Source organism: Pseudorca crassidens, chromosome 14 (assembly GCF_039906515.1).
Source record: "Pseudorca crassidens isolate mPseCra1 chromosome 14, mPseCra1.hap1, whole genome shotgun sequence".
NCBI lineage: Eukaryota > Metazoa > Chordata > Mammalia > Artiodactyla > Delphinidae > Pseudorca > Pseudorca crassidens.
Genome location: NC_090309.1, coordinates 12,344,755 through 12,466,316, shown reverse-complemented (window position 1 = coordinate 12,466,316; position 121,562 = coordinate 12,344,755). Strand labels below are relative to the sequence as shown.

General features: G+C 44.6%; 3 protein-coding genes and 2 pseudogenes across 4 annotated transcripts; 2 read left to right on the top strand and 3 right to left on the bottom strand.

Annotated features, from left to right (window-relative positions):
- Positions 1-24,389: 24,389 nt before the first annotated feature.
- Positions 24,390-25,242, bottom strand: LOC137205583 (5'-deoxynucleotidase HDDC2 pseudogene; annotated as a pseudogene).
- Positions 25,243-30,171: 4,929 nt separating this feature from the next.
- On the top strand, positions 30,172-41,251 carry IL1A (interleukin 1 alpha). The gene is made up of 7 exons (XM_067704403.1): positions 30,172-30,261; positions 30,904-30,958; positions 32,308-32,356; positions 33,691-33,913; positions 35,577-35,750; positions 37,792-37,913; positions 40,199-41,251. The coding sequence occupies exons 2-7, from the start codon at positions 30,912-30,914 to the stop codon at positions 40,379-40,381; spliced, it is 798 nt and encodes a 265-aa protein (XP_067560504.1). The 5' UTR covers positions 30,172-30,261; positions 30,904-30,911; the 3' UTR covers positions 40,382-41,251.
- A 5,598-nt stretch (positions 41,252-46,849) lies between these two features.
- On the top strand, positions 46,850-77,334 carry CKAP2L (cytoskeleton associated protein 2 like). Of its 2 annotated transcripts, XM_067704401.1 has the most exons (9): positions 46,850-46,963; positions 48,848-48,914; positions 50,399-50,450; positions 56,986-58,229; positions 62,047-62,254; positions 67,290-67,445; positions 72,730-72,793; positions 74,524-74,713; positions 76,139-77,334. In XM_067704401.1, the coding sequence occupies exons 1-9, from the start codon at positions 46,933-46,935 to the stop codon at positions 76,362-76,364; spliced, it is 2,238 nt and encodes a 745-aa protein (XP_067560502.1). In that variant the 5' UTR covers positions 46,850-46,932; the 3' UTR covers positions 76,365-77,334. The 2 variants fall into 2 exon arrangements, with proteins under 2 accessions (XP_067560502.1, XP_067560503.1); XM_067704402.1 differs by lacking the exon at positions 46,850-46,963 and having other exon boundaries at positions 56,994-58,229.
- On the bottom strand, positions 76,032-91,613 carry NT5DC4 (5'-nucleotidase domain containing 4). Its single transcript, XM_067703953.1, is given in 23 exon segments — positions 76,032-78,872; positions 79,410-79,616; positions 79,701-79,990; positions 81,096-81,157; positions 81,496-81,561; positions 82,029-82,090; positions 83,592-83,669; positions 86,156-86,216; positions 86,579-86,630; positions 87,276-87,446; positions 87,568-87,634; positions 87,865-87,993; positions 88,747-88,779; positions 89,079-89,159; positions 89,409-89,480; positions 89,615-89,658; positions 89,661-89,695; positions 90,027-90,084; positions 90,195-90,286; positions 90,491-90,587; positions 90,669-90,788; positions 90,870-90,957; positions 91,587-91,613. Coding segments are annotated over 19 exon segments (1,428 nt in total). The 3' UTR covers positions 76,032-78,872; positions 79,410-79,616; positions 79,701-79,990; positions 81,096-81,157; positions 81,496-81,500.
- A 4,571-nt stretch (positions 91,614-96,184) lies between these two features.
- LOC137205786 (large ribosomal subunit protein uL16-like) lies at positions 96,185-101,819 on the bottom strand (annotated as a pseudogene).
- Between the last annotated feature and the right edge of the window lie 19,743 nt (positions 101,820-121,562).

The following is a 121,562-nucleotide window of genomic DNA, read 5'->3' as shown; positions in this document are numbered from 1 at the left end:
TATAACTGGCATATAATATTGTATACGTTTAAGGTGTACAACGTGATGATTTGATACACGTAGCTATCATGAAATGTTTACCACAATAAGGTTAGTTAACACATCCTTCCCCTCACACAACTACCATTTCGTTGTTGTTGTGTTGTTGCTGTTGTTATGGTGAGAACATTCAACGTCTACTCTCGTAGCAACTTTCAAGCATACAATATAGTATTGTTAACTGTATTCGCCATGATGTACGCTAGATCCCTGAAACTTATTCATCTTATAACTGAAAGTTTGTACCCTTTGACCAACATCTCCCCATTTCCCCCACACTCAGGCCCTAGCAACCACCATTCTACTCTCTTTCTCTGAGTTTGAAATTTTTATTTTTTTTAATTTTGAAATTTTTAGATTCCACAAAATAGTGAGGTCGTACAGTATTTGTCTTTCTCTGTCTGACTTAGCATAATGTCGTCAAGTTTGCCCATGTTTACAAATGGCAGGATTTCCTTCTTTTTATGCCTGAATAATATTCCATTGTGTATAAATACCATGTCTTCTTTATCCATTCATCCATTGATGGACACTTAAGTTGTTTCCATATCTTAACTATAGTGAATAAGGCTGCAACAAATATGTGAGTGAAGATATATCTTTGAGATAGGACCTCATTTCCTTTGGACACATACAGTACCTAGAAGTGGAACTGCTGGATCATACGGTAGTTCTATTTTTAAAGGATGTTGATTTTTGTCAAATGCTTTTTCTGCATCTATTGAGATGATCATATGATTTTTGTCTTTTATCTACTATTGTGATGTTTCACATTTATTGATCTATGTGGAAACATCCTTGCAAGGCAGGGGTAAATCCCATTTGATCATAGTGTATGACCCTTTTAATGTGCTGTTGAATTCAGTTTGCTAAATTTTCTTGAGAATTTTTACATCCATATTCATCAGGAATATTGGCCTGTAGTTTTCTTTTCTTGTAGTATCCTTAACTGGTTGTGATATTAAGGTAAAGCTGGCCCCATAAAATGAGTTTGAAAGTGTTCCCTCCTCTTCTGTTTTTTGGAAGGGTTTTAAGAAGAATTAGCATTAATTCTTCCTTAAATGTTTGGTAGAATTCACTAGCCATCTGGTCCTAGACTTTTCTTTTTTGGAAAGTTTTTGATTACTGATTCAATGTCCTTATTCATTATCAATCTATTGAGATTTTCCATTTGTTCATAATTCAGACTGGTAGATTATACTTTTCTAGGAATTTATCCATTTCTCTAGGTTGTCCAGTTTGTTGGCTTATAATTTTTCACAGTAGTCTCTTATGATCCTTTGTATGTCTGTGATTTCAGTTGAAAAGTCTCCTTTTTAATTATAATTTTATTTATTGAACCCTATCTCTTTTTTTTTAATACAACTAGTTAAAGGATTGTCAATTTTTTTATCTTTTCAAAAAATCAACTCTTCATTTTGTCACTCTCATCTATTGTTTTTCTAATTTCTATTTCACTTATTACTGCTGTGAATTTTGTTATCTCCTTCCTTCTGCTAACTTTAGGCTTAGTTTATTCTTTTACTAGTTTTTTGAGGTGTAAAGTTAGGTTATTTATTTGAGATATTTCTTTTCTTCTTTTTTTTTTTTTTTTTTTTTTTTTTGGCGATACGCGGGCCTCTCACTGTTGTGGCCTCTCCCGTTGCGGAGCACAGGCTCCAGACGCGCAGGCTCAGCAGCCATGGCTCACGGGCTCAGCCGCTCCACGGCATGTGGGTTCTTCCCAGACCGGGGCACAAACCCGTGTCCCCTGCATCGGCAGGCGGACTCTCAACCACTGCGCCACCAGGGAAGCCCCCTTTCTTTTCTTTTAATGTAGGCATTTATCACTATATACTTCCCTCTTCCCTCTGCTTTTGCTTCATCCCATAAGTTGTGGTATATTGTGTTTCTTTTTTTCTTTGTTTCAAGATATTTTTAATTTTCTTTTTGATTTTATCTTTGACCCATTGTTGTTCAGGAATGTGCTGCTTAATTTCCACATATTTGTGAATTTTCCTTTTTCCTCCTGTTATTGATTTCTAGTTTCATACCATTGTGTTCATAAAAGTTACTGTGCATGATATCAATCTTTTAAAATTTGCTAAGATGTGTTTTGTGACATAACATATGATCTATCCTGAGAATGTTCCATACATGCTTGAGAAGAATGTCTATTCTGCTGCTGTTGGATAGAATGCTCTATATATGTCTGTTAGGTCCATTTACTCTAAAGCATAGTTCAAGTTCAATATTTCTTTATTGCTTTTCTGTATAGATGAGCTATCCGTTGTTGAAAGTGGGGTATTGAAGACCCCTACTATTATTGCACTGCTGTCTATTACTCCCTTCATATATGTTAGTATTTCTTTAATATGTTTAGGTGCTCCAATGTTGGGTACATATATATTTATAATTGTTATATCCTCTTGATGAATTACCACCTTTATCATTAAATAATTATCTTGTGTTTTGTTACAGTTTTTTACTTAAAGTCTATTTTGTCTGGTCTCTAAGTGGAGTGAAAATGAAGTGGGTCCTTCGGGCAGTGCCCCACAAAGGGTGATGGGGACTCTTTCTAGCTGGGGGGTTCCCTCTTGGTGCTGAACAATGCTGGCTTGAGGGATGGGATGATGCAAGCTCAATGAAACTGTTCTTCCTTCCCATTTTGTGTAGTTATTCTCAAATTTTCTCTTCCTCTGTGTTGCTGAAGTTTCTTCAGTGGACTCCAGAGCTCTCTTAGAGCTGTTTTTGTTCATGGATAGCCGTCTAATTGTTGATCTTTGTTGGGGGACAGAGGACGGGGTTTCCTATTGCCATCTTGGTGACATCACCGCAATGATTCCATTTTAGATGAGGAAACTGAGGCCCAGAGAGGATAAAGAATATAACAAATTTCACCTATTCATTCAGTAATGTTTAGTAAGTACCAACCATGCGCCAGACCCTGTTCTAGGTGCTGGAGACACAGGAGGCAACATTTTAATGTGTCGAGACAGACGGTAACCACGTAAGAAAATTAATTATTTCAGTTAGAGGTAGATGCTGTGTCATCAATAAAACAGAGTGATGTGGTAGAGTTGAGAGGGGGTTCACCAAGGAAGCTCATCAAGGAAGACGTCTCCCAGGAAATGACTCTGAACTAAGCTCTAAATGGTAAGAAGGAGCCAACCATGGAAAGGAAGAACAACCCAGCTAGAGAGAACTGTAAGCTTATCTAAGCATAAAGGCTCTGAGGCAGCAACCAGCTGGATGAGTGCAAGTAAAAGCTAGAAGGTCAGTGTGACTGGAGCATCATGGGAAAGGGGGGGATCAGTGGTGTTTTAACAACTGACCCTCTGAGAAAAAAGCAAAAAAATCTGGGTTTGTAGCATTTCCCAATTGCCAAGATGTAAATATTTCCACCATGGCCAACTTAAAGCTATCAACATGGTGCCACTAAATGCAAAGTTGGAAAGCCCTGCACACAGTCATCTCATGAGCAGGTATAAGTGGCTTCAGGACATCACTGAAGGTGTTATGAAATGAAATTGAGAAACAGATAAGGGCCACCATCACTCAGGTTTTGTAAGCCGTATTGAGGAATTTGGACCTATGACAAGGTTATCGGGGGACTTCCCTGGAGGTCCAGAAATGGGACTTCACCTTCCAATGCAGGGGTTGCAGGTTCAATCCCTGGTTGGGCAACTAGGATCTCACATGCCTCACAGCCAAAACACCAAAGAAAAAAAACATAGAGCAGAAGCAATATTGTAGCAAATTCAATAAAGACTTTAAAAATGATCCACATCAAAAAATCTTTTAAAAGAAAAACATATTATAGGGAAACCATTGGAAGATTTTAAGCAGAAAGTAACATTACCAGATTTATTTATTTATTTGTGGTACGCGGGCCTCTCACTGTTGTGGCCTCTCCCGTTGTGGAACACAGGCTCCGGATGCGCAGGCTCAGCGGCCACGGCTCACAGGACTAGCTGTTCCGCAGCGTGTGGGATCTTCCCGGACCGGGGCACGAACCCGTGTCCCCTGCATCAGCAGGCGGACTCTCAACCACTGCGCCACTAGGGAAGCCCCAGATTTATATTTTTTTAAAGCATGATTATAACCACTGTGTGGAAAATGGACTGTCCAGGAGCAGAAGTGGAAACTGAGAGACCAATTAGGAGGCTATTGCACCATCCAAGGAATGTGGTGGCTTGGACTATCATACATCGAATCTTCTCTAGTGGAGAATGAAGAAAGAATAAAAATATTTTGGATACTAATTCAGAGGTAGAAGTAATGGTCATCCTAGTGGATTGGATGTGGGAATGAGAAAAGTTAATGAGTAAAAGATAACTTCTAAATAAAAAAACTTACAGTTACGGGGGAAAGGGGGAGGGGGGATAAATCGGGAGATTGGGATTGACATATACACACTACCATATATCATAGATAACTAGGGACTTCCCTGGTGGTCCAGTGGTTAAGAATCCATCTTGCAATGCAGGGAACGCCAGTTCGATCCCTGGACGGGGAACTAAGATCCCACATGCCGCGGGGCAACTAATACGTGTACTGCAACTAGAAAGCCCACGTGCCTCAGCTACAGAGCCCAAGCGCTCTGGAGCCTAGATGCCACAACCAGAGAGAAACCTGCGCACCGCAAGGCAGAGCCTGCGCCGCCACAAAAGATCCCACGCGCCACAACTAAGACCCAATGCAGCCAAAAATAAAGAAATAAATTAATTCATTAAATATTTTTTAAAAATAGATAACTAATAGGGACCTACTTATAACACAGGGAACTCTACTCAATACTCTGTAATGACCTATATGGGAAAAGAACCTAAAAAAGAGTGGATATATGTGTATGTATAACTGAATCATTTTGCTGTACAGCAGAAACTAACACAATATTGTAAATCAACTATACTCCAATAAAAATTAATTTAAAAAAACAAAGATTACTTCTTAGATTTTTCATGAGTAACTAGGTAAATCTTGGTGTCATTTACTGAGGAAGACCAGGAGGCTAACAGGCTTAAAGTATGTGGTGAGTCAAGGGTTTTTGTTAGGACATGTTTAGCTTGAGACACCGATTAGATATTCAAGTGAAGGTGGCAAACAGTCAGATAGATATACAAGTCTAAAGCTCAGAGAAAATAAACACAGGCTGGAGTTACAAACTTAGGAATGGACCGCAAACAGAGGGTAAATGAAACATGGGACTAAATTAGACCTCCTGAGGAGAAAGCAGACCCAGAGCTGAGCCTGGGACATGCCAACATTAAGAGGTAGGAGAGGAAGAGCCAGCAAAGGTGATTGAAAAGGGCAGCCAGGGGCAGAGGAAAAGTAAGACGGAAACGAGGAAAATTAGGTGTCTTAGAGGCCAAAGCAAAGGGGACTTCCCTGGTGATCCAATGGTTAAGAATCCGCCTTCCAATGCAGGGGATGTGCGTTCGATCCCTGGTCGGAGAACTGAGATCCCACATGCCCCAGGGCAACGAAGCCCACATGCCGCAACTACTGAGCACTGGAGCCACAGCTAGAGAGCCCTCATGCCACAACTACAGAGCCCATGCATTCTGGAGCCCACATGCCAAAACGAAGAGCCCACACACCACAACAAAAGATCCCACATGACAAAAGATCCTGTGTGCGGCAACTAAGACCTGACGCAGCCAAAATAAATAAATATTTTCTGAAAAGAAAGAAAGAAAGAAACCAAAGCAAGGAAGCATTTCAAAAACAAGGGAGGGGCTACCTGTGTCCAGTGCTGCTGAGAGATAGGGACAGATGAGGATGGACAAGTGGCTACTAGATGGCGGTCAAAGGTTGCCTTTGGCATGAGAGTCTCAGTGGATTGGTGAACACAGCAACCCTATGGAATAGAATGAAGAAAGGATAGAAGTACAACCCCCTGGGAAGGAACACAAAGAAGTGGGGTGGTGGCTGGAGAGCGACATGGGGTCAAGGGAGGACTTCTTCATGAGGGCAGACACTTGGGCAAAGACCTGGGAGAGAGGGAAGAGGGGATGACGTAGGTGAGAAAAGAGTCCTGAGCAGGCTGTGGAGGGGTGGGGTGCAGGTGGGGAGTAAAAACCAGAGCTCAAGATAACTGTTGTCCCCAGGGACACCTCTTCCACTGTAATAGAAGCAAAGGCAGGTGGGTTCAGTATTTCAGGGGGTAGATAAGAGATTTCCTGCCCTATTATCTTTGTTGTTTCAATAAAGTACAAAATGACAATTATCAGCTGGGCATGGGGTTGGGTGAAGGTGAAACTACTCCCTCTATTCTGCCTTCTCCCCCTTACCCTACTAAATACAGTCACACTCAATGCCCTGAACTTTTCCATCTTTTTGTCCTGGTCTTTCTGATCCTGCTCTGACTCACCAGGCTATCTCTCCTGAGTAAGAAGTCTACATTTTTAAAACAAAGCATCTGGAAATAACACATTAGTTTCCCCAGCCCCGCCCTGCCCCGCCCCGCCCCACAATGCTTCTGTATCACAGAAACATCTCAGCCCGGTAGGGTTATTTTGTTCCCCCCAGACACGGTAGGAAGACCTTAACCCTGGACCTGATACCACAGCTATTCACGTGGACAAATGATGAATGACATGAGATTCTGGCATGTAACCCCCCAGGCTCCAGTACAGCTGCATTACTCACATTTAACCACTGACCCTCCATCCATAGAAAGTCAGCTTTGGATCATCTGCCCCAAAGAGGGGAGGGACGCCCCAGAACCATTTACAGTCCTCGCCAACGTCTCGGAAGTGGCAGGTTGGGATTCAAATACTGTCTGTAGAATGTCTACAAACTTGACATTTAGCTCTATTTAATGTTATAAGTGGGTGGAACTCAAGCCTAGATAGCCACGCATCTCCCATTCCCAATAATGACATCAGGGCCGTCTGCCTCTGCCGTCCCAGAGAAAGGTAAAACAGGCCTCCAAGCCAACCAAGGTGGAGGCTCATGCCTGAAAAATGAATTCTTTCACCCACAGCTATTTTTTTTTCCACCAATAGAAATACTTCCAGGCTGAGTTGGCAAATGGGAGCCTGAGAACGTGTGGGGGAAATTCTGGTTCTTACTGCAGCTGCTGAGTAACCGCTCTGAATTCATTTTGTCTGCCAGAACTCTGCCTGCGCTTCCTTGGGAATTCCCCCAGAACAGGGAGTTTGCAATAAACTTGATGTCATGCTATTTATTTCTAAGGCAGGAAACGGAATATTTGTGGAAATTCCTTTGCAAGAAGAAATGATGACCTTTAAACTTTCATCGAAAGAAAAGGAAGTATATGCTCTAATAAGATTCCCTCGGTCGATACTATCCAGCAGGGCTAAGAATCTCTTGCCTTTGGAGTGACCTCAGCAGAACAACTGAGAGACAGCTGGGCAGTGGCTCCACGGTTCCTAGGACATAAATCCCAGAGACCCTTCCTCCTCCCACCCACCCTCCAGTCACATGAGGCCTTGAATTTCATTTTCTAAGACTCGGAATGAAAAACACTCATCTATAAGAACTCCATACTCTCTACCTGAGCTTATTTCCCAAGCCTGTCCCTCCACACCCCCTTGCCCATCAGTCAATTGGCGTCCCTGAATGAGGAAGGAACTTTCTGCCTGGTCACCAAAAGGTCCTCCTTGGCCTTCAGGCTGCTCCTCATCAGCTGAGTTCCCACCAGGCCGGGCCTCTTAAAACCTCTCCCTGAGACTTCCCTTACAGTCCAGTGGTTAAGACTCTGCCTTTCCACTGCAGGGGGCACAGGTTCGATCCCTTGTCAGGGAACTAAGATCTTGATCTTGCATGCCTCACGGTATGGCTGAGAAAAAAAACTCTTCCGGGCTTCAGGCCCTGGAATCCCTATACTCAGAGGCTTATCTTAACTCCCCTCCCCTTCTCCCTCCCCTTTTCCTGGCAGGAAGATCCATCCTTAACTGCCTCCATTGACCTTCACACCATCCCAAATTGAGCTGCAGCATCTCTTCTATCCTCGCAAGACGTCGCCCTCACCCGTGGGCTGGCACATTCTCCTCCTGAGAAGTTTCCACAAAGTAGCTGCTGAAGTAAAAGGAGAAAAGGAGGGATAAAGGGAGAAAGGCAGGAGGGAAGGAGGAGAAATGACTTTTTACTTAGTACCAAATGTAACCAATATATCAGGCAGTCTGAACTTCACGAATGACAAACAAGAAATGACTTTGTTTTCAGTTTATTTTTGTACATGGTGTTAGAGAATGTTCTAATTTCATTCTTTTACATGTAGCTGTCCAGTTTTTCCAGCTCCACTTATTGAAGAGACTTGTCTTTTCTCCGTTGTATATTCTTGCCTCCTTTGTCATAGATTAATTGACCATAAGTGCATGGGTTTATTTCTGGGCTTTCTATCCTGTTCCATTGATCTATATGTCTGTTTTTGTGCCAGTACCATAATGTTTTGACTACTGTAACTTTGTAGTATAGTCTGAAGTCAGGGAGCCTGATTCCTCCAGCTCCGTTTTTCTTTCTCAAGTTTGCTTTGGCTATTCAGGGTCTTTTGTGTTTCCATACAAATTGTGAAATTATTTGTTCTAGTTCTGTGAAAAATGCCATTGGTAATTTGATAGGGATTGTAGTGAATCTGTAGATTGCCTTGGGTTGTAGGGTCTTTTTAACAACATTGATTCTTCTAATCCAAGAATGCAGTATAGCTTTCCATCTGTTTTCCTCCAGCAACTGCTTCACACATGATCTATCATATCCTTCTGATCCCTCCAGCCAGTGCAGAACTTTCTGTTGAATAACCTTCATATCTGAACAGTCTCAGGTTCCAGATAAAGAGGGCAGATATGAACTCTTTCACTAATTCTGTTCCTTTTCCCAAACCCTACTAAAATAACATTAAAGGGATCTTTAAAGGCACAAACCCACAAGGATGGAGAGAACAGGAAAGGAACCAGCAATAGTGGAAGGAGATGAAGATCAGGCAGCTCCCTGGCATGCACTTTGCTGAGTGCACATTCACAACAGAGATGCAAGAGGTCTTAGCCTCACATAGGAATTTTTCAAGGAAAAAAATTTTTTTGAAAGCTGGAAAGCAATAGTTGGACAAGTGGAAGTTGATCTTAAGTGAGCAGTGGAAAAACTCAGAACCAGCCAACATTTAGTATCTCTGAGAGAGGGATTAGAGGGTAAAATATGGAAGACTGCTTGAAAGCCAATAAAGAGAGCAAAGAAAAAGTACATCTTGTGCCATTCCATTTTCATAAAACTCTAGAAAATGTAAACTAATCTACAGTGACAGAAAACAGATCAGTGATTGCTGGGAATGAAGGAGGGGAAGAGAAGGAATTACAAAGAGGCTTGAGGGAACTTAGGAGGTGAGGAATACATTCGCTATCTTGATTGTGGTGATGGTTTCACAGAGGTATGTCAAAACATATAAAGAGAACAATTTAAACGTGCAATTTATTATATGTCGGTTTTACCTTAGTAAAGTTGTTTGTTAGAAGTACTGACAGGGCTGTGAGGAAATTCTCATTTGTTGCTGACTGGTTCAGTGTTTTTGAAGAATAACATGATAGTAATTTAACATCTGGATAATAATTAAAATGACATTAACAGGGAAAAAAATAAATAATTATATCCACAGATGACTTTTCCCATGTTAACAGAAGACAACAAGAAGATAAGAAGACTCCGTAAAGGGTGTAAAATAAAGGGTCTTTGAACTAGGGAATACCAGGTATATTTGAAGGTGGGAGAAGTATCACAAACAGAGTAATTAATGACAGCATGCAACATGATTCTGAGAATCCCCGCCCTTCCCCCACACATACCACTTGCAGAAGGCTGATGGCCAGGCCTTTACCCTTTAGGCAGGAGACTAAAAGAGACTTCTCTGGGGAATCAAGCCAATACTGACACTAGGGCTTGTTCAACCCAATGGCCCTGCCAGGGCATCAAAGGACGACACTCACAGTCAACAAGCCTTACCCATACTCTCAGAGTTTCCAATCAGCTTTTGAGCACCCACTTTTGCACATAAGCAGAAAATCTAGGATTACTAGACATCTGCAGGAACTTTCTAGCAAGGTGGGTATAAAAACAAACCAACTGAAAAAAAAGCAGAGGGAAAAGAAGAGACTATGCAAAGAGAATGAAACTTTAAAAGCAACAACAACAAAAACTATTATGAATGTCCTCAAAATAATAAGATAGTAGGATCATGAAACAGGAGGAAGATACCATGGGGGAACGAGAGAAGGGCTGGGGGAAAATATTCAGAGAAAAAGAAAATATGGTAAGAGAAATGAAAATAATTAAGAAGTTGGGAGATTAAGTTAAACAAATCTCCCAGGAAGTAAAGCAAAAGACTAAAGACTTAGAAATAGAACAGAATCAATAAGAATATTACAGGGCAGATCCAGGAGACTCAGAAGCTAAAACTAGAGGTTCCAGAGGAAAAGACAAGAGGAAAAATCAGAGCGGAAAGGCACTTACTCAAATAATTAATAAAGTTTTCAGAACTTAAAGGACAGGAGTTTCCAGATGGACATGGCCCATTGAGTGTCTAGCATAATGAATGAAAAAAGGTCCACAGCATAAAATTTCAAGACACTGGGGATGAAGACATAATCCTACAATATTCCAGACAGAAAACCACAGCCACGTGGAAATAAAGGGCATTTGAATGGTATCAGACTTCAAACAGCAATATTGAAAGCTAGAAGAAAAGGGAGAAATGCCTTCAAAATCACAAGGGAGAATTAATTCCATCCAACCCAGAATTCTATATCCAGCCAAACTATCAACCAAATGTCAAGGTAGAATAAAGACTTTCTCAGACATGTAGGTTCCTAAAAATATTTTTACTTCTTTGGCATCTTTTCCCAAGAAGCCACTAAAGGGAGTAAACCAAGATAGAAGAATACATGGGAAACAAGGAAAGGGTGGCTCCAGTGCAGGAGTAAGGTGTAGGGAATCCTGATGGTGAAGGAGATCTCAGGATGAAGCTGTATGCAGCAGTAAAGAGAGCCACCAGTCCAAGGTAGAGCAGGTCAGAAAACCTAGGAAATATTCTTTTTCTAAGATAAAAGAAACTGCCTAATACATCTGAATGTCTTAAAATTTAAACGATTACTGGAAATTTAGAGTTTGATTAATAATCATCAGAGGTGGATTTACTGTGAAGCTAATCAAGCTTAAATCTCAAGACCCTTCATTTACAAGGTCCCTTGCAAAGTCTGTGCTTAGTTTGTATTTGTAATTTTTTTAAATAAATTTCTTTATTTTTGGCTGCGTTTGGTCTTCATTGCCGTGTGCAGGGCTTTCTCTAGTTGCGGCGAGCAGAGGTTACTCTTTGTTGAGGTGGCTTCTCTCGTCACGGAGCACGGGCTCTAGGTCCGCGGGCTTCAGTAGTCGTGGCACATGGGCTCAGTAGTTGTGGCTCGCGGGCTTAGTTGTTCCACGGCATGTGGGATCTTCCCGGACCAGGGCTCAAACCCATGTCCCCTGCATTGGCAGGCAGATTCTTAACCACTGCACCACCAGGGAAGCCCTGTATTTGTAATTTTTATTTGTTTTCTTAAAGAGGGCTGCCAATAGAAACTATATCCAGCCCCAGTGATAAGTACATAAAAACTAAGCAAATGAAAAAAAGACAGTTATTAACTCAAGGGAAAACAACATGTTGAACTGGAAAGGAAGAGTTTACTAATTGGCTTAGGTCTGAATAGCATTGACATATTCATAATAATATAAACTCTTATTATTAATCTAAGAAAATTAAGATATAACTGTATTAGGAGGACTGGGAAGTAGGTGAAGTGGATGGTTGGGACAGGACAGAGAACTGAAATTCTCATTCTCCAAAGTGGGAAGATCATCGTTAATGCCTAAAACTTAAAGTTCAGGAAAAAGTAAAGCAAGTGTCTCATTAAAAATAAGAATTAAGTACGAAATGATAGAGATGGGAGAAGAAGAACCTGCTATATTTAATATATTTTATATTTATAGTGATTAATATACATTTATATCTATTAATAATAATATATTAGTATTTAACAAATCTTCTAGAACTATTTGACTCTTTACATGTAGAACTTTTAAAAACAAACACAAAAAACAATAAAGCTGTACTTTTTTTTTTTCTTTACTGGCTTACGTCAAAGATTCTCTATTTTTTTCTTTTTTTTGGCCATGCCACATGGCATGTACTATGTTTTAAAACTAGATTTAAAAAGGAGAAGAAAAAGTTTAATCAGTCTCATTTCAGTAATTAAAACTCCCTTCCATAACACAACATTGTAAATCAACTATACTTCAATTAAAAAAAAATTTTTTTTAGATTCCCTTCCAGGTTAGTCCACCAATCTAAGTCAGAACTTCAAACTTGCCTTCAAAATCAAAACGTCAGTCTCACATGTGACCAGTACACCAATTCCTTACTCTGAAAGGGGCAAAGAGAAAATAATTAAACGTTAGCCTGCCTCTGTGTGTGTGTGTGTGTGTGTGTGTGTGTGTGTGAAGCAAATGTGACAAAACATTGAGGACTGTTGCTTTAGGACGATGAGTGTGCAGATGTTCATTGTGCTATTGTTTAAACTTGTCTGAATGTTTGAAATTTTCCATGGTGAGAATTGAGGGGGAGGAAGGAAGATTACCAATCCCACAACTAATTCAAAGTTTCTCAACCTGGCCTGTGGCTCTGGGAAGGGGGGCGTGTATCTTCCTTCACTCTTTCCTCCTTCCCCCCCTCCAGTGTCCAAACTTCCTCCCTGATTTGGAGCCTAGGAAGAAGTAGTGGCAGTAGGGAAAGTCTTCCATGTCTGGGGTTTGCCAGCCAAACGGAGTCTGCCCTGAGTGGTGGGTGTGCTCGACGGAGGCCTAGGTCAAGCCAGTAGTTGGATACAACTGGTGCAGGCAGGTCAGATGAGCGGGTTTGGCAAGCAGCAGGAAGTCACTCATTGGCATGAGCTGACTTGAATGCGGGGGCAATCTAATCAGAGGAATCTGCCCGTGAGGAAATCGTGGCATCCTTCTTTCGTAGATGCCTCGCTCAGGCACAGGAAATCACGGGGAAGGGGCTTGGAGGCAGTATTTCATCAGACGCTCCGTGAGACATGGCTATACCCAGGACACAGAGGCAGTGGGTAGGGACGTGATCTTCCCTCTTCTGCACTGATGCAGAAAAGCCTTTGTGCCTGTACACACACGGGTCCTCAGAGGACAGCCGCTCCTGGAGAGACGGGCCTCTGGCGTAGACATCACGTCTCTGCTGGTCCCTGGCAGCAGGGCCAGTGCAATGCCCTCAGGAAGCATCGCAAGCCGCTCCCAACAACAGCAGGGGCAGTGCCACGTGGGGACTGTCGCTGCCAGGCTGATTTACATGTGAGATAGCGACAAAGCTATCTCTGAATCTAAGATAAGCTGGGTGAGACTGAGTTCTTGGCCAGAAGAAAACAGGAGCCAGGGAAACTGCAATTATGTTTTTGCAGTTTCTTTTTTTTTAATTTTTATTGGAGTAGAGTTGATTTACATGTTGTGTTAGCTTCAGGTATCTAGCAAAGTGAATCAGTTATACATATACATATGTCCACTTCCTTTTTTAGATTCTTTTCCCATATAGGCCATTACAGAGTATTGAGTAGAGTTCCCTGTGCTATACCGTAGGTCCTTATTTGTTTTTGCAGTTTCTTTACGCCCGCACAATTGTGAGGCCCAAAGCGTCTTTGTTTTGTTTTTCTGTCTAGTCTTTTAACAGACTTATTGAGATGCAACTTACAGTTTAAAAAATGCACGCACTGAAAGCATACAGTTTGATAGTTTTGACAAAGGCATACATCGGTGAAACTTTCCCCACAATCAAGATAATGAACATTTCCATTACCCCCAAAAGTTTCCTCATGCCCCTGTGTAACCCTCTCTCCCCCGACCAGCAGCCCCCAACACCAGACAACTACCGATGCTTGCTGTCCCATTAGTCAGTTTGCATTTTCTAGAATTTTCTATAAATGAAATCATATGATATGTTCTCTTTCATGTTTGGCTTCTTTCAGAATAATTGTTCTGAGATTCCGCCACATTGATGTGTGTATCATTAGTTTATTCCTTTTTGTGGCTGAGCGGTTTTCCACTGTGTGGAAGTACCATAGTTTGTTTATCCAATCACTTGCTCGTGATGTTGAGTTGTTTCCATTTTTAGTAATGACAAGTAAAGCTGCTATAAATATTCCTGTATGTGTATTTGTATAAACATATGTTTTCATTTCCCTTGGGTAAATAAAAACCGAAGAGTGGAAGGTCTGAGTCATATGGTAGATATATGTGTAAAGTTTTAAGAAACTGTCAACTTGTTTCCCAAAGTGGTTGTACCATTTTTCATTCTCATGAAGGTTCTATTCTTCGACATCCTCATCAACACTTGATATGGTCAGTCTTTTTCATTTCAGACATTCTTGTAGGTGTGCAATGAGACCTAAAGAGTCTGGAGTTCCACTGGTATCTTCTTTGGCACCAAGAACAATGCCAGGCCTAGAGGAAATACTAGTTGCTTGATTGATCAGTTTTTTTCAGTAAATGGAATCAGTTACAAACTGGTAGGCCTACGGGTTAAACTGTTCCTAATCAAAGGCACAGACACAGAGACAGTGAGGTATAGAAGGCAAAGCAAGGGATTGGTAAGGAGATGACTTGGGCTCTAGTCCTGGCCCATCATCTAGTAAAGTATTAGTTAAGTAACCATTAGTTAAGTAGCAGTATTAGTTAAGTAAAGTATTAGTTAAGTAGTCACTCAACTTCCCAGGGGTTCAATTTTCTTATCTGTAAAATGGGAAAAATTAGGATAACTGATTTGCAAAAGTTTATGGGTGGTCAAAATTATGTATATCAGTGAAGAAGTCTTTTCTATATAATAGAAATTTCATTTTTATGAGGGATGCAAATTTCCAAATATTTTAAGGACTACATCAGATGCAAAAGAAGAGAACTTGAATATTTTTGAGTCTTTATTTTTTACCTGGAAATTCACCTTTTGTTTGATTTCCACAACTACCTTACAAGGAGAGCTACCCCATTTCAGATGCTAGAAAACACCAATCTGTCAGACTCCAAAGCCCAGGTTCTTCTTCTGCAATGAGAAATGAAGCAACTAGTTCCCTACAGATGCATTCATCACTCAGGAACCCTGTGTATGTGCACTCTGTCCCCCAAACTGAATAGAGTTGCAGTTTCATAATAATCCCCTCAGTCATCCTCAACCCGATCCTTAACACAAATGGTTTAATCAGGCCTAGAAACAAAGTTGCTGAGGATTTAAAAGAAGAAGAATGTGTTACAAATGAACTTATATACAAAACAGAAATAGAACCACTGACATAGAAAACAAACTTATGGTTAGCAAAGGCGAAAGGGGGAAGGAGGGATAAATCAGGCGTTTGGGATTAACATATATACACTACTATATATAAAATAGGTAAATAACAAGGACCTGCTGTACAGCAGAGGGAATTATACTCAATATTTTATAATAACCTATAAGGGAAAAGACTGAAAAAGAATATATATATATATATATGTATATATAACTGAACCACTTTGCTGTACACCTGAAACTAACACAACATTGTAAATCAACTATACTTCAATAAAAATAAAAAATTTTAATTAAAAAAAATTTTAATTAAAAAAGAAAAGAAGAAGAATGTGTTTCACCTCTTCTCTACTGGAGAGAGCAGAGCATGAGAAGCAGAAAGGTCAGCCCACACTGTCCTTCACATCTCGAGGATTCAGGGGTCAACCATATTTCAGGAGGGCCATGGACAAGCTGAGTCTTCACTGAGGAGAACAACCAACTCAATGAGGGGTCTGAGAGACAAGCTCTGTGAAAAGCAGTTAGAGAAGATTCGGGGGCACATGATCGATGTCATCACCTTCCTCAAGATCTCTGCTGTGGTGTCATAACTTCCGTGCATCTTTGTCGATATACGTTGGATCAACAGAAGGGACTCACAGAGGTGCTTACAGTCTTTGGTTCACCAAAAGGGAGAGCATTCTAATAGCAGAGCTGTCCAGCTGCAGAGTGGGCTCCTTCACAAAGCTACAGGTACCCCATTTCTTGAATCACTCTCATCTCTGCAGGAAATGCAGCTGAAGGTACTTACTGCCACCCTGAGGAAGAGTCGGACTAGGAAAACAGTTCCAAAATTCTAAGAAGTAGAAGGTATGGTCACATACTTGGAGTTTTCTAAGGTCTTTGTTTAATGAAACTGAAGAGTTGAGACAGGACATGCCAAATTAGACATTAATAGAGATTGCATTAAGACAACACAAGTAGGGACTTCCCTGGTGGCTCAGTGGTTAAGAATCTGCCTGCAAATGCAGGGGACACAGGTTCGATGCTTAGTCCGGGAAGATCCCACATGCCACGGAGCAACTAAGCCCGTGTGCCACAACTACTGAGCCTGCACTCTAAAGCCCGCGAGCCACAACTACTGAGCCCGCGTGCCACAACTACTGAAGCCTGCGCGCCTAGAGCCTGTGCTCCACAACAAGAGAAGCCACTGCAATAAGCAGCCCGCCCACCACAACGAAGAGTAGCCCCCGCTCTCTGCAACTAGAGAAAGACCACACGCAGCAACGAAGACCCAATGCAGCCATAAATAAATAAATAAATTTATATATTAAAAAAAAAGTCAACACAAGTAGATGACAATGAAGTAATGAGTTCTAGGGTCTGGCTCAATTACAGTGGTAAAGGCTGAGTAGGAAGACTTCCCAGAATATTAAGTGATGCTGAGCATGGGGCCAACTCAGCTGGAGAGCAACAGACTGGAAGGACTTTTATACAGGGGTCTACTACCCCAAAATCCACCAAGGTGTCCAACAAAAAGAGGCGTACCTACCCTCTTCAAAGAGCCCAGAAAAGTCCCAAGAACTGAAGGCCAGAGGAAGATCTCTTTGAAAAATTTTCATAAGCTAGCTGGGAAGACTTCTTTTTAATATTTTAAATCTTTTAAACATTTTTTAAATGTTTTTCTTATTATAACAAAAGTAATATAGGTTTGTTGCAGAAATTTTTCAAATAAATAAAAGCACAAAGAAGAAAATTTAAAACATCTGTGATTCAAAATGCAAAATATTCCTGTTGTCGACATACTGGTATATATCCAGCCAGTCTTTTTGTTTTTATAAAACAGAATCATAAATACTGCTCAGTAACTGAAATACAGGGCAAAAGGAAAAAAACATATTTGCTTCATCCGTGTCAATGAGTTTACTATTTTATGAAGAGGTTTTAAAAGCTAACAGTAAAAAATCGAAACGGTAAAAATCATTAACAGAAAATTAATGACATTTTTAAAGTGAAAATAGCATTGGTGAAAGTGTGGGAAAATGGGCATTTTCATACAATGCTAGTGGCAGTGTATATGGACACAACCTTTCTGGAGGGCAATCTGGTGATAGAGTCCATAAACTTCTGGACACTGAATTCCACTTTCAGAAATTTAGCCAGAGGAAAATTTATCCTATGGAAATGTATTCCCCAGATTATATAAGTATTTGCCTTTATTTTCTTCTCATAATTTTATGATTTCTTTTTTTTAATGTTTAAGCCTTTCATTTATTTGGAATTGAATTTGGCATGAGGACAAAAATGCAACCTTTTCATTTTTTATTTTCCAATGGATTATCAGTTCCCAATGCACCATTTATTAATTAATCCATGCTTTCCCCCTCTGCTTGTAAATACCGGAAGTTTGGCTTTGACATGTAATCCACTGCCGTTCGGGCTACACTTCAGGAAATGTTAGACTGAAAGTCAGAACATCCTGTCTCCTCCCTCAAACCTATGAGACAAATAATATGTCACTTCCTCTCTTTTTACTTTGGTTCTATGAATTCCTTCTTTCCAAATTCTGCAAGGAAAGGCCACTGGTTCCATTGTATAGAAATTCCCGGGGCTACAGACAAAGCAGAACTTAACTAAAATGGGGAAATCTGGGAAACGCTATTGGTTCAACCTACCCTAAGCTGTTACTCAAACTGTCTAAAGCCTAAATCATCATCTTCCTTCCCAAACCATTTCCTCCTCAAGACTTCTCCATTTCTATTGTCCAGACTCAAGATCTTGATGTCACCCTAGAGTCCTCTTTCTTCTCTCTCACACACCCAGGACCCAGCACATCAGTTCCTCCTTCCCCACTCGGGCCTCTCAGATCTGCCCCTTCATCTGGTCCCATCACGGCTTCTCTCAGCCCACGCCTTGCTCACCTTTCACCTTTCGTCTCCCTGCCTCACTCATTTCCTGTTCTAATCACTGTCAACATGTTCTCCATCACAGCATCGCTCTGCTCCAAACGCTCCAGGGCTTCCTCCTTGCTCATAAACGACAGTCCAGATATCATATTGTTGCAGCAAAACCAGAAATGAGATTTTTCTGATAAACAAGGAAAAGATGAACAGGCTGGGGAAACAACATAAACAGGCCTGAAAGAGTTAAGCAATCTTGGTTATTCTTTAGCTGTTACTACTAGCAAACACTTGTAGCTAGACTTGTCCTTCACAAAGCTGATTACCTTCTGACTCCATACAAATGACCCTTTGCACCTGGCATTTCTTCTCCCCGTGCATTCCCTTGTAGCACTCTTCATTTCAGAAAGAAGGTCACGGGCCAGTAACACCAGACCAGATAACTTCAAGGATGCCAGCTTTGGCCATAAATTTGCAGAAGAAGAGAAATGCAACACCTTCACCAAACTGATCCTTATCATATACCCCAGACTACAAGCCCCACCTATAAAATCTTCTCCGATTCCCAAAGGAGGGTGGCACAGTTATTGAGGCATTAGCATACTGTGTCTTCCCTTTGCCTGGCAAAGAAAATAAAAAGCCTCTCTATTTCTTATCTTCCAATTCTCTGTCTCGGTGTTTTTATTTGGCATCAGTGCACAGGGAGCCAGATTTGGCAACAATATCAATACTCAGCGATGCCCGCTGCAATTTGGGAATCCCACCCACCTCCTCAATCTTTTCTCCTTCCTCTGACACGAGCTCTCTGTCTATCTCGTAAATATTTCGTTATTTCTCTCCTCTTTTACCTCCAGTCTCAACTGGATTTAGGGATCTTTATTCAAGTATTGAATAAAGTATGACAGTGCCCACTGTTAATTTCTAAAATTTTAAATTACACTGCACCTTAATGCCCATGTATTTACTTTTCTCAGTGGGTCAGTAGCCCTCACAAAAGCACAGTTCTCAGTCCCAACGTAAGGCCTTGCCTTTTCCAAGCTCTTCTTTTAAGAGACATAAATGTCTGCAAGATGCACCATATTCGGTCCCGGAAATTTTGCATCGACGATTTTATCAGACCACTTCCCTCCAAGCCAAGAAAGAGCTGGGATCAGAATAGGGCACTGGGTGACTGAAATGAAAGGGCTGAAATAGGTCAGAACAAGCTGGAAGGAGCGGTAACACCAAAGGTGAGCTGGCAATGGTTTTGGCTGCACTGGGACCTGTATCCTCACGTGGATGGACCAGAGCCGGCAGCTCCCTTGCCTCCCAGGACCCCACACTCTCCATGCTTCCCCTACTTCCCTGGCTTCCCAGTTGCCTTTACCTGCCCCTTCCTGGGCACCTGCCCTCTAACCAGTCGGTTTGCCTACCGGGCCCTCTCACCCGCTCTCAAGCCTTCCACTGCTAAGGATTCCACAACACCAGCTCCAGCCCACTGTCTCTTCTGAGCTCTAAACGTATGCCTGCAACTCCCGCCTCATAAGCTCCTCCCACCCCACAGCCTCTTGTCCAAGTCTGCCACCATTTCTCTCAGAATGTGGTACCTTGGTATTCCTCGCTGCTCCTTCCAGAATATGGATAACTCAAATACATCAGCCATCCAAGTGGGCAGTTTTCTTAGGGCCGTCTATCTTCTTCACACCCCACGTCTAACCAATAACCAAGTCGTGTAGATGCTGCCTTCTAATAACTCCAGTACATCATTTTCTCTCCACCTCCACTGCCACCACCCAAGTCCGAGCCATCCTCATCTCTCACTGGGAGGATTCAACAGGCTTCTCCCCTCATTTGCTTTCTCCCCTTTAAAAACACAAACCTGATCTTTTAAAAACACAAACCTGACTTTACCTGCTTAAAAATATCTCAAAATGCCTTCAGAATAAATCCAATGTCCTTAGTATGTTTACAAGGTTGTCAGTGACCTGGCCCTGTCTACCCCTTCACCCTGAACTCATGCCACTTTGCCCCTCACTCTTTTGGCTTCTGCCAAACTGGCTCTTTTCCAGTTTCTCTAATACACAACAGTCCTTCTAGATTCGGGGCCTCCACGCATGCTGTTCTCATTGCCCGAGACATGAATCTCTTTCCATACGTCTACCTGCACCTTCATCTGGCTAAACCCTCCCCTTCCTATCCATTAGGTTGCTTTCTCAGAGAGACTTTCCGTGACTTTTCAGAATAGATTAGGTTCTCCCCTCCCACTGCATATATTGATATCTCCATACAACCCTTTTCTTAATAACCACCCCCAACTGTGATCATCTGTGCAAGATATGGCTTCCCTGCTAGCAGAGATGCTCCGTGAGATTCAGAACAGTGTTTCTTTTCATCATACCTCATTCCTCAGCTCCAAACACGTTCCTGGACCAAAGATTTCCATCTTCTATGAATGAATGAAAGAACTGATAGCTGTAATAAGTATTCCAGTCTACTATACTCACTATAGACAAGCTTGCATTCCACTTTAAATTCCTTTGACTGTAACCTGATTTTTGACTAGCCATATTTGACATTCCCTGCAGCAAATCTATGCTTTCCATTCTGCATCACGGAGAGACCGGGACTAGTAAGAAAAAGGTCTAAAATTCCATGGATGGAGGAAGGCGGATAGATCCCAAAGAAGGGGCAGCCTGAGCAAATGTGGAGAGATGGGAGAGCATTGGACATTTGGAAAGAAGGGAAAGGAAACTGACACTAAACTGAACACTCTTACAAACACAACCTCATTTAATCTTTCTAAAATCCTGTGAAGGAAGAATTACTAGCCCAGTTTTACAAATGAGGCAACCAAAGTTCTAAAAGTTAAGGAAATTGCCCAGGGCCACACGGTAGGAGAGACAGACATGAAATGTTACTCCTTATGCTTTTACTCAGCCTATTTCCCCAGCCTGGACTATCCATTCTCCACTATCTAAATCTAATTCTTCAAGACACGGCTAAAATGCAGCCTTCGGGAAGCTTCCTTAATTCTTGGTGTTAGCTTCAGTCACTCCCTTCCCTTCCGTCTGTTTCTGTCTCTACTACAGCACTTCTTTTATTCTGCTTGTGCTACTGTCTTCTACACGGGTCTTGCCCACAAGTTCCAAGCCTGTTAAGGGCCAGTGGCTTTCTTGCCACCTCTTTCCCATGGCTTCCAGTACAATGCCTTACACATGATGGAACCATGAAGAAGGTTGTCAAGAGGGCTCCAGGAAGGCTTCACGGAAGTAGGCTCTATAGGATCACCTTTTCCCCTCTGCCTCCAAGCCCTGCTCCTGAGTCCAGGCTCTCTTAGGCTTCTCCAGGGAAGCCACAGTGCTTTGAGCAACCCTGCAGGGAATATAATGGCCTACTTGGGGACAGCACTGGATGGAAGACCTCCTGGATGGAAGAGTCCAGAAAAGGGGAAATTAAGATCATATTTTTTCCTTGGATATTCCTTTTTTTACCAAAATACTCCAACACTTGTCCAGCCTTTCAGGCTCAGAAACCTAAACTTCCTTTTCTTGAGGGTAATCGAGGGCTCAGATGGTCCTCCATGTATATCAAGCTTTCTAGAAAACAAGCCTGAGTCATCATCACTTAACAGATGGAGTAAAATTGTCATTTCCTTCTAATTTATCAGCAACTGTTATATATTTCTGTACTAGAAAAGGAACTTTTTTCTATATGCACTCAGAGTGATAAATCAAATTTGCCACTAAAGTAATGAAAAAGCAGGTATATCTTTGTGATTCAACTGTATGTGTGACTGAGAAAGATTCTACAAAGTAGAGTGAGGGGACTTCCCTGGTGGCGCAGTGGTTGAGAATCTGCCTGCTAATGCAGGGGACACGTGTTCAAGCCCTGGTCTGGGAGGATCCCACATGCTGCGGAGCAGCTAGGCCCGTGAGCCACAACTACTGAGCCTGCGCATCTGGAGCCTGTGCTCCGCAACAAGAGAGGCCGCGACAGTGAGAGGCCCGCGCATCTCGATGAAGAGTGGCCCCCGCTTGCCCCAGGTAGAGAAAGCACAGAAACGAAGATGCAACACAGCAAAAATAAATAAATTAGTTAATAAACTCCTACCCCCAATATCAAAAAAAAAATAAAAGAGAATCTGCCTACCATTGCAGAGGACATGGGTTCAATCCCTGGTCCAGGAAGATCCCACCTGCCTCAGAGCAACTAAGCCCGTGGGCCACAACTACTGAGCCTGAGCTCTAGAGCCCGTGAGCCACAACTACTGAAGCCCACATGCTCTAGGGCCTGTGTGCTGCAACTACAGAGCCCGAGCGCTGCCACTACTGAAGCCCACGCACCTAGAGCCTGTGCTCCGCAACAAGAGAAGCCACTGCAATGAGAAGCCCGCACACCGCAATGAAGAGTAACCCCTACTCGCTGCAACTAGAGAAAACCCGCACGCAGCAACAAACACCCAACGCAGCCAAAAATAAATAAATAAAAATAAATAAATTTATTTTTTAAAAAAAGTTTTAAAAAGATAGTGAGGAATGAGTTCAGTGTGGGCTCTATGTAACCAAACATAACATTTCAAGAGCACAGAGCTGCCATGAGGCAGAACATGGTCATGTTCAGGGTAGTCATGAAATATGGAATGGACAGTCAGGGCTAGAAGCCTAGTAGTCATTCAGTACAACTTCCTCCCTTTATAGATAAGGAAGGTCCAGAGAATGTGTGGGAATTGCCAAAGGTCACGCAACTGGTTAGGGTCAGGGTCAGAGTCAGATCCAACTCTATTGCCTCTCCCACCACACTGTCTGCCACACCTGCCACTCCACACCCTGCCTGGGCCACATTTGCTCTAATCAGGGGCCCATCTTCTCCAGCAGCCAGGAGTTCATAACAAAGGGAGGGAGGAGAGAATCATGCACTGGGCATGGGACCTTTGCAATTGACCACCTGCATGCATAAGTCAGTCTCGCATCATATTAGATGCCTGTATTTTGTTTATAAAAAATGCTTTGAAAAATTGTAAAGTACCATATAAACGTTAGAGCTTGAATGTAATTATTATGTGCTTTGATTCTGGGCTGTTACTTCAACTTTATGATTGGCTATTTTGTTTTCACAGTTAATTGATCTTTATATCTGGAATTGAAACTTGGCCAACATGACCTTAGTGGAAAACTCATCTCCCAGAGGGTAAAGAATGTGACAAGAAGAATGCTAATCTAGACACACTTCTGTCCAAGAAGACATCGATTACGTGAAAGAGGAATTTTGAGGAAAAAAATGCATGTCACTTTGGAGTTTGTGATAAAGGAAGGACAGTCATCCCCGGCAGTAGTCAGAATAGGTTAGGCTGTACCAGAGTAACACATAAACCCTGAAATCTCAGTAACTTAAACACGAATGCAGGTTGTTCTAGTCTCATACGTTTACAGCCACACCCCACAGCCACACCCTCGGGAACACACCACCTCTGAAGTTGCTGCATCAGGGGAAGTTGGCAACGACAGAGGCACACACTGACCCTCGATTGCATCAGCCTAGAGGTGTAACATGTCACGTCTGACTTCCTGCTCACAGTGCATTGGCCAGACAAACCATGTGTCCCTGATCTAACTGCAAGGGAGATCAGGGCATGACGATAGACATTTACCAAGTAATCCCACCAATGAGTAGATGGATGTTCGATGAGCATGGTCTACCAAATATATGTTCCTTAGATTTCAAGAGAGCAAATATTGAAATGCTGGAGCATCTCATCTGTATCGAAACAAATGTATACATGCCTTGAGGAAAAAAAGACTGAAAGGAAATACACCAAAATAATAATAGTGAATACTTTTTTTGAATAATTATTCAATTGTTTGGGGATTTTATTTTCTTCTTCTCTCTTTTTTTTTTGTATTTTTTGTATTTCCCTAGTAATATTTAATCAACATGTTTTAGAACCCAAAAGAGTAATACAAGTGTTTTTTTTTTAATTGAGAAACAAGTTCAGGCCAGAGATAACTATGATTCCCATAAGGAAAAGAAAAGAAAATCTTTTAAGAATGCACTTCTAATTAGACATGAATTAGACAGTCTAATCAGACAGTCACAATTAGCCAGCAAGAAGAAAATGAGAGAGAAGCATAGACATGACTGTGTCACACAGGAAGCTTTCTGATGAACTATGATTTTTTTTTAAGGTTTTAAAAATTTATTTATTCAGTTCATAAAAAGTTCCCCACCCTCCAAGTCTTCATCCATGGCATTTTCAGGACCACACCCTGTTCTGTAGCTTCTTTTACTGTCCAAATTGTATCACGTTTCTTGCTGGAGTCCAGGCAATTGAAAATAAACAGACTCACATCTGGGGAATCAACAGACCAACAGTGGCAAAACACAATACCATGAAACAGAAAAATGAAATGTTTGTTACAGGAGTGCCTCTCACGAGTGTGGCTCGCTGGCGGCGGCAGCTATGTGAGCGTTTCTTTCTGCCTCGAGGTCAGAAACCATCTGGGCTATCTCAGGGTGACTGGATTTTCCTGCTGTGGAATTGTAGAAGTCCTGCAGTCTCCCAGGCTTGTTCTCAAGGTCTTCATATTCAGATGCCTGAAGAATCATTTCACATTGGTCCAGCTGCTTCACAGATTTCACTTCTGCACTAGATTGGGTCTCATATTCTTTCCAAAGTTCATAGAGCTCTTTTCTGAGATCCTCTGGGAGTAGCTGGGTTAGCTGCTTCATAGCTTCCTCTTCTCGCCTATGTTTTTCCTCTTTGGGGATGTTATCTGCTGGTGCTATGTCCCCAGCGATGCATTCTGTCAAATCATGAACCAGGGCTAGGCGTACACATCGGTCTTTGTTAAGATGTTCATCTTTGGTCACCAGAGCCATAATTGCCATCCTATACATGTGACCTGATATGCTCTCTGGCTTCTGGACATTTCTGTATGCCCAGCCAGTACATGGGACTCTCTTGAGCTGTCCCACCAGCCGCAGGAACTGCAGCAGGTTCTAGGCCCCGTGGCCCGAGATGGGCGCAGCCATGCGGCTACCCAACCCAACAGTGAACTATGATTTTTAAAGTGTGTCTGTGAAAGAGAGAAAAAAGGACACAGAGCCAATGGAGAAGGCAAAGAGGGGGCACAGCTCTATTTACCACCATCTCAAGAGAAGAAAGAAAGAGAATTTAGAAACAATAAAAGCACATACATCAGGGAACAAACAAGCTTAGGGGAAGAAAGGGGATCACAGCTAAATGGGGATTTGCTGGCTGACCAGGAAACTGTCCCTTCCTCACCCTGTCAACTTGAATTTCTCCATCTGCTCCAAGCCACAGCCATCTCGATGCTCTCCGAGTTCCCAGAGCACTTGCCCAAAGTTTACCCAAAATTAAATGCGTAAAGACCTTAGTGGGGTCGACACAAGGCGCTGCCCGGCTGGCTCTTGCCTCCCTTCCCCCCCTCATCTCACCACCTTCTCAACTCCCCTCAACTCTGGGCTCCAGCCTCAATGCCCTGCTTTCATGTCATCATTTGACCCCCATGACTTTTTCTCTGCCTGGAACGTTCCCTCTTCCCTTCCCATTGAACTACCCACTCCCGATCTCAGACTAGCTCCTCTGTTCAATGCCCTCACAACACTTTTATCTCAGTTTGTACATATCTACTCATATAGGGGATTATTGATGAGCACTTTTGCTGTCAGCTTCCAGGAGAGCAGAGACCATAGCTGGTTTCGCTCACTGAATGGGGTTTCATTTTTTTAACTCCTTTTTTACTTACTAATGAGGAGCCATGGAGAGATTATATCTTCACCTTCCCTTTCTTTACTACAGAGCCAGTGTCACTAGGTAGTGGGATATTTTGAACTAGAAATCGAGAAACAGCGAGTTTTCATTTTTCATTCCCACTCTCATCATGAACTCTCCATGTGACCTCGGGACACTGACGCTCCCCCTCTCTGAGCCTACTTCCTCTTTTAGGAAGTGTTTAATCTACATAGTGTCTGAGGTGCATCCTTCTCCAACATATCGTTCTAGGCCCTTCAAAAGACTAACAAGACAAAGCAGAAGAAATTAGAGATTAACAAGAGCAAAAGAAAGAAAGAGGTCACCCACTAAGAAAAAGAGAATCCCTCGTGGTTGACTGAGCCTCGACTCTGGAATCTGAATTCCATTTCGGCAACTTGGTTACCTTGCGATCTTAGACAGATTGCTCCACCTCCCTGGACCTAGGTTTCCTCTTCTATAAATGTGATAAGAATACCGACCTCACAGTTTTGATTATCTCCCTTCAATCAAGCACTCTGTCACCCTGTCACATCCAACTACATGCAATGATTTTAAAGTTGGTTCCCAAGATGTTTACAGATGATTCCTGTCTTCATGATACAATGACAAGAGCATCACCAAAGTCCCCATTCAGACTCCACCACGATCATGTACTCGATTACGCTGATCGCCTTCACCCCTTTCCTGTATTTCCAAAGAAAAAAGTGAGATTTCATAGAAGAAGAGAGGAAAGCTATTTCAAACCATTTCTTTTTTTTATTTTTACTTTTCTTTTACAAAGAACCTTAGAATCACTGAATGATAGGCTGTTTGAGGCAGGAAAGACCTTTAAGGACAATCAGTTTCAGCTCTGTCACTTGGCGTTGGTGGTGATAAGAGACTGGCACATCTATATGCAGTGGAAAGAGAAGCTTGGACTTGGAATCAGAAACCCGAGTTCAAGTGCTGGCTCTGCCAGTTTGGTGACCATAGGTTGGTCACTTAACCTCTTCAAGGGTCCTCAGCTGTGAAAGGGCATGGTAATCACTGTCTCTCGTAGGTAAAGTGAGGAGCCAGTGAGACAGTGCGGGTGAGAGTTCTTTGTGAACTATGTAAAGCAGTTTTCAAGTGAAAAGCACCACCGTGACTGTTAGACCCACAGCCTCCAAGCTCATAAAGCGTATCCAATCACCTACCAAAATACTACACCCTCTCATCCTGCATACCTATAGCATTTTTTATTTACTTATCTTTTTTTTTGCGGTATGTGGGCCTCTCACTGTTGTGGCCTCTCCCGTTGCGGAGCACAGGCTCCGGACGTGCAGGCTCAACGGCCATGACTCACGGGCCCAGCCACTCCGCAGCATGTGGGATCTTCCCGGACTGGGGCACGAACCCTTGTCCCCTGCATCGGCAGGCAGACTCTCAACCACTGCGCCACCAGGGAAGCCCAATAATTTTTTTTTTAAGATTTAATTTTATTTATTTTTGGCTGCATCGGGTCTTTGTTGCTGCGTGCGGGCTTCCCCTAGTTGTGGCGAGCGGGGTCTACTCTTTGTTGCGGTGCGTGGGCTTCTGATTTGTGGTGGCTTCTCTTGTAGCAGAGCATGGACTCTAGGCACGCGGGCTCAGTAGTTGTGGCTCGCGGGCTCTAGAGCCCAGACTCAGTAGTTGTGGCGCACGGGCTTAGTCGCCCAGCGGCATGTGGGATCTTCCCGGACCAGGGCTCGAACCTGTGTCCCCTGCATTGGCAGGCGGATTCTTAATCCCTGTGCCACCAGGGAAGCCCCAATACCTGTCTAATTTTGTGAATCATGAAAGAAAAATACTGACGCCCAGCAAAACCCCTGGCACAGAATAAGGGCACAATAACTTTTTTCTGAATGATTTAGATTAAAAGGACTAAAGAAGGATTTTTGAGGCCTCCCCGGAGTCAAGAAGTGGATACAGGAAACCACCCAAATTCCCAGTCACAGGACAACCCACAAACACACTTGGGGCTCCAGTATGTTCCTCTCTCTGTTTCCTAGAAAGAGATGGTGTGGTGCTGAGAATTACTTGCAAGTCAAGCTTTGTTCACACTCACAGAAAAGCACATTCCCCAAAACAAAGCAAGGACTCCTCAGTCTCTAAACCTCACCCACATTTTTGTTCTTCCTTTAAAAACCAGTTTCCAAAAAGGTCATGTCCAGGAAAAAGTTAAGTGAGACACAACCTGAGTTGATTGGCTAGAAAATCAGTTCAGACCCTCCTTGAGAAATTCAGCAACCACATTTGAGCAATTTTCTATGACAGAGATGTGACATGGGCCAGGATGGGTGTTGCCACTGATGGTGGAACCAAGGGTATTTTCCTGGATTACCAAAGAGGTGGTATGTATTCCTCCCAGAAACTGAACCCACCCTAGGTTTCAGTGGAGGCCTTCAGCTGAAAATGTCCTCCCTGTTGAAGTTTCAAGTCATTATTTTTATAAGAACTATATTATCTTCAGTGAACTAAGGCATTACAATGATGACTCTACAGGGTCCCAAGTGACAGAAGCCATCGTTAGCGCTGTTATTATTTTTGTTTAATTGCATCTCCACAGCAGCCCACGTTCGCTATGTGCTTTGCAATTGTTTCTTAGTAATAGTCTTCACGAGATCCGTAGGAGGCAGAGGGGGTAACGAGTGTTAGTATTTCTGTGTCGCCTGAAAGAGAAGCACAGACTGCCAACACCCTTCACGAAAGGATCCATCCTGAGACACCCAAGCTCGTCCCAGTCTGGTCCTCCATCTACATTGCCTGCATCCAGGATGCCAGTTATTCCTGTGGTTCTTATTTATAACTATTATAACACCAGGTCTGTGAGCAGGAGGAACTGAACTGGACAACAGAATCAGTACCAGAGATTCTGCACCTAGGACAGACCTTAATGGTCACCTAACCAACCTCATGGTTTATGTCAAACAAGGCCCACACAGCATGCTTTACTCAACTCACACCAAACCACTTTACTCCTAGCCCCTCTGAGCTTTTTTGCTTTTTAATATCATGTTGCATTGTGGTGTCTTGCCTTCCTCTCTTTACTTTTTATATTCCTCCTCTACCCTCTTTTCCCATCCATTTCCTTTATTTTAAATTATATGGCTTAAACTCCAACCAGGAAACCTGAAACATTTATCTGCTAAGAGTCTGGTGTTCTGCCACCTGAACTGGGCCAGCCTCAGTATACTGAAAAAGTCTTTGATGATAACAGCCAGGTAACACTGAATCAGGGTCGTGTATAAGAGTCCCTGAGTCCCTTCCTTTCTCAATCTCCATTCTTCTTTTATTTTTGACCGTGCCACGCAGCATGCATGATCTTAGCTCCCCGACCGGGGATGGAATCCAGGCCCCTGCAGTGGAAGCGTGGAGTCTTAACCAATGCACCACCAGGGAAGTCCCCCGATCTCCATTCTTGAATCCAGCCACTGGCTTCTAGCCTTGTCCATACCTCCCTGAGTCTGCAGCTATCCTCACACACCTTGGGTTTATCCTAGAGAAGACCATGCTTCTCTCTGGGCTCTGGTAGAAGCCAAACATGGCCAGGAAAAGAGTTTTCTCCTAAAGCTCTGTCACTTCTGTCTGAAATGGATTGACAGTATTCAGAGGAGTAAAAGGATTGACTTCTGTGGTTGACTATGATTTTTCTCTCCTCTACCCTGCCCTAACGGAGAAGTGGTCACCCCATACTCGAGTGATGGATGCCTACTCAAGCAGACCCCCCTCTTCAGAAAAGATGGACCGTCTTCTCTCAAGAGCCACCCCTTAGCTGCCGGGGGACTTCCAAGTATTCCATCAATTCATACTCAGCCCTGGGGCGCAATAAGCAAATTAAGCCAAAACACGAACTACAACTCCTAAGCACCCCTCCAACTCTAACCATCTACAATTCTGCTTTTAGGAGTTCTCCCTCCATCCCTCACCAAATATTTTTAGAAACTTAAGCTTCCTGTTCTTCTTCCCTTTTTCTAAGACTACATGTTTATCACTGTTTAGAGCAAAGCAATAAATAAATGAACCAAGTCAGATACTCCTGGAATCTCTGCAAACGCTATGATCAAGTATATTGTTTGTCATTATTTTGGCCAGTATAAGGTTGAATGAACTTAAAAAAATACAAAGCAGAATTTTTCCCTGTGAATTTCCAGTGGTGCAATCATGGCCACGCCCACGCCAGAGCAGACAAAAGGCGAAGAAAGCTGGCTGGGGCTACAGTCTCCACACGGAAAGAGAGCAAGTCATTTCATTGTCGCTCGCTCGAGTCAGCAAAGGTAAAGTCCTTATCACATCTTTGGATATTAACACATTTTTTTTGTTTTTCTCCTTGGCTGTGATCTCTCAAACTGCCTCCTCTGAAGCTAAAGCCTCTTCCTTCCTTTCCCATCCCTCTCTGGTTTGGTGTGTGAGTTAGAATCACACTCAGATTTCAGAAAATGCTTCTCTCTACTGGTGGGAAATTGAGGGACAGAGGAACTGGTTACATATGAGGGCATTGGAGGGTGTAGCCAAGGCTTTCCTTGAAGGGAATCTCTACAACCAAAAACTGTTAGGAGAAAACTGGGAATTTCTAACTCTGTCTCTCTCTTGCATCTGTGTAAGGTAAATATCTCATCCTTGTTGGGGGTTTTCTGTTTCTTGTTTTTTACTTATTCAAACTTTCATTGAATGCCTACCATGGGTGGTGCGTTGGGTTGGACACATAAGGGTTACCAAGATTCTAAAAGAAGTTTACTGTGTAGCAGAGGAGGCAGATACATATGCAAATAATTCAAGGGAGTGAAAAGAAGAGTGCTGAGTGTGAGCTAAGTCATTCATTAAATGTCTCAAGAAACACAAAGGGGAGGTGGTTCTCGTTGCTGGCATCTGGTTCAGAGGCTGGCCGGGCTGACAGCTACTGGTGTTCTCTGTTGCAGAAGTGAAGATGGCCAAAGTCCCCGACCTCTTTGAAGACCTGAAGAACTGTTACAGGTAGGAAAGAGCTTCTGTCTCTTGTGATTTAATGAGGGGATCAAGGTACATTAGAATCCAGCTGGGCCAGACCCGCAGAGGCTGTAAAGATGTGTCCTACCTCTGAAGTCAGGGCAGGTTCAGTGAAGACCCAGGGAAACAGCACCCAGAATTTAAACTGAGGTGAAATTGACAGGGAGGCAGCCATTCTAGAAAGATCACTTTTTAAAAAAAAAAAAATGTTTATTCAGGTCTTTTGCCCATTTTTTAATCAGGTTGGTTTTTTGTTTTTGTTTTTTTTAGATGTTGGGGGTAGGAGTTTATTAATTTATTTATTTAGTTTTGCTGTGTTGGGTCTTCGTTTCTGTGCAAGGGCTTTCTCTAGTTGTGGCAAGCGGGGGGCCACTCTTCATCGCTGTGCGCGGGCCTCTCACTATCACGGCCTCTCTTGTTGCGGAGCACAGGCTCCAGACGCGCAGGCTCAGTAGTTGTGGCCCACAGGCCCAGTTGCTCCGCGGCATGTGGGATCTTCCCAGACCAGGGCTCGAACCCGTGTGACCTGCATTAGCAGGCAGATTCTCAACCACTGCGCCACCAGGGAAGCCCGAAAGATCACTTTTAAGGGCTGCTGAGTCCTAGTGGTTTTCAACATCTACTTAGACACAGCTTCAGTCTGGTTCACATGCCCTGATACAGTAAGGAGTTTTAATGGATTGTCAGAAAGAGAAACCTTTCTCAGGAAAACTTCTTGATCTCAATCTGGAATAGGAAATGGCTTCACAGCAATTTGAGCATGTGAAACATACACAGTCAATCTCATTCAGACACAGGAGAAAGATAATGAATAAAAAGTTAAAATTGTGTAACACTTTAAGCCAACATGGTATTCCCATTACCTATTAAGATACACTAACCACAAACTAGACAATGGAAATGTTGCCTGGATATTTGGCAAAGTATAAATGATTAAATCTGTTTTAGTAAATACATGAAAGCAAAGTGTAACGTATAACCCATTTGGTTCAAATTTAAATGAGGTGCTTCAAAAGTGTTTCTTCTCTCTTGAGGAGCTTAAAATTTTTCCCCGAAATTCAATTACAACTCTTCAGTTGGTTAGCCAAGCCTCGTTTTTATAGGTAGAGCACAGGTAGAGTTCAAGGCCTGGCCCGATGATTACTAATTCCAAATTATCAAGTACAAATTACTGCATGGGTGTGTATGCACAGAGGCCCTTAATTTTCAAAGATGACAGTAATGGCCATGTGTGTGTGTGTGTGTTACCCAAAGCTAATATAGTTATTAAAATATGTTGCCCAGTGACTGTAGTGATATAACAAACAGAATTAAATTCTCATCCTCTTGTTTAACAGTGAAAATGAAGAATACAGTTCCGAAATTGACCATCTGTCTCTGAATCAGGTAAGCATATGACTGTAATTCTTCTAAGATTGCTGTGTTTACGCAGTATTTTCTCCACTAGTATAACAATGGCTTGAATCTTAGATGCTTCTGTTTTACCTTCACTAGAAGTCCAGAGACATGCATTTTTTCATTATAAGTGAGACCAACTGCCTCTTTGCACTAACAGTTGATGGCCTCATTCATGGTCACCAGATTTTCCCAGAACAGAGCAGAACTCACCTGAAACTCCGAGAATGGAGTCTCCTGGGTGAGCCTTCAATCAGAATGTTGGTTTTGCCATCCTGGGACAGCCCCTTTGGGCCACTTCACCAGGGTTCTGTCTCCTTAAGTGACGTGTTGTTGACACCTTCTCTAACACCAGCTCCAGAGATTAGAAATAGCCCTCTAAGTGTAATAGCCCATGAAGCTGAGGTGGAAGAAGCAGACCAGTTGAAAGTAAAAAATCTGCAGCCGTTCACATGCTGTGTTATTTGGTTAGGAGACCACAAATAGGTACTGCTTTGTGTGTCTTTGGTACTAGTTCTAAAAGCTATACCTAGGGGAGTATTTCTAAAATATTTAAGCATTGTCAAGTAGGTGTTTGACCTCCTGAGGGGGAACTGACTAGAAGGCTACCACTCACTAAGATCACTTGTAGACCTGTTTCATTACAACATGTCATTTTTTTTACTGAAATATAGTTGATTTACAATATTGTGTTAGTTTCAGGAGGAGAGCATAGCGATACAGTTTTTTTTTCTGATATAGGTTATTACAAGATATTGAATATAATTTCCTGTGCTATACAGTAAATCCTTGTTGCTTATCTATTTTATGTATAGTAGTGTGTATCTCTTAATCCCATATCCCTAATTTGCCCCTCCCCCTTTACATCTCCCCTTTGGTAACCATAAGTTTGTTTTCTACGTCTGTGAGTCTTTTTCTGTTTTGTATATAGGTTCATTTGTATTATTTTTTAGATTCCACATGTAAGTGATATCATATAGTATTTGTCTTTCTCTGACTTACTTCACTAAGTATAACAAGATCTCATTTTTGAGTCTGTGGTTGGATGACAAAGACCTTCCCAGAGATCACATCTTTTCAGGGAAATCCTCAAAGGAGGGATGGGAGGAAGTGGGTAAAGAGGAAGGAGGCAGAGGAAAAGGAAAGGAGGAAGGAGAAAGGAAAGGAGGAAAGGAGGAAGGAGGGAAAGACTGATGAAACATGGGTTACCCGAGACCAAAATGGACATCCTTCTCTCTAAGTCTGTTGAATAAAACTCCTATTATAAAGGAGTCTCATTCTATGGCCATGGGCAGCTTTTCAGTTTTCATTTTCCTTCCTCACAGAAGTCCTTCTATGATGCAAGCTATGAACCACTTCATCAGGACTGCATAGATAAATATATGTCTCTGAATACCCCTGAAACCTCTAAGACATCCAAGCTTACCTTCAAGGAAAATGTGATGATGGTGGCAGCCAACGGGAAGATTCTGAAGAACAGATGGTTGAGTTTAAATCAGTTCCTCACCGACGATGACCTGGAAGACATTGCCAATGATACAGAAGAAGGTAAGGGGTCAAGTGCAATAATATCTTTGTTTTCTACTTTTAAGCAAATGGGGACAGCAGAGTACAGGGAAAAATAAAACCTTGAGTAACAAGAGGGCAACCAACCATTCGTCTGTAACTATAAGAAAGGAAAATTAATTTTTAGCCTTCTCCAGTGGGAAGAGGTCAGCAGTGGCTTGAGTTTAGCATACCTGCTCACAGGCTCACTTCGTGGCCATATTCTTAAGGTCATGTGACTTTGCGCCTTTTGACAGAAAGCAGTTATATACTGTTAGTGGGTGACTTCCACTGTGGAAGTTATGCTCCTCCACATACTAATTATGTCTCCTTGGGCAAGTTACTTAACCTTTCTGTACTTCAGTTTCCTCTACTGTAAAATGGGGGTAATCCCCTAACTGTTGTGAAGATTAAATGAGTCGATACTTGCAAGCTTCTGGACTAAAATAATGCCTGCCACGTAGAAAATACCTAAAAAATGTTAGCTATTATTAGCATTATTACTACTACTATTTTATTAATACTACTGACACTACTAACTTACTAATGGCTGCATTATCTCTAACCTTCACAACAATCCTACATTCTTGTTTTATATATGAGGAAAGTAAGCTCAGTGAGATAGTGACCTGCCCAAAATCTCACAGTGTGTTAAGTAGTAAAGTGTCAAACCAAATCTGTTCTATCTGACTATAGAAGTCATGATTTTTCTCCCATGCCTTCACTATACAAGCCTCCACATGAGATATAAACCTAATATTTTTAAAGTAACAGCTAAATATTAACACATGTTCACCTAGAAAATTGGAAAATACAAGAATGAAAATTAAAACCACGCATACGCATACTACCCCTCAGGGTTTACCACTGCCAGCACTATGTTACCTTCCTTAAAGTCTTCTATGTGCCTGCACACACAGGAATATACATGTTAAACATTATTAGGTCAATTACATACAATTTAATATCCAACTTTTTTCATTTGTCAATAAATAAAAGACATTTTAGAGCTCCAGTTTTTTACCATTATAAGTAATGTGACAATGAAGAGCCGTATCAATAAATCTTCATTTCTATCATTTATTTACTTAGAATAAAATATTCCTGGAAGTAGAATTATTCAGAGCCATGAGGATTTGTGAAGCTATTGACATATACCCCTGTTCAGAAAGGTGGTAGATAGAAAAAACAAAATAAAAAAATTTTTTTCAAAAAATAAAAAGAAAGGTGGCAGACTATGGAGAACAGTATGGAGGTTCCTTAACCTCCTTATGGAGGTTCCTGCACCTCAGTGACATATAAAATTCCTAGTGGATTCATTTTTTTCTCAGAGTGCATTCATTTGAAAATATAGGTGGAGAATATACAAGGAGTCTTCCTGGTTACTTACAAACCTCCAAACAACCAAAAAGTTGTACAGGTAATCTTTAAAAAAAAAAAAAAAAAAAACTATTGCCTGAAGAATCTAAGTTTAAAAAGAAACAAATAAGTAACCACAGGGATAATTCTAGAACCAATTCTGCTGACAGGGTGATTTCATTTCTCTCTCAGTTTCCTCACCTAGACTGGGATATTCTTCATGTCCCTTCAATACCTTGTATTAGAGCATGTATATCATCTATGTTTGTACTTGGACATTAATCTGAGCTCGTGATAACGGTTTTAGAAATCATCAAGCCCAGATCAGCACATTACAGCTTCCAGAGCAACATGAAATACAACTTTATCAAGCTCATCCAACAGCAATACATCCTGAATGACGCCCTCCATCAAAGTATAGTTCTACATCCGTCAGGTCAATACCTCATGGCTGCTGCATTAAATAATCTGGATGAGGCAGGTAAATGGACAATTCTGTCATCTTCCCCCACCCTTTTTATTTCTGTATTTCTTTTAAGCTTTCTGCTTTTAAAGAATAAACCTCTCTAGATTCCTGGCTTTGCACGATTTATCTAGAATAAGATGAAGCACATCACCCCTCGTAAAAATTCTGGGCAAGGACAGGAACTTCAGCCAAATCTGGAAGCTTTAACAAGAGAGAAGTGTCTTAGCTATGAAAGCTCTAAGTGCAGTTTAAAGCTTTCTGAGATACTGTCTCCTTTGTTTCTCTGAGATAGTCTTATCCTTGATTTTAAAGGTAAGTAAACGGAGCCTCAGAAATATTCAGTGACTTATGCAAATTTACTCAGAAGCCAATGAGGAGCCTGCTGATCAAACTTCCAAATAACACCAAACTAGGAAGAATCATTATCTTTTTATATATATATATAAATTTATTTATTTGTTTATTTTTTCGCTGTGTTGGGACTTCATTGCTGCACACGGGCTTTCTCTAGCTGCGACGAGCAGGGGGCTTCTTTTCCTTGTGGTGCTCGGGCTTCTCATTGTTGCGGCTTCTCTTGTTGTGGAGCACGGGCTCTAGGCGTGAGGGCTTCAGTAGTTGCAGCACGTGAGCTCAGTAGTTGTGGTGCACAGGCTTAGTTGTTTCGTGGCATGTGGGATCTTCCTGGACCAGGGCTCGAACCCGTGTCCCCTGCACTGGCAGGCGGATTCTTAACCACTGCACTACCAGGGAAGCCCAAGAATCATTATCTCTGATAACATAATTGTGAGGCAAAGTAGCCAATAAGCTGCAAATATGTTCTGAAGAATGAAATTTAGGATGCAAGAAATTTTGTCACAACGATCCAATTTCCATGGTGTACATATTTTAGCTTAAGGACATGTCATCAGTAAACAAAATTATCTTCAGAGGTCCAAAGAGGCTACTTTGTGATAAACAAGCAGGGCTCTTTCTGATTGGATATATTTCAGCTAACACGCTTTCCACTCTAAGACATTTACAAATTATTTTGTGTTCTATTTTCCTACTTAATATTATTTCACACAATTTTCCCACATATTGACAGAGTATATGTATTTGCCATTTTTAATGGCACTAGAATATTCAATCATGTTGCTATGCTGGTGCCTTGGGTTTGCTCTAAATAATTCAGTTGCAAATGTCTTTGTTTAAATTATTTCTTTCTCTATGAGCTTATTTCTTGGAACGTATCCCAGATGCTGGATTTCTAGGCATAAATAATTTTACAGCTCTTATTAAGCATTGTTCTCTAAGGAAAACTGAACTACTTTTCACTATCCTTAGCAACATATGAGTGTATCGGCTTCTAAACCCCTCCATTTTACTCACGACTTCACAAATTCCAGGGTCTTATCCCACTAATATAATTATAAGAGATTCAATAAATATGCAGCCCCCAAGCATTCATTCAACATAGAAAATTCTAAAGCCATTAACCAAGTATTTACCTGCCTAGTGAATAAGGCAGACATTGTGAAGGATACAAAGATGTATAAATTCCATTCCTGACCTTCGGGTACTTACACCATAGCTGGGGACATAACTGCACACACACACAGAGCATCTTTTATATATATATATATAAATTTATTTCTTATTTATTTATTTTTGGCTGCATTGGGTCTTCGTTGCTATGTGCGGGCTTTCTCTATTTGCGGTGAGTGGGGGCTACTCTTAGTTGCAGTGCACGGGCTTCTTATTGCGGTGGCTTCTCTTGCTGCAGAGCACGGGCTCTAGGCATGTGGGCTTCAGTAGTTGCAGCACGTGAGCTCAGTAGTTGTGGCTCGTGGGCTCTAGAGCACAGGCTCAGTAGTTGTGACGCACAGACTGAATTGCTCTGTGGCATGTGGGATCCTCCTGGACCAGGGCTCGAACCCGTGTCCCCTGCATTGGTAGACGGATTCCCAATCACTGTGCCACCAGGGAAGCCCACACACAGCATCTTCATAGACACTTGATTTTACACAAATACAATGGATTTACTTTTTTTTTTTTTTTTGGCTTTTCTCTTTGCCAGTGGAATTTGACATAGCTGCTTATACATCAGGAGATGATACTCAACTTCCTGTGACTCTAAGAATCTCAAAAACTCAACTGTTTGTTTGTGCTCAAAACGAAGGCGAACCCGTATTGCTAAAGGTCAGTTGTTCTCAGTCTCCAATTTACCTTCATTTACAACCCATGCATTTGTAGATGATCCCAAGAGGCAGACACCCCTAGCAGGATGGCACAGTCCTCTTTTCTTCTTCTTCTTTTTTTTTTTTTTTCTGGCGGTATGCGGGCCTCTCACTGTTGTGGCCCCTCCCGTTGCGGAGCACAGGCTCCAGACGCGCAGGCTCAGCGGCCGTGGCTCACGGGTCCAGCCGCTCCGCGGCATGTGGGATCTTCCCGGACCGGGGCACGAACCCGTGTCCCCTGCATCGGCAGGCGGACTCTCAACCACTGCGCCACCAGGGAAGCCCCCGTCCTACTTCTTACCCACTATATTCAGAGGCAGTTCTAGGCAGGATCTGTGGAGGTGGAGGTGGCAAAATGACATAAAAGGCAAACTGCCTTCTTCTTCTTTCTCTTTTCCCTGCCTGGTCCTATTCACCTCCCATCCCTGGGCATCTGTTTATTCCATCCCTCTTTGAGCTCTACTGACATCTACTATCTGACCTACATGACAGTAGGCTTTAGTACCAGGGGGCCTGCCTCCAAGAGTGTCAAATAAACCACTGAGATCACAGAGGATTAATCACCTGCCAGTGGGTACAAAGCAAAAACTGGGAGCCAAGGCTCAAACCCTGGCTTTCTGACTGCAGTGCCTCTCTCTCTCCATTGGTGCCAGCTTTCTCTCTCAGCCCAGCCTCATCTCTACTACCACATTCCCCTCCAAACATACAGACGCACACACATGCCCACTAGAGCCAGATGTTTTCTCCACTGATTAGTGGGTGACTCTTATTCAGTAAATGTGTAAAACCCAACCCCTGCTCCCACCCTAACTAGGATTTACGTGGATGCATGTGTCTCTCTTCCTGGATCAAGTCAGATGAAAGTGATGTCTATAGAGTAGGGCAGTAGCTTCATTTGTGAATTCATTCAACAAACGTTGTTTATTGAGAGCCTTCTATTTTTCAAGCAGTGTCAACAGCTCAGTAGACAGTGGTGAGCCAAAGCCTTATAGAACTCACTCTTCTGAAGGGCACAGACAATAGACGAGCCAAACAACCAGCAAAAAGTGCAAGATGCTGTAAAGCCAATGAACAGGGCGCTGAGATAGAGAAAATGAGAGCATGCTTTTTACACAGAGCTCCCTAGAGATGAGAGCTGCTGCCAGGAGGGAGCATGCCATGGGGGGTGGGGGGCATTCCAAACAGAGGGATCTGAGTGCACCCAGCCCTAGAGCTTTACAAGGCCAGCTTCAAAGATCAGAAGGGACACCCAAGGAGCTGGGACATCCTGAAAAAAAGGAAAGATAAATAGAGGAAAGGACTTCAAACAGGGAAGTATCCTGACTTTACTTATATTTTCTAACTCAGAGAATAGATCAGAAAGGAGGCAATAGAGAAAATCTGATTAAGATGTGGTAGTAACAGTCGGGGTGGGTGGGGGCGGGAGTTGTGAGACAGGTGGAAAGAAGGAGACAGAATCTGGTTATATTTTGGAGATAGAACCAACAAGAGGAAGAGGGGGAAACTGGGAGAGAAATAGGTTTGAGAAATAAAATCCTTGTTGACATTGAAAAACCCAAGGAAACCTCAAAAGGATATTTAGTTCTTTTCTATTAAAAGAATAGAGAAGAAGCATCTTAAGTTTTTTTCATACTCGCAAGAGGAACAAGAGGAGTGTCGTCTAAAGGGATCACAATTTTCAAAAAATTGTATTGAAAGGATTCAGCTTCTAATATGTCTGGAAAGTTTTGTGTATGTGTGTGTGTGAGATTTGGGTTTCTTTAGTCTTCAGTTGTTGACTTAAATACAGAGATAAACATGTCTAAATTCTAAGTTATTTTCCCAAAGTATGTTTTGTACATTTAGAGGTCAAAAGGTTTCCAGGTCTTAGCGTCCTTAGTGCTCATATCTGATGCAAAATGTTCTATTCCCATGTTCAGGCAGGACAAGAAGAATGTTCCGCCCTACCTGTCAGGATACAGTGAGACACTAGTGTCTTTGGTGATCTTCATGATGACATTGGATTTCTCTCCAGTTAACTGAGGAAACCAATTATTATGAATAGATGGGGCCATACATCTAACAGGCATGTAATAAATGCTTTCTGAATGAAAAAATGAATGAAGAACCTATATCATCATGTTACCTACTCATAGTCCTAAAGTACTGTGTATCTCATGAAGACCAAACGCCAAGGAATTGAGCATCAGTTCTTTTTTTACCATCTTCCTCTTCTCTTTTAATAGATCTTTGTTTTCCTTATCCTAGGAGATGCCTGAGACACCCCAAACCATCAAAGATGAGACCGATCTCCTCTTCCTCTGGAGCAACCATGGCAGTATGCAACACTTCAAATCAGTTGCCCATCCCAAGCTGTATTTTGCCACAAAGGGAGAAAAACTGGTGCACCTGGCAAGGGGCCCGCCCTCTATCATTGACTTTCAGCTTTGACTGTGGAGTCTACTTACTTGTGAAGTGTTGACAATCTGTATGTACCATGTACATGAAGGAGTCAAATCCTGCTCTCTTAGTCACTCTCTGAGCATGTGCTGAGCCTTTGTAACTCTAAATGAATATTTACTCTCTTTCTAAGAGAGGGCACAAGGTCTAGTAGAACCAACACTAACATATAATGTTGCTTGTTATTTAAAGAACACCCCATGCTTTGCAAATTACCAATCATTTTAATTATTATTATGCATACAATCTTGGGAGGGCCAGGGCTACTGACTGTGGCTACCAAAAAAGCTCTACCCATATTACAGATGGGTTAACTAAGGCATAAGAATACTAAGAAATACCCACCATAGTATTTGGAATGAGAAGCCATGGACCCAGGATTTCATTCCAACTGCTTAGCTTCTGCTTTTAAGTTGCTGATGGACCCTTTATCAAACACTGTAAGTTTCTGGGACCTCAGTTTGATCATCTTCAAAATGGAGGGAATGATGGCTATATCCTTCCTGCCTCAACAGTATTTTATGCCAATTCGTGAGCTCGTTTTAGTAAAACACTTCTTGAAGCTGAGCCTCAAGAAGAAGGCAAAGGATGCAATATTATTTTAAATTATTATTTATTACACTTATATATTTATAAATATTATTTCTAAGATAATTGTAACATTATTATATTTATAGCAATTCTTTGCAGTCTCTGAGTATGCCCATGTATCTTCAACAATAGTAGACAGTGTTTTCCAGGCTGAATGAGTTTCAGGCACTAAGGCACTTTGATCCAAGTTGTGCTTTTTCCATTGCTGTGAAGCTCTGTATTCTAGTACCTGGGAGTTCTGTAATTACGATAATAAATTTGTATTAATTACCTTGTTCGTTTGAACTGATAACTGGCCAAACTCTTTCACTCCTCCGCCTTTGTCATTCTTGTGTCATTCAATTTCACCTGCTCTCAAGTCCTACTAGCTAAAATGGGATGAACCTAACTTTGGCAACCACAGGACAACTGTTATCTCAACTTTCTTTTCTGGAACATGAGCAACGTTTCTTCTAGGTTCTAGAAGTTGTGATCCAATCGTAGTGTTACATTACCATCAACAATGTGAACTGGGGCTTCCCTGGTGGCGCAGTGGTTGAGAGTCCGCCTGCCGATGCAGGGGACACAGGTTCGTGCCCCGGTCCGGGAAGATCCCACATGCCGCGGAGTGGCTGGGCCCGTGAGCCATGGCCGCTGAGCCTGCCCGTCCGGAGCCTGTGCTCCGCAATGGGAGAGGCCACAGCAGTGAGAGGCCCGCAAAAAAAAAAAAAAAAAAAAAAAAAAACAATGTGAACTGATACATTATTATCAATCATAATTGAATATAATTTAGAAAAAAGTAAATCTGGCCCATAATTACATGTTGTCTTAATCATTATTTTACAGCATGGTAATTAGGAACAGATAATAAAAGTAAATAACTATAAGTAGTGTTACAAAACCATACCAAGATTTTATGGGTTTTCTCTCCCCTTTGTTAGCTTGCCAGTATGCATAAAAGGCATAAGAATGATAATATTCCCAGGTTCATTTAAAGCTCATATTACACACAACACTTGTGTTCATATGTCCATACAAACTCACACATTCAGAGCCACATTAAGGACTAATGGATCCTTTTGGAAAGCATAGATACAAAGTATGTTGAGTTGGAAAAAGTTGAAATCAAGAGAACTTGGAATTAGATGTGGGAAGTAGTGGAGAAGGAGTAGTCCAAGATGATTCTCAGTTTCCTGCTACTGGAGAGAGGGTGAGCAGTGGTGTCTTAATCAGTATTTTTGGTGAAAATATGGAGTTCTAGGATGAAATATAATGAGTACCATTTTAGACACGTAACTTGAGCTACTGGCAGGACACCCAGATGCAGATGTACATGGGCAGATGATGATGTGTCTGGAACTCAAGAAAAGTTAGAACTAGATACAGACTTGGAAGACATCAGCAGGTTTTTAGTAGGTAAAATCCTAAAAATGACATCAGAGAGAGAAGAGAAGAATATGATGAACACTGTTGGTTGTCCACCCAATCACCATCTCCCCATCTTCCTTACTGACAGAACCCTGACTTCATTCAGAAGGAAATATGTCTTGAATTGGCTTAGACCAACTGGACTCAAAGAATGAGTCCAATTGGTCTGAGCCAATCATGGTCATTCTGTCCTCCCATGACTAAGTCACGTTGAGTTAGTCCTGCCTAATGAGATGTCTGCTGGGGGCAATTTCTGGGAAAGATTTTCTACTCTGATAAAAGAGCCATGTAGAAGAAAGTCTTTTTTTTCTTCCTTCCTTCCTGCATGAGACATGTTCTATGAGGATGTAGAGCTTGGAACTGTGCTAACCAACTTGCACTTGGGAAGACACAGCCACACGCTGAGGATGGCAGAATGGAAGGAGAAATAGAGTCAGCATTTCTGATGACATTGTTGCACTAAGAATCTACTTACTGCCAGACTTTAAGACCACAAGAAGCATTATTGCGATTTTATTCTTTTTATATTTGGCCGCGTCGGGTCTTCGTTGCTGTGCACGGGCTTTCTCTAGTTGTGGCGAGTGGGGGCTACTCTTCATTATGGTGCGCGGGCTTCTCATTGCAGTGGCTTCTCTTGTTGCAGAGCACAGGCTCTAGGCATGAGGGCTTCAGTAGTTGTGGTGCACGGGCTTAGTTGTTCCATGGCATGTGGGATCTTCCCAGACCAGGGCTCGAACCCATGTCCCCTGCACTGGCAGGTGGATTCTTGACCACTGCACCACCAGGGAAGTCCCATTATTGTGATTTTAAATCATTTACATTTGGTTTGCTATTACTTACAGCCAAACTCAGCCTAACTGAGCACCACAGAATACAGACACAGATACAGAGCACTGCAGAAAAACAGAGAGAAAAGGAAAAAACCTGTTCTTTTGTTTGTTTAACACTGTTCTTTCTAGTTGCCATTACTTTCCTAGGTTTTCTATACCCCGAGTCTGGCTAGAGTAAGACTAGGTATCAATATTTAAGAAATAGAGAAATACAAAACACTGAGCAAGCAATACCAATTCAAGAAATCGTAAAAAGCGTAATAGCTGCTCAGTCTTCAACAGTGAAATATTGAATCATTCTAGAAATGGCCTCAAGTATTATTCTAACAGGATCAGCTATGCATATCCCCTACTCCCTACTCCCCAGCTGCATAAACAGTGAGAAGGTCACCATGATGAGCTTCAACAATCCTAGCACTGAACTTGTTGGAGTCTATTTCTTTAGTATGGTCTTATACATCAATCTCCAAATTGATGAGTGTAGAGCCACATCACCTGTAAGTCCAAGGTATGGAAGGAAAAGGGAAAGGATATTTCCCTAACCCTCCCCCGAATTAAATCATCCCTCTGATGCTTACATATACCTACACTTGAACTTTTGGGGGATGATGGAAATAGTTGGGATAACAGTAAGTACTGTGTTGGATGTAAAATATGCTTGTGTATCTATACCTATTCCTTGATTGTGTGGTGGTTTCATGACCATATACATTTGTCAAAATTGTCCTCTTGAGTCTTGGCCAATGTTGGCTTGTCAATATCTCTCATAAAACTTGTTACCCAGAAATTAGTATACTATTCAGGATATGGCCAGCCCAGCACAGCTTAGAGTGGGACCTTGTCCTTCCAATTTTAGACACCATGCTGTTTTTAGAAAGTGACATTAGCTTTTTGAAAGCAAGTGACATTGTTGATTCATATAGGGTTTGTAGGCAACAAAGACCTATAGGTTCTCATCCTAAATTCAAAACTTTACATATATCCCTGTTCAATTTTAATCTTTATTTGGCCCCAGATCTTTCTAGATTGTTCCAGATTCTGATTTTTTTTTTAATACACTGACTCTTCCTCTTAGTTTTGTGACATCTGTAATTTGGTGAGCATGTTTTCATTTTGTATATAGTATATCATAGAGTATAAAAAATAGGTTACAAACATTTTTGCAAGGTGCCTGAACTACAGTGACCAAGGGGAGAGTGGTATGAGCTGAAGCTGTAAAAGTAGGCAAAGGCTAGGCCCTGCAGGAGTTGTAGGACTTTAGCCTCAGAGCAATGGGAAGCCATTCAAGCCACAAGATGGATACTTTGCTAGATGAGTTGAGAATTGTTAAACCTATTTAGCTTTTTTTCCATATTTTGTGTCCTACAAAATGGTTCTTCAAATATCCAAAGAATTTAGAAAAGGGTGCAGAGTCAGCCCATGTTGCTCCAGAGAACAAGGACCAATGAGCAAGAGGCTTATTTGAGCTCTTTTTTTTCTTTAATTTTCATAATAACCAGCAGTTGTCTAAAAACAGGACAGGTGAAGCAGCTCCCTGACCCAAGCAGTATTCCTGCAAAGATGCAATGCACACATGGGATCTGCAGAATACTCTAGCACTGGGTGGTGGACAAGATGACTTCTCAATCTGCAACCCATTCGATCACTAAGATTCTATAAAGACCAAGAGAACTCCTTTCACTTTTCTGAAACTGTACATGAGCCACTTTCTTACTCATTAACCAAAAATGTTCTGCCCAGCTGCTAGATTTAACCATTAGGCAAGGATTCATGGCACTAGACAAAGAGTCCAAGTTTTTCACTTAAACAATTATCAGTTGTCCTATTTTAAACATATTTGTATACTACTAGTGTGTCAAAACATATAAAGCCAGAAACCCCAGCATGGCTCCCTCCTGAATAGCCTGTTTGGAAACAAAGAGGAGAGCTGCCCCAATGGCTTCGTGCCCAGCTGAGCACCCAAATGGTGAAGCAAACCTGGCAAAAATGGGCCCACACACAGCTCCACCTCTCTATCCACCACCTCTCTGGCACCTAGGGAAGTGGAACCCTAACACTTAGAGTGCCAAAAGCATTTCCCAAACCTCTTCATGAAACTGTGGACTAGCCAAACTGGGGAAATTTTTGAAAGAAAAGTTTTAGGACAGAAGTAAAAGGAATGAGGTGTGTCTAGGGACTCAGGAGGTCTGGACCTGCCCCCATTGTCCCTTCCTTGGTTAGGCACACACCCAGCTGATAAGGTCTAATCAAAAATATACATCAAAAAGGGGCCATCCCGAAAACAGTATGGTGGTTCCTCAAAAATTAAAAATAGAGTTACTGCATAATCTAGTAATACCACTTCAAGTTATATACCCAAAGAATTGAAAGCAGAGGCTCAAACAGATAATTGTACACTCATGTTCAAAGCGACATTATTCACCATAGCCAAAAGGTAGAAGTAACCCAAATGTCCGTGACAGATGAATGCATGAACAAAATGTAGTATATACATACAATGGAATATTATTCAGCCTTAGAAAGGAAGGAAATTCTGTCATACGCTACAACATGGATGAACCTTGAGGACTTAATGCTAAGTGAAGTAAGTCAGTCACAAAAAGGCAAATACTGTATGATTCCTCTTAAATGAGGTTCCCAGTGTAGTCAAAATCACAGACAGAAAGTAGAATGGTGGTTGCCAGGGCCTGTGGGGAGAAGGCAACAGGGAGTTAGTGTTTAATGGGTATAGAGTTTCTGTTTAGGAGGATGCGAAAGCTCAGGAGACAGATGATGGTGTTGACCTGAAATAGACTGCCAGATAGTTTCCCAGCAGAGATGGGTTTATTCAGGGTCAGCAGAGAATTGCAATTTGGGATCTGCAACCATGACGAGCCACACTGAAGTCGAGGGAAGGAAAAGGCTTTTCCAGAGGGGGAAACGGAAGTTGGGAGAGCTGTAATAAACAAAGAATCCCTGGCTTTTCATTGGCGAGTCCTTGCCAGGAAGCAGGAGTCTTTCTTCTTATGACTGGGCTCCCTGTGGTCGCAGAATATGAGAACTCCCCCTTCTGATCTCCCTACTCTATTTGAGGTACATGTTTGATTTTTTACAGTGGTGATGATTGTACAGCATTGTAAATGAACATAATGACACTGAACTGTACACTTAAAAATGGCTTAAATGGTAAACTTTGTTTTGTATATCTTAGCACACTGAAAAACATAAAAGGAGACACGCTGCAGTACTAAAAACTAAGATCCTTTAGCTTCAGAGACCCATAACAAGTGGAGATGTACACTCATGTGGAGTCGCCAAATTCATCATTTTGGTTTTATCTTATTTTTATGTGAACCTTAGCATCTAAGGGGGCTGGGGAGGCGTTGTCTATGGGGCCCGGGGGCTGCCCCATCGCCCATCCCCGCTGCCTTCAGCGTAAGTGACAGCACAACGGCCCAGAAACCGCATCCTTAAAAGGGGGGCTTCTCCCACTTAACCAGCCGCCCTCAGTGCCAACTGCCCGTTCAACTGTACGTTCTTCCAATCAAAGGGCCCCCTGGGTGATTTGACTGGCAGAGCCAACCACAACGCGTCTATTTCCTTTTGTCCCGCCCTCCCCTGCTTCCGACTGGCGGGTTTCAAACCAACGGGAGCCAATGAGAGTGGGCGCACTCCCGACGCGCCGGCCTTCACTGCAGGCGCGGCCTTTTGAAGAAGAACTGTAGCTGGGGAGTCATGGTGCTGCCGGGGCGCTCCGCCGCCGCGGGTGAGTATGACTTCGAGCCGCTGTGTCTTACGGGCGGGGACGAAGGGAGGCCCCCGAGTGAGTCCTTTAGGCGGAAGTGGCCGGTCCGCTCGCCTGCCTGCCTCTGCCTCCCCGTCGGCGTTTCCGGTCCAGGGGGCGCTGACCCGAGCCCAGGCCCTAGGCCCCGGTGAGAAGTCGGGGCCGGGGGCCGGGGAGGGTGTGCGCGGGGCCATGTGCCTCCCAGGCATCTTCCCAGTGACTCCCGCAGCAGCTCTGCAAGAAGCTGTCATTGTCACCTCGTTTGGGTAAAGAACCTGAGACCCCTTGCCCGGGGTAGCACAGTCAGTAGGAAGCTAGGCGCTCCTGCGGCCCATATTTGGCTCCAGGCGGAGCCCGGGTGTGGCCCTCGGGGCAGCGCCGGCCGCCCGAGTAGTGACAGCTGTCAAGGAGGGTCTCACCCCGACGCGGAGCTCATCTCCTCGCAAGCCTGCGCGCCCTGGTGGAAGCTGATGGGTTAAACGTGCGCGGAGGCTGAAGGGCTCCCCGACCTCTTAGATGTGCCTGGAGCCCTTTGCTGACTTTCAGCATACTCCTGCTCAGGTGCCTGCCACCTGCTCCAAAATGCGTATAGTGTTTTGTTGGTTTCGGTAATAATGCATGTTGACTGTTTAGGCACTTTACACAACAGCCTTTCAAGATGGGCATTTCTGCCCCATTTTAAAGGCTCAGCAGCAGCAAGGTTTGGTAACTTGCTAGAAGTCACAGAGCTGGGATTCCAGCCCCGTCTCTCAGTCTCCAACGGTCCTCTTGACACAGCTGTCTCCTAGGGATGCATCAGAGCCAGATATCAAAATACAGGGCATAAATACACTACCACGTGGAAAATAGATAGCTCCTGCTCTGTGATGGCCTAGTTGGGTGGGATGGGGGGGGGGCTGCCCAAGAGGGAGGGGATGTGTGTATGCGAATGGCTGATGCACTTGGCTCTGCGGCAGAAGCTAACACAACATTGTAAGGCAATTATACTCCAAAAACGAAAAACAAAAAAACCCCAAAAAACACAGGGCAACTCAGTTTAAATGAGGTTGAGTTGTTTTGCACCCCTATAGCTTTTTTTTTTTTTTTAAAACCATTACTGAATTTTAGCCTTTTCCAACCACCCAGTCCCCTCACTGAGTCTCTGCCTCTGGACTCCCATAGTTCTTTCTTTGACCCTATTTTATGGCATTTAGATTTTGCCTTATATTGTAATTATTATTGTGTTTATTTTATCTCCACTACTAGATTGAAACTTCTTGAAGATGGAAATACTGACTTTTCATTCCCTCACAGATGCCTTGCTTAGAAAGTCACCATATGGATAGATGTTTGCCATGAACCCCCTAACCTGGCCTATTTTGTCCTTAGTACCAAAGGAAACCGTGTAAAGGTTTGGGGTCAAAAGTCATCATCCCTGTTAGAAGGGATTAATAAAACAAGGCCCGGGCTTGCCAGCTTAGATGGGCCAGTAACAGAATCTCTTCAAGCAAAGCTTGATGTGTTGGAGCTGAGAACAGTGGCTGTGAGCAAGGGCTTTGGGTTTGGATAAACCTGGTTTCAAATCCTGGCTTAGCCACATGTTATCTGGGTAACTTTGGGCATATCATTTATCCTCTTTAAATTTCGGACTGTAAAATACTTCATAGGATTGTAGTGCAGAAGAAAGGAAGTGTGTGTGACGAGCTTTGAACGTGGCATATAAATGATATTGTTGATGTTAGTGTTAACCTGGAGGCCCATTTGTAGGGCTAGGGACTTCATAGCTTTATGGTCCAAAGCCAGAATCATTACAGAGAGGTGTCATCTTTTAGAATATAAATGAACTGGTTAGAATCTCACGCGTTTGTTTGCTCGCCTGTTTTGCAGAAGAGCGGCAGAGAAAGCTCCAGGAGTACCTAGCAGCCAAGGGAAAACTGAAGTGCCAAAACGCCAAGTGAGTTTGTCTCCCGCGGTTATGCACGTTTGCCCTGGTTGCTAATAGCGACTTAAAGCCTTTTCAAAACATAGCCCTTTTGTTTGCAGTCTACTCAGACTTGCCTTGGGATCCTATGATTATTCAAAAAGGGCATTTCCAGGCAAGCCATGACAAAGATGTTGGCAAAGATTTAAGCATTACTACTGTGACAGTCTCCAAAGGCGGGAGAGGAGGGTCTACAATATCACCTGCAGTGCTGCAAGCTTTTCCTGTCCCTGCTGCGTTTCCTGGGAAAGCGATTCTTGTGAAGGCAATGTTTGGCCGAGGAGTTGAGTGACCCTGGTTCTGGTGCTTCTCTCTAAAGCAGGAGAGCCGGTTCAATCCGTCCTCCATTAGCTGCATACCCACATCCTCCAGCCTGACAGTGCTCTTTGGTCTCCCTCTTAGCACTTACTCTTGAGGTGAACAGAATATGACTGCTTCACTTTGATCTTTTGTCAGCATCTTGTCATCTAAATGGTGTTATCTCACTTGCCTTAGCATTGATATGTTTTTCTACCCAACATGTTGCTAAATTTTATTTGAAAACCAATTTTTACAAAGTTAGCTTTCACCCTTTGTTTTAGTTTCTTTTTACTTTGGGTTTTTACTCGACTCTATTTCCTTGATTAAATAAACCTAATTCATGTAGTCAACATATATTTATTTAATACCTATAATGTATCAGTCACTCTTGCTTCTGAAGGTATGCGCTCCCTGCCTTCCCAGGACTTACATACATCCAAGATGGGAGAAACAAGCATCAAGTCATGATCAAAGTCCCTGTTAGTCTTGTCAGTTTATGATCTGTGAAGACTGAGTCTAAATTCTCTGTTTTTCTCTTTTTTTTGCATTTTATCTCTCACTAGCTAGATTTCATATGTGCCTCAGTATTTTTTATTTATATCACTTTCCCCACCTGAAAATTCACTATGTGAAGATACTTACAAAACAAGCAAGTTTTTTTCTTACTTATAGTTGATTTAATATAAATGAATTTATTTACAAAACAGAAACAGATTCATAGTCATAGAAAACAAGCTTTTTAAAGAAGCATTTAATTATCTTATTTGGCATTGAATCTCTAGTGCCTGGCACATTGCAGTGTTCCCGGAATGATGTTCCACTGAGTAAGACTATGCAGATATGAAGAAAACACATATTTTATTAATACTGTTAGAATGTTATGTTTATGCATAGGACATCTATGAAAGGATCACAGAAAAAAATGGGCAACAGTGGTTGTGGTCGCTGAGGAGTAGAATAATAGGACTGAGGAAGGGATGATAAGGAGACTTTCTATCAGTCATAATTTTTGAATTTTTTTTTACCATATATGGAAATTCTAATGCTTTAAAATTCTAACCGTAAAAATTTTTAATCACTGTACTGTTAATCACTGTACTTCCCAAGCCTTGCTGATTCTTCTGTACCAAGAATTAATCTTATTTCATCTTTTATAGGCCTTATCTAAAAGCCAAGAATAATTGCCCAAATCTACCACCTTCTAAATCTGTAAGTAGAAATTAGTCTTTTAAAAAATATCCGTTTTGGATGATTAGCAATAAAAATAACAACCATGTTAACAACCTAAAGAACATGTTTTTCAAAGGTATTTACATAAATATAAGAACAGTTTGGTTTAGTAAGCAATACTATCATTTTTTGAAAAGTACAACATACTATAGTTCAGTTTATTAGCCAAAAAAAATCTTTAAGTGCACTTTTGTCCTCTTAACGTTTATTGAATACTTACTATGTGTCTGGAACTTTTCTGACTTGCATTAAGTCAGAAAAGTCCTTACAACCTTATGAGGTAGGACTATTAGTAGCCCATTTTACAGATGAGGGAACTGAGTCACAGAAGGGTTAAGTTCCCATGGTCACATAGTTATTAATCTCTTAATAGGTTGATAGGCTGAGAGCCCATGGTCTTAACTGCTTTGGTATGCTGCCATGAAGTTAAATAGCTCAGTAGTCATTAAAAGAGAACATCTGTGTTGGATCTTCCAAGGTACTTAACAAACCTGTGCTTCCCAATCAGTTCGGTTCAGCTAGACTGTGGATGGAATGATAAAAAGATCCTAACATACTTAAGGTTTTAAAATGGGAGAAATTATCCTCCTGAAAATGGCACAAATTGTTCATCTGCAATAAAATAATCAATAAAAATCCCAACTTTAATTTTTAAAACCATAGTTTTATCTAAGTTCAAGTGTAATTGAAATAATGTTGCCCAAAGTGTGACACTGGTGCCAGTTTTCATAAGTTTTAATGATTCGTTCATTAAATGTACACAGACACACACACATATACATATATACCTATATGCATAGGCATGTATATATCATATATAGATTATATATGTTATGTGTACACGTGACATCATTAGACACTGTGGAGGATAGAAAATGCATAGAAAGCAAAAGCGGTGCATGATGATGTGAACAGTTGAGAATTACTGGGCTAGACTTTTTTTTTAATCTTTATTTTTTATTTATTTATTTTTGGCTGTGTTGGGCCTTCATTGCTGCGCAGGCTTTCTCTAGTTGCGGAGAATGGGGGTTACTCTTCGTTGTAGTGCGTGGACTTCTCATTGAGGTAGCTTCTCTTGTTGCAGAGCACGGGCTCTAGGCGCGCAGGCTTCAGTAGTTGTGTCATGTGGGCTCAGTAGTTGTAGCTCATGGGCTCTAGAGCACAGGCTCAGTAGTTGTGGCGCACGGACTTAGTTGCTCTGTGGCATGTGGGATCTTCCCGGACCAGGGAATGAACCCGTGTCCCCTGCATTGGCAGGTGAATTCTTCACCACTGCGCCACCAGGGAAGCCCCTGGATTAGACTTCTGCTTTAGGAAGATTTAACTGGTATAGCATGCAAGGCTTAACTCTGTTGGAAGGGGCCCTCATTAAGAGCTCCCAGAAGGTTCACTCGAAGCCGACAATACTGATTTCAGTAAATCATCTCTTAAATGAGGTGATACCTACTCTTTACGGTAGATATCACAGTAGTGAAGATAAAAATGAAGTGGGGAAGGCAATTATGGAACTTGGGAGAAACTCAACGTACTAGGCAAATAAATCATCATTACAATTGTATAAGGCTTCACAATTTATAAAACATTTTTTATATATAACCATAAGAGTTAGCATTTGAGTACTTATTATTATGCAGATACTGGATGAGACACCTTACATACAATATCTCAATTAATATTCAAAACAACGCTATAAGCAGGGTGGTCGTATGATTTAATGTCCAGAGACCTTTGAGAGTAAAAGGAAGTGCTATTAATATGTTGGGCCAACAGGCATAAATCAAAACTATCTTGCAAAAGCCAGGAATTTATAGCACCTTCCCTAGATTATAGATATTATTATTCCCATTTTACAGATGAGAGGACTGAGGCTCAAGGAGATTGGCCACATTTATACAGCCAATAAGGACCTGAACAAAGCTTTTCTGGCATACGCTTAGTGTACTGTTACCATGCCTCACTTTTTGAAATTAACAGCCTCACCATAACTGTTTCAGTTTCATTCTGGCCCACAAAGGAACACACAAAAGAAGTTTTTCATTTTCTGTTCCTATCAGGAGTTTTAACGTATTTGAAAAGATTCCTTGGAGCCATCCTCTTGGATTTATTGAGAAACAGTAATGTATAATAGTTAAGAAACTGCCTTGGTCCAAATCCTGACTCCTTTGTTTTCTAGCTCAGGGACCTTGGGCAAGTTATTTAACTTCATCTGTGAGATGGGAATAATAGGAGGTTTCTCATAGAGTTGTTTGAAAGGATTGAGTTAATGCAGATTGAAGTACATTTAGAAGTGTCTGCATATTGGGATATATGTTCCTCTGGAGGTGCATAAAGCATCTCCAGCAGGTACACATTTTAACAGAACCAATTTCCACATCTTCAGCTTCCGTATGTGCTTTTGCCCAAAATTGATTTGTCGTCGAATGTGCTTCAGTTTCTCCTTTCCCACCTCCCTTGACACTCCCTTGTCATCCTTCTTCCACTTTTCAGTTCTTTCTCTGCTTGTTTTGCCCAGGGATGGAAATATGTACCTCCAAAGTACAAAATCAAGGGACAATTTGAAATAATGGTGGTGATGTTCAGAAAGCCTTTTGCAGTTCAAGCAGCTTCCAGTTCTTTGCATTCAACATTGTCATGTGGAAGAACATTAAAAATAATTTTTTGCTGAGAGATCACTGCATGACTTTCAGCATATGCCTCTGGATGAGTTCAAAGAATTGACTGTAATTGCTGTAACAAAACATCTTCTATTCCCATCTACTTGATAATGTGCACAAATTTTCTGTGTTTTTATTTAAAAAGCCAAAGGAATAAAACTGATGAAGACCTCTGTCTCATTCTAGCAATAAGTAATATAATGTCTTCCAGTGAATACATGAACTAATTGTGGGGGGAAACCTCCAGCCAACTCACTAAGAGATATTTCCATTTCTTTATGAAAAAGTATTTTACTCTTTATACTTAATAATTATTGATCAAAATTGGTAACATTTATCTTCTTTTGCTGAATTATTTATAGTTATGGTAAATACAGATTAAGGTAAACTTATAGACATATATTTGTTGAGAAGTATGATAGGGTAATGGATTATAAACTTCCAAGCACAAATATCTAGTATAAAAATTTTGTGGTGAACTGGAATGAGAACAGACCAGGAGAAAAAAGAAAGGAATTATCTTTTCAGTTGTTAAAGAAGAGTGTGTTTCTATAGTTTTTAAATAGATTATAGTGGGTATCAAATTTCATTTCATCTTGAAATGTCAATATTGACAGTGTGCCTGAAATTACATATTTGCAGCTATTTAAACTAATGATGAAAAAATGTTAGCTATTAACTTTTAAAAGTATAGGAAGGCACAGAGTTTGTCAAAATTATTTTGGGAGTATATGAACAAAAATGCTTGAAAACCACCAATCAGATGAGCTTTACAATCCATCCCAGCCCTATTACAGCCCTCATGTCTTCGTATCATAATTTTCTGTTAGCACTCCTCAGGGGCATGTGTCATCTTGTCATCTTTGTATCCCCTTGCAGTCTAGCACAGTGCCTAGTACAGATGCAGTAAATCTCTCCTGATTTAAACCCTTGTCATATCCTTTGTGAATTTTCTCCCTTCTCTGGCTTCATGTGTACAGAATGAAGTGACCAAATTCAGTTTGTGTCACTTGTTCCTTCTTGTACATTCTGTCTTTGTTTTTTTTTTTAATCAGATCTGACGTGAGTTGTCTGAGGCCAGGAGTCAGAGACTGAAGTTCTATCCCCAACCCTGCCTCTTCACACCCTGCCTGACCTTGGGCAGCTCACGTTCCCTCTCAGATGAAGGGGCTCAATTTAATGATCTCCAAAATCCCTTCCAGCTCGAATGGTGTGTATTTGCCTATTGATTGCAGGCTATTCTGCTAGCCTAATGACTCTTCTAAGCCTAGTTTTTCTCTCAATGAAGTACTTGAAACTAACTGCATGACCAGTTCTACCACTTACAGTAAGTTAGCAAGGCCAGGCTGATCTAAAATAAAGATATAAAAACTGTACAAGAGAGAAAATATTTGCAAATCTTATATATGATAAAGATCTAGGACCCAGGATAAATAAAGCACTCTTACAACTCAACAATAAAAAGACAGCCCAATTTCTAAATGGACAAAGGATCTGAATAGAAATTTCTCCAAAGAAAGTATACAAATGGGAAATAAGGACATGAAAAGATGCTCAACATTAGGGAAATGCAAATAAAAATCACAGTGAGATACCACTTCACACCCACTAGGATGGTTATAATCAAAAAGACAGATAATATGTGTTGGGGAGGATGTGGAGAAATTAGAACCCCTATGCATTACTGGTGGGAATGTAAAATGGTGCAGTACCTTTGGAAAATAGTTTGACAGTTCCTCAGAAGTTAATCATAGAGCTACCATATGACCCGGCAATTCCACTCCTAGATATGTACCCAAGAGAGTTGAAAACAGAGATATACACACACACACAAACACACAAAACTTATAGCAAATATTCATAGCAACATTATTCATAATAGCCAGAAGGTGGAAATGACCCAGATGTCCATCAATTGAATAGATAACCAAAATGTGATATAGCCATAAAATGGAATATTTATTCAGCCATAAAAAGACATGACGTGCCTGTGTGGGGGCAAGGAATATATGGGAAGTCTCTGTACTTCCACTCAATTTTGCTTTGAACTAAAACTGCTCTAAAAATGAAGTGGGTTTTTTTGGGTTTTTTTGTTTTTTGGGTTTTTTTTGTTTGTTTTTTTTTAGGTACGCAGGCCTCTCACTGTTGTGGCCTCTCCCGTTGCAGAGCACAGGCTCCGGACGCGCAGGCTCAGCGGCCATGGCTCATGGGCCCAGCCGCTCCACAGCACGTGGGATCCTCCCAGACCGGGGCACGAACCCGTGTCCCCTGCATCGGCAGGCGGACTCTCAACCACTGCGCCACCAGGGAAGCCCTAAAGTTTATTATTTAAAAAATAGAGTAATGAAGTGCTGATACATGCCACAACACGGGTGAATCTCAAAAACATTATGCTAAGTGGAAGAAGCCAGATTCGAAAGGCCACATATTATATGATTCCATTTATATGAAATGTCCAGAATAGGCAAATTTATAGAGACAGAAAATAGATTACTGGTTGTCCAGATCCGTGGGGAGGAGGAAATGGGGAGTGACTTCTAACAAATGTGGGATTTCTTTCTGCAGTGATGAAAATGTTCTGGAATTAGTGGCGATGGTTGTACAGTCTTTTGAATATACTAAAACCCACTGAATTGTATGCTTTAAAATGGTGACTGGGGTACAAATTATATGTCGATATTTTTTTAATATACAAAAAAGAACGAGTAAGGAATTGGAAAGTTTATACCAACATCTCTGCCTCTTCAGTAAGCAGTAATGAGCAATAATGGGGAGAGCCGAGGTTGATGTAAATGTTGGGGCTCAAGGAGTAACCCAGCTGTGGCCGCGTGAGCACACCGTCTGTCTCTCTGCCTCCCGCCCCCAGCGCTCCCCTAGAGTACCCATGAGCAACAGTGCACATGCCCCGGCCATCCTAGGGTGGCCATCTCTTCGCCCTTAAGGACAAGTGGTTCTAGTTACAGACGTCCTTTACACATTCACAAAGCTTACATAGTAATTATTCATCATATTATCAAACCAAAAATAGAGGACAGTAACTCTAGCACTGCCATATCTTTCCCTGGATAGTCTACAAATCTCTGCCAAATTCTCCTTTCTGAGTAACTGCGTTCAATGCAGACACTCCAGAATCCACAGTGGCCTGTCCCTGTTATTTACCATATTAATTCTAAACACCCCTCCCTAGTTTTAAAAGTTCTCTGCAACCTAGTCCTGCCTTTCTTATCCAAAATTAAATCACATGACTGAAATATTTACTTGTTAATAATGTACAATCTAACCTTAAAACCCTTTCCTGACTTCACAAATATGACTGACTTTCTGCTGAGATGTTAGGTACTTATTCAGAACTGTTCCAGAGTATCTCAGGACTCCCAGCATATCCATACCACTGATCTCCAGGATGAGACAAAGTTTCTTGAGTGACACTCTGACCTTTACAAAGGCAGTGTTGTTTTAAGAAAATTAGTGTAGCAATACAAAGTACTAGGAGGAACTTGGGAGGTACCCTAACATAAGTCTATTATGTATGTATCTTTCCAGAGTCCCTAGAATGACACTTCACTTGGATATAATGGGCATTCAGCAAGTACTTGTTTGATGGAGCCAAATTTATTTTTGTAAACAGCAATTTTTATGTGTTCACTGCATCTCTGCTGAATTCTATCAAGCCAAAAGATTCTAATGTATTTCTAATAGGAACTCCAGTTATAAAAATCATCTCTTAGTGAGTCTTTTATTTTCTCAGGATTCAAGTCTCTTAAATGAAATTATAAACAAAATAACTAGTTTTTTTATTTTAAAAACAGTGGACTGTTGTTATGAGTTTACTTTTTTCATATCTTTCTCTGTCTTTTTAGACTATTAGACCTAAAAAGGATGTTACCAACCATGTTGCTTTGCCTGTCAAAGCTACAAGACCCATCAGCATTAAACATCAGTCCAGACCTGCCAGTATCACAGGGTCCCAGAGGCCAAAGTTGGAGCCACCAAAACTTCTGGGCAGAAAAAGGCTCACTTCCGAATGTATTTCTTCTAACCCAAACCGTAAGCCTTCCGGAAGTAGTCAACACCACCATGAATTTGGATCATCCACTACTGGAGAACTGTCAAGAAAAACCATGGGGTCACTTAGTATACAGGAATTGAAAACTAAAAAGCAGCAGGTAACACAACAAGGACCTGCTAAATGTACAGACTCTGTGGACACCCGTGTCGGAGATGAATCCTTGGGCAGCTGCCTGAAAGAGATGAACAGGGAGAGCTCGCCCCAGATCTCACCAGACTCTGGGGGGAAGCCAAATCCCGAACTAGGCACCGTCAGTAAGCCAAACACTAATCAAACCAGGAGCAGTGTGGCTCCTACTAAAGAAGTCTTGGGCAAAAGGTCAGTGCACGGTGCTGTGCTGAAAGACAGAGTCAATAAACAATTCCTCGAAGACACACAGATCAGGATTCCACCAGAGAAGGCTCAGCAACTCTCTAGAGGAACAGATCTTGCAAGACCAGGGGGAAAACCCCCAAAAACAGTTTCCTCTCACTTTGTCCAGACACTTAACAGGACTCGAGCATCAAAGAAAACAGTGGTTAAGGACATAAAGAATATAAAGGTTAATAGGGGTAAGTATGAAAGACCAAATGAAACTAAGTTACAGTCATGCACTGTTACTGAACAGAAAGTAAAACATAGCAAACCCAGCACATACCCCAAAGTGCTTCAAAGAGGATGTAACAACAGACATCCAAACACAAAGCAAGATCATAAACCCACGCAAGCTTGTTGTAGACGTCGGACATCATATGTACTGCAAAAATCAAAAGCCATAAGCCAAAGGCCTAATTTGACAGTTGGCAGCTTTAACTCAGTCATTCCAAGCACCCCTAGCATAAGAGCAAATGGAGCCAAAGGGAATAAATGCAACAACAGCTGTCAACAAAAAGCACGGACTTTGGACTCCAAGTTGAAAAGGGCTCTTCCCCAGAACTGTTTTCTAAACAAGACAGCTCCCAGAACTCAAGCTGGTGGCACAACCGTAAATGGAAGAGGACTCCCAAATGGGACCCAAACTAATCCAAATAAGAAGACCACAGCAGAGGATCGAAGGTACTTTATTTTAATTCCAAAATTTTGCAAAGTAAGATGACTAGGCAAATTGACCATCAGGAGTGCTAAAGTCAGGAGATGGCTCCTGAGTAATTTTTAGCTGTAACTCTGAAAAAAAGACAAAGCAAATATGAAGACTTGATAGAGCTGGGTGGTACATACATGTGTTCAAATTGTTCTCTGTAATTTTCTGTATGCTTGAAATAATTTATTTTTTAAAAAAGAAATTGAAACAGAACAGTTGGATAAGAAGTAGAGGTTGCAGAGGTAGACCATTCATGCAAGAAGTGTCCTGCAGGGACTGAACAGCAACAGAAGAGGCAGGGTAGGAGGAGCCAGAGTAGTGAACTTAACACTGCTAGGAAGTGCAGACATGGTAGCCCCTTGTCAAGCCAACTAATGTGAAATCCAAAAAGTTATCAGAGAAGAAGGAGCAGGAAACTTCTATGAGTCTGAGCAGGCCAAGTTTTGGAAAGTACGCTAAGGCAGAGAGAAGTAATCAGTTCACATACAGAGTTCAGATGTTAGAAGTCAGAATCTCAGGCTGCTGGGAGTTAACATTAACATGTGTGATGCTTGAAACTGAGCCAAAGGATTTCATACACTTTCTGAACAGGACCAGACATATTCTGATGATGTGGTGAACCTCCCAGGAGAAGCACCTCTGTACACTGGATTGGAGTAGAAAATAAGGAGATTCCTGGCAAGGGCAAAAGGAACATGTAAAATTAGATGGTAGCTAAAAGGTATAGCAGAGTGAAGTGAGGGCAGGATTTATTCTCTGAATACAGCCCTGAACACCACTGACAAGCTCTCTGCCCTCCTGAAGAGACAGAAAATAACTTAATTCAGGGTGATGCGATTGAGAGAGGGAGGCTGGGATGACTTTAGATAGAAAGGTCAGGGGAGGTACTTTGAACAGTGACATCTGGACTGGGAAAAGGACAGTGACAGAGGGCTTCCCTGGTGGCGCAGTGGTTGAGAGTCCGCCTGCCGATGCAGGGGACACGGGTTCATGCCCCAGACCGGGAAGATCCCACATGCCACAGAGTGGCTGGGCCCGTGAGCCATGGCCGCTGAGCCTGCACGTCCGGAGCCTGTGCTCTGCAGTGGGAGAGGCCACAACAGTGAGAGGCCCGCGTACCACAAAAAAAAAGGACAGTGACAGGAAGAAGGATGAGTCTTCTGAGCAAAAAGAAAACTGAATGCAAAGGCCTTGAGCTGGTAAATGAGGAGGTCAGGGTCCCTACCCTGGAGCTTTGCAGTGTAGACCAGATAACAGACGATGGATCCTAAGACAGATTACAGTTGGGCCAAGTTTGATGACAAAAAATAGGAGGAGTCTGTGGAGAAGGATAGATCACTCTCTCATTCCTCGAGTGTTCCTTTAGCACCTACACTGGGAGATACAGTGATCAGCACACAGTCACAGTCTACTGTTATGGAACATTTTTTCTGGTGTATATATGGAAAGTACTAGAATAATAAAGCCAGGTCCTAGGAATATGTTAGCTTTAGAAAAAGCAAGTTCCCTCTTCATTTATGATTAGAAGCAAGGCTAAGGAGATAAGAATGCCGGGAACATAGGGGAAACACATGCCAGATGACTCAGCTTCTATCATGAAGCCGGTGAAGGTAAAGGGGAAGCAGTTAGGGCTAATATAAGCACTGTGTGGACTGTGCTGAGAAATCAAGGGAGAAACAAGAGAGTTAATAGTTACTGATTTTCTCGGGGGCTTCCCTGGTGGCGCAATGGTTAAGAATCTGCCTGCCAGTGCAGGGGACACAGGTTCAAGTCCTGGTCTGGGAAGATCCCACATGCCACAGAGCCGCTAAGCCCGTGCGCCACAACTACCGAGCCCGCACTCTAGAGCCCACGAGCCACAACTACTGAGCCCACGTGCCATGACTACTGAAGCCCGCACGCCTAGAGCCCCTGCTCTGCAACAAGAGAAGCCACCGCAGTGAGAAGCATGGGCACCGCAACGAAGAGTAGCCCGCTCGATGCAACTAGAGAAAGCCTGTGTGCAGCAGCGAAGACTCAATGCAGCCAAAAATAAATACATTTTTTTTTTGATAGTTACTGATTTTCTGGAAAAAGCAAAGCTATAAGGACAGCAAAGCGATCAGTGACTGCTAGGAGCTGGCATGGGTGGCAAGGTTGACCACCGAGGAACACAGGGGCATTTTTGAGGGTGTTATATCTTGATTGTAGTCACAGTCACATGATTTCATGCATTTGTCAAAACTCACAGAACTGTGTACCAAAAAAGGTGAATTTTACTGTAATTAAACACGTGTTCTAAACACTATGCTAGGCACTGGGACATCCAAGGTTTCTGTCTTCATAGACCTTGGATTCTAGTGGAAAAGATAGAAAATCAACATGTTGATTAAGACAGCATAATTACAGAAAATTACCTCTTCAAGGAGTTATCATTTGAGCAGAGGACTGAAGACAGACAATACAAGACCCTGAGGGAGGAATGAGCTTGGGTTAAGTAACGGAAAAAATGCCAGAGCTCCTGGAAGGCAGTGAGTGAGGGGGAGAGTGGTGTAACATGAGGTTGTAGGCAGGAACCAACCTGCACTGCACCTCCGGCCACAGAGAACATTTTGAATTTTATTCCAAGAGCCATGGAAAGTACCTGGCCATGACTGGTTTACTTTATAAAGATCACTAGCTGCTGTGCACAGGATGAATTTGAGAAGGGTTAGAGTGGAAGGAAGGAGATGAGTTAGGAGGCTGCTGCAGCATTTCAGGCAGAAGGTGACAGTGATCTGGACAAGAATGGTGGTAGTGGAGATAGAATCAATACTGATTATATGATGATGTATTGGACGTGGGGAAAAGAAAGGACTACTCAAGACAACTCCTCGTTTTAGGCCCTAGCAACTGGGTAGATTGGGCCACTGTTTACCAATGTAGGGAAGGCTGTTTGGGAAAAGATTTGGAGATGAAAATCGAGAGCTTCGTTTTGAACAATATTAAATTTTAAATGCCTGCCAGACATCAAATAAAAGTTATTAGTTAGGCACTGGAGTTTACAAAGTTTGGGACCCTAGAGAGTGATCTGGGCTGAAATGTACGTTTGTGAGTCATAAACATGTAGTTGTAATTTAAAGAAACTGAAGAGCCTACATTCAGATGCTTGGGCCTACATGTCTTGGTGACTCCTTCAACAGTAGTCTATGGACTGCCTAGGAGCAGGAGTGGAGAGTGAACAGTGTGGGGAGAGCAAGGATTAGGACGTGGCACCATCAGAGAATAGCTACTTAAGAAAAGAGCCCTGAAATTATTGATCTCATTGGGGAAGAGGGTGTCATGTGTGGTAGGAGAGGGCTAAGGAACTGGGCAAAGTGGGTCACTCTGAGTGGCCACGACCCTGCTGAGGGCAGAATACAGGTTTAGTGAGTCTGGTTGAGTGGCAGATACAAAGCTCATGATAAGAGAAATGGAGTGCTGAGTTAATGATCTCAGAGATGGAGGGATGTCTTAGGACAGCAATTTGTCAGGAGTAGCATACAGGTAAAAATTTTCAGAGAAAAATATTGGAAAATAAACAGGAAATTAAGGAGTTTGAAGATTGAGATGCTAACCACCTGTTGTAATCCAACTAATCCGTCTGGCATCTGCCTTCTGAAGGGTGGGGGCAACCAGTGCTTCCAATACCAATTGGTACATTATTTTTAAAACATTCTCCTGACTTTCTAGTTGAAGGTGTTCAGTGATAATCTATGCATGTCATACTTTAGAAGCTTAACCGTGTACCAAAAAAGACCCCTAAAACCATCCCCCTTTTTAATTGTATAACAGGAAACAGTTGGAAGAATGGCAGAAATCTAAGGGGAGGATCTATAAACGGCCTCCTATGGAACTTAAAACAAAAAGAAAAATAATAGAGGAAATGAATATTTCATTCTGGAAGAGTATGGAAAAAGAAGAGGAAGAAAAGAAAGCACAACTTGAACTATCCAGTAAAATTAACAACACTTTGACAGAATGTCTGCAGCTCATTGAAGGGGTGAGTGAGAACAGTAAGCTCCCAAAGCTTTGCTGAATCTTAGAGTTTTTTAAACATTTTTGTTAAATATAGTGTAGGAGAGATAACCTCTGTCTAAGCAGAAATTTAGCTCCTCCTTTTAATAGAGAGGAAGGATAGTAATAATAAAAAACCTGTACTTAAATAATGACTCTTGTATGCCAGGTACTGTTCTAAGCACTTTACTTATATTATTTCATACAATTACATAATGACTATTACGATATTCACTTTACAAATGAAGCGGAGGCACAGAGAAGTTGGGAAATTAACCCAACTAGCCTGGCTCCAGAGGGATTCAAAAGGAACTCTGCCTTCTTCAGGTATTGAGGTCCAAAGAGTAAACATTTGACATTTAGATATGAAGCTAAAGTCAAAAGGCAAGGCTGCATGTAGAATTAGATTATCCTAACTTCTCTAGGTAGCTATGAATGGCATCTAAATTGTATCTTGGATTTTGCAGATAAGGATAAAGTAAATGGTAAGCAAAGGGTATGATCCTTAGGATATTCCTTGAAGGAAAAATATATTAATAAAAAATAACTGGATAGACTTCTATACTAAGGTCCTTGCCTGAAGCAAACTCAGTTCTGTCGTTTGACTGGTAGTATTGTATATCAGCAAAAAAAAGGAAACCTTCAAATTAGGTCTACTCTGGGTAGTTTTTTCATTAGATTCAGTTAAACATTAACTACTCTTTTGTGGAATTAAACTTCAGTTCTTTGTTTGTTCTTTCTCTTGTTTTCATTGCATTAAAAAAATACCTGAATACATTTTTATTATTAAAAGCATTTCAGATAATACAGGTAAATTACTCCCAGCACTTGCGCAGGTGCACGCACACACACAAGGTACGCACCCCAGGCTTCTCCCTGGAGGTGACCACTACTGCCCATTATCCTTCCAGACAGTTTTTATGCATTTGCTTAACAGTATAGGTATGTAGAGAAATGAAGTATATGGTTTTGTGAGTTGCAGTTATTTCAGATTTTTATGTGTGTTCTTTGGTTGTCTTTTCTTGTGTTTTCCTAGTATCAGTATTATGCTGGCTTTGTCAAATGAGTTGGGTATTTTCCTTTTTTCCTGTACCCTGAAAATACTTTATTTGCAATTGAGATTCATTAGAATTATTTTGTTCTTTGAAGGTTTGGTAAGAACTTACCTCTAAAATCATCTGGACTTTGGGGGATAATTTTCTGTTTTTTCAATTTTTTCCATGGTCATTGGTCTATTTAGGTTTTGTATTTCTTGAACCAGTTGTAGTAATTCTGTGCCTTTTATTTAAATCAGACTTGCTAAAGATTTCTCTATTCATCTTTTTAAAAGGCCATCTTTTGGGTTTTATTTTTTTCTCTTGCATCAGTGTCTGCATCTATTTTTATGTTTATTTTTCTTTTCTAGCTTTTTTAGTTGAAAGCTTAGAGCATTTATGTCAGTCTTTCTTATTTTATTAAAAATATTTTTTAGTGCTGTCAATTTGCCTCTGAATTTAGCTTTGGTCATATCCTTCATGTTTGACTAGGTAATGTTTTGTATCAGAGTCAAGTCAAAAACAGAAACACAAGGTATCTCAATAGAAAGAATGGAATATGAAGGTTGGTTTCACAGTGTCTTAGGTGAGTGTCCTTGAAGCAGACCCTTCAAGGAAGAAAGGGGAACAAAGAGAGGTTGGGGATATCAGAACCTAGCAGCTAGGAGAGACAAACCCTGGTGGAAGTGGGACTCCAGCTCTAAGGAGGGCATACTACTAGCAATGCTGGTGCCACCGGAGCTGGAGGAGGGGCCCTGCAGGGCTGGGATTCAGACCTTGAGAAAACGATGCTAGCTAGCCGGTTGGTGCTTTTGCCTCTGAAGGAGCACAGTGAGGCAGAGTCTGTGAATGCCAGTGTAAAAAGGTAGAGGCTGGAACCAACTGCTGCTGCCACAGTGAAGGACCATTGCTGGGGTGATGAAAGCAAATGGGAAAGAGGCAGTCCCCTCTCTTCTCCAGCCCTGCAACCTCCCTCTAGTGCCCCATACTGGCCGAGCCCATCAGAGAACTGCTGTCAAAGCAGAAAGTGATTTATAGAATTCCAGCACATTTACAGAATTCTGCACAACAAAGCAGAGGATAAAAGGTGGGTTTAGAGCTAAGAGATCATAGCCTAATAACTGACATGTTCTCATTTTCGTTTCTAGTTTGAGATTTCCATTTTGAGTTCTTTAATCCAAAAGTTATCTTAGAAGAGTATCTTTTAACTCCCAGATATGTAGTTGGTTTTGTTGGTGTTGGGTTTTGGGGGGTTCTTTTTTTGTTTTTTCTGGGTGTCAATTTTTAATTATACTGCATTGTGGTTGGTGAATGTTGAAATTTTCTTTCTGGTCTTAATGTCTGATCAGTCTTGGTGAATGTTCCAAAAGTGTTTGAAAAGGATACGTATTCTCTGTTGAACAGAAAATTCTACATGGGTACCCATTGCTCTCTGAAAGAAATATACCAGAGTCTGTCCCTGGCACTGTGATTTGTGATTGATAATTCCATTTTGTATTTCTGTCAACATTTACTTTCTACTTTTCAAAGTTACGTTGTTAGGTACTAAAGATTCATGACTTGCTTTGATTTTTCTTTTGTCTGATATTAATCTTGCCACACCTGCTTTGTTGTTCTTACAATTTGTCTAGTAAATTTTTTTCTATTCCTTTATTTTTAAAGGTATGTCTCATGAATACATACAATTTAATTTCTCTAACCAAATCTGGAACTCCCTGCTTTTAAAAAAGTGCGTTTAACCCATATACATCAGTTGTAATAATTACGCATATGTTTAACTTTATCTCTGCCGTTTTATTTTGTAATTCAATTTACATGAATTATTTTTTGGTTCATTTTCCCTCATCTCTTTATCCAGTTTTCTTTATTTCATAACGAAAGCATATAAATTGAAATCACAAAAGAAAGTGGTAAGTGTGAGTTCAAACATGGTATGCAAGTTATATATTCTTCTCGTGGTTACTTTTGTTTCAAGTCTTCCACTTGAATTCTAAAGTTTGTTCACTAGTAACTTTATGTTTTTGAATGGTAAACTTTCTGAGTTGTTATGCTTGTAAAAATGTCATTATTTCACCCTCCTGCTGGATTCATAGTTTGTCTGGGGGAAATTTCTAAATTCACATGATCTTCCCTGGAAAATTTGAAGTTACTCTTTCACTTTCTTTCTTACATCTGGAATTGTTGATTTATTAAAGTCTCATGTCAATCTAATTCTCATTCCTGTATAGGTAATCCTTTTTTTCCCTTCTGGAAGGATTTAAGATTTTCCTTTTATCCCTTTTTTTTTTTGTAACTGGCCATACCATGCAGCTTGCAGGCCCTTAGTTCCCCGACCAGGGATCCAACCCACGCCCCCTGCAGTGGAAGCATGGAGTCCTAACCACTGGACCACCAGGGAATTCCGTCCTTGGTTTTCTAAGTATGGGTCTTTTTTCATCCATCTTGCTTAGCTCTCTGAGGACCTTGCAGTCTGAACACTTGTTTCTTTGTTCAGTCCTTGGGAATTTTCTTCTACAACTGCTTTGAGTGTATGTTCTGCTTTGTTCTTTCTCTACTTTTTCTTCTAGAAATTCTATTACATGGATATTGGAATTCTTGAGTAATAGATGTATCCTCCAGAACTCTTAACTTTTCTTTTATACTCTTTATTTCTTTGTTCTGTTGCACTGGGTTCTGGAAGAATTCCACAGCCAAATTTTCAGTGCACTGATTTATTCTTCAGCAGGGTCCATGCCACTGTTCTGCCTTTCTATTGATTCTTTTTCACAGCATTCGTTCTAGTTTTATGATGGCAATATTCTCTTATCACTCTGAAGATACTGACTACAGGTTTGTTTGTTTTTTTAACATCTTTATTGGAGTATAATTGCTTTACAGTGGTGTGTTAGTTTCTGCTTTATAGCAAAGTGAATCAGCTATACATATACGTATATCCCCGTATCTCCTCACTCTTGCGTCTCCCTCCCACCCTCCCTATCCCACCCTCACCCTTAGGTAGTCACAAAGCACTCAGCCGATCTCCCTGTGCTATGCAGCTGCTTCCCACTAGCTATCTATTTTACACTTGGTAGTATATATAAGTCCATGCCACTCTCTCACTTTGTCCCAGCTTACCCTCCCCCTCCCCGTGTCCCCAAGTCCATTCTCTACTTCTGCGTCTTTATTCCTGTCCTGACTACAGTACTCTTAAAATGTATTTCTCTTTGCTCCCTCAGCTGTTTGCTCCAATGTTCATTCTTCTGGTTCTTGAGTTTTATGCCTCTTTCATGTAGTGTTGGTTTCCTCAAACATTAGTGATTCTTGACTGTGAGCTTACCCTTGTGTCTTTCCCGTCTCAGGAGAAGTAGGAGGTGCTGCCTGGCTGAGTGTGCCAGTGCCTGGGTTTCTGGGCATGTGGCTCTTCATATTCCTCCTGGTCCAGGTCACTGCAGCACTCTTGGTACAAGGCAGAAGGGAACCAAACCAGTGAAGCCATTTTAAAGTTCCTTTTTGTGGGATTTAACCCTCTTTATCTTTATATACACCTGTGTGGATCCCCAGCACACACACACATATACACCCATGACCCTTGCATACCTTTGCCATCCTTCATTCTTCTGTTAGGGTCAAGCGGAAATTCTGGTCACCATTCAGTGTTCACATTATTATGAATGTGTAAGAAATACATGAATGGCTGATTACTCCAGGGTTTGGTTTGGTTTGGCTTTGGTTTTGCATAAAAATGGAGAACATATTTCTTACTTTCAACTATGATAAATATTTTTCTATTTGGTCTCTTAATTTAAAATTTAATGATCAGTGTCAAAATTCATCAAAACATGCTATTTAAACGGGTGCATTTTATATAAACTACTTCAATAAAATTCAATTTTTTTTAATTCAAAAAAATATTGACCAGACTGATTTCTGCATACCTTCTATGATAAATATTAGGAGAGAATAACAGCAAGACAGTAATAATTACCTCCGTGTATTTCTCTTCTCCAGGGTGTACATTCTAATGAAATAGGCGCCATTTTGTCCAGTATTCCTGAGGCTGAAAAGTTTGCTCAGTTCTGGATCTGCAAAGCAAAGTTGTTGGCAAGTAAAGGCACCTTTGATGTCATTGGGCTATATGAAGAGGCCATTAGAAATGGGGCCAGAGTAAGTATCTACCTTGAGTGGGTGACTTCTTAAAACTTCTCTTTAATACGACTTCTCTGTTGTTTGCAAAATGGCGGCTATGTAATGTAATGTTGAAGCTTCTAATTCACTTCATTAAGTTATATGCAAAATATGAAGTACGATATGTCCTTTATGAACATTTTAATTAAAATATTTATTTTGTAGAATATAGTGTTACATGTAAACCAATAGAATCACTTTCTTGTCAAGCGAATATGTCTCACTTTACACTCACTGTAGAAATAAGCACTTGTGAAAAGTAATAGCATAGAAAATTATAATGTAACGTCAATAGCCAATACTGAGAAAGTCATACCTCACCTAAAGAACCTAAAAATATATTAAACCCAACACATCAATGTCCATAAATCAATAATTTAGGGCTATTTTATGAAATAACTTTTAATCCTAAAACCTAGTAAAACCACTGTCTATATATAATTTTTTTTAATAAATTTTTCTTTATTTTTGGCTGTGTTGGCTCTTCGTTGCTGCACGTGGGCTTTTCCCTAGTTGCAGCGAGCAGGGGCTACTCTTCGTTGCGGTGCATGGGCTTCTCATTGCAGTGGTTTCTCTTGTTGCGGAGCACGGGCTCTAGGCGCGCGGGCTTCAGTAGTTGTGGCTCGCAGGCTCTAGAGCACAGGCTCTAGAGCACAGGCTCAGCAGTTGTGGTGCATGGGCTTAGTTGCTCCGTGGCATGTGGGGTCTTCCCGGGCCAAGGATCGAACCCGTGTCCCCTGCATTGGCAGGCAGATTCTTAACCACTGCACCACCAGGGAAGCCCTATATATAATTTTTTTAACACAGACTGCATTAAATAGTTTCATAACTCTTTTCCCTATAATATCACTTTCCATGTCATCATATATTCTACCATACCTTTTCCATGATTGTTCAGAATCAGACTTGTCCATGGACATAGTTTAAATAAATAATTTGATAAGGTCTGTTCCATAAGGCCTGATTCCCTCCCCTCCCATTTCCCACTTCCCAGAGCAAACTGAGTATTTTGTTACCTTGATAGTTTCAGATAACATGCTTATATTACTATTTCTTGATTTTTCTCTCTTTAGACATGATTTGTAGACATCCAACTATACAGGATGAGGATCTAACCTTCTTTCTCACACACACCCACACAGATCCCCAACGCACACACATAGACACCCCTATCACCCCTGCAGACTTTTACTGTCCTCCATATTTCCATTAGAGTCATATGGAAATTCTGGTCACTATTCAGTGTTCACGTTGTTATTGACTATGTGAGAAATTTGCATTGAGCCATGTGGTATACACTGTGATTACTTTGCCTTTCAAGTATGGTTTCATAATTTTCCTGAAATTATTTTCTTGTTTTCCCTTTGCTTAGTTTTCTGAGTATTTATTATATAATTAATTCCCATACTCTTCTATAATTATCTAAATTTCTCCATACTTTCAAAACATTCGATATTCTGTTGATTTCTTTTTCTCAGACTTTTCTCCCAGACCCTTCTTAATCTGTTTCAGGCTCAACAGGTTGTTCTTTACCCCTGTCTTTATTGCCTGTCATTCTGGGATCTCCTTTCACCAAAACCCTCAGATTCCCGTTTCTTCCTGCATTGCCTGATTCTTCTCCAATACTTTTCTTCTCTCACCATTTTTTTTTTTGGTGGGTAGGGGGTTGTTCTCTTTTGTTCATTAAATGCTTTACTCAGATGCCAGTGAAACTGGGCTGTTTCAGTAGAAGAGGTGGATTTTACAAAGCTTGTTAAAAACTCTGGACACAGATGAGGCTTTACCGTAGGGTGCTTTGGCTGAGTCAGTTGACTGAAGAACCCTCCATATCAGTGTCTTCAGGTCTTCCTTCTAAGACTGGCTATATTCTCTGAAGAAGCCTCATCCAGTCTTCTTCCCAGGAACTAGAAGCCAGGCTACCAGGTGTTATGGGGGAGGAGAGAGCTGGGTGTCTCAACCTTCAGCGTGGAAACTTTCATTTATCCCTTTTTTCAGTAGGCACTCCCACCCTCAATCTTGCATGATATCCCCCAGAGACTTGGAGGATACATGCCCAGTGTCCTGTTTGGATGAAGGTGGGAGGGGCACAGTCACCGGGCTGCATGGAGTTTAGGGATGCAGGGTGGATTTGGAGGTCTGACCGTATTTATTTATTTACTTGCTTACTTCCCAAGCCACGCAGCTTGCGGGATCTTCGTTCCCCAGCCAGGGATTGAACCAGGGCCGTGGCCCTGAAAGCGCCGAGTCCTAACCACTGGACCGCCGGGGAATTCCCAGGTCTGACTGCTTTTTGACAGATGCTCAAGAGCCCTCCTGATTTTGACCCCTCCATCCATTCCTCAGCCTTTCAGGGGCTCTGGGGTCGAATCAGGTTCTTTCTTAGCCACACTGCCAGCTTAGAATTTGGCTCTTTCAAGTTGGTCAAACTGCTTACCTCTTCCTTCCACATTCGAGCTTCCAAAGTCTTGTTGCTGTTTCTTCTATTCCCTGTGGTTACTGCCTCCTTTTTAATCCCTTTAGTATAATTTCAGTAGCGTTTCAAGAGTGATTAGAAATAAATGTGTAAAAAAAAAAAAGAAATGTGTACTCAATGCATCGTCTTTAGCTAGAAGCCTGTGAAAATATAAAATACACTTGATGAGTGTTTTATATAATTAAGACCTTTTGCAGTATATTCTGTACATTTATTCCCATTCTTAAGTTTACAGCCTTTTAGATTTTGTAAAAATGTATAGATAGCTTTGCTTTTATGCTCTGTTGTCAGTTTGTATCTGTTATTTACTTGATACAGAGTCCCAGGTCAGGAAGACCAGGCTCCAAATATCATGTTCCTATGAGAATGTACAACTCATTTATGATGTTCTGCTTCATGCTGGTTAACATGCTTTAAAAAGGATGGCTATCTCAGATAATTTTATCAGAAAATTACTATTCTATAATAGTTTTTTTTATTGTTTTTTACGTTATTTTACCAAATACAAGAAGAAAGGGAAGGCTGGGGGGAAATTGCCCAGAATGCCAACTAAAGGTTATATTTAGATGATGGGATTATGGGTGGTTTTCCTTTTCAAATTTGACCTATTGTTCAGTTTTCTGTAATAAGATATATGACTTTTGGGCTTCCCTGGTGGCGCAGTGGTTAAGAATCCGCCTGCCAATGCAGGGGACACGGTTCCAGCCGTGGTCCGGGAAGATCCCACATGCTGTGGAGCAACGAAGCCCGTGCGCCACAATTGCTGAGCCTGCGCTCTAGAGCCTGTGCACCACAACTACTGAAGCCCGTGCACCTAGAGCCCGTGCTCCACAACAAGAGAAGCCACCGCAATGAGAAGCCCACACACCGCCATGAAGAGTAGCCCCCGCTTGCCACAAGTAGAGAAAGCCCACGCACAGCAACAAAGACCCAATGCAGCCAAAAATAAATAAATAAAATAAAAAAGATATATGACTTTTATAATAAAAACAAAAATTCAGTTAAGACAACACTAAAAACATATGCCAAATTTTCTATATGGCTCGCTTTACATCTTTGGATCAGAATCTTTATGTGGGAACACATCTTCAGTGGAATTATATAAGTCAGTAAGAAAATTGATTTAGAGAAATTTTATTATAGACAACTTTCCATAAATACATCTCTTCATTAAAGTCAAGCATGCCAAAAACAAGATGGCGGCGGCCACATGAGCAAACCCCCCACCCAGGTCTCCGCTGTCGTGGTCACTGCCACCACCCACGCCGCCAGCCCCTCCCGGCATTCCTCGCGCTCGCATATAGCGCGCCAGCTTCGCACCAACCAAAAAGTGTCACCTCGGAGCACGGGACCCACCACCCCGGAGAAGCCCAAGCCTACGTGTCGGAAGCCGGCACTCCCCCCAGTCGCACACCTCGCTCTCGCCCTGCGTGGCACACGTCAGTGGGGCGAGGAGCAGTCGCTCCGCAAGATGCACGCTGCTTACCTGGCAATTAAGTAAAAAGGCCAAAGAGGCAGCTACCGCCAAGAAGCCGAGAGACTGGGAAGACTCCTGATAAAGCCCTCCTGAAGCCAGTTTCTCGAATTCCCCACCAGCAGACCGTCTGAGGTGCCTTCTGCAGAAGAGGATGCTTCAGTCTACAGGAGTAAATCCCAATCCAACAGAACGATTATTTGCTGTCGCTCAGAGTTGCTGAACCCTTGATCCCCAGAAAGGACTTCCACAATACATCAATGCACTTACCCAAAGCAAAGAGTGTCTGAGCCCACTCCCCATGGTTGGTTCTCGTTCAGCCTTCTGAGTGTGTGAGCTACCTTTCCAATGAATGGATTTGACAGACTTTTCGTTTCTGAACTCGCCAGCAAGAAAGAATGGGGGCTTCCCTGGTGGTGCAGTGGTTGAGAGTCCGCCTGCCGATGCAGGGGACGGGTTCGTGCCCCAGTCCGGGAGGATCCTGCGTGCCGCGGAGCGGCTGGGCCCGTGAACCGTGGCCGCTGAGACTGTATGTCCAGAGCCTGTGCTCCGCAACGGGAGGGGCCACAGCAGTGAGAGGCCCGCGTACCGCAAAAAAAAAAAAAGAAGGAATGGGTTAGTTTGCCCTCAGAGACTCTAAATATGTCATCCATAGAATGGACTTGTCCAGCCTGCTAAGGGTGAGCACCCCAAACACAGACTAGATTTAACTTTTGGACTACAGTATAGTATGCATCCACAAAATGGGCTTGTCCGGCTTTTGCCATATCCAGACTTCTATGCCCAGGATGGACGTGAAGAGATTTCACATTGTCCACACACGTACTAGTCTTAGCCCTCTGAGAACGTGAGCCCCCATGCAAAAATAAGAGGTACCTATTTACCTCTCAAAGTGTCGGAGGTCTGATCATATTTCACATTCATGACACATCGTCATGGTTGTTCTAGGCAAAGCCTCTCATTTTATTTATGCTTTTATTCCTGTAGCCAACTATCATTCTCTTCCTCCCACAGTTAACTTTATTGAGTTTAATGTGTATCTCTTGGTGTGATTTCATATAAAATCTGCAATTTTGTGTAAAAAAAAAAAAAGTCAAGCATGCCAGCATTTAACCAACATTTTCTTTGTTCCTTTATTTTTCCCATAAAGCTAAAACTGAAACCTTTTAAATGTTATTTATAGTTAGACAAGAGATAAAAAGGGAAATGTTTCTGTTATAAAAAGTCTATTTGATGTTGAACAACAGCGTAAGTTCCTTAGATCACTTTTTTCCATGAATATTTTTACTACTGTTCATGTATTTTCTTCCTCCCAGCCAATACAAGAGTTGCGGAAAGTTGTCCTTAATATTTTGCAAGACCCAGACAGAACCACAGAAGGTACTACTATTTTGTATTTAAATTCATTCCCTCCAGCCACTCAAGTAGAAGTCATTGAGGAACACATAGCGGGTAAAAAAAGAATTGTAAGTCCCCTGAAATGCCTCTTGCTTCTTGGTTTCCATGGCCTGCCCTTTTGGCCTTCATCATCAGCTGATTCATTTCTATTCTATTATTACAAGTAAATATACTGCTCAACACCAAACAAAGGTTTCCACCAGAGCAGCCTAGACTATAGGTGTATTGCTTCCCTGGAGAGAAGGTGAGAGGAGAAGGCAAGTGACTTTTTTTTTTTTTTTTTTTTTGCGGTACGCGGACCTCTCACTGTTGTGACCTCTCCCGTTGCGGAGCGCAGGCTCAGCAGCCATGGCTCACGGGCCCAGCCGCTCCGCGGCATGTGGGATCTTCCCGGACCGGGGCATGAACCCGCGTCCCCCGTATCGACAGGCGGACTCTCAACCACTGTGCCACCAGGGAAGCCCAGCAAGTGACTCTTTACCAGAAGAGACTGAGGCAAATGGGAGAGGTGCTTTGGTTTAAGTTACATGTTTCATCATAACAAGCCCACCAACACGTATACATCCAAATTCATGTTATACCTTTAAATCATACCCATCTCAGGAATCATTTCACTTAATTCACCATTACTGTCATTGGCCAGAACCTTTAGAGAACTCTTCTATGAAAAATGTGCCAAATACAGTGAGTGACACGTTAATTATAATATTTGTTATATGAATAGGGGGAAAAAAGCTACCTTGAGAAAATAAAATGGATTATTTTTATAATCTTCGAAGGTGACAAATCTTTTTCAAGTGTAGGTTTAGGGAATTGCCTGGCGGTCCAGTGGGTAAGACTCTGCGCTCTCACTGCCAAGGGCCTGGGTTCAATCCCTGGTCAGAGAACTAAGATCCCATGCGTGCCACGCAGCCAAAAAAAAACAAAGGGGTAGATTGACCTTTGGGGAACAATCACGTCATGAGGAATTACAGCCAACTAACCCATTACTTTTGGGAATAAGGTTGTAGAGTACCTATACTCAGTGGTCCTCTTGCTGAGAATGATGCTACAATTCAGGTATTTGTTTATAATGTGTGGCAGTGTTCTTCAAAGGGATAAAAAGAGGAGACAGGAATCCATGCCTTTCCCACCTCTTGGCCCCTGTTGGCCTCTGTTGGGGTCTCAGCCTCCAGCCACAGTATCTGTCTGTCTCAGCCTGATTTCCTTCCCTTAATTTTGGTTGTTATGGTTGGGCTATCATGCAAATTGTGTCAACACAAGACATTTTTTCACCTACTGTCCAAGGTGATAGCCATATGGTCACACCTGGGTAGGGAGGGATCAGAAGGTCAAGTGAATTAACTCTAATGAGTCAGGAAAATTGAACCAAGGTGTGATGTAAGGGTAAGAAGAGGCCAATGATTAGTCACTAAGGGAGCTCCCTCGAGAGTGAATAAGAGATTGGGGATGTGTTCACAATGTTGAAAGGGTAGCCGGGATCCATTCTCACAGGCCCCAAGGCTGCCTGGAGGGCTGGTTAGGAGGATGGCCTGATGTAGCAGGAAAAACTAGTTGTAGGTCCCACTCCAAATCAATTACTCTTTATTGAGTATATGGAATCCGTAAGGATCACTGAGAAATCATTGTAGATAACTGCTGTTTCATTTTATTGATTTTTTAGCTTCAGTATTAAATTGCTAAATCTTTTCTTTTTGACCTTGTATACACAGGAATTACCTCTGACTCTTTAGCTGCTGAAACTAATATAACGTCAATAGAAATGCTGGCCAAGAAGATGGAGTCTGGGACGTCTTGTCTTTCTCCAAAAGAGAGGGAACAGGTTTCAGCAACACCCCAAATCACCAAGTCAGAACAGGATAATCATCCTGGTATCAAATTACAGATCGCCCCGATCCCTAGGTAAGCAAACTCTAAAGCAGGCTTGTGTTCACAGGTCTAATTCAAGTCCAATTCTCAATTTCTCCTCCCCAGATCCAGGATACCATCAGATTAGTGATACCTTCTGCCTCACACGAGGACCAGGGGGTCTAATCCATCTTTGGTGTTAAGGGAAGGAGCTGAGGGTGATGGGGGGGGTTGGAACCAGTGCCAGGAAGATCTGTGTCCTTTCTCAGTACACACACCATCCCCCCTCACACCACCCCCAAGGAGACCTGACCTGCAATGAGGAAGGAGCTGCCAGAGTCAGGAGGGCTGCAGGAGTGGAGTCACCCCTCCCTCCTGGCATTGGTCCTCCCTCTTCACCCTCATTTGTGCTGCACTTGCAGATCCCACCCACCTTTCCAGCCAGTCCTGGGGGGCAGGAGCAAACTGCCAAGCAGGCAGCCTCTGGAGCTGTGGGAAGGAGGGAGCTGTGAATAGCCCTGTGAGAACAGGGAGGCGGCAGGCACGTGCTAGTTAGAGACCGCGCACAGTATCAGAAGTGTTTGGTTTTGAGACAAGTGTAAGGTTAAGAATCCATGGTAATTTAAGGAACTGTGTCAGGGTATCGATGTCATTTTCTAAAACATTAGTGTCACATCAGTCTCTGTTCGTGCTCTTGAAAGGAAAATTCCAAACAAAAGCACCAAGACCACAGTTCTGTATCTTCGTTCTCTGGAAAGCACAGCTGGGCCTCTTCCAGTCTAAACTCCTGTCTCAGACCTGTCATTTCCCCACTGTAGTCAGCTCGTGGGTGGATGAAAGCAGGCAGCTGACGTGAAGACCACCTCTTACTGTCTCCGGAATTGGTGATGGGCGTTTTCAGCAGACTGGCCACGAGTTTTGTGAGGCTACTGTAATCAGTGGTTTTGTGATGTGTGACCAGGATTCACTGCCTGGAAAGGTCTCTGCAACGTACCCTCCAGGCTGCCTGTGATTGGAATGCATTCAGGTTTACCAGGAAGATGCCTGATTTGTTCCAGTTTCAATTTGTGGTTTGGTCCACCATCTTAAAAGATGTTTTTTGAATAATTTACTGTCAAAGCTAGAAAGAATCTTAGAATTCATTAGTCCAGCCTCATTTGGTGTTAGGCCCAATTTCATCAAAACGTGTCAGCTCTTTGAAAGTTTATGGAATAAACAAACACCAACTGCCAAGTAGCTGACTTCAAATAAAAGCACACTTAACAATTCACTCAATTAAATCCCTGTGCTGACACCATGTGAGAGCAGATGGACACCACCCAGTTCATTCTGACAATGAGGGCAAGTCCACCTTAGGACGAGAGCTGCTATAGACATTTCTCTTGTGTTTTATTAGGGAATAAGAAAAAAATAAAGACTAACAAGTAGAATTTTGAAAGAAGTTAGAAGGTTTTGAATGCATCTCTTGCTGTCTCTCAGAATAAACGGAATGCCGGAAGTGCAAGACATGAAGCTTATCACTCCTGTACGGCGTTCAGCCAGGATCGAGCGAGCAGTGTCCCGCTACCCGGAAATGCTGCAGGAACATGACCTAGTGGTGGCTTCTCTCAACGAACTGTTAGAAGTGGAAGAGACAGAGTGTTTTATATTCCGCAAAAATGAGGCTTTGCCGGTAACATTAGGGTTTCAAGTCCTTGAGTCGTAAGTTCTTGATTTTTTTTTTTAAAAAAGAGAGACATTTCAGAGCCTCCACAAGACAAGAAATGCACTTACCTGGGTGGCCTAGGAGAAACTGTAATAGAGGGGCATCGTGGGTGCAGACTGTGGGCCCAGGGCCTGGGAAGTAATTCCCTGCGCTTCCTCTCAGATTTTACACCCCCATGGGAAAGTCTGGTTACTTAAGACTGTAGTTTGCCCCAGCTTTACAGCACACAGAAATCTCAAACTTTGAAAATTAACTTACCCCACAAGTATGGTAACAATTTGAATTTTATTGACCTGCCTTAATCCCAACATAGTTATTTGTTATATCAGGAGGTCAATTCCACAATATGATAGACTTTCCTTCCTGCATCCACCTTAGCAGAGAGGGCAAATCCTTCCAGCATGGAAGATCTGAGTGTAGAAACTAGCCTTCCCCGCTAGGTGGGACGTGACAGACCATCTGGTCAGATCCTCTCATTCTGCAGCTGAGTTTATGCTGGCTGTGCCTTTCGCTCAGAGATCACAGATGACTTTTATGTGTGATCTTTGACTTCCGTCACAGATCCTTGGAGATGAGAGGTAATTCACATCCTTTCTGGGCCTGGCCTCCTTAATGATACACAATCCTGCACTGGAGTGGTCATCTAGCTTTTTATATTCAAACCTAATTTTGCATTTGTTATTGAGAAATGCTTCAAATAAAAACAAAAGGGAGCAGCAGACAGGGGCGGGGAAAGGACCCTTGCCTCTTCAGTTCTTTGCTCTGCTAGGGGACACCTGGCCTGAGAAGACATCTGAGCCCCAGAGACTATCATAGGTCGCCTTTCCTTCCTCCTGGGCAACTGCCTGTGGAAAGGTAAAATCAGAATCGTTGTGTAAATATAATGTATAGGAAAACCTAGTCGATGTATTTGAGATTTTAGTTTTCTTAATACTTATGTATCATCTAAAAAACAATTGACTTTTATTCATTCCTGCGTATTCATTTATCATATTTATTACAGAAAACAGTGCTGGTGGCTTGGCCTAGAGAATTAGGGGTTTGTCTGGGGAACGCCAATAGGCTATCCCAAGCGCCTCACAGGGAACACCCACTACCCTGGAGAACTCACCTTCATGTGGATTTTTCCATTGTGAGGGAAGCAGATCCATCTCTCCAAGTCTGATTTACAAAAACGAGGTTCATAAAGCTGAGGTATAAACCCATAATGCTCATAGACTAACTTTGGATGAGAAATAGATTGTCACCACAACCAAAACGCAGGAATCCACACAGCTAGGCGTTCCCTGCCCTTTAGACAGACTCACTTTACCTCTAAAGCCAAATCATGCCCGAGGGGTTGCTTAGAAGTCCTGGCAGCTGAAAATGGGACTTGGGGAAATCAAATATTCAAAATCACGAGACAGAAAGAGCCTGAAGCACGCCCCTCCTTGTTAGGAACGCCCTTGCCTCAGACCTCAGGCCCTCCAGCTCACGTCCGTGGACCAGTCCTCTGATTGGGCCTGCACTGCTGTCCTTTGTGCATTACCTGTTCTTTGGCTTCAGACGGTTCATCCTTGCCACCTAATGCCCATCCCCCGACCCAGACTGGGACTCAGCTATCTATGGTGATGTTACGTCTCTCTCTCCTCAGAACATCGTCTCAGTATTACAGCTCAGTTCTCAAAAGAACACCTTCGCTATTGCCAGTTCCCAGCAGGACTTCTCACAGTACCACCCTGGGTACTAACAATGTCGGCTGAACCACTGGCACTGAATAACGTGTAGATTTCAAACTGACAAATTGGAGGTTTTAAACAGCCTGATTGGACTAGGTAGCATCTTCAGGATATAAAAGGATGTGGAAGTGATGGGGATGGTATAGCAACTACAGGAAACTGCACCGTGATTCTGGAGCTCTACTCTAAACAAGAGTAGCCCTCTTGTTTAGTAAATAGCGGTTCCTAGATACCTGGAGCAGGAGGGAGGGAGAGAGGCAAGGTAAGAAGCAGGCCCTTAATCACTTGGGAGGAAGATTCATAGGGAATTGCAGGGGAGATATGGGCCTCGGCAGAAATTAAGTCTAACGTCCAACTTCTTAGAAGGGGGGAGTGTAAAGGGAGTGTTAAAGGAAGATAAATAAGGATGGTTATATACTGGCATCCTGGTGCAGAATGACCATGAACCAGAAGACGAGGAGAGGAGGAGGCATGACAGTTCACATTTATTACTGTTTACTAGGTACAGGTACTCATGGTATAAAAGACATCTGTTGTGCCTGCTTGGCGTGTAGTCCTTCTTCTAATAAGAGTGCCCTAATTTCCTTAGGACCACCTCTTTCCCACTCACAATCTGTCGCTTAACAGGAACGGACTCCACCCACATTAGCATGTGACCCAGGCTAGGCCAACCAGAGCCCAGTATCGTGGCCAGCGGCATTGATTGGACGATGGGGTTATTTCTCACTCAAAACCAGTGAGACTCGTTTCCCAGACTTTTGTTGGAGAGACTCTTTCCCTGGTAGAGTTGCTGCAAAGAGGATGGAAACCTGTAAACCTTCTTATAACCATGGAGAAAAAAACCTCCTAGAGAATGGCACCAACACAATAAGCCTGAGAGCTAGAGAGAGTAAGCTTACATCCAGTGACATCATTTGATCCCTGGCTAAAGCCTGGAGCTGGCCAAGCCCTGTACTTTTCCGTGATGTGAGACAATTGATTCCCTTATTCTTAAGCCAGTTTCATTTAGGTTTCTGTCAGGTGCTAGGGAAAAATCCTGACTAGTACACATATATACAGTAGTAGAGGAAACTCCTATTTCATGTTTGCTCTGGCCGCCTTCCAGGCATATTGTCTCACTACATTCTCACAGTAGCCCTATGGCATAGGTATGGAAACAAAGTGAGACAGTAAATGACAGGCAGGACTAAAGTTTCAAACTCAGAGCTGCCTGGCTCCAAGTGCAGAGCTTTTAACTCCTGTCTCTAAAGTATGGAAATGAGAACTAGGACGGTGACAAGGAAAGAGCAAATCTGAGAAAGACATTCTTGAACGGTTCCCAACTTACCAAATAAGAATCACTGTGATAGCCAGAGTGCTGTCATTTATCCTCCAGATGAGGTGATCGATCACATCTTTACCACAAGAGCGCCGCCCCAGGCATGGTGCTTCTCATCATTTCTGCCTGCTCGGGACTGGGTGCCGGAATTCAGACCCCGATTCAGCCGGTGTGACTAGTCACAACTAGAAATGCGTCTCTCTCCCGTCAGCAACCCTGGTGAAACAGCCAATGCTCAGCTGTGCCAGGCCCACAGCACATCGGTCTCGGGGCTCTGCCATCCCCAGGGTGCAGCCTCACCCATGTGGACAAGCGTGGCTCCCAAGCAGTTTCACATGGCAGCCAGTGGGAACGGGGAAGAGAGGGGGCGGAAGGCACACCCTCTCCTTTTAAGGTCAGGACCTGGAAGCTGGATGCATTATTTCTGCTTAGGGTGAGAGGGACCACAGCTTGCTCACGTGTCCCCAGTCATCTTCAAAGAAGGCTGGGAAATGTCTTCTGGGTGGCCACATGCCCAACTAAAACTTCTTCCAGAAACGGGATATGACTATCAGTGTCTACCACAGTCTTAGGAGTAATGGAGTACATCTCTAAGGTGCAGATAAATGAGGACAGAGGTGACACAGGATTAAAAATATATATACTGCATCAAATGAACAACCCCGAGCTAGAAATATCTCCCACCCTACCCTGCCTCAGATGAGTTCCTAAGAATTGAGGAGGGTTCTAATCCAAAGTTGTATAGCCCTTCCCCACTTCCTCTCGTCCGTCTCATGATAGGTCTTTAGCCCCACCCTTTCCCCTGCAGTTCTACAAGCTGACCCAGAGTAATAATAAATCAGGTTACACGGTTCACTCAATAAAACATACAGGACACTGGAAGCCAGAGATACAATGATGACCCAAACGACCTGTCACTAAGGAGCCTTAAGTCCGGTGGGGACACATGTTAAAGAATCACAAGTGTCAAAGTGTGATGATCCTGGGCTTCCCTGGTGGCGCAGTGGTTGAGGGTCCGCCTGCCGATGCAGGGGACACGGGTTCGTGCCCCGGTCCGGGAGGATGCCACATGCCGCGGAGCGGCTGGGCCCGTGAGCCATGGCCGCTGAGCCTGCGCGTCCTGAGCCTGTGCTCCGCAAGGGGAGGGGCCACAGCAGTGAGAGGCCCGCGTACCGCAAAAAAAAAAAAAAAAGTGTGATGATTCTGAGAAAGAGGTCCCTGGGGGAGGGACTAAGAGAAGGAACTGATCCAGTCAGGGAGGTGGGGAGGCCCCCCGAGATGTGAGGTGGGGGGCAGAGATGGGGGTGCTTCAGGCAGAAGGAAAAACACGGGAAGGGCCCTTTGGCCACCTCTTCCTTTTGCAGGTCTCTCTCCCCTCCCTGTCCCTTCCCCCCTTCCCCTCTCCCTCTCCCTCACTCTCTTCCTCACACCCCTTAGGGGTCTGCTGCCAGGCCGATTACCCCCAGGCCCTTCTGCATTCTCTCCACCCTGGGAGGGAATTCTAAGGGTTCAGTTTTGTAGCATTACAAAATACTTTTTGTAATACTACTGTATTTCAGCACCTTTCCAGAAAAGCATGGACCCTAGGGTCTGAGCAGTTTTCCCGGTAAAATACTATCATCTACCTCTTGAATAAAAATCTAGTGTTTAAAGACAAAAGGCCAGGGATACCCGGTTCTTGCCTGGAGAACCTACCCCTGCAGGACTCTGAGGCCCAAAAGTCAACCCAGGAAGAAGAGTGAAAGGCCCAGAAACTTCTGAAATAAACAGAGATTTAAAAAAATGACTGTGAACTCTCAGCATGCAGCCTGTTGTCCCTTATTTATCCTCAGATATTCCAAATGTTTCCCTTGTTTATCCACAGAAAATAAAACTAGTGAACTGTGCCACAGACCAATTTCTTCAAGAGTTTGTTTTGTCATTTCAAACATGTAAATATATTCCTTCTGAGCCTCCAATATTAATGCCAGACGATACACTAACACGAAAAGTGAACTCAAATTAATGACAGAACAAGAAGGGCCAGGGCTTAACACCACGGAGGAGCTCCGACTAAAATAAAGAATCAAGTTTTTAAATCATGAGTAGGACTTACAGTTTTTAATGCATGTATACATCAAGTTCAAAGATGTCTGGGCATCTCGCTGTCTTGCATAGTGACCTGGAAAGAACATTAATGAGGTCATCTATAGCCCATTAGGTATTATTGTTACTAGTGACGGAATCAAAAGTGCACAGAAATATTATTTTTATTTATTTTTTGATGTGGACCTTTTTTTTTTAAGTCTTTATTGAATTTGTTACACTATTGCTACTATTTTATGTTTTGGTTTTTTGGCCGCAAGGCATGTGGGATCATAGCTCCCCGACCAGGGATCGAACCCACACCCCCTGCATTGGAAGTGCGGAGTCTTAACCACTGGACCGCCAGGGAAGTCCCGGAAATACTATTTTTAAAAAGAAATGGATAGAAATAAAATTGGATGTGAAATGATACACTCAGGGGAACTGGGCAAAATAATTCCACTTGTTACACACAAATGGCCCAGAGGCCAGGGAGGGTTGCCTTCCAGGATGAGAGCAAGACACCTTCCTCCTACCTAAAAGAAGTGCTCTTGGGCTCCAAACCTGTTACATTTAGGAGACTTCAATATGGTTGCTTTTTCTCTCTTCCATATTTTTCCCGTTATCTGAAAAATATTTCAAGTGGAAGACGACCGTGATGCCGGCCTGTGTCCTGGGTTCAGTCTGCCTCCGTGCAGCCCTCCTGGTCCTTGCCTCTCTCTTTGCCCTCAGCCTTCTAAGAAACAAAGAAAGCTGGTCATGGAGCCTTCCCAGGTTCACACAGTGACTCTCAACCAGGGGTAGAAAATGTGTCAAAATGCCCTAGCCTGGGCTGGGATGGAGATGAAGGGGTAGAGAAACCAACACATCCCTAGAGAACATGCAGTTGCAGATGGGAGTGGGTCCAGCCCTCTGGTGGGCTGGGAGGGAAAAATAGTTGCAAAGCACTGATTAAAGTATTGATGTGCTTGAATTTTGAGCTTCTCCTGGGCGGGAGTAAAGTGGCTTACAATTCCGTTTCTACCTTGTCGGGCATGCTGGAGGTGCTTGGTAAAAAAACCGGTGGGAAGAATGCTCACTGAGCCCGAAGCCACCAATCTAAAGGGAACCGACGAGACAGGCATTTTGAAAATCAAGGCCCAGGAACGCCAGGGTAGAAACAGGAACCCTCCTGCAGGGCCTGGGGCTGCAGAACCAGGCTAGGAGCTGAGCCTGCCCCTCAGGAAAACTGGAGTTTGCACTCAAAGGGCAGTCAGGCAGCACAAAGGAGCAGAAGGGTCAAAGCAGAAGCCCCTACACATTGCGTCCGTAAAAGCTGCCTGGAGAGGAAGCCTGGCCAGGGAGAGCCTGTGCTCTGCAACCTCTCCCAGGGCGGAGACGGAGCTGTCAGAGAAATGAGCCAGAACTGGTGTGAAGAGGTGCAGGGCCCCAGTGCAGTCAGCTGACCCCGCTGAGCAGAACCTGTGAGTTTGGGCTGACAGCCAGTGGTTCTGGGCCCCCTCGGACCCAATGCCTCATTTTTTTTTTTTTTTTTTTTTCCCGGTACGCTGGCCTCTCACTGTTGTGGCCCCTCCACTTGCGGAGCACAGGCTCCAGACGCGCAGGCTCAGCGGCCATGGCTCACGGGCCCAGCCGCTCCGCGGCATGTGGGATCTTCCCGGACCGGAGCACGAACCCGTGTCCCCTGCATTTGCAGGCGGACTCTGAACCACTGCGCCACCAAGGAAGCCCCAATGCCTCATTTTAAATCTAAATATTTTCTAACACAACATTGTAAATCAACTATTTCAATTAAAAAAATATGTAAAACAAGTATTTTCATTTCTTCTATCCTGAATTGAAATTCATAGATAATATAATGATTGTGTCTATAATCTTAAAAATCAATATAATACCATAACTATAACATAGGAGAAATGAAAAGCAATGTATAATATAATATGTATTTCTATGTAAATACTCAGGAATGATTGCACTTGGAAGGCAAAAGAGCTCCTGCAAATCTCCCAAATGCCTGCTCGGGTTGATGCTGCTCCATTGGGACCCCTGCTCTAGCCCCGGGGTAGCCCCTAAGTCGCTGAGCTCCTGGGCCAGCCAGGTGGCTCCTCCCACTTCCCAGCAACTCACCCTCTGGCTGCAGGAGAGGAGGTGGGCGGCAGGACCCAGACTGGCCCATTCTGGCTCTGCTGCTGACTCATGGGGCATCTGTAGGGGCCAATGCAGCAAGAGGTGGAGAAGCTCCGTCAGTGGTGAGGCCTTCCCGGAGTCCCCAGTTATGCATAGACACCGCCCCACCCCCCCCACCCCCGCCAGCTCCATCCTCTGCCCCCAGCTGCCAGCTTCCTGCCCAGTGATGCCACAGAAAAGGGAGCCCAGGAGGGTCAGCTGGAGAAGGAAAGCTCTGGCAGACGGACTTCACTTCCTCAAAAATCCCAGGCAGCACAGCGGGGTAAAGGTCAGGTTTCTTTAACTGTTTCACCTGGGTGCTCCGGATCCTTTTTCTTCACCTGTCTGGTCTCTACTTTAGCAACAATGTCTAACAGCACTCTAACTGTGCCTCGGACCCCCAGCTTCGGCAACAGGAAATCTCCAGCCCTGCTCATCTAAAAGCCCAGAGAAGGGATGAAGCTGCATGGGGAGAGCTCAGTTCCCCCAGCATGTGGCAGTGTGATGCAGGGGGCAGAGCGTGTCCCCTGAGTTCAGCAGCCCTGGGTTCAAATGCTGACTCTGCAGTCTGTCTACCAGTGTGACAGCAAGTTACTTAGGTTCTCTGCACTTAAAATTCACCAGTGGTAAAATGAGAAGAAAACCTACTTTGCTGGGTTAAGCATTCAGCAGGATCGATTTTAAAAAAACAAACACCCAGCCCAGAAACAAAACAGTTTTTCCTCCTCTCAAATATCAGGAAGGGAGCTGAGAGTGACAAGAAAAGCAGGGCTCAGGGAGCCCCAGAGAATTAGTTTCAAGTCCAGAATCTTGAGTGCAGGTGGCACACCATGTACGACGGAAATAATGACCGCCTGTTGGGAGAGGGACGGGTGTCCTCCGGGGAGCTCTGCCCTGGTCAATCCCACGGCCCCCATGAACTCCGTGGCGTCTTCGCCGCCTCCACTTCCCTGCTTTTGCCCCAGAAGCATCTCCAGGGCTTCCAGAGGAAAGCCAGCTGGAGCGTTTACTGTATGGACTGCTGTTTGGTCCACTTCCTCTGCGATCACTGTGTACTGAGGGTAGGGAGACCATAGCCTTCCTCCTTCAAACCAGTATCATATGTACTAGGGAGATAATGTGGTCTCAGTTTAAAGCAGGAGGGCAGGAGGAAAACTTCCCAGCAGAGGCATCGTATCTATACAACCACAACCCCTCTAGAGCTTTTTTTTTTTTTTAACCGTGTGGACAGTTATCTGCAAGGGTTTGACCCGCTTGTGCCTAGAGGGGGAGCGTGGGTCTGGTGACCTCAAAAGCCCCTGGCAGGGCTGGGGACCAGTGGATCCTTCTGGGACGGAGGGTCAGGGATGCCGGGGGTGGGGGTGGGGGTTCTGCAGGGACCCACCAGCTCCGGGGCCACCCGGTACAGAGAGCTGAGCGGTGGTACAGGAAGTTGAGGCAGGTGGCCGTGTAGAGGTCGGCGTAGCGCATCATATGGTTGGAGAAGAGCGTCTGGCGGAAGCCGCAGCGGAACAGGCTGCCCATCGCGCTGTAGCACTGGTCCAGCTCCTGGGAGACTCGCGGGCAGAGATCCCATCCCCGCCCACCCCACCCCCTCACCCCCACCCCTGCAGCCCACGACGGGGAAGGGGCTGCCGTGTTGCCCGCAGCCGGGGTCTTTGGGAAGTGGGGCAGTTCGCCGCTTTGCCACGGACCCCACTTCCCGCTTCACAGTTAGTTTCCTGCCTGGCCCTGGAGAGTGACCACCCTGCACTAAATTCTCAGCATCACTTACCTTCTGATGCCTCCTCAGAGGGCTTTGCAGGAGGCCCACACGCCCAGTCCCCACTCCGGCCCCCCCAACAGGCCCCCCCGCATCACAGGCCCTTCTTTTAGAGTCTAGAAAACTGGTCCAGATGTTACTCCCAGAGTGACTGAGCAGCACATGTGCCTCAGTTTCCCCGTGAGTAAAATAAGGATGACGATCCCCGCCCAGCCCACCTCGCGGGGCTGTGGGAGGATCAAATACCCTACAAGAGGCTCAGCAAAGATCCTTCACTATTGGTCCCAGCTGGGCCTGGGAAGGCCAAGTGGCCTGACTCCCCTTGATGTGGCCTGTGGGACTCTCCCAGCTTTGGTGACTGGTCAAGTAATACCACAGGGAACGTGTCCTTTCCACCGGCCCTAGATCCCGTCTTCTCAGGCCCCTTGTCTGGCTGACCCCAGACGCTAGCCGGGTGGTCGGTCACATGAGGACCCAACCCAGGAGGCCGGCACTTCTCAAGGTTAACGGTGGAGATTGAGGAACTGGCTAAGCCCCACCCATCACCCCGCAGGCCCTTTTAAGAGCATACTGCTGTCATTCGTAATATGGCCAGCAGGGGGCGCTGGCTGACAAGGCCAGGTGGCGCTCCTGACGACTGGGGGAGTCGTAATTGGGCTCTGGGGTCTGGGACGGAGCGGATCCAGTCAGGCCGCCCGGAGGCACACGCCCTACCTTCAGCCCCCTGGGCCCATCCCCTCCTCCCTCGGCACCCCGCTCTTACCCGAATCTCCCTCTTGGTGGAGCTGATGAGTGGCAGCCCGGAACTGCTGCCATCCGTGTGCCTGGTGCAAAAATGGCCACATGACCCAGGAAGAGAGGAACGGCCCCCCAGGCTCCAGGCACAACCTCCCCAGATCGAGTTGGGGACACCAGTGGGGGGTACTGGGCTGGGTGTGTGCCCGTGAGATGGTAAGCGTCCTCAGTCCAGGCTGGTGGGTCAGCAGGAAGGGCCTAGAGGTCACAGTGTGAGTGTCCCAAGGGGGTCAGAGGGGTCCCAAAGTCCAGTTTACTAGGGAAGCCCACCCTGAAACAGATCGTGATTTCCCGACCACTCTGGCGAGGACCCCGCTGCCAGGCGGACATGGACCATTACCCTCCATCCTGCTCCCCTCCCCGGGCAGGGGTCACAGGTCAGGGCTCTCACTGGTACAGGTCCGCCAGTTGCATGTCCAGCCTCTTCAGCTCCTCCATTCGCTCTGAAAAGTGGACAGGGGACAGGGGGCTTGACAACCCTGCCCACCTTTGTCCCAGGCCTAGCTCAGCTAGTTGAGGTGAGGGTGGAAAGGCCACTGGGGTCTAGGCTCCCCCTACTGTGTGTATAACATCCTTCACCCTTTCCTTACATCGAGGGAGACTCTGCCCAAGGCAGAGCAGGGACGGTTGAGGAAGCTGACAGGGAGTCAGGTGACCCGCCCAAGGTCACAAGGCAATGACTCAAACCCAGCCCTTAGGACAAGCCCGGATTGTTTGGTTTCAGAGCAACTCCTGACCCCGAGGATACAAGTCATTCCCGGCTGGGAGAGTGGACCTTCCACTCACTAAGATTCCTCAGGGTGGGTAAGGAGGGTGGGTTCAGTGAGGAAGGAAACCTCGGACTACAGAAACACCACAGGACTCTGGAATCAGGAGACAGGATTTGAGTCTCAACTTTAGCCCTTCTGGCTGTGTGACTTTGGGCAAGCCGCTTAACCTCTCTGGGTCTCTTGTTTCCTCGTGTATAAAATAGATCTGCTCTCACAAACCACAGAGAGGACGGTATTATCACGGTCACTACCAAGCCCCCCGCAGGAGAGAGGGGAAGATGTGACCATGGTGCCCCCTGCTGGCCCCCCACGTCTCACCCTCCTCTCAGGCCCAGATGTCCAGCTCCCGGGACAGCTCAGGAACCACCAGGCAAGTCCGCCAGCCCTGCCGCTCCTTGGACTTGAGGATGTCCCCAAAGATGTGGTCCCCGACGTCCAGGATGTCCTTCCCCCGCACCCCGAGCAGCTTGCACACTGCGTCTGACGACCCTGCCCGACCATGGGAGGACAGGCCCACTCACAGCCCTTCCTGTCCTGGTGGGCAGCCTGGGGACATGGGCTCCTAGCTGAGAGGTGGCGCCTGTGGAGGGACGGGGCGGGGAGCCGGTACCTCCAGAGTAGACGGCACAGTGCTGATGGGTCCCCGTGCTGGTGCCCACGCGGAGCTTACCCATGTCCTAGAGCAGGCAGAAGGGGTGCCCTGGTCAGAGAGGGCAGGGGGCTGGGATTGGCAGGGGTGACCGTGGGGTGTGGGAAGAAGGAGGCGGCAGAGGGCCCTGAAGGGGTCCCCTGCTTCCTTGCTTCCGGGGACAGACAGACAGCAGAGCAGCAGCTGCTAAGGGCAGATCAAGCCTGCCCACAGCGTGGGCCACGGGTCATGGGGGACGGGCCTCGGCCCCTGCATTACCGTCCTGAGCTGTCTCAGCACCGTTCCCTCCGCAAAGAAGCAGGGCTTCTGCGTGTCCACCACGATCAGGTCGAAGTAGGACCTCCAGGGCCTGCAGGGGGTGGGCAGGTGCAGACACAAGTGCTCAGCCTGGGAATCTGACCCGCCGCGGCTCACAGGTCCTCAGCCAGGTCCCTGCCAGCCCCTGCCCCGCCATACCCGGCCGGATGCCCGCCCAGGCTCCGCCACGCTCTGGACCGGTGAAAGCTCGCCAGCCCTCGCATCTCATGCCCGCCCATGTGCCCTAGCCCTGGCCCTCAGCAGGACTGAGACGTCCCGGGGGCAGGACCCCGGCAGTCTGGCCACGCAGCCATGCTGGCATGGGAGGCTCACAAGCTATAGCAGCGGAGGCCAGCGCTGGATGTCGCGTGCACCGCGTCAGCCTCCAGAGCCCCTCACGGCAGAGTCAGAGACGCAGGGGCACGGGACAAGAGCACAGTCCCCGAGCTGCAGACCCGCTCACCGGCTTGCCTGCCGGGTCCCCGCGGGGTGTGTCATGCCCCCTCCCCCAGGCCTGCTACAGCCTCTTCTCACCCCCTTCCCCACCCACTTCCGCCCCAACCAGCCCCTCCCCAAATACCTGATGGCCTCTTCACTGCCTTCTCCAAGGCCGTGAGTGGCCTTCCCCACCCCTCCAGGCTCCTCCTGTGGACCGGCTGAGGTCACTGGTCTCCCACCCACGGGGGAAGTTCCAACAGACCCACCCACGTGAAACGACCCACACACACACTTGCCTCTTCGTCCAGCGGGGGGCTGGCCATGGGAAGGGCCCCAGCAAGGTGGCCCAGCCCGGCCCTGCCTGCCCTTGACACAGCCTCCCCCAGCCAGGCGCGTGGCCCTCACCTCACCAGCGCCAAACAGGTAGCTCCGGATGGCCTGGCGGGGACAGGGCAGGGGTCAGGGCACCCAGCTGAGATGGGCCAGGGGCCACTACCTGCCATTGCCCTCACCCCACAGGCCATGCTGGGGACCACAGGAGCGAGATGGTGGGAAAATTGCTTCTTCCACTGAGATCTAAAAAGGCCAAGAAATGGAACCCAAGATGCCAACCAGGCAGTGGGCGGAGCAGGGTCTTGGCTGCTGTTTCCTGCAGTGCCTCAGTTTCCCCAGGGCCAAGAAGGAAGCAGTTCTCTGGCCCGGAGGCTGAGGGCCTCCCCCGTCACAGGCACATGCACGTCGGTGTAGTTGTAGCTGCCGGTAGCCAGGAACACCTTCCCTACCTCCTTCCTCTTGCCCCGCAGGATGGGGATTCCCGCCTGGGTCAGAGAGAAGAGCAGCCTCCAGGGCTGGGGTCTCCCCAAGCTGCCCCGGGAGCCCCTTCCCAGGTCTCAGCCCCATGGGCAGGGGGCCTCAGGCCAGGCAGGAGGGCGGGGCGCAAGGCCAGGGTGCACAGCTCTGTCCAGATCTCGAGGGGAGGCCAGGGAAGGGGGAGCAGCCCCAGTGCCCTGGGGAGGAGGGGGACAAAGGGACAGGCTTGGTCACGACCCTGGTCTATAGCCACTCGCATCCTTCTCCATGTATTTCTCCAAGTCTTCTGGGGTCCTCTCCTTGAGACAGCCCCGCGGGAGGGAGCAGAGCTGTGAACGTGTGTGCGTGCGTGCACGCGTGCGTGCCTACACATGCCTGCATCCAAGATGAGGGAGCCCAGACCACCAGCCTCCACGGGAAGAAGAGTGAAACCTTATGGGGTCTGGGGGCCTGGGCCACTCACCGAATGGTGGACATTATCCACGGCATCCGTCACATCCTGGAAGACATGAAGAGGTTCCCATGCTGATCACCGGTGTCACAGCTGGGTCAGGCCAAGAGCGAGGCTGATAAGGGGCCCTGATGTGACCACCAACCCTGGACCCCTACCAGGGGGACCCCTCCATCCACAGTGGGCCCGACACTGGGCTCATGTCCCAACCCTCCTGGCACGGGTGTCACCCCGTGGGGGCATCAGTTACAAGGTTGGGGGCCCCTACATCCAAGGCCTTCCCTCTGAGCTCCTGGAGCCCCTCAAACCCCTCAGGAGGAGCCTCTGCCCTCTGGCGGGGCCCCCATTTCCGGGCTTGGCCCCTAAGCTGCACAGTGTCCTGCTGGTCACCCAGGGCCACAGCGGGGAGGGGCATGGAACTCACTGGATGTAGCGGGAGCAGCCAGAGAAGAAGCCCACCAGGCAGACGTAGAGACAGGTTTCTAGGGCAGAGGGAGGCTGGTCGGTCGCCGGCCCGAGGATCCAGGCAGCAGCCCGCCAGGCCAGAGCCAGGACCAAAGGATCACCTCCCCCCACCCCCATCAGCCCTCACCAGGCAGGTTGAAGAGCGTGATGAGGGTGTGGGACCGCTGCAGCTCATCCCTCTGAATGAACTTACTGGGGTAGAAACTCCAGATCTCGGCCCTAGGGAAGGGGTGGGCTGGGTGCCATGATGCCCCTCCCCAGCGCCTCCCAGAGGCCAGGACAGGCCCCGCCACTCTTTCCCGCCTCTACCCATCCTTCTCTCCCTCCTTATCCAGCTGGCATTGCCGAGCCCCTGCGATGTGCCCGAGTCACCCCCGCCACTGTCTTTCCTCCAGCATCCTCGCCCCGCACCCCGTTCCTTACTCCGGGAGGAAGGAGAAGCCATGGGTGCCCAGCAGCCCATTCCCGCGGGCGTCCACCTTCAGCAGGTTTCCACAGGGCGCGTCAAACACCAGCCCCCCGGGAGGGGGCACAGAGGTTGTGGATGAGGCACCAGGGCCAGTGAGTGGGCCCAGCCTCCCGCCCCGCGGGCTCCCGCACCTGATGGGGAAGGCAGGGTCGTAGGTGCAGCGCAGGATCTCGTGTGGGTACCCGACGCACACCAGGCGCTCCAGCAGCAACTCGAAGGCCAGCGTCTCATAGGCCGGGGACTTGTAGGCTGTGGGCCAAGCAGACCCAGGCCGGTTGGTGCCCGCCCCCTGCTCCCAGCCCCAAATTCCCCTCACTCCCCTCCCCCTCCCAGCCAGAGTGCAGTCCATGTTGAAGCCAAGGCAACAAATCTTCCCCAGCTCCAGGCTGCGGTTGACAAAAATCCTGGAAGGGGAAGGACACTGAGATCAGCCCCCCAGACTCCAAGACCCAGGGCCTCGCGTGTGTCTGGGCACATGCGTGTGAGCGCGTGTGCAGGGCTCCGTCTCAACGTGGGAGTGTGCTGGGGGCATCCCCGTGCGCGAGGATGCGCCGTTGTCTCTTTCCTGAGCGGGGTCACTGTGTCCAAGTTCAGAGAGGATGCGTTTGTCACAGGTGGGCAGCACATGTCCCCACGTCGGCGTGCCTGGGGGGAGAGCACCTCCCTCCATGCCAAGTGTACACTGTCAGGTTTCCCTCTGACGGGTCACTGCCCACCTACAGAAAGATGTCCCCTTGTGAGTGCAGGGGCTGGTCTGTGTTCTGAGTGTCACCATCCCTGTGTATGAGCTGCTGTGTTGTGTGGGATATGTCAGGAAATGGGGTGTTTGTAAGATCCCCCCGACCCCAATCCCAAATGCCCATCTCACCGCTGGTGCCAATCCTACCCCAGGGCCTGTGTCTCCCCTCTGGGCCCCCCAGGCTCTCCCCCGTCCACACAGGCCATCGCTGCCAGGAGTGAGGAGACAGCGGCCCCCTCCCCAGCCACCTGCCTGCTAGCAGTGAGGCCCAGCAGCTCCCGTCTCCCTCAAACACTTCAGACACCACTGACCCCGTGGGCGCCACCCTGGGCCCCCATCTCCTCCTTTGAGGGAGAAGAAAGCCAGGACAGTCTCTGGCATCCCCTCTCTTCTCTAAGAGAGAAAATAGTAATGATCAAGGAAGAAGAATTCATCCGTATTATGCCACCTCCACTTCTAGGGCTTGTGCCCCCAAAGACCTCAACCACCTAGAATGTAGCAGAGAACACAGAGTGAAGCAAACATGGCGTTTACAAAAGCGGAAGACGCGTGTGCTTTAAAAATAAGAGTGTCGGGACTTCCCTTGCGGTCCAGTGGCTAGCACTCCGCGCTTCCAATGCAGCGGGCCTGGGTTCGATCCCTGGTCAGGGAACTAGATCCCACGTGATGCATCTAAAGATCTTGCATGCCGCAGTTGAAGATCCCACACGCGGCAACGAGGATCCTGCGTGCCGCAACTAAGACCGGCACGGCCAAATAAATAAATAAATACGTAAGAAAGAAAAAAAAATATGTCCACTCAAAATGGATCTGAAAGGACACAACGGTACATTGGTAGCTGTTAATAGAGCAGGGCTAGCTCTGTCTATATAAGTAAACAAATGGGCCTAACCATAGAAGTTCAAACTATCTGGTTATCTCATGTATTAACACAAACTGGGTCTCAGTTCCAGTTGTATTTAATGTTTTATGATCTCCTAGACTTTCCAGTCCAGGCACTTTTTGACAAAACTTTGTCCTCATTTGAGGGGCTTTTGTTGTCGGGTTTTTGTGTTTGTTTTTGTGGGTATTTGCCTCATTCCATCCCTGAGCTTTGCAGCTAGACAGATGTGATTCAAAACTATGTTCTAAGGTGTTTCCTGTAGTGAAGTCATTGGTTTGCAATAGTCAGTCATGCTTTGCCACTAAAAGGGGACGGAGGGGTGGTAAGCCACGAGATAAGCTAAAGTTAAATTGTTAGAAGAATTTCTTGATAGGAAATTATAGCTTTGCGTTTTGTTGCTCTATTTCCTGAAAATAACTTGGAGATGCCCCTGATTTGTCCATCTACTGCTTTGATTCCTTGGATAACACTCATTCTTTCACGTTAAGCAAAACCAAGTAATTGTTGCAGAGGTCTCTGTATTTTGCAGCTGCCCTTTTGTAAGACGCACTTTTCCCAAATAAAACAATTTTAAAAACCCATAAAAAAAAATGTCCACTCAAAAACCTGTACTTGAATGTTTAAAAAAATAAAATAAGGGTGTCTAGGGACTTCCCTGGTGGCACAGTGGTTAAGAATCTGCCTGCCAAGGCAGAGGACACGTGTTCAAGCCCTGGTCCGGAAAGATCCCACATGCCATGGAGCAACTAAGCCTGAGCGCCACAACTACTGAAGCCCCCACGCCCTAGAGCCCGCACGCCGCAACTACTAAGGCCGCATGCCACAACTACTAAAGCCCGTGCGCCTAGAGCCCGTGCTCCGCAACAAGAGAAGCGACCACAATGAGAAGCCTGCGCACTGCGAAGCCCGCGCACCGCAACAAAGAGTAGCCCCTGCTCGCTGCAATGAGAGAAAGCCCGTGCGCAGCAACAAAGACCCAACGCGACCAAAACATAAATAAAATTAATTAATTAATTTAAAAAATAAAAATAATAAAACTAATAAAGAAAGAAAGAACTTAAGATTCTTGCTTTACACACAATTCTAACACACTTGGCTATCAATCTTCCCAGCCCAAGGCCATTTAAAGAAGTAATTGCTAGAAGCATACCAGGAGCTATAAGAAGTGGCAGATGACTAGAATCTCAGAATCAGAAAAAAAAAAGTACAAAAGTGAGTATCAAAAAGCAGAGCAGGGCTTCCCTGGTGGCGCAGTGGTTGAGAGTCCGCCTGCCGATGCAGGGGACACGGGTTCATGCCCCGGTCCGGGAAGATCCCACATGCCACGGAGCAGCTGGGCCCGTGAGCCATGGCCGCTGAGCCTGCGCGTCCGGAGCCTGTGCTCCGCAACGGGAGAGGCCGCAACACTGAGAGACCCGCGTACCGCAAAAAAAAAAAAAAAAAGCAGAGCAATTGGGACCATTTAGTGTAGAGATGGAAATAGTCCCTAAGGGTCCACAATTGCTGGTTTTGCAACAAAGCACAACGACTTCCATTCAGAGTTTTGACCTGATCATCCAGAAAGACTTATAGGATGTGGCATGTCCTCTTTGAAAAAGGAAGGCCAGTTTATGATACATTTTCGAAAATTTTCTCTACAAAATGGCCAAACTTAATGAAGTTAGGCACTTTTGAAGGGATAACAATTATCTGGGGGAAAAAAATGTATTTCAGTGAAATAGTTCCTTCCTTGGTAATTCCAGACGAGCAACTGTTAGGATGGTGAGGCAAGAGTATGGAGGCTGCAGGAGGTACATTACCTCATTGGATGGATGGATGGATTAGTGGATAGATGGATGGATGGATGGATGGATGGATGGATGGATGGATGGATGGATGGATCGGTGGATGGACGGATGGATTCGTGGATAGATGGATGGATGGATGGATGGATGGAAGGACAGTTGGATGCACAGACCTATGGACTATATATGGTAGCCTTTATTAAGGGTATCAGAGGAGAATCAAGCTTCAGAAATCAGCAGGATTTCCCGAGTCCCTTTCACCCATTCTCTGCTCTCTGCTCATCTCAGGGAGACTTTTTTAAAGGTGCATAGTTCCTCTCTGGGTCAGAAACAGAAGGAGGAATACCCGGTTATGGGAAGTCACCAGAAATTTCCTCAGCCCTCCCACTGGGTGTTAACATGGTGAGTGTGCAAAAATGTATCCCGCTTTTCCCATAGCTGAACTCGGGGGTCTATCCCAAGATTCCCTTCCACCTGAGGATAAGGAAGTCACCCAGTGACATTCACATACACTCCGTCACATCAGTGGTTTCTCAGGCCACCTCTCCAAGTACACTCCCAGCCCTCTCCTGGGCTTGACTGAACAGCGTGGGGGTTATACTCAGCACGCTGGGAGCTAGGAGCTGGTAGCTGCCCATCACTTCTTGGTGGGGCCTCATGTGACGTGCACTGGCACAGCTGGGGAACCAGCACATCCCCACACTGCTGCGTGCTGAGGTGGCCATATCCCCAATGGATCTTCAGCTGGCCAGTCTGTAGTGCCGTTCCAGGATGTGGCCACCTGTCCAGACCCCAGTGCCCCTCAGCTGACGGCAGGTCCAGCTGGGGAGGACCACAGGCTGTCACAGGGCCCTCTTGGCCTGGCCCCTGTGCCACGGGCACCCTTGTGGGACTTGGTACATTTCAGAGCCCCTTCCAGAAGAGGAGATTTGTTACGGTAACAACAAGTGAATCCTTGCATTGCTTTGACTGTGTGCCAGGCTCGTTAACAGCCCTACGGGGTAGGCCTTCCACTACTCTGAATTTACAGATGGCAAAATGAGGCACCAAAGTCCTAAGCCGCTCGCCCACCATTACAAAGCAAGATGGCAGAGCGGACTTGAGCCCAGAGCCCAGGCGCCAACATCTGTGCTGTCAACCCCTGGGTGAAACCGCCTCTGCCCAGGAGCCCTCACAAAACCCCTGGACTTTTCAACAGCATGAAAGACAAAGAAAGGCCGAGGGAATGTTCCAGATTAATGGAGGAGGCTATGCGGTATCTGCTCTCAGATATTGAATCAGGGAAGAGGACATCCTTAGGTCAACAAATAAGACTAGACAATCAACAGCTGCTAAAAGTACTGGCTCAATGTCAATCTGTGAAGTTGATACCGTAAGAAAAATCTCTATTCTTGGAAAATACTGAAGTATTTAGGGTAAAAGGGTAACTTACCTTCAAATGCTCCAGGGAAAAAATTATGCATATAGAGACATCCGTGTGGGGGGTGTGTGTGTGTGTGTGTGTGTGTGTGTGTGTGTGTACATGCTTGGGGAGACAAATGATAAAGCAAATGGAGTAAAATGTTAACAGTCGGTAAATCTTGGCAAAAGGTAGAAAGATGTCCTTTGAACTACGTCTTATGTTTACAACTTTTCATAAACTTGGAATTATTTCCAAATTTTAAAAATATCTTTTTTAAATAAGGAGTCCCAAGGCCCCCATGTCACCACCAGGAACAGTCACTTTGGCTCCCACTTTCTTCTGAGCTCCCAGCTGGACGCCTCCCATCCCCCCAGGGGCAGAGTGGAAACAGGACCACTCAGCCCTCATGCCTGTTGATTCTCACACCCAGGCTGTGCCTGTTTAGAAAGTGTCCAGGCCCAGCACGTGATGGCTTTGTTCCCCGTGGCTGCCTGACACTCAGAGAGGTGGCCAGATCGTAGGTGCCCGGGGTGTTGAGTGCACCTGTCGCCCCTCACACTTCACCTCCACCTTCAGTCGGAGGCATTATTCCAGCTCACCCAGCTGGTGCACAGCTGGTCCACAGCATCGAGGGGCCTTTCATACCCCTGAGCTTGGAGAAACTCTCTCGAGACCACCAGAAACTTCCCGCAGATGGGGCTTCCTCACACAGGGGTGGCTGTCCAGGGAGACTGAGGCGGGGACCAGAGCAATATATCAGGAAGGCTTTTTGGATTTTTTTGGACAGGAAAGTAGGATTTATCGGTGGGTGTGAGTAAGGAGGGGACAGCGCCAAGACTCTCAGGAGTGCAGGGCCCGCCATGTGTCCAGGGGCCACGACTAGGGGTGTATTTGATCCCACAGGCATCTGGGATGAGCCACTTTTCTGCCACCATGTTTTCAAATTCATCCGCATTAAACTTAGTAAATCCCCTCTTCTTGGGGATGTGGATTTTCTGGCGGCCAGGGAACTTGAACTTGGCCCTGCGCAGGGCATCAATCACGTGCTCCTTGTTCTGCAGCTTGGCGTGGATGGACATTATGACCTGGCCAGTGTGGACCCTGGCCACCGTGCCCTGGGGCTTTCCAAAGGCACCATGCATACCTGTCCGGAGCCTATCAGCTCCAGCCCAGGGCAACATCTTGTTGACACGGATGATGTGGAAGGCGTGGAGCTGCACTCGGATGTGAAAACTATCTTTGCCACAGCTTTTCATGACGTACGCGTTGGCACAAATACGGGCCGCCTCCGGGGCTTCGGAGGAGAGCTGCTCATACTTATGTGACACCACGTGGCCACAGAGTGGGAGCTCAACCACTTTCGCCTTCTTCCAGCCCAGGTCAAAGATGCAGATCGTGGACTTCCCTGGTGGCGCAGTGGTTGAGAGTCCACCTGCCGATGCAGGGGACGTGGGTTCGTGCCCCGGTCCGGGAGGATCCCACATGCCGCGAAGCGGCTGGGCCCGTGAGCCACAACTACTGAGTCTGCGCATCTGGAGCCTGTGCTCCGCAATGGGAGAGGCCACAGCAGTGAGAGGCCCGCGTACCACAAAAAAAAAAGAAAGATGCATCTCTTAGCATCAGGGACACCTCAGCAGAAGCCAGACTTTGGGTACAGTCTGTTCTCACCATACCGGTAACACCGGGAGGGGTGGCGGCCCACAGCAACACCAGGATCTTCAGGGGCGCGCCAAAGGAAGGCTTTTTAACAGAGGGGCATCCTGGATGAGGTCTTCAGGAAATGTAGGATTTGTGTTAGTTTAGAGGAGAAAGGGATTTCACGAAGCCGGCAGCGCGCCCAGCGCTGAGGGGCTGGAAGAAAACTGACCCACAGAAACAGCAGAGGCTGGGAGCTGCCTCCAGGGCAGTGGCCGTTGGAGGGCTCCTCCCCTCCGATGTGGCCACACAGCCAAAGGGCACGTCCCGGGGTGAATGGGGAGGGACGGTGACTGGAGGGTGGACTCCACTTGCTGGAAGGAGCTGGGGCTGACATAAGGCCCACATACAATTCTGCCCCAATCCTGCCCCACCCAGGGCAAAGGCCGGCCCCCTGAATGGGTGGGGCAGCGTGGAAGGAGAGATCTGGGGTGAGACGTTAGGAAACTTCCAAGAACTTATCTCTCCTGCCATTAGAATAAAGGAAGTCGCTGGGAGGCTGTGGTGTGTGAGTGCATATGTGAGCGTGAGTGAGTGTGGGTGTGAGTGTGTGTGCGCTGACTGCCCACACGGCCGACCTGACCATCCTGCAAGAGCACAGGATGGGGGCAGGGAGGCCGGGGCCAAGGCTCCCCCGTGGGACATCAATGCAACACTTTGGGGCTCCACTTTTAGGTAAAATTGGCCCCTGAGGGAGTGAGGTGAGGTCTTATTTACACCTAAACTGGGAAACCAGGGGCCCCCCTAGCTCAGCAGCTGTGCAGCCCTGCAGACCTTGGGTCCCCAGGGAATCTGAGGACGGCAGGAGGCAGAGGAAGCCCGAAGCACGGGAGACAGTGCCATCCTGTCCCTGAACTGTGTAGCTCAGTGGAGAAGGTGCACGATGGCCCCGAGCCAGGTTTGGGACAGGATGGAAGGGCATCCGAGACCCGCCAGACCTGCCTGAGGCCTGGCCAGGGGCCTTAACAGCCACTGCCAGGGACAGGTCCCTCCCCCTGCCCCCGACAGAGACCCACACCTGCCCTTGCTGCGACCTGGGGAATCCGGAGGGGGCTAGGCAGGATGAGCACAGGCCAGAGCAGAGGGTCCCGGGGCAAAGGGAACCTGCGCGGGAGTCAGAATGGGGCATATTTCAGTATTATGTGCAGTATTTTCCTGCACATCAATCGATCTAGTCAGACACCACGCATTCCTTAGGTATGCGCCTCATGCCAAACTTATGCTAGAAGCTGGGTTTAAAACTATGAGGAGGTGTTACCTGCCCTTAAGTAGCTGACAGTCCAAGAAAGACAACAGGCATTAGTGGGGAACAGTGAAATGAGAAAGCTGTGCCCTTAGAACCCGGGGAGGTCAGGGAAGGCTTCCTGGAGGAGGAATCAGCCATGCAAGGGCTGCCCCCGACGGTGCTGAGCGGCCGCCTGGCGAGCCTGTGGGTGTCACAGACATGCTTGGTTGCGGTGGGGAGTTGGGGTGTCAGCTGGGGTGCACTGTGGCCGGCCTTGCAGGCCACACTGACAGGCGGGGACTTTCTCTTGGAGGTGATGAGAGTGAAGGAATGTAAGAGAAGAGTGACCCGGTCCCATGTGCCCAGGGGTGGATCTCCGTGGCTCAGGGTGGAGGAGGACACGTGAGAGGGCTTGGCCGGGCGGCAGAGGCCAGTCCGGCGCCTGGTGCAGTGGTGGGGCAAGAGATGCTAAGCGCCTGAACCCGCCCTCCACGGGAGTGATGCTGGCGAAGAGGAGGTGGGGGAAATACTAGGAAATAAACAAGGTCAGGGCTTCCCTGGTGGCGCAGTGGTTGAGAGTCCGCCTGCCAATGCGGGGGACGCAGGTTCGTGCCCCGGTCCGGGAGGATCCCACATGCCGCGGAGCGGCTGGGCCCGTGAGCCGTGGCTGCTGAGCCTGCGCATCCGGAGCCTGTGCTCCGCAACGGGAGAGGCCACGGCAGTGAGAGGCCCGCGTACCGCAAAAAATAAATAAATAAATATTTTTTAAAAAACTCATGTACTTTATTATATGTACATTAGACCTCAAGGAAAAAAATTAAGGGTGATGGATTTGAAGATTTCAGATGGGGAGCAGTCTGGGGGAGGACGAGGCCCTGTGGTGCAGGGTAGAAGCAAGTCCCAGGGAGGTTGATGGAGTCTGGGAGGGGAGGGAACCCGCGCCCCATGGACGGGAAAGTCATTCAGTTGTGAATGATTGTGAAACAGTTAAGAAAAACTATTTTGCAAAGTGGATCGTGCTGTGCTAGTTTATCCGCAGGCCCTATTCCATGAGGGTGCCGGTCCCAGCCGCCCTTTCCCTGTCTGTCCCCAGGCCTGGTCCCCAAATCCACAGTAGCATCTGCTGGGCAACACTGTGGACACCCACCTGCCCACACAGCGCACACACTTACAAGGGCCAAACCTGGCAAAAGGCTTAGTGACACCACAGGAACGGAGTGGCCCTGGCTGGCCCACTGACACTTGAGGCCCTGGTTAGGGTCATCCTGGTCATACGGGTCTCCTTTTCCTTGGGATGGAGCTCTTCCCTAGGAGACTTCTGGCTCTCACACATGAGATATCCCCCATCCGCTCACTAGCCTCTCCAGGGCCTCCATGTATGTGACACGGGACAGACCTGGAAGGCCGCAGGGGACAGTGAACGACGGCTGCCGGGCACAGCGGCTGTCCTCACCAGGATTACAACCAACCCGAAACGGGTAGAATGCTTACTTCATGAGTCTTCGTTTTCTCTTCAGTAAAACTGCTAGGTCTCAATTCATTTTTAAGGGAGAGAGACATCAGGGTGACAGTTCCTACATTTCTCAAATTCAGACTGAGCTAAAGGCAGGCAGCAGTCCGGCGCCTGCCTGTGAGGCTCCCAGCTCAGACAGGGTACGTCCCAGGGGTTCGGGGCAGCACAAGCTAAGCCTTGTGCAAAGATTCTAGGTCGGCAGGAGAGTGACCTAATTAAACACACAGGCTTCTTCTTAGCCAAGGAGCCCCAATTAAGGCCCCTGGGCAGCCACAGCGCAAAGGCACAGCTCTAGAAGTAACCGGAATAATTATTTTTAAACAGCAGTTACTTACTTCTGATTATTGAAGTAGCACATATTCATCATAGCACGTTTGGAAAATACAGAAAGTACAGACAAGAAAATGCTACCCAGAGAGAACCACTGTTTTTGCTTATTTCCTCATGGTCTTTTTTTGTACCTATTTACATGTTTGGCCTTCGAGGAAATGTTTATTCACATAACGTAAGTGAAAAGAGATACAAAATTATAAACAGTGTGATCCCAAATTTGTTAGGGTTGTCATAAGGATAGAGTTCTGTATCCTGTTTCTTTCACTCAGTATTAAAACACAAACGTCTCCTCCACCTCATTAAATATTCAGCTGCTTGATTTTTAATGACTGCACAGCGTCCATCATATAGGATAACGTATACACTCTCCCATAGTGATGGGGCATTAACATTGTTTCCGGTTTTTTAAATAACTTTACAATGGACCTCCGTGTATAGCTCTGACTTTGTTTCCTGGGCTAGATTTCCAGAAGTAAAAATTATTTAGGGCTCTTATTATACATGACCAAACGGCTTTCTGAACGTTGGAAGTGATTGGCACTGCTATGAGCAAAGGATGAGATATCATAGCGCCCATGGCATATCTTAATTCCTGTAATAACAAGCAGAACTCCTTTACCTACTGGTGGTAGATCCAGGTCCAGCCCAGAGGCAGTGTAAGCAGATACCAGTTCCTCAGAGCCATCTGGACTTTAGAACAAAGCACAGCCCGGGTCTGAGTCAGCTTTCACTAGGCGAGGCTGCTATAACAAACAACCTTCAACGAGGAAGCTTTCTCTCTCACCCACATTACTCCTAAGATGTGGATCAGCTGTGGCTTTACTCCAGATGCCTTCTTGTTCTGGGACCCAGGCTGAAGGAACAAGTCCTGTCTCCATTCTCATGGCCAAGGACAAAGAGACAGAGCAGAAGCCCACCCTGGCTTTTAAGGCTTTGATGTCGACGTGGCAGGCATCACTCCCACTCACTTCCGTTGGCCCAGGGAGGTGATGTGGCCAGTCCAGTGCCAGTGAGGGGAAGAAGTACATTCCTCCCACGGGGAGGCACCACTGGTCACACCCGGCTGTGCAGAACTCTCTACGGAGTGGACAGAAAATAACTGGGGACAAGAATACCACCGACCACAGCTCTGAGCCCTCAGAAACAGATCTCAGTGTTTGTTATCACATCCTGGGACTGAACGTGACATCAGGAATGTTTGGCAACAAGAATCCCTTTCATAATGGAAACTCCCGTGCCCCAGAAGGCTTCCCCGCTGACAGATGAAGGAGGTCACGTAGGTTTGCCTTTTGTGCAAATACAAGAAAATATTGATATATATGTGTTTTTGTGTATTTATGTACCTATATTTATAAGTCGCTCCATTTAAAATAGTAAAGATATATTGTTATATTTTCAAAAGTTAAAAGAAAAGCCTTATGTATAACAGGCTACTATTTCTTGTTAAAGGGGGAGAATACTTACACATAATACATATAACTTATGCTTATATATGCATAAAACATTTCCCCAAAATCAATAAGAAGCGGTAACAGTGGTTATTTCAGGAAAGTGAACTAAAGAACTGAGGGCAGAGAGGGGAGGTTCTTCACCGTACACATTTTTTACAGTTTGAATTTTTTTCCTTGTGTTTATATTGCTTCCCCGCCTCCAAATTCTTTTAACTAAAAATTTTTTAAATTGTCCTTTTTCAATCTGCTCTTACCCATGTTACACAGTCTCTCTGTCTGTTCTTCCTTCATTGCTGTCACACTGGGACATGCCCTGATTCCCATGCCTCACGCCTTAGAAAGCAGAGTTTCCAGAAAGCACTGGAAAACCCAGGAAGAGCAAGTAGCAGCGGACACCACACCCCCATATGGTTGTGCAGGCCGTGCTCTGTTATGGCCGGCAGGTAAGCCCCTCAGAGTAAGGTGAGACCGAAGGACAGAGAGAATTCTCTTGCAGGAGTCAGGAGTCTTGCCCCCGTGAGGAAGGTGGAGAGATGGAGAGAAAAGGAGACAAAAGGAAAGCAGTAACTTGTGCAAAGGAAGTTAGTGGTGCCCCCGAGACAGGACACTCTAAACTGTGCCACCGGCTGCCCAGACCCCGGCTCCATCCTCCTTACGTCCCCATGTCTGCTCCAAATCTTCAGAAAAGCCTCCTAGGGCTCCCCTGGTGGCGCAGTGGTTAAGAATCCGCCTGCCAAGGCAGAGGACATGGGTTCGAGCCCTGGTCCGGGAAGATCCCACATGCCACGGAGCAACTAAGCCCGTGTACCACAACTACTGAAGCCCACGCGCCTAGAGCCCGCAAGCCACAACTACTGAAGCCCGCGCGCCTAGAGCCCGTGCTCCGCAGCAAGAGAAGCCACCGCAGGGAGAAGCCCTCGCACTGCAACGAAGAGTAGCCCTCGCTCACCACAACTAGAGAAAGCCCGCACGCAGCAACCAAAACCCAACACAGCCAAAAATAAAATAAATTAAATAAAAATAAATTTAAATAAAAAACACTGAGGAAAGAAATCAAAGATGACACAAACAGATGGAGAAATATACCTATACCATGTTCTTGGATTGGAAGAATCAATACTGTGAAAATGACTATGCTACCCAAAGCAATCTACAGGTTCAGTGCAATCCCTATCAAACTACCAGTGGCATTCTTCACAGAATTAGAACAAAAAAATCTCACAATTTGTATGGAAACACAAAAGACCCTGAATAGCCAAAGCAACCTTGAGAAAGAAAAATGGAGTTGGAGTAATCAGGCTCCCAGACTTCAAACTATACTACAAAGCTACAGGAATCGGGCTTCCCTGGTGGCACAGTCGTTGAGAATCTGCCTGCTAATGCAGGGGACACGGGTTCGAGCCCTGGTCTGGGAGGATCCCACATGCCACGGAAGAACTAGGCCCGTGAGCCACAACTACTGAGCCTGCGCGTCTGGAGCCTGTGCTCCGCAACGAGAGAGGCCGCGACAGTGAGAGGCCCGCGCACAGCGATGACGAGTGGCCCCTGCTTGACACCACTAGAGAAAGCCCTCGCACAGAAACGAAGACCCAACACAGCAAAAATAAATTAATTAATTAATAAACTCCTACCCCTAACATCTTCTTTAAAAAAACGAAGCTACAGTAATCAAGACAGTATGGTGCTGGCACATAAACAGAAATATAGATCAATGGTACAGGATAGAAAGCCCAGAGATAAACCCACGCACCTATGGTCAATTAATCTATGACAAAGGAGGCAAGGATATTAAATGGAGAAAAGACAGCCTCTTCAATAAGTGGTGCTGGGATGGGACTTCCCTGGTGGCGCAGTGGTTGAGAGTCCGCCTGCCGATGCAGGGGACACGGGTTCGTGCCCCGGTCCGGGAAGATCCCACATGCCGTGGAGCAGCTGGGCCCGTGAGTCATGGCCGCTGAGCCTGCACGTCCGGAGCCTGTGCTCTGCAACGGGAGAGGCCACAGCAGTGAGAGGCCCGCATACAGCAAAAAATAAAAAATAAGTGGTGCTGGGAAAACTGGACAGCTACATGTAAAAGAATGAAGTTAGAACACTCCTTAACACCATACACAGAAATAAACTCCAAGTGGATTAAAGACTTAAATGTAAGACCAGACACTATAAAACTTTTAGAGGAAAACATAGGAAAAACACTGTTTGACATAAACCACAGCAAGATCTTTTTTGACCCACGTCCTAGAGTAACAGAAATAAAAAGAAAAAGAAACAAATGGGACTTAATTAAACTTAAAAGCTTTTGCACAGCAAAGGAAACAATAAACAAGACAAAGACAACCCTCAGAATGGGAGAAAATATTTGCAAATGAAACAATAGACAAAGGATTAATCTCCAAAATAACCAAACAGCTCATGGAGCTCAATATCAAAAAAACAAACAATCCAGTTAAAAAATGGGCAGAAGACCTAAATAGACATTTCACCAAGGAAGACATATAGATGGCCAAGAGGCACATGAAAAGATGCTCAACATCACTAATTATTAGAGAAGTGGAAATCAAAACTACAATGAGGGCTTCCCTGGTGGCGCAGTGGTTGAGAGTCCGCCTGCCGATGCAGGGGACATGGGTTCGTGCCCTGGTCCGGGAAGATCCCACATGCCGCGGAGCAGCTGGGCCCGTGAGCCATGGCCGCTGAGCCTGCGCGTCCGGAGCCTGTGCTCCGCAACGGGAGAGGCCACAACAGTGAGAGGCCCGCGTACCGCAAAAAAAAAAAAAAAAAAAAAAGACCTACAGATACCAATTTTCACCTATCAGATTGGCAAAACTCCAACAAGATAATACATGCAGCGAGGCTGTGGAGAAAGAGGAACTTTCCCACATTCCTCGTGATAGTGCACGTTGGTGCAGCCCCTTCAGGAAGACAAATTGGCAGCATCTACAAAATTAAGAGAAATCCTTTGACCCATCAGTTCCTCATGACACTTCAGAATGACTTGTACACATCCAAAATGACCACATGGACAAGAACATGGACCACACTGCAACACTGTTTATAATAGTAAAAATAAATAGGATATAGTCATCAACAGAGGGCTGGTTACGTAAATAAGGTCCCTCCACAATGGAATATCATATATATATATATATATATATATATATATATATATATATATATACAACCATGAAAAAGAATGAGGAAGCTCTCCATCTACTAATCAGGAAAGATCTCCAATGTATGCCAATAACTAGGAAGGAAAAAAGGTTGCAGAACAAATAATGCACTACGTTCGTGTAAAAAGAGAGGGAAAAGAATCCATATTTGTTTGCTTGTATTTTCATAAAGAAACACTGGAAGAATATATAAGAAACTAAAAACAAGGTTTCAGAGGCCAGGGAAGGCGGTAGGAACCAGAGATGGAGAAGAAGGAAAAGAGACAGACTTTTCACAGGACACCAGCTCATATTTTTGGATGGTGAGCCATAAAATTAAATTAAAAACTACAGGGCAATTTTCATATAAAGAAAGTGTAATTATAACCAAAAACAAAATCATACCCTGAACCCAGCAGTCATTCTTTAGAATGAAAGACATATTTTTAACTTTATGTTGACAAGACAAAAAGCATACATAAGACCCAAACATTTCAAGATAACTTATTCCTAGAGTAATAACATGATGTGAATTAAAGCAAAAGGATGAATATAGTCAATAGTTGGATGCCAGAGAACCAGATGGACCAACAAACTATGAGAAACTGGAATATACGTTTTATTTTCATTCCTGTCGTGTTACTATGGAAAAAGTAAAGTGTTTGCTTGTCTGTTTGTTAAGTGGAAGGAAGGGGGGCGGAGAGGGAGAAAGGGAAGGGAAGGAAATGAGGAAGGGCAAATGGAGGACCAATGAGTCTACGGATAGGAATGTAAATTGGTGCACCCTTTTTGCAGGGCAATTTTGCAATATCTATAAACACTTTTAACACACATGCCCTTTGACCCAGAATTCCCTTTTCTGGGAATTTACGCAACAGATATATCCCCACAGCTATGTAACAGATAATGCGGCATATAAAGATTTTTTAATGCAGTATAGTTTATAGAGCAAAAAAAAATATTCACCAATAGAAAACTGGTTAAATTATGAGGTGCCCTAAAATGCAACCCTCTACAGAATGAGGTAGGTGTGTCTATACCAAAACGAAAAGATGGCTGCGATATTAGCAAGTGAAAAAACAAGTTGCAGCGTAGTAAACACCATAATCCTATTGCGTAAAGATAAAATATGATTAAGGACAAGCATGTCTATAAAAATTGTCTGGAAGGATCCAGTGACGTCTGCCAATAATGGGTCACTCAGAGGAGTGAGACCGAGAATTAGTCTCGCTGTTCAAAAATTAGTCTTTTGAACAGATGATGTTTACCATGTGCATGTATTATTTGTTTTCATTATGGTAAAATATACATAATATAAAATTTCCACTTTAACCATTTTTAAGTGTACAGTTCAATGGCATAAAATACATTCACAGTGCTGTGTAATTATCATGACCATCCATCTCCAGAACGTTTCATCTTCCCAAAAGGAAACTCTGGACCCATTAAGCAATAACTCCTCTGTCCCCCAGCCCCTGGTAACCACTATTCAATTTTCTGTCTTTATAAATGTGCCTATTCTAGGTACCACATGAAAACGGAAGCATACAATATTTGTCCTTTTGTGTCTGGTTTGTTTCATTCTAAATTTTTTTAAGGTTCATCCATGTTGTAGCGTGTCAGAATTTTTACCTCTTTTTTTTTTTTTTTTTTTTTTTTTGGCCACGCTGTGTGGAATGCAGGATCTTATTTCCCGGACCAGGGATCGAACCCGTGCCCCCTGCAGTGGAAGTGCGAAGCCCTAACCACTGGACCGCCAGGGAATTCCCTATCCCTTTTTTTTATACTGTAAAACTTTATTCATATGACTATGCCTGAGGACATTGTTATAACAATTTTTTTCCTAAAGTACAGTAGATCTATAATATTATATTAGCTTCAGGTGTACAGTATAGTGAGTCAATATTTTTATAGATTATACTCCATTTAAAGTTATTATAAAACATTGGCTATATTCCTTGTGCTATACACTACTACCTTGTACTTTATTTATGTTATACATAATAGATTTTACCTCTTAATTCCCTACCCTTATTTTGCCCCTACTCCAGCCTTCTACCCACTGGTATCCACTAGTTTGTTCTCTATATCTGTGAATCGGTTTCTGTTTTGTTATATTAATTCATTTTTATTTTTTAGATTCTAGAATTTCACCCCTTTTTATGAATGAATCTTATTCCATTACAGGAATATGCCACATTTTATTTATCGATTCATCTGTGGATGGATAATTGGATGTTCCCACCGTTTGGCTATTATGAATGATACTGCTATGAACATGGGTATATACCCATCTATTTGAGTCCCTGCTTTCAAATCTCTTGGCTATCTACCTAGAAGCGAAATTGCTGGATCGTATGGTAATTCTATGTTTAATTTTTGAGAAACCTCCATACTGAGTCCCAAAGTGGCTACACCATTTTATTGATACATTCCCACCAGCAACACACAAGGATTCCAACTTCTTCACATTGCATGTATTACTTTTATAACTAAAAATGTATTGAATTTTTAGAATCCCACCGTTTTACTTCAATAAGAAAGTCTCTAATTTTTTTCCTCTCACGAAACATATTGTTAGATTACAAATTCCTGGAGATCAGGAATCAACGGTTTTTTTAATGCATTAACCATTTGTTAAAAAAAACTGCAGTCCGTGGAGGCAGAAGCAAAGAAAGCCGCAGTAAACCTGCAAAGCATGGGCACGTCGGGACGGCGACCCCCGCAACCCCGGAGCCAACACCCGCAGCGATCCTGAGCATCCGGGTCTCACGGGGGCCCGGCACGTGCTCCAGAACCCAGGACACTCTCTGATTTGGCAACTCAGGGCGCACAAAACCCAGCCGGCTGCCGGGGCCCCGCTGGGATCTGCCTGAGCAGCCTGGCGTCCGATAGGTTCAGAAAGGGACTCCGCTTGGGGCACCAAGAGCCGAGTGGATTTCCCAAGCCAGAGGCCGGATTTCTTATTAAGTGGGACATCTTTTGGGCTCTTTTGGGTCATATGAGGGTAAGCAGCTCTCTCCTGAGGCTACCGCATTTTACCTACTTACCTACCCCCTACTTCACCGCCAGGCTGAACTTCAGGAGATGCTTTGCGAGTTTGCTGGGTCTTTACTCTCCATTTCATCAACGATGACAGATGCAGAGGAAGGAAAACCCAGAGCGTCTGCGCAGGGTTCGCTGCCTCATTTCCCTGGAGACCCAGCTGGGGCTTGGAGGCTGGGCCCTTCGGGGATGGGCTGTGGATGAGGGGCTACCTCTCCCGCCTTTCCTCCCGGTTTCACTTCCAAGTCACCCCGCACAGCCATTGCTCCCTTCACCTGCCTCGACCCATTTTGCAGATGGAGCCGCAGAGGCTGTCAAAGCCTAGTGAAGAACTTGTTAGAGCCTCACCTCCGTAGCCGGCTTCATCCCTTTCCAGCCGGGCCCCTGCCCCCTCTCATCACCCCATCTCCCCTCTCATCACCCCATCTCCACTCTCATCACCCCAACTCCCCTCTCATCACCCCATCTCCCCTCTCATCACCCCATCTCCCCTCTCATCTCCCCATCTCCCCTCTCATCACCCCATCTCCCCTCTCATCACCCCATCTCCCCTCTCATCACCCCATCTCCCCTCTCATCTCCCCATATCCCCTCTCATCACCCCATCATCTCCCCTTGCTCACGTTGCTCCAGCCACTCAGGCCACCTGCTCATTAAAACCACCTACTCCTTCCTGCTCCAGGCAGGGATCTCTCCAGCCCTCCCAGATCTTCGCCCACGCTCTGCCTCGGGACAGGCAGAGTTGCTCTGCGGTCCAGACCAAATTCGGAGCAGAGGGGGCCCTTCCAGGCCCTTCCAGGCCCTTCCAATCTCAACACTGTGGGCGCTCCCCTTTTGGACCTGAGAGCCCGTTCACAACCCTTCGGCCTCAGAATGGACTTACGCTTGGAGACAGAACAACCAGGGACAGTCTGGAGAGCCTCCGACCCACACAAAGCACTGGTTTCTGTGAGCCCCGAGTCTCCTCACAGGCTTCCAGTCTGAATACCCACCCCAGTTCTTCTTCCTCAACCCGTCGGAGAATCCTGCCCAGAAAACTCCCTCCTCCACCCTTCTGTCCCCCTACCCCCAGCCATGAGCCCAAGGACCAGGGCCGGCAGTAAGGGCTGACACGCACCCACTCCTGCGGGGATGACAGAGAGTTTGTGTCTCTTCCCAGGAGAAAAATAGCAGCGATGACTAACCTCGCTGTGCGGCTTTAAGCTGCTCAAAGCTCCTGTGCCTTGATCCCCTCCACCTCCTCCCCAAGTATCCGGTAAGATAAAGAACACACATAATTATCATAGCCCCGGTACGGCAGGGACGAGTGGTACCCAGAAGGTTTAAATACCTTGTTAAGGGGGCTCAGTAGTAAGTGGGGAGCTGGGACTCAAATCCAGATTTTCTGATTTTTCTTTTCTTTTTTCAAAACACCTGTGTCTCATCCTCTTCGCGCTGGCTCTTTGCTAGGTCTTAATGATAAACAAATGCAAATGACAGTGTCTGGAGTTTAATGGCTTCGCCATTTCACTATTTTCATTTGCGTGAAGATCCTGTATTAATCCAGGCTAGTAAAAGAGTGCTAAGTCAGGGAGATCAGCTCCGTGCTTTGTGACTGCCTAGAGGGGTGGGATAGGGAGGGCGGGAGGGAGACGCAAGAGGGAGGAGATAGGGGGATATATGTATACATATAGCTGATTCACTGTGTTACACAGCAGAAACCTACACACCATTGTAAAGCAATTATACTCCAATAAAGATGTTTAAAAAAAAAGAGTGCTAAGTAAGGAGAACTTTCTGGACCCTCAAATCACAGAATCCTGGTGCTTACCAACGTGTATACACTCATTTCCTTCCTTAGGGGCTCCGCCCCTCTCGCCATGACTCACTCTCCCTCCATCTTCCCTCTCCACAGGTCTGCCCTCTGCTCCCCAAGCAGCCTGACCACAGTAGCCTCAGGGTGCCCAGAGGAAAAACCATAGCATCGGGGAGAAACTGAGCCCGATCTCTGGGGGTTAGATGGTCCCAGCATCTAATCTGGGGGAGGGCCAAGACACTGAGGCTGTGGAGGGAGAGCAAAGGCAGGCACAGGGGGTCGCAAGAAAAAGGTCAAGGCTGGCCCTGACCACAGTCCCCAGGTTGGGTGCAGGAGTGAGGGAGGCATGGGACGGGTAAAGCAGGGCCTGCTGCGAGGACGGAGAAGCTGGTATGATGGAGCGGCGGGGCAGGTAGCAGAGGTGGAGTGTGGACCGGGCTGGACCAAAGTGGGAGAAGCTGGGCGGATACAGACTGTAGGGAGTTGGGGGAAGGGTGCCTGTGGTCACTGTTGCTGCCTCCCTGCAGAAGCCAGGGGTCAAGTTCAGACTTGCCTGTCCTAGCAACAGAGCCAACAGGGGCAACCTCAGCAAAAATAAAAGCATTGATGAGAAGGAGGGTTCACAGAATGAAGTAGCAGAAACTAAAGTCAGAAAGGCAGGGGTAAGGGCAGCCGCAGGGGCCAGCTCAGGGAGCCAGAACAGGGTGCCTCTGGCATGGGTCGGCACCAGCCACGTTTCTCCCGTTCTCACGTCACCCCCTGCAGGAGTCAAAGTCCAGGAGAGACGGTCTCGTTGGCCCAGATGGAGTCATATGGCCTCACACCTTGGCTGGTGATGACTGCTTTCCGAGAGGCACCTGACCTTGGACACGTATTTCCCCAGAAGGAAATGGGGCTGCTGTATCCAAAATAAAGAGTGAGTGTCACGAGGTCACCAGTCCGATAGTGGAAGGACAAACCTCTGAATCTGTCCCTAAAATTAAGAATTTGAGTCGCTCAATGGCTATCCAGATGTTCAAATGATATTTTGCCAATTGCCAACAAGTTCCAACCACTTCCTCTAGACATTTCACTCAGTCTTTTAGCTCCGGGTAACGGCAGCTGGTCACAGTGGAAGAAGAAATGTAAAACACTGTGCATATAGTTACTGTTTGGGTTGTGACATTTCTCACTAGATTTCTTGCCAAACCTCACTCAGGGTTCTACATCCACCCACAAGGCATATGGAGCCCTCACTGGAAGCAGCCCCTGGGAGGCCCACCCAGCCCACCATAACTTCACACCCCGGGGGTGTGAAGGGCTAAAATTCTTCCCCAGCTGGACTAAGCAATGTCCCTACTTACACAGGGGCGTAATATACAAGCACAAGGACACAGCATTGTTTGAATTCCGAAAGACTGACAACTTAATGCCCATCAGGAGGCAACGTATGCAGTTAATCATGGTTCATTCACTATTCCGCCACCACAAAGCAACAAGCAGTTCTCTATTTGTATTGAAATGGAATGATCTCAAGCTGTGCTATCAGAAGCAAGGCGCCAGATGTACAGAGTATGACACAACTTTCTGTAAAAAATGCACACAACTTTTGTTCCTCTCATATGTGTGTGTAGCAGGAACAAAATTATAAAAGTATAAGCATTTGGAGTTTCCCCGGCACCCCCGAAGGAAGAAGGGAGCCCCGCAAAGCAGTAGAAGAGGGATGAGCGAGATGGAGAGTCAAGGAGACAGTCTGGATTACCTGCAATAATGCTGTGCCACATTTTTAAGGAGTTTTGCAGGGTGGTACTATAGAAGGCAATTTCCATTTCTTTGGGCCATTCAGCATCTGAACTTCTGTCTATGATAAGAAAACCTCCTCTTTAGAAGGCAGAATCCCAGGAAACCCCTGGCAGTCCAGTGGTTAGGACTCCGTGCTCCCACTGCCAAGGATACAGTTTCAATTCCTGGTCGGGGATCTAAGATCCTACAAGATGCACGGCACAACCAAATAAATAAATATTTAAAAAATAGAAGGCACAGGATCCCCTTCACAATAGAAGCAGAAGATGCCAGAAGCTCACTTCCCCAATTCACCTTGCAGGTAGGGTGTGGACCCATGCATGGCTCCACCAATCAGACAGACTCACCCAGTGTTTGAATCAGAAATTAGGAACATAAAGCAGCCGTGATGGCAGGACATTCACTCTCCAGGGTGGCAGTTGCAACCAGGGTCCAGAGTGGGCATTGGTGGTGTTGTCAGCTGTAGTCACCAGCACCGTTGTCGGTGGTCATTGTACTTTAATCAGACCAACTCTGGGACATGATTTGGGGGTTGGTCTCATCCACAGAGCCTCCCAGCTATGAGATATCCAGAGATTACCTGAGCACCCAATACTGTCTAATAGAAAACAGTGATTTCTTTTTTTTTTCTTGGCTGCATTGAGTCCTCGTTGCTGCACGTGGGCTTTCTCTAGTTGCGGCCAGTGGGCCTACTTTTCATTGCGGTGCACAGGCTTCTCATTGTGGTGGCTTCTCTTGTTGCAGAGCTTGGGCTCTAGGTGCATGGGCTTCAGTAGTTGTGACGTGCAGGCTCAGTAGTTGTGGCTCACGGGCTTAGTTGCTCCGTGGCATATGGGATCTTCCTGGACCAGGGCTTGAACCTGTGTCCCCTCCATTGACAGGATGGATTCTTAACCACTGCGCCAACAGGGAAACCCGAAAACAATGATTTCTGTTGCTCCCAATCAAGAATCCTCACTGAGGTGGAACAAAAACCACATTCACAGAAGGATAGACAAGATGAAAAGGCAGAGGGCTATGTACCAGATGAAGAAACAACATAAAACCCCAGAAAAACAACTAAATGAAGTGGAGATAGGAAACCTTCCTGAAAAAGAATTCAGAATAATGAGAGTGAAGATGATCCAGGACTTCGGAAAAAGAATGGAGGCAAAGATCGAGATGATGCAAGAAATGTTTAACAAAGATCTAGAAGAATTAAAGAACAAACAAACAGAGATGAACAACACAATAACTGAAATGAAAAATACACTAGAAGGAATCAATAGCAGAATAATTGAGGCAGAAGAACGGATAAGTGACCTGGAAGACAGAATGGTGGGATTCACTGCTGCGGAACAGAATAAAGAAAAAAGAATGAAAAGAAATGAAGACAGCCTAAGAGACCTCTGGGAAAACATTAAATGCAACAACGTTTGCATTATAGGGGTCCCAGAAGGAGAAGAGAGAGAGAAAGGACCCAAGAAAATATTGGAAGAGATTATAGTCGAAAACTTCCCTAACATGGGAAAAGAAATAGCCACCCAAGTCCAGGAAGCGCAGAGAGTCCCATACAGGATAAACCCAAGGAGAAACATGCTGAGACACATAGTAATCAAATTGGCAAAAATTAAAGACAAAGAGAAATTATTGAAAGCAGCAAGGGAAAAACGACAAATAACATACAAAGGAACTCCCTTAAGGTTAACAGCTGATTTCTCAGCAGAAACTCTACAAGCCAGAAGGGAGTGGCATGATATACTTAATGTGATGAAAGGGAAGAAACTACAACAAAGATTACTCTACCCAGCAAGAATCTCATTCAGATTCAATGGAGAAATCAAAAGCTTTACAGACAAGCAAAAGCTAAGAGAATTCAGCACCACCAAACCAGCTCTACAACAAATGCTAAAGGAACTTTGCTAAGGGGGAAACACAAGAGAAGAAAAGAACTTACAAAAACAAACCCAAAACAATTAAGAAAATGGTAATAGGAACATATATATCGATAATTACCTTAAACGTGAAAGGATTAAATGCTGCAACCAAAAGACACAGGCTTGCTGAATGGACACAGAAACAAGACCCATATATATGCTGTGTACAAGAGACTCACTTCAGACCTAGGGACACATACAGACTGAAAGTGAGGGGACGGAAAAAGATATTCCATGCAAATGGAAATCAAAAGAAAGCTGGAGTAACAATACTCATATCAGATAAAATAGACTTGAAAATAAAGAATGTTACAAGAGACAAGGAAGGACACTACATAATGATCAAGGGATCAATCCAAGAAGAAGATATAACAATTATGAATATATATGCACCCAACATAGGAGCACCTCAATACATAAGGCAACTGCTAACAGCTATAAAAGAAGAAATTGACAGTAACACAATAATAGTGGGAGACTTTAACACCTCACTTACACCAATGGACAGATCATTCAAGCTGAAAATTAATAAGGAAACACAAGCTTTAAAAGACACAATAGACCAGAGAGATCTAATTGATATTCATAGGATATGCCATCCAAAAACAGCAGATTACACTCTCTTCTCAAGTGCGCACGGAACATTCTCCAGGATAGATCACGTCTTGGGTCACAAATCAAGACTCAGTAAATTTAAGAAAATTGAAATCGTATCAAGCATCTTTTCTGACCACAACACTATGAGATTAGAAATCAATTACAGGGGAAAAAAAAGTTAAAAAACACAAACACATGGAAGCTAAAAAATACATTACTACATAACCAAGAGATCACTGAAGAAATCAAAGAGAAAATCAAAAAATACCCAGAGACAAATGACAATGAAAACACGATGATCCAAAACTTATGGGATGCAGCAAAAGCAGTTCTAAGAGGGAAGTTTATAACTATACAAGTCTACCTCAAGAAACAAGAAAAATCTCAAATAAACAATCTAACTTTACACCTAAAGGAACTAGAGAAAGAAGAACAAACAAAACCCAAAGTTATTAGAAGGAAAGAAATCATAAAGATCAGAGCAGAAATAAATGAAATAGAAACAAAAAAACAATAGCAAAGATCAATAAAACTAAAAGCTGGTTCTTTGAGAAGTTAAACAAAATTGATAAACCATTAGCCAGACTCATCAAGAAAAAGAGGGAGAGGACTCAAATCAATAAAATTAGAAATGAGAAAAGAGAAGTTACAACAGACACCACAGAAATACAAAACATCGTAAGAGACTACTACAAGCAACTCTATGCCAATAAAATGGACAGCCTGGAAGAAATGGACAAATTCTTAGAAAAGTATAACCTTCCAAGACTGAACCAGGAAGAAATAGAAAATATGAACAGACCAATCACAAGTAATGAAATTGAAACTGTGATTTAAAATCTTCCAACAAACAAAAGTCCAGGACCAGATGGCTTCACAGATGAATTCTATCAAACATTTAGAGAAGAGCTAACATCCATCCTTCTCAAACTCTTCCAAAACATTGCGGAGGAAGGAACACTCCCAAACTCATTCTATGAGGCAAGCATCACCCTGATACCAAAACCAGACAAACATACTACAAAAAAAAGAAAATTAAAGACCAATATCACTGATGAATATAGATGCAAAAATCCTCAACAAAATACTAGCAAACAGAATCCAACACACATTAAAAGGATCATACACCATGATCAAGTGGGATTTATCCCAGGGATGCAAGGATTCTTCAATATACGCAAATCAATCAAGATGATACATCGTATTAACAAATTGAGGAAAAAAACCCATATGATCATCTCATTAGATGCAGAAAAAGCTTTTGACAAAATTCAGCACCTATTTATGATAAAAACTCTTCAGAAAGTGGGCATACAGGGAACCTACCTCAACATAATAAAGGCCATATAAGACAAACCCACAGCTAACATCATTCTCAATGGTGAAAAACTGAAAGCAATTACTCTAAGATCAGGAACAGGACAAGGATGTGCACTCTCGCCACTATTATTCAATATAGTTTTGGAAGTCCTAGCCACGGCAATCAGAGAAGAAAAAGAAATAAAAGGAATACAAATTGGAAAAGAAGAAGTAAAAGTGTCACTGTTTGCAGATGACATGATACTATACATAGAGAATCCTAAAGATGCCACCAGAAAACTACTAGAGCTAATCAATGAATTTGGTAAAGTTGCAGGATACAAAATTAATGCACAGAAATCTCTTGCATTCCTATACACTAATGATGAAAAATCTGAAAGAGAAATTAAGGAAACACTCCCATTTACCACTGCAACAAAAAGAATAAAATACCTAGGAATAAACCTACCTAGGGAGACAAAAGACCTGTGTGCAGAAAACTATAAGACACTGATGAAAGAAATTAAAGATGATACCAACATGGAGAGATATACCATGTTCTTGGATTGGAAGAATCGATATTGTGAAAATGACTATACTACCCAAAGCAATCTACAGATTCAATGCAATCCCTATCAAATTACCAATGGCATTTTTTACAGAACTGGAACAAAAAATCTTAAAATTTGTATGGAGACACAAAAGACCCCAAATAGCCAAAGCAGTCTTCAGGGAAAAAAACGGAGCTGGAGGAATCAGACTCCCTGACTTAAGACTATACTACAAAGCTACAGTAATCAAGACAATATGGTACTGGCACAAAAACAGAAATATAGATCAATGGAACAGGATAGAAAGCCCAGAGATAAACCCACGCACCTATGGTCAATTAATCTATGACAAAGGAGGCAAGGATATTAAATGGAGAAAAGACAGTCTCTTCAATAAGTGGTGCTGGGAAAACTGGACAGCTGCATGTAAAAGAATGAAATTAGAACACTCCCTAACACCGTACCCAAAAATAAACTCAAAATGGATTAGAGACCTAAATGTAAGACCGGACACTATAAAACTCTTAGAGGGTAACATAGGAAGAACACTCTTTGACATAAATCACAGCAAGATTTTTTTTGACCCAGCTCCTGAAGTAATGGAAATAAAAACAAAAATAAACAAATGGGACCTAATGAAACTTCAAAGCTTTTGCACAGCCAGGGAAACTATAAACAAAGCAAAAAGACAACCCTCAGAATGGGAGAAAATATTTGCAAACGAATCAATGGACAAAGGATTAATCTCCAAAATGTATAAACAGCTCATGCAGCTCAATATTAAAAAAGCAAACCATCCAATCAAAACATGGGCAGAAGACCTAAATAGACATTTCTCCAAAGAGACATAGAAATGGCCAAGAAGCACATGACAAGCTGCTCAACATCACTAATTATTAGAGAAATGCAAATCAAAACTACAGTGAGGTATCACCTCACACCAGTTAGTGTGGGCTTCATCAGAAAATCTACAAACAAGAAATGCTGGAGAGGGTGTGGAGAAAAGGGAACCCTCTTACACTGTTGGTGGGAATGTAAATTGATACAGCCACTATGGAGAACAGTATGGAGGTTCCTTAAAAAACTAGAAATAGGGCTTCCCTAGTGGCGCAGTGGCTGAGAGTCCGCCTGCCGATGCAGGGGACACGGGTTCGTGCCCCGGTCCGGGAGGATCCCACATGTTGCGGAGCGGCTGGGCCCGTGGGCCATGGCCGCTGGGCCTGCGCGTCCGGAGCCCGTGCTCCGCAACGGGAGAGGCCACAAAAGTGAGAGCCCCACGTATCGCAAAAAAAAAAAAAAAACTAAAAATAGAATTACCATATGACCCAGCAATCCCACTACTGGGCATATACACAGAAAAAAACATAATTCAAAAAGATGCATCCCCTGCAATGTTCATTGCAGCACTATTTACAATAGCCAGGACATGGAAGCAACCTAAATGCCCATCGACAGATGAATGGATAAAGAAGATGTGGTACATATATACAATGGAGTATTACTCAGCCATAAAAAGGAACGAATTGGGTCATTTGTAAAGATGTGGATGAAACTAGAGACTGTCATACAGAGTGAAGTAAGTCAGAAAGGGAAAAACAAATATCGCATATTAACATATATGTGGAACCTAGAAAAATGGTACAGATGAACCAGTTTGCAGGGCAGAAATTGAGACACAGATGTAGAGAACAAACGTATGGACACCAAGGCAGGAAAGCAGTGAGGGGTTGGGTGTGGGAGGGTGGCGAACTGGGAGATTGGGATTGACATGTATACACTCATGTGTATAAAATTGATGACTAATAAGAACCTGCTGTATAAAAACATAAATTAAATAAAATAAAATGAAAAGAATCCTGACTGAGGCACATGTGTGTGTGCTGTGAACCTCTCTCCATAGTGCTCTCAAGAGAGCTTCAGTAAAGACCTAGCAAAGACCTAGACTGTTTTCAAAAGTGAAGCCAGGTTTGTGTTTCTTGTGTACGTATCACTGTGCTATGGCAAGAACATGGAGGCCTGGTTTTGTTTGGATGACATACAGCATGTGTATCGGACATTGTAAATGTCAGCAGAGATTCTCCCCAACCTGTTCCCGGTGGCTGCCCTGAGAAATGAAAATGATGTGGGCAGAAAAAGAGGGAGAGGACTCAAATCAATACTTTTCTTCTCCTTTTATATTCTTCTGTACTGTTTGAATCTTTTTTTAACCATATTCATGTATTATTTTTAAATGTTTTTAACTTTTAAAGTAATTACTTAAGAAAGAAATGTGATACATCTACAGATATTATCAGTGTGTCTACATAAGAGAGATGCTCAAGTAATATATGCATTCTGGCAAGAATCATAGCCTTTTAAAGAAACAGGTGGTGAGGGCTTGGTAGTCTGCTAAAGTCGTTGAGAATCTTATCTGGAGGGCTGTCAAAACTGCACACATTTTTTTTTAGTTTTTTAATTTGGCATCTCTTGATGTTACTTTATATTACTTGTGCAAGAAATGGTTATTTTTTACACAATCTTAAGCATCAGAATAGTTGCTCCGCTCTGCAGCAGACCTAAGGCAAAGAAGGGGGCAGGGATGGGAAGAAAGGGCTCAGATTAGCAGAAAGGAGTAGGAGATAAAAATCCAGTATAGGGACATCCCTAGTGGTCCAGTGGGTAAGACTCCATACTCCCAATGCAGGGGGCCCAGGTTCGATCCCTGGTCAGGGAACTAGATCCCGCATGCATGCTGCAACTAAGAGTCCACACACCGCAACTAAAGATCCCGCATGCCGCAACTAAGACCCGGCACAGCCAAAATAAATAAATAAATATTTTTTTAAAAAAATACACTTAAAAAAATCCAGTATATATGTAGAAGTGGCCCAGAGGTTCACCCCCATTAGGAGGGGGCACTGAATAGACCATCTGTCATAGTCAAAAATAAGAGGGAGATTAAAAATGGTGGTATACCCACACAATGAAATATTTCTCAGCAACAAAAATGAAAATACTACTGATACCCACATCAATGTACAAAAATCTCACAGACATTATTTTAGTGCAAAAGTCAGGCACAAAAGAATACACACTGCTTGATGAAATTTATCTGAAATTCTAAAAAAGGCAAAACTACAGTGACAGAAAACAGGAGTAGGTGTATACATTTGTCAAAACTCATCCTACTGTCTACCTAAAACGGGTGCATTTTATTGTATGCAAAGTTAGGGCTAGAGTTTGGGTTAGGGTTCGATAAAGTTGATTTTTTAAAAATAGAGGAGGGGGTTTCGAGTGAGAACCTGATATGCTGGGTTACATTTACTCTGGTGTGTGTGTTTGATGCTGTTTATGAATGAATGATCGAAGAGTGTGAGCCCGCTGTTGCAGGCCACGACTAGATGGAGGCCATGTTTTCAAGAGTCAGAGAAGAGCCACCGGGCCTCTAGCCATCCCTCCCCATCCTTGGCCCAGGCACCAAGGGATCCCAGGCAAAGGTGAGCAGTTGGAACAACTCCCCTCTCCCTGCCACCCCTGCAGGGAAGGAGGGTGAGACATTCCCTGGATCATTGCTCTGAGCAGGACAAACTGCCTTTGGCCAGCCCCAAGCTCGGGACATCTTCATCAGGAAAGCACCATGTGTGTGAGCTGGCTGAAGCCTCCATTTTATTTTCAAGAATTGGCATTGGGCTTCCCTGGTGGCGCAGTGGTTGAGAGTCCGCCTGCCGATGCAGGGCACACGGGTTCGTGCTCCGGTCCGGGAAGATCCCACATGCCGCGGAGCGGCTGGGCCCGTGAGCCATGGCCGCTGAGCCTGCGCGTCTGGAGCCTGTGCTCTGCAATGGGAGAGGCCACAACAGTGAGAGGCCCGCATACCGAAAAAAAAGAAAAAGAAAAAAAAAAAAGAATTGGCATTTATCCCTATGGGAAAATAGATGAGCAACATCATGGGAAAAGCAGACTCAAGAAGGTAATGACCATGATGGCTGCAGTCGCTTCACGTCCCACCAGCAGATCAACACGAGATCTGGGACCGCCAGCACCACAGCCACCCACTCCAGAGCACGGCTCTGCCCGTGAGTGGCCCAGCCCCAGCCCCAGTCCCCGCTCCCAGGTCCCTGCAGCCAGCAGTCTCATGACTAGGTCCCACCAACCAGTGGCAGGCAGCCTCTGCACAAGGAAGAGACTGGGGTCCTGCCATACCTACCAGACCCCCCCACATAGTCAGCCTGCCACAACAGAAGGGCCAACACAGCCCAAATAGGGGGCATCCCTAGAGCACATACCTCTGGTGACCAGAGGGGAGTGCGCTGCTGGGACACATAGGATGTCTCATACAAAAGCCACTTCTCCGAGATCAGGAAATGCAACCAGCCTACCAGATACATACAAATAAAAACAGCAAATTAGGCAAAGTAAGGCAACAGAGGAATACCGTCCAAACAAGGGAATAGGCTAAACCCCAGAAGAAGAACTAAGTGAAGTGGAGATTGACAATCTACCCTATAGAACGTTCACGGTAATGATCATAAAGATGTTCAAAGAACACAGAAGATTGGATGACCAATGAGAAGTTAGGAGTTTTTAACAGAGTTAGAAAATACAAAGAAGAACCAAACAGAGATGAAGAATACAATAACTGAAATGAAAAATACTCTAGAAGGAATCAACAACAGCTTAAATGGTACAGAGGAACAGATCAAGGAACTGGAAAGCAAAGTAGTGAAAATCACTGACACTGAACAGGAAAAAAGAAAAAAGAATGAAAAGAACTGAGGACAATTTAGGAGACTTCTGGGACAACATCAAAAGTGCTAATACTCACATTATAGGGGTCCCAGAAGGAGAAGAGAGAGACAAAGGGGCTGAGAACATATTTGAAGACATAATAACTGAAAACTTCCCTAACCTGGGAAAGGAAACAGTCACCCAAGTCCAGGAAACTCAGAGAGTCCCATACAGGATGAGCCCAAAGAGGAACATGCCAAGACACACTGTAATTAAAATGACAAAAAGTAAAGCTAAAGAGAAAATATTAAAAGCAACAAGAGAAAAGCATCTAGTTACATATAAGGGAACGCCCATAAGACTGTCAGCTGACTTTTGAGCAGAAACCCTGCAGGCCAGAAGGGAGTGGCATGATATATTTAATGTGATGAAAGGGGAAAACCTACAATCAGGAATACTCTACGAAGCAAGGCTCTCAGTCAGATTTGGTGGAGAGACCAAAAGTTTTACAGACAAGCAAAAGCTAAGAGTTCAGCACCACCGAACCAGCTTTATAAGAAATGCTAAAGGGACTTCTCTAAGCTAAAAAGGAAAGACCACAACTAGAAACATGAAGATTACAAGAGGAAAACTTTCATTGGTAAAGGCAAATATACAGTAAAGGTAGTAATCAGCCATGTATAAAGCTAGTAGGAAAGTTAAAAGACAAAAGTAGTAAAATCATCTATATCCACAATTAGTGGTTAAGGGATATACAAAACTAAAAGATATCAATTATGATGTCAAAAACAGTAAGTGTAGTGGATAGGAGTAAAAATACAGGGTTGTTAAAATGCATTTGAACTTAAGTGATCAGCAACTTAAAATAATCACACGTATACATATAGATTGCTATGTACAGTAAATAGCTGTGTAATATCTTTGTATGGTGACATGACTAGAATTATCCTGGTGATTCTGATATGTATAGAAAAATCAAATCACTAAGTTGTGTAACAGGAACTAACATAGTGTTATAGGTCAATTATACTTCAAAAACAAACAAACAAACTCACAGAAAAAGAGACCAGATTTGTTGTTATCAGAGGTTGGGGGTGGGAGGGGGAGGGGATGAAGGTATTCAAAAGGTACAAACTTCCAAGTTAAATAAGTACTAGGGA

Excerpts from the sequence above, each read along its gene's own strand:
- IL1A (XM_067704403.1), top strand. The coding sequence starts at position 30,912 with ATGGCCAAAGTCCCCGACCTCTTTGAAGACCTGAAGAACTGTTACAG. Across the intron at positions 32,357-33,690 it reads ACCATCTGTCTCTGAATCAG|AAGTCCTTCTATGATGCAAG; the intron begins GTAAGCATATGA and ends CCTTCCTCACAG. Across the intron at positions 37,914-40,198 it reads GCGAACCCGTATTGCTAAAG|GAGATGCCTGAGACACCCCA; the intron begins GTCAGTTGTTCT and ends TCCTTATCCTAG.
- CKAP2L (XM_067704401.1), top strand. The coding sequence starts at position 46,933 with ATGGTGCTGCCGGGGCGCTCCGCCGCCGCGG. Across the intron at positions 58,230-62,046 it reads ACCACAGCAGAGGATCGAAG|GAAACAGTTGGAAGAATGGC; the intron begins GTACTTTATTTT and ends ATTGTATAACAG. Across the intron at positions 67,446-72,729 it reads CCATTAGAAATGGGGCCAGA|CCAATACAAGAGTTGCGGAA; the intron begins GTAAGTATCTAC and ends TCTTCCTCCCAG.